This window comes from Alligator mississippiensis, chromosome 7 (assembly GCF_030867095.1).
Source record: "Alligator mississippiensis isolate rAllMis1 chromosome 7, rAllMis1, whole genome shotgun sequence".
Taxonomy (NCBI): domain Eukaryota; kingdom Metazoa; phylum Chordata; order Crocodylia; family Alligatoridae; genus Alligator; species Alligator mississippiensis.
The window spans coordinates 84,020,836-84,158,642 of NC_081830.1; the positions used below are offsets into that span (position 1 = coordinate 84,020,836).

General features: G+C 45.9%; 3 protein-coding genes and 1 pseudogene across 5 annotated transcripts; 3 read left to right on the forward strand and 1 right to left on the reverse strand.

Annotated features, from left to right (window-relative positions):
- The first annotated feature begins 5,687 nt into the window (after nt 1–5,687).
- On the forward strand, nt 5,688–28,424 carry RNPEPL1 (arginyl aminopeptidase like 1). The gene is made up of 11 exons (XM_059731867.1): nt 5,688–6,254; nt 14,179–14,319; nt 14,901–15,052; nt 15,480–15,596; nt 16,982–17,217; nt 19,510–19,623; nt 20,866–20,978; nt 23,628–23,736; nt 24,673–24,900; nt 25,100–25,242; nt 26,051–28,424. Exons 1-11 carry the CDS (start codon nt 5,688–5,690, stop codon nt 26,321–26,323), a joined length of 2,193 nt encoding a protein of 730 aa, XP_059587850.1. The 3' UTR covers nt 26,324–28,424.
- A 19,636-nt stretch (nt 28,425–48,060) lies between these two features.
- CAPN10 (calpain 10) lies at nt 48,061–70,826 on the forward strand. Of its 3 annotated transcripts, XM_014600818.3 has the most exons (14): nt 48,061–48,395; nt 48,482–48,666; nt 50,097–50,228; nt 50,525–50,721; nt 52,235–52,452; nt 53,073–53,214; nt 55,036–55,202; nt 59,770–60,053; nt 63,384–63,586; nt 64,642–64,694; nt 64,812–64,897; nt 65,525–65,724; nt 66,328–66,373; nt 70,002–70,826. In XM_014600818.3, exons 2-14 carry the CDS (start codon nt 48,523–48,525, stop codon nt 70,029–70,031), a joined length of 1,902 nt encoding a protein of 633 aa, XP_014456304.1. In that variant the 5' UTR covers nt 48,061–48,395; nt 48,482–48,522; the 3' UTR covers nt 70,032–70,826. The 3 variants fall into 3 exon arrangements, with proteins under 3 accessions (XP_014456304.1, XP_006260846.1, XP_014456305.1); XM_006260784.4 differs by having other exon boundaries at nt 64,642–64,897; XM_014600819.3 differs by lacking the exons at nt 64,642–64,694; nt 66,328–66,373; nt 70,002–70,826 and having other exon boundaries at nt 65,525–65,612.
- A 985-nt stretch (nt 70,827–71,811) lies between these two features.
- On the reverse strand, nt 71,812–89,412 carry LOC102561450 (cytochrome P450 2J2). Its single transcript, XM_014600822.3, has 9 exons — nt 89,090–89,412; nt 87,204–87,366; nt 86,479–86,628; nt 83,521–83,681; nt 80,776–80,952; nt 80,422–80,563; nt 79,388–79,575; nt 75,517–75,658; nt 71,812–73,210 (listed from the first exon to the last, which is right to left on the reverse strand). Exons 1-9 carry the CDS (start codon nt 89,258–89,260, stop codon nt 73,032–73,034), a joined length of 1,473 nt encoding a protein of 490 aa, XP_014456308.1. The 5' UTR covers nt 89,261–89,412; the 3' UTR covers nt 71,812–73,031.
- Nucleotides 89,413–111,488: 22,076 nt separating this feature from the next.
- On the forward strand, nt 111,489–127,800 carry LOC102566736 (cytochrome P450 2J6-like; annotated as a pseudogene).
- Nucleotides 127,801–137,807: the final 10,007 nt, after the last annotated feature.

Below are 137,807 nucleotides of genomic sequence, written 5' to 3' on the forward strand. Positions count from 1 at the left end.
GCCACAGTGGCCACTGTTACTTGGCGTTGTTTAGAGGGCAAAGTGGATAAAGTCAATGGCTTTGCTGTAGCTAGAGGCCAGGAGGTAGATTCCCCTTTCACATAAGGTGAAGGGTAGCTGTTTAAATAAGAATTTGGGAAGAGGGGACACAGGCTATGAGGAAGGGATGCTGGGAATTAAATATGCAGGAGGTGTAGAGGTAGCTGCTGGAGTGAGAGGGATGGAAACAGATGGATCAACAGCCTGGATGAACGGGCAAGACAGGAGTAAGTGCTTGGATCATGGCACATGGAAGAAGAAAATGCCCACCTTTTTATTATTTACTTTTATCCTGACCAGTGAGGGCAAATGGGCCTGGCCCCTCAAGGCCTGTGATTTACAGTCTAGCCTGGGGAGGAAGCATCAAGGGTTTGAGTAAGACTGAAATATCTTTATCCACAAAGCAACATGAGAGAGAAACTGAAGTTTTGCCAGGACTTGGATTCTGCTTCTGCGTCCACATGACTGTAGTATGAAGAGTATCTGTCCTACAGGGGGTAGTAAAATGATGGAACAGTAAGTCTTACGTGTCTTCCATGAGATCCTGCTCTAGAGCAGGATGGTGAAAACATATCATACAGCAAGGGACACTGAGTAACAGGCAGAGACTCAAAATCTGGGCCATGATGATGGAAAAATAATTCCCTGCTTCACTGTACCTCTTGGCTGGACTCAGTTGTGTCAACCCTGTGACATAGATGTGTACACGGTCCGGTGGGTGGCAATTGGCTTGGCGGTTGCACCCAAAGAGTGGTAGTAGATGGGTCAGTATCGACTTGGAAGGATGTGGGTAGTGAGGTCCTGCAGGGTTCGATCCTTGGACCTGTGCTCTTCAATGTCTTCATCAGTGACTTGGACGTGGGTGTGAAGTATACTCTGTCCCAAGTTTGAGGACGATACTAAGCTGTGGGGTGAAGGGCACACTCCGGAGGGTAGGGAATGATTGCAGGCAGACCTGGACAGGTTGGAAAAGTGGGCAGTACCCAATAGGATGCAGTACAACAAGGACACGTGCAGAGTGCTGCACCTAGGGTGCAAAAATATCCAGCACACCTACTGGCTGGGAAGTGACCCTCTCAGCAGCCCAGAAGCGGAAAGAGATCTTGGGAGTCCTAGCGCACTCCAACATGAACATGAGTCGTCAGTGTGACGAAATCATCAGCAAAGCTAACCGCACTCTATCATGCACCAGCAGATGTGTGACAGATCCAAGGAGTACTTCCCCTCTATGGAGTTGGAGTACTGCGTCCAGTTTTGGGCACCGTACATTCAAGAAGGATGTGAATAGACTCCAGAGAGTCCAGAGGAGGCCACTTGTATGGTTAGGGGCTTACAGGACAAGCCTTACGAGGAGAGACGGAGGGACCTGGACCTCTTCAGCCTCTGCAAAAGAAGGCTGAGAAGTGATCTTGTGGTTGCCTACAAATTCATTAGGGGGACGCAGCAAGGGATCGGAGATGCTCTGTTCACCAGGGCGCCTCGTGGGGTAACAAGGAACAATGGTCACAAACTGACAGACAGCAGATTTAGGCTGGATATCAGGAAGAACTTCACGGTAAGGGTGGTCAAAATCTGGAATGGGCTCCAGGGGAGGTGGTGCTCTTCCCTACCTTGGGGATCTTAAAGAGAAGGCTGGATAGGCATCTGGCAGCACTCTTTCCTGCCCAGGCAGGGGATCAGACTTGATGATCTGTTGAGGTCCCGTCTGACCCTAGCATCTGTGAACCCCAGCAGCCCGCTTCAGGCTGAAGTGAGTGCAGCTGATCCTGATCCATACAGCAAACACTAGAACATTTATTTGTGGGGCAGGAGTATTTACTAGATGCAGGATAGAGTGGGAGCTTTCCTGCTAAGGAGAAGGGAGGAGACTGAATCTGCATTTCCGTCAGTGTAACTGAAATCGGAATTAGGCTCCAAAAATTGCGCTGTTGTAGCTGAATGGAAACACCCGCATCTGGTGACAGTCACTCAAGATGAGGCCCACTAGGCCAGTGTCTCTAGTCCATGCTTCATCCTTGTTCTGGGCAGGTAGAAAGAGAGCAGATAGTCTCAGAATGGAAGTGGGAATTGTGCCCTCTCCAGCTGCTGCAGATGTAATGATGGGAAGAGGGAGAAGGTTGCAAGGGTGCATGTGAGAAGGAAAGAAGAGGATGGGAATGGTTGAGGGCAGATGAACTGTGCAACTAAGATGGGAGTGTTGGGAGGAAAGAAGAGGTAAGATCTGCAAATAAGATTGATCTGGCAGATAGGAAGTGGGGATAAAAAGGCGAGGCAGAATTGGGTCTTGGGATGGGGAAAAAAACATACTGCTTCTTGAGGTACTTTGAAGAGAATGCTAGTGCCGGGGGGGGGCGGGGGGCAGAATCCCCTCGGCCACACGAGCTGGACTCCCGCATTAGTTTGTATTTAATCACTTCATCCTGAGGTCACAAGTTGCGCTGTCTTGTGAAGAGGCAGTTGGAGCCTTTCGCATGTCTGTTTTGGATAGGTCTTGAAAACATGGATGTTTGTCCTGCTCTCAACTTCAGTTCAAGTTTGTTACCAGCATTATACTAGTGCCCGGGCTCCTGCCTTAAATTGCTAAACAGAATGAAACCTGGAGATGCACTGAAAAGTCAGCCAGAAAACCCACCTCAGGCTTTTGGAGCTTCCCTGAGGGTGTTGCCACGTCTACTTCTGTTGCATCAACCCTGCTATTCCATGATGAATACTATTCTTGACCAACAGCAGGGAGACCACCATGACATGGCTGCATTGGACCGATTCAACTACGGTGAAACCAGCTGAAATAACTTCCTGAAAGCCATCCTGAAGTGGGCCATGGGCTGTTGATGTTTAAATTGTATCTAACTCCAGTAAACCTCCCCCTTCACTTGCTCCTCCACAAAAACACCAAGGGAAAAAAGGGCTTTCTATTCCGGATAGAAATAAATGGTTATATAATATGTGGGGAGCTGGATATCTCATGGCTACTTCTTTCCTATCCCATGGAGGTAGCAGTTCAATATTTTCATTGATGAGCTGGAAGATGGGATGGATGCACCCTTAGCACGTTTGCAGATGACACCAAGCTGGGGGGAGTAGATTCATAGATTGTAAGGGGCCGGAAGGGACCTCAGAAGATCATCGCGTCCAGCCCCCTGCACCAAGCAGGAAAGATAACTGGGGGTCAGGCAACCCCAGCGAGGTGACCGTCATCTCCTCTTGAAGATGTCCAGGGTCGGTGATTGCACCACCTCTGGAGGGAGCTTATTCCAGTCTGGACACCCTGACTATGAAGAAGTTTTTCCTAACATTGAGCCTGAATCGATCTTCCAGGAGTTTGTGGCCATTACTCCTGGTTTTCCCCTCAGGTGCCCTGGTGCACGGTTGCTCACCGAGCCCTTGATGTACTCCCCTAGTGCAGCGGTAAGCTGCTACCAGGTCCCCTCTCACCCTCTTTTCCTCAGGCTGCAGAGTCCCAGGTCCTCAGCCTTTCCTCGTATGCCTTGCCTTTTAAGACTCTGATCATGCGGGTGGCTCTTCTTTGGACTTTCTCAAGCTTGTCCACGTCCTTGTTCAAGTGCGGTGCCCAGAACTGGACGCAGTACTCCAGCTGTAGTCTCACCAGTGCTGAGTAGAGCGGAAGAATCATTGCCTTGGCTTTGCCGGAGATGCATCGATTGATGCACGCCAGAGTACTATTTGCTCTGCTGGCTACAGCGTTATACCGCCTGCTTATATTCATACTGTGGTCTGTTATTACCCCCAGGTCCCTTTCATTCATGGTGCTGGTCAGTTTGGTGCCGCCGAGCCTGTAGGTGTGTAGGGGGTTGCTCGTCCTGAGGTGCAGCACTTTACATTTCTCGATGTTGAACTTCATCAGATTCCTGTCCACCCAACTTGCTAGCCTGTCCAGGTCTGCCTGTATCTGTAGCCTATCTTCAAGCGTGACCACACTCCCCGTAACTTGGTGTCATCCGTGAACTTGGCCAGTGAGCTCTTCACCCCCACAGCCAAATTGTTAATAAAGACGTTGAAAAGTACAGGACCAAGCACCGACTCTGCCGGGACGCCGCTGCCCACTTCTCGCCAGGATGACAGATCCGTTCACTACGACTGGGTTCTGTCCTGCGGCCAGTTTCTCACCCACCTGACTGTCTCGGAGTTAAGCCCACAATCCTCCAACTTTCTCAAGAGGACATTGTGGGATACTAGATCAAAGGCTTTTTGGGAGTCAAGGTATACAATGTCAACCTGCTCTCCCGTGTCCAGGTGGCGAGTTACCTGGTCGTAGGAGATGAGGTCGGTAAGGCAGGACCTGCCCACGACGATGCCAAGCTGGCTGGCAGTCCGAATCTTACCTTCTGCAAGCTTATCGCAGATAGACCCCTTGATGAACTTTTCTAGGATTTTCCCTAGTAGTAGATACGGTGGAGGGTAGGGCTAGGGTTCAGGGAGACCTTGACAAATTGGAGGATTGAATCAAAATAAATCTCATGAGGATCAACAAGGAGAAGTGCAAAGTCCTGCACATAAGAGGGAGCAATCCCCTGCACCAGCACAGGCTGGGGTGACGGGCTGGGCAGCAGCTCTGCAGACAGGACATGGGGGTGACAGGGGACAAGAAGCTGGACAGGAGCCAGCAGCGTGCCCTCGGTGCCAAGAAGGCTAACACCATCCTGGGCTGCATTGGGAGGAGCGATGCCAGTGGGTCAAGGGAGGTGATTCTTCCCCTCTATTCGGCACTGGGCAGGCCACATCTGGAGGCCTGCGTCTAGGTTTAGGCCCCCACTATAGAAAGGATGTGGACAAGTTGGAGAGAGTCCCACAGAGGGCAACAAAGATGGTTTGGGGGCTGGGGCACACGCCTTATGAGGAGAGGCTGAGGGACCTGGGCTTATGTAATGTCTAGAGAAGAGGAGACAGAGGTGGGATTTAATGGGAACCTTCACCTCCCTGCAGGGGGGCCCCAAAGAGGACAGAGCTGGGCTGGTCTCAGTGGGGGCCGGACAGGACAAGGAGCAATGGGCTCCAGCTGCAGCAAGGGGGGTTTAGGTTGGATATTAGGAAAAACGCTCTCGCTCTATGTGAGGTGTGACGGTGTAGGAATACGGTGGTGAAGCCCTGGGACAGGCTCCCCGGAGCGGGGGTGCAATCCCCATCCTTGGAGGTTTTCAAAACCCTTGTGCGGGATGATGCAGTTGGGGCTGGTCCTGCCGGGAGCAGGGGTGGGACGAGCCGTGACCTCCTGCCGCCCCTCAGCCCTCGTTGTCTGCGACTGTGCCATGCTAGCACTGGTCTCCCACGGCCAGAAGTAACTACTGGAAAAAATAAGGCCTGAAGAACGAGAGGCTGGAGGTTACGGACGAGGTGGTGCTGGTGGCAACCACCGCCTCTCCGCTCCACGCGCAGCGTTTCTGCGCGGCGCCGGCTCTCCCGCTCGGCCCAGGCCTGTCGCGGCCACATCGCAAGCCGTGTCCCGGGGCTGAAGACGGGGCTCCTGCTGACACGGGCGCAGCGCCGGGAGTACGTGAGAAGGAGGGTTTGCGGCGTGACACTTTTCGGGGCGGAGGCAGCGCCGGGGCCGGTGTGCGGGGCGGGGCGGGGCGGGCGGCGGTCCCGCCCAGGGATGTCCGGGCGCCGCCTCCCGCCCCCGCCCCCGCCCCATGGCGGCCGCGGCGCCGGCTGCGCGCCCGCCCGGCCTGTGCTGCTGCCGCAAGGGGCCGGCGGCCGGGCCCGAGCCGCCGCCGCCGCCGCCGCCGCCCGAGCCGCCCCCCGCCGACGTGGCGTCGGCCTGCAGCCCGCGCCTCTTCCGCCCGCGGCACCTGCAGCTGGGCCTGGAGCTGCGGCCCGCGCCGCGCGCGCTGGCGGGCTGCCTGGTGCTGGAGCTCAGCGCCCGCCGCGCCCGGCCCCGCGCCCTCGTGCTCGACGCCCACCCGGCCCTGCGCGTCCTCTCCGCCGCCTACCGCCGCGGACCGCCCGCCGCGCGGCCCTGCGCCTTCGCCTTCGCCTCCGCCGCGCCCGGCCCCGGCGCCGAGCCCCAGCCCGAGCCCGAGCCCGACCCGCCCCTGCCCGTCTTCGCCGACCCGCCCGCCGCGCCCGTGCCGCTGCCCTTCCGCCTCGACCCCTTCTCCGACTACGGCTCGGCCCTCACCATCTCGCTGCCCGCCGCGCTCCCGCCGCACCAGCCCTTCCAGATCGTCGTGCGCTTCACCGCCAACGACGGCCCCGCGGTGAGTGCCCGGCCCGGCCCCTCCACGGCCTGGGGCGCCTGAGTGCCCCCCGGCTCCTCGCACGTGCGGGCGGCGGGGAGGGGGCCCCTCACCCTGGCAGTGCGGGCGGGCGTGTGCCTTCGTGTCCCCCACCCGGGGCCTGGCACGTGCTGGCGGGCGGGCGGCTTCATGTCCCCCTCCCGGGGCCTGGGATGCGTTGGCACGTGGCTTGGTGTCCCCTACCCGGGGCCTGGCACGTGTTGGTGGGCGGCTTCGTGTCCCCCATACTCAGTCCTGGCACATGCAGGCGGTTGGTTTCATGTCCCCTGTTCCCACTCCTGGCAGGTGTTGGCAGGTGGCTTCATGTCCCCCATCCGGGTCCTGGGACATGTTGATGGGTGGCTTCGTATCCCCCATCTCAGGTCCTGGCACATGTTGGCAGGTGGCTCTATGTCCCCTACCATGGTCCTGGCACGTGTTGGCAGGTGGCTTCATGGCACTTGCTGGTGGGTGGCTCTGTGTCCCCCACCCAGGTCCTGGCACGTGTTGGCGGGTGGCTTCGTGGCACATGTTGGCGGGTGGTTCTGTGTCCCCCACCCGGGTCCTGGCACGTGTTGGCGGGTGGCTTCGTGGCACATGTTGGCGGGTGGCCCTATGTCCCCCACCCAGGTCCTGGCACGTGTTGGCGGGTGGCTTCGTGGCACGTCTTGGCGGGTGGCTCTGTGTCCCCCACCCGGGTCCTGGCACGTGTTGGTGGGTGGCTTCATGGCACGTGTTGGTGGGTGGCTTCGTGGCACGTGTTGGCGGGTGGCTTCATGGCACTTGCTGGTGGGTGGCTCTGTGTCCCCCACCCGGGTCCTGGCCCGTGTTGGCGGGTGGCTTCGTGGCACGTGTTGGCGGGTGGCTCTGTGTCCCCCACCCGGGTCCTGGCACGTGTTGGTGGGTGGCTTCGTGGCACGTGTTGGCGGGTGGCTCTGTGTCCCCCACCCGGGTCCTGGCACGTGTTGGTGGGTGGCTTCGTGGCACGTGTTGGCGGGTGGCTCTGTGTCCCCCACCCGGGTCCTGGCCCGTGTTGGCGGGTGGCTTCGTGGCACGTGTTGGCGGGTGGCTCTGTGTCCCCCACCCGGGTCCTGGCACGTGTTGGCGGGTGGCTGCACGCCCCCGTGCTGCCGGGAGTTGGTGGGAGCCAGGCCTGGGCTCCTCTTGCCAGGTTGCGCTGACCTGGGCCCACGGGGACGAGGTTGGTGGCTGTTCGCTGGAGGGGTTTTTCTTTGCTCCCCTAGACTTGCTGAGGGGGTGGGAGAGGGCACCTGGGTTCCGGTTCTGTGGTCGGTGTGGACACATGGGTGGGTTATGTGGCAGGCAGGGAGGGAAACTCCTGCTGGACAGGCCCCTCTTTCTTTTTCGGCATCCAGAGATTGTCACAGGAGCACGGGTAACTCTTTGGGTGCACCGCACGTGGCCTCCCGTCTGAGGAGCTGTTCCCCTGTACCTTTTTATTTCCACACTCCCCATCCAAGGCCCCACCAAGTCCCGGGACCTCCTGAGCAGCCTTCTCCTGGCACTAACCAAAGTGGCGATTTGTCTCACCAAGAAGGAGACTCTGGCAGGGATGACCTGCGGGGATGGCGGGGCCACTGTCCTGTCCCTTGCCCGTTCACACCTCCAGCAGGGTTTCACTGGGCAGCGTCCACCGCCTCCTTGTTGGAGGGCCTGTGAGCGCTGTCTGGTGTGCTCTGCTTGGCGTCCCTCCTCGGTGCACTCGTTTTTAACCTTCACTCTCATCCCTGTTTTGTCTTTTATTTGTATCCAGTAGCCCCCTCTATTAACGGTGGGGCTAACTGTTGCAGTGTGGGGCAAAGGCCCATGTCCCCATCACGTGGCAGACAGGCCAGTCTGAGGAGCTCACCATCTACGATGAGAGGGGCTGACCCAGGGAAAAGTGACCACAGGAGGGAAGTAATCGGAGCAAGAGCAGGGCCACCCAGTGCAAAGTCATAAGACTCTTTATTTTCATTGTGTGTTGCTGGGTTTTTTTTTTCAGTACTTTCGGCCCATACTGATACACTCTCCATTCGGTCAGTCCGTGTGTGGATCAGTGTTCAAGACTGCATTAACTCAGCATTTTCTGCTACTTTCTTCTCTTTTTTTTATCTCTCTGATTGCCAGACGGCTTGCGGGCAAATAGCAGCTTTCCCTTCCTACTCAGCGTGCTCCTGATAGACTCACTCAGCGGCGTCTCAGCGCGTGACATTTCTGTGCGCTCGGTGAGGAAGTAGCTCATGATGTGATACTGGGTGATGATGAGCCTTGCTCTGAAGCCAGCACCTGTGATGGTTTTTAGCCATGTGTGCACTGACTTAAGCGCTTTGTCTCTTGTTTTTCATCTTCAAAACTTGATGCCTCGTCCACGGATACTGTGGCAATGAGCAGCTCAGCATTTCCAAGTCCTTACATTGAACGTGGTCATTGGTTGGTAGCATACAATCGGAGTTGAAAATGCCTTTTCTCTTTTCTCCATCCCGAACGCAGGGCAGACATCTGCTAGAAAGCAGCCGTTGTTGTGGACTTTGCTAAACGTTTGCATGAAGTGTGCTTTGTGTAGCCAGCCCGCTGCACTGTGGCCAGGAGCTCCGTGTGAGATGCTTACATTAACATCCAATTCAGGCATGAATAGAAATGTACAGCTAAACATACACCGTGGCTACTAAATAATGTATGTGGCTTTGGGGAACGAATGGTGAATACATCCTATTGGGAGCGTTTGTTGTTTAGAGAAAGCTCTAATGGATTGTAACCAGGGAGCTCAGCACACGCATCCCAGAAGGGAGGTTAATCTGCAGGGACGAGCAAACTTGTGCATCATTGAGGTATTTTAGAAATTCTCCTGCTCGTTGTCAATCCCGTTTTCGTGTCACCCAGACGCTGGCCTTGCAGACAGTATCCAAGTGATCTTGAACTGTTGAGGAGTTAGGAGAACCAAAATAAGCCATTCATTTAATTAATTAACACTTTACCCGGTGGGGCTGTGAAGTTCAGCATCTACCTCCTTGTGGTGCTAAGAGTTATGCAAAGGTGTTTTGCTGACTTGGGTCAAAATAGAAAAGTAAGCAATTTCTAGAAATATGCTGCGAGAATGACAGTGTTGAGGCTGCCATTGTATTTGATGCGACTTAACTCTGTCTATCTTACCTTGTTGATTTAGGATAATATGCTGGATCGAGTCGTAGAGATCACAAAATCAATGAGACTGGCATGTGCAGCTGTTTTAATTACTAAAATGATTTTATGTTCACGCAGATTCCCTAAGGAGAACAAAAACTGGACAGATCAGTTTATTGCAGTAAATGAAACACACTGGGCGGGGGGAGGGACAGATTTCCGGGTAGCAGTAATTTTACTAGATGTCTTTCGATCTACACGTGATCTTGGATTGTAACTCTGCAGGAGTCCTTAGTGGTGTAAAGTCATTTAGCCATTTCAGATTGGACTGAACCAGAATAAAGTTTGTCATGTTTGCAACTGAAAGTCCTGTTTCCTTTGGTCGTAGAGGTGCTGTTCTCCATAGCGCAGCGCTGCCATGAGAAGAGAAAGTAAAATTGGCTTCGGTAGCTCAAGTGCCAAAATGAGACAGTACAGGCTATCGCCCCTCTGCGCTTCCTGTTTCGTGTTTTTCTGAACCAGGGGAGTTGCTAGGCACGGAAAGGTGCATCTGCTCCCTGTGGTCTGCAGTGGATCTCAAAGAAGATTCTGGTCTTGGTTCTGCCGAAGATGTAAGAAGAAACCGGCTTGGTTTTGCCCTTCTTTTCTTGGGAACGTTTTGCTAAATGCTTAAGATTTGCAGTTGGCAAAAAAAAGTTCCTTCACATCTTTATCTGACTTCCCCCAGCAGCTCACTCTAGAATCCAGTCGCCTTGAATGAGGTTTTGGTTGCGCTCGTTGGTGGTCATACTTTGTGTTATGGGGCAGCAGTTTTGTGTCTCGTGGATAGGGAAATGGTCTCGAGCACAGCCGGGTCCTGATTCCATTTTCCTGTTCCTGTGCTGGTCTTTGCTGGACAGAGTGAACAAGCCACGCTTCATCCTGGGCTTTGCTTTCAAAGTCTTTTTGGTACCCTTGGCACTGGCGCTTTCTGTTGGAACGGGGCTACACAAAGTAGTGTCGTACGAATAATGCTGCAGCAGCACCTGCTTCTCCAGGCATTTGCAGCGATGCCGAGAAATAGGAGCAGACGCCTGGGGGTCTGAGAGGAAAGCAAGCCAGGGCAGCAGATTTCCTTTGCAACTATTCTACGAACAAAACTGCACCCTCCGTTCACTCCAGTTCAGTCCTGCCCTGTCTTAGCCTGTGCGATGGATGATATTTCTCTGGAGCCAAAAAGACTGCAGAGGATCTGGACTGCCTCTTGGTGACATTTTCCATAGTCCTATTTCAGCCTCGTGCCTAACTCCTAATTCATAAATGAATGATGTTCATAGAAATAAGGAGGACTGATTTATTTTTGCTCCTCCTCGGTTTCAACAAATGGGTAAATTCTTTAAATCGTTCTTCTCTTTACTGGCTGCATAAATCATTGCTCTTGAGATGTGCTTCCCTGGGTCTTTTCAGTCTTTGCAAAACCTTTCTTGTGATGGGTTTTTTGGGCCCCTTGGCTATCAAATATTTTGAGCCACCAGGGGTGTCAGCAGTCCGAGAGGTAGAGAGAATAGAAGTTGGTATGGAATAAACTGGAATCCTGTTCCATTTATCTGCTTGGCTCGAGCAGTCTGGATTTCTTGTGCAGCTGTCCATTATTCCTCATGCAGACCTGGCAGGAGCAAGTTTTTCTTTTTCTTTTTTTTTTTTTTTGTGGCCAATGGACATTGAGAGACAGCTGGGAGATTAAATCTGCCTTGCACAGACTATCCCTGTTCCCTGCTGAGCGGTGTCGTGTGCCACCTTTGCGCTTTGAGAGCAAACCTGCATTAAGCCCAGCATTACTGTAGTGGTGTGCAGGCTGAATACAGAAGCGGAGCATCTTGAAGTGAGGGTAAGCCGACCCCGTTAGCCTTCCAATCCGACAAATGGTTTTTTGTAGCAGGCTTTTCTTTGCTGTCCGTGAGAGTGAATTCTGTCCGTGTTTCAAGTCTCCAGCGGTGACGCGCCTCTGACTTGGCCATGAATGTGTTGTTGCCACTACTGTTTTCTTTCTGTGACAATGGGATAAGCTGGTGTTGGCATTTGAGGTTATAAAAACTGTCAGAATTCCCTCGTCCTTGTGCTATAATCAAGGTCCGTGGTGCTCAGACAGCAGGAGACCTTTGTATTGTTCCCACTGATGATGTTATCTTAGTGCCCCCTAAGTCTTCCCTACTCCCCAGATGCATCTTGCTTTCCCAAATCATCCATGAATTTCCTCCCGTCTGTCTGAGATCCTTATCTGACGGAGCTGTCCACGGCACGTTGTCCGGCTGAAAGCCAGCCCTGCAGGGGGAAGTGGGGGGCTGGCTTTATTCTCCGCAGCTTGACGGAAAATCAAAACGGTGTCGACAGTGGGCTTCAAAACCGCAAAAAGCTCAGCTGTCCGACTCTGGCACACGTCAAATCAGCACAAAGACAGACCTGGTTTAGTAAATAGTGATGCTCTGCACCAGCTGCTTGAGATGCATCATCCGCTCCTGTACTTCTCTTGCAGCATCAGGCGATCGGAAGCCCTCTGTCTTTCACTTGGGGGAGTGGGGCAAAGCCGCCGCTCCCTGTACTTTCCCTGGGGTAGGGGAGGCGAGGTGCATGGAGGTATCTCATGGGAGCCGCTCACTTTGTGGGTGGCAGGGAGGAGAGGAGCGCGGGTGATGTGTTCACGGGAGGGAGGATGCGTGAGCCACCCTGGTAGCACTGGGGAGCCTGGTCGGATGTGCTGATGGAGCAGGAAAGATGTTTCTGAAAAGAATTGGAGCGACCTGCGCGTGTTGGTTGTAGCAAGGTGTTTTTGGCTTATGTGATTCAAAGAGATGTTGCAAGTTTATATCTGTAACTATTAACTGTGTTGCAACTCATGTGGAATAATGTTGAAGTCTTTTATTGTTACAGAGCATCCGGGGTGGATTCCTTGGAGAGGAAAAGGGACCTTGTTCCTGTTTTATTTCTGCCCACATTTGTACAAGCCAGAGGGGGCAAGTGCAAGCTTGAGCGAGCGGTGCAAGTTTCTTGGGGGGTGAAGGATTGCGGCACTGAGGACCAGACGGCACTGTATTCCTCACCTCTCGCCGTGTCTGCTTTCATCTTTCCCCTTCCTCACCTTTCCTCCTGCCGCTCCCAGACTGGTCCCACTCTGAAATGAGTCATTTTGGCCTCAGGCCTCCCCCTACCCGCTTTGTCTCCAGTCCATGCCCCGCTCTCCGCACTCCTGTCTGGATTGCCACTTCTGCACGCTCTTCTTACTGCATCTCCCTGCCTCTGGTGCTGTTCCCAAGCACGGCCTGGACTCAACAGCAAGTCTATTTATAAGTATTTCAGGGGAGCTTTCATCATTGTTGCGTGTACATATGGAAACAGCTCTGTATGGTTGTGGCCTGTGCCATAGCCAAAGGTATTAGGAAAGGGACAGATGCTTCATAGTCCGTGAATAAAACTTTTCCATCTTGTCCCAAGGGCAGGAGGATTGGCCCTGAGGCTTTGTTCAGCCTGGTCCAGAAGTCTTATTGTGGCTGGTTTGCTTGAAAACATGCATATTTTATGAGATAGCTCATAAATAAGAGCCAGCTTCTCAGTCCTGCTTGGCTTCCTGATTCTCTCTCTTTCCTGTGCCGGAAGGAGAGCGCTTCCTCTTGGTATGTCCATGCTAATAAATCCTTAGTTACCCCCCTCTCTGCCTGCTGCAGAATGGGGCATGTCTTCCTCCTCCTGTGTAATCTGCAGTAATCTCTGTATTTTCACAACTGATCCCATCTGCCCCTCAAAGAAACAAAAGGAATGAGCTCCTGAAGGACACGGCTCTTCAGCAAAGCCAACTAAATAAATCATGTTTTTGAAGGTCTGACCTTTTCTGCAAAAGGAGCACCAAGAGAGTTGCAAGAGGAGCTGTGTCAATAAGTCACTGAGGGGCAGACCTTTATACAGTTTGGCTTCCAATCTCTTTTTCTTTGGGGGGCGAGAGTCAACATTTGAAGAGGATGCAGCCCTCCAGCTTAAGCAGTGGGGCTGCTGCTGCCAGTTCCTTAATGTAAATTATTCAGTAGCTGCTGAAACGGAGACGACTGCAGAAGGGAACGCAGCAGCTACCCCACAGTGCATGGCGGGTGTAAACCCCCAGCAGATGGCTGCAAATCCATGTAGGAATTGCCCCTGATGCTTGTTCCAGGCATAGAGGACAAGCTGCAGAGTGGCAAAGGCAGGGAAAAAAAGAAAAGGCCATGCCTAAGCATCAGTAATTGAGGAAGTCTGGTAGGTACGACCCTCAGCCCCACCTTTAGTGAAGAGGAACTTGGGTTGAGGTTTGATCTCAACCCAAGATCGTTGGAGTGCTGCCCTTCTCCCTCCCTCTGGTGACTGCATTTCAGCAGTATGCTAGCACTGTGTTAGGAACCAGAGATGGTGATCCTCGGTGTTGTAAATCCACATTTTGAAGCTTGCCGTACTGACTTGTCATCCACTCACTTTTATTAAAATTAAAAATGAAGGTTTGGGAGGTGAGTTCACCGGTATTCACCAAGCGCATCAATCTGTGCAGAGCTCTGCAGTGTGAGCCTAGATGGTCAAAGAAAATGATCCTGTTTGGGGTGCTCATGGTAAACACACAGCCAGGAAAAGAAGCCGTGAAATGGAAACTGCATTACGCCAGGAGTGAGAGAGGAGGATTACTGACTCTCTGGTTCTTTGTTGCATCTCTTAATATCACACTTTATTTTTGATGCTTCCTTCCCTGGCCCGTGATTTAGATTTTTGTCTCTTCTCCATGTTCCAACAGATCTGGTGGCTGGATCCGGAGCTAACTTATGGCAATGCCAAGCCATTTGTCTTCACCCAGGGCCACTCGGTGTGTAACCGGTCCTTCTTTCCATGCTTTGACACGCCAGCAGTGAAATGCACCTATTCAGCTACTGTCAAGGTAGGTAATTTTGTGGTATGAACAATTTTTGGAGCACTCTGCTGTTTTTAGCAAAGTAAAAGTCATCTGGTTGCAGACTTGGGATTTTGGGTCTTCTGAAGAGACCCAGAAAAGCCACCTTGAAGCAATTCTGCCTCCCCTCCAGCTTTTTATTCCAGTAGTCTCCATGCTGAATGAACAATTCAGATGTGGATATTAGGAGAGGGCGGATTTGACCAGATGCTTTCAGTTGTGGTTTTTGAGGGGCATACTCTCAATTATTTTCATAACTGTTCTTGAAAGTGGAGCAAATAGTTTTGTAAAGGCAGTACCAAATAATGTGATCCTCTGGGTAGCTGGATCCACTCAGTCTGGAATAAGCATACATCTGAAATAAGCATGATTGTGTATTCAGTCTTTACTACCGTTAGGTAATATATTCCAGTATAACCACTTCGCAGAGAGCTGAGCCAGAGATTAAAAAAAAAAAGTCCAAACTTTATATGCAACTTTTCTCGATCATCAAATTCTATCCTCTGACTTCTCAATCTCCAGTTGTCTTAGCCTGAGCCAGTTTAAGCATATATGTGTTGGTGTTTCAGGCTCCTGCCGGTATCCAGGTGTTGATGAGTGCCACCCAAAGTACCTACTCGGAACAGGAGGGTGTATACCAGTTTTACATGGAGTACCCAGTTCCTGCCTATCTGGTGGCTTTGGTGGCGGGGGACCTTATACCTGCAGACATAGGTCCCAGGTGAGATTGGCAGTCAGTTGCTTCTTCTTTATCCTGATATATCTGTATGAGGGACTGGCAGGGAACTTAGACAGTAGCTTGCATCAAGGTTAACAGAACAGATCATGCTGCGATCTCAGACTGAATAACTGTGATCCTTCACAGTGTAAGAGCTCTGCCTGGCTAGACCAAATTGCACAGAACCGCGCTGGAAGAGCTGGGTTTCGCTTTAGACATATGGTTTTGTTACTCTGTTTATTGTCTCTTTCTTAAATTGTGAAATCTATGTGACTCCATAGAGTGCCTTGCGCAACAGAGCCCTTACCCCGACTTGAGACCTTATTGCAGAAACAGCAGCGTGGTAGGAAGATAGAGATCTTCTCTTTTTGAGAGGGGAATTACATCTGTGCATTTAGTTATTAGCTCTGACTTTTCTCTTCTCTGATAGGAGCAGAGTGTGGGCAGAACCTTGCCTGCTGCCAGCAGCCATCAGCAAGCTGTCTGGTATGGTGGAGCGCTGGCTGAGTGCTGCAGAAAGCCTATATGGCCCCTATATATGGGGAAGGTGAGTTTAATGGAATTCTTCTGGATACACCTGATATGGTCAAAGCGATGTGGAAAATGGACACAGTTCTTCTATTAAGGTCACGGTGTCTGGTAGACTTGGTGTACATCTCCAGAGTAGGTGTGACGGGGATTGGTAGCTGGCTGGAGAGTCTTGAGTTCTGAAGTGGACGTCCGTTTGGTAGCGGTCAAGGGCAAGGGTCAAACAAAGTATAAAAGAAGCTTCTAATTTTCCAAAAGGAAATGTCAACCTTACAGCATTATTCAGTGATGTAAACACAACGCAGCATGCACTGAAAGCAGAGAGTTCAGTATCATGTTATCTGCTCAGTATGTTTAAAAGTACATATTGTGCAGACCTCACGTAATACTTAATAAAATAACACCAAACATTCAAATGAGAAGTAAAGATCAGCTAACTGGATTCAACCTTCAGTGAAAGCTGAAGGATCCAGAACAAGGGCAAGGCTGACTGCCCTCCAGAAAGTGACAGATAGTCTGGACTAACTAGATTCTGCCTTGCCTTAACCAGTTCTTCTGAATGGTAGAATCTCCCGGTAGTTTTTCATAACAAGTGGCCAGTATAATTACAGATATGCCCAGCAGGTAATCAGTATAATTGTTCACACCCTATTTCCCAGAAGACTCTGAATCCACCACTAAGCTGAGAAATAACTTTTCCAATTTTTGCCATCTCATTTTGTTTCACACACCATGCTGCACTGCTTAAACTGCTTTGCTGTATAATCTTCATCCAGATGTGTGTAGCCCGTGCAATTCATTGAAAATAAATACCATGTTTGCCTGCATACACCTCACACCCTTTTTCCAGAAACCAGTTGCTGAAAATTGAGTTGTGCATTGTATGCAAGAAATATGGTAAAAGCGGGTAATGCAGCATACTGGGCAAATATAAAATTGGCATGCGATCTACAGGGAGCAGAACTGCGAGCAGGCATGGCTCTCTAGTGCTGCCGCTCAGTCGCTTACTACAAGGAAAGATCTTTTCTGCTTCATTTTGTCTTTTAAAAACACAGTTATTCTGGGGCATATTGTGGGCAACAAGTTAGCAGGGTAGTAAGCATTTCCACTGCATTTGCCAGTACTCATTTCTGTTGCTTGGAGTTGGAAATGCCTGTGTTTCAACTTTCCCAGCTTTCTGTGGGATAGGAAATGACTCATGTTTTAGTTAGATCATCCATGATGGAAATAAAGAATATTACAAAGAGGGAATTCTACAAAGAGTAAATATAGCAAGTAAAATCTTGAAACTCTTCAGAATACCTTTCTTTCAAAAAAAAAAAAATCCTCTTGTGGAGCTTTTAGGTGAATGAATTAAATCTGTTTGGCTTTTCATTCTTCTCTTTCACCCTTCCCTAATTCCAGGTATGATATTGTTTTTCTTCCTCCATCCTTCCCCATTGTCGCCATGGAGAACCCATGCCTGACCTTCATCATTTCTTCCATTCTGGAGAGTGATGAATTCCTCATTATCGATGTCATCCATGAGGTTGCCCACAGCTGGTTTGGCAATGCGGTCACGAACGCCACGTGGGAGGAGATGTGGTTAAGTGAGGGGCTGGCCACGTATGCACAGCGACGGATCACCACCGAGACCTATGGTATAGCTGCGGCTCTTTTTCTTTTGATGCGTCTAACTTACCCTGTGTTGCTACCTACCTGTAGGAGGAGGGCTCAGGGAGTCTAAAGCTTTAAATGGAATAAGATGAAGGAGGCTTTTAGCAAATTTTTGACTCTTGTAGCCCCAAGAGATTAAGCGGAGATTTCATATTGCCAGTATAAAATATTAGCGTTGGGAGCACCTTCGTGTCATAAAAGCTGACATTCTTTCCACTGTGGGCTGTGAGCGTAGCACACTCAACTGTGACTCTGTTTTGCTTTGCACTGAAGGCATACCCAGTATAGAAGTTACTGTAGCGCACTGCACCTGGACAGCCCAAAGAGTTTACAAGCTGTAGAAGTGTAGGAATTACTGTGTTGAATTGGGCTGGTGGCTCATCATTTCAGTATCTGACCAAGTGCGTCAGAGGTAAAAAAAAAAATGTTATAGAAATTACTTACAAAGCAATATGCAGAATATTTTTCCATATCTCACCAAGTGGCTAGCTAAGGCTGGGAAGCCGGAGGGTGTGTGTCCCTTAATGTATTCTGTGAAATGTATGGATGCCTGTAGCTGGAAATATATTTTTAATTCTGCTAAAATCTTGGCCTCTGATAGTGAATTTCTTGTTAGTTATGTGCTATGTCTTTTTTTAAAAAAAAAAGTGAAAATGTGTTGCTTTTCAATTTCATTGGCTTTTTCTTGTCTGTTCTCCTTGAGAAAGAGGAGATGGGTGCATAGAGTTTGTCTTCTGTCTCCCACTCATTAGTCAGTCTGCTTGCATTATGTCTCCCTTTGCATTTCCTCTGTATGTGGTCTCTATCGATTTAGTCTTGGCATGTCTCTAAAACACTCTTGTTCTCCCTTCCTCAAAGATGGAGCTCTTCTATCTCGGTTTTATGAGAGAGGATGATAACAAGAAGTGATTTCTATCAATTTGTATAAGAATAGAGGATGGGCACCTGATGCCTGAAGGCTTGTCCAACAGCTCTCCCAACTATACAGGTGGTCCAATAAAAGATATCACAAAAAAGCTTTGTCCCATGACATTTCTTGGACCACCATGGCTAGAATAACACCCCAGACTTATTGACACAAGGGCATAATAATTATCAGCATCATTTGGGTTTCATGGTAATCTTTTGTTCAGTTGTTTAAATGCTGCTGTGTAATGATGCACAGGGGTCTTTTCCAGGTGGTTGCATGTAATTTAGTGTGTATGAAGAGTTGAGAGGATATCTTGTGCTTGACATTGCCCTTTAACTTCTGCCTTTATAGACAGTTTTGTCCCTTGTAGAGGATCTCTTGGTTCCAAATTGAGACTGAGCCCCTTGGGGCCAAACCCTTGTCCAGGCATCAGCCTTCTCAGCTTTGGCCCTTTTTATCTAGCTGAGCTCCCTCAACCCAAGTCCGCTGCTCTGGGTTCCTTGGAGCCCAGCCCCATGCGTCTTTGTGGTCTCCCAAGCAGAGAGCACTCCTGGCACTCTGCTCCCTGGCCTCCAGGCCTCCCCTACAGCCACGCACGATTTTTTGCTATTAAACTTAAATACATAGGGTTAACCATCTTGTAACTCAGCTACAATCTCCTACAACTATCCTCATCATAAAGACCTGCTTTAATTCTCCCCAAGCCCCCAGGGTACCTCCTTTTCACTGGCAGCCAGCTGTTGTCTGCTCCTTTTATTGAACTGCCATCCCAGCTCAGAGACTGGACTTATATGTGGCCAAGTCCAGCTGCTTCTGGTGACATGACTGCTGTCTTCAATGATGGGCTCAGCTGTTCCCGCTCAGCCTAATGCGCAGCCCTCCCCCGCTTCTTGGCAGTCCCAGGCCTCAAGGCTCGAGTCTCTGTTGGGTCTGTCTGCTGCAGCCGTCTGGTCTGACCCCGTGAGCTGTGAAAGTCCGGCTTTCCTGAGGACTTCGCTCTCCTCTCCTGCTCCTCCTCTGTATGTAGTTAACAGGGTTGGGATTCCCTGTTACATTTGGACAGCCCTGAACTATGATAGAGGTGCTGCCCACTACTGTACTAGCAACACACTTCTAGTAGCATCTGCGTGTTCCCTGGATTGTCTGGGTGCCCTTCTCTGACGTTTCCCTCTTGATCGGTTCCTTTTCGTTCTGTCTGATGGGCAGCCAGGTTTAGGAAACGCAGGAATTATCCTCCTGGACATTTCTCCTGCTGGCCTTCTGCCCGTCACATCTTCAGAAGTCTCGGGCTTGTGTCCATGCCATTTATATAGATATCCTCTCAAAAGCAGATTGCACTTATTGTCTTGTGGTCTCTCTGGACTAGGTGCTGCCTTCACCTGCTTGGAAACTGCCTTCCGTCTTGACGCCCTCCACAGACAGATGAAGCTCCTTGGAGAAGACAACCCCGTCAGCAAGCTTCAGGTGAAGCTGGAGCCAGGTACTGTTGGTCTTGGATGTGCTGCGTTAAAAAACTGACCCTGTATTTGTGTGTTGCAATGTTGACTTAAAAGCCTAACTTTAGATTCACCATTTTAAAAATTCTTGGCTTATATTTTCAGTCTCCTTAATTTGGAAAACAAGATACAGGAAATCAAATAACTTGTCTCCAACATCCAGCATGTCCCCAGGCAGTTTTTGGTCCAGCCCTATGTTCACTTAAAGGATGTATTGTTTAACTTTTGTAAAGCAGACCGTTCAATGGATTTTGTTCAGTTTCCAAAATAAATTTACCGGTGGGCAGAAACGAGGCAGGAAAATGTGTCCTGAAAGTTGAATGTTTTTGAAAGTTTGAATGTGTGAAAAACAAGTGGTTATAATGGAAACCATTTGTTTTGCAACCTTAAGTATAGGCTGCAGTGCTGGTTGCAGTGTATGTGTGTGCATCTGTAATGCATGTAGCTATATGCATGCACACAAATATATATATACACATTAAGTTGCATACTAATTCAGCTCTGCAGTGTTAGAGGCTCAGTCTCAACTTTGTCAACAATCTGATACGTTGTGCTTCTTTCCGTTTTGTGTCACCGAGGAAGGTGGACATAAAAGCACCAGACCACCAAGCAATTTATAACATAATCTAACTTAAGGGCAAAATGAAATGCATGTCTAAATTTAGTAGTACTTCCACTCTTTTTCGGCTTCCTCTATCTGTAGTATATCAGGAGTCCTTGAAAATGCAGTAAGCAGTATTTGGTCTGTGCTGAGAGTGGTTCTGGAAGTATGAAGATAGTGTCTTGAATATGGGACTGAGAAAAGGATTGTCCCTTAAGAAGGAAGCCTTAGAGACTGGTCTGAAATTTGAAATAGCTTGAGCTGTTTATGGTCACAAACTACTACAAGATCGTTTCAGGCTGGACATAAGGAAGAATTTCTTTACTGTCCGAGCCCCCAAGGTCTGGAACAGCCTGCCACTGGAGGTGGTTCAAGCGCCTACATTGAAAAACCTTCAAGATGAAACTGGATGCTTATCTTGCTGGGATCCTATGACCCCAGCTGACTTCCTGCCCTTTGGGCGGGGGGCTGGACTCAATGATCTTCCGAGGTCCCTTCCAGCCCTAATGCCTATGAAATCTATGAAATCTATAGGAATGTTATGCTTAGCACAATTAATGTTCTAGGCTATACGGTGCCCTGCAATACTGTTTTGGGTTTGTTTGGTTTTTTCTTCTTCTTTCAGGAGTGAATCCTAGTAATTTGATGAATCTCTTCACCTACGAGAAAGGCTACTGCTTCGTTCACTACCTGTCCCAGCTCTGTGGAGACCCCAAACACTTTGACTCCTTCCTTAGAGTTAGTACCGACTGCATGCCTACTTATTGTGTATTGATGTTTCTGTCCTGCTTTCTAGCTCCTTTTGCGGCAGGTTTTACTGTTACTAGCAAAGTGGTGGGCGGAAGGCAGCTGGTGTGAGACAAGAGAATGGGACTCTTTCTACTGTAAGTCTGGTAGAGTCTAGGAGAGAGGCTTCTCTTGGGTTTCTCTGGTGAATGTGGCCATGCTTCTCACTCTGACTGAGCTAAAATGCTGTGATAAGGTTGCTGGTGACTTCTGCATCGACAGTGCGTCTGAGGAGCAGTGCATCTTTGTTATCTGTGTTTTGGGCACCAAGCCATTGGAAGAAGTTTCACAGAGTAGCTTAGCTCAGGGCTGTCCAACCATCCAGGGACTGCATACCTTGCAAGCCGTACCAGTGGGGGTCACACGTGGGCTGCATCAGGGTAAGCTCCAGCCCCCCGGGCACTGTGCCATGTGGGCACACCCTACTGCACTGCAGGCCCATGTGGTGTCCCCACCCTTATCGTGGTGCTGCGTTGTGCGCCCATGGGGCCCCACCTTCACTGTCTGCCTCCTGTGCGGTGTTGCCCTCTCCGATGGGGGCAGGCAGCAGAGACCAGAGGATGGAGCAGGTGCCCAGCAGCTCTGGCTGTTGTTGCAACCAGTGTGATGAGGGGAGAGGTGGCTGGGTGGGAACATGGGGGCCACAATTTAACCCCTTGCAGGCCATGTGTAGCCCCCGGGCTGCCCATTGGACAGCCCTGGTTTAGCTTCTGCCCGAATGATCTGGTTTTAGTCTCTACGGGGTGTATGGACAGATAAACAAATAATTTATTATTAAAGGATTGGGATTTACTGTGCATGGTCGCTGTTTTGTATGTCTGCCCTATCCCAAAGTAAGTGAAAGTTAAAATCGGGGCATTTGCCACTGAATGGAACAACTGCTCAATGTTCACGATGTGGTCCCTCACTCCCCCGGAGAACGTTGAGCACACATGGCTGGCAAACTCAGCAATCAGCGTTCCTTGTACAAGGCACCTTTATGCTTTCTGTGGTAGCCTCGGTGTCTAGGAGCACCAGGGCAAATACTGTGGGAACTTGTGTCTGCTTTAAAAACTGACAAAGCTTATTATTCTTTCTCTCACCTCTTCCTTCCTCACCTTTCACACTGTTGACACCTCACTTCTCTCTCCCACCAACTGTATCTTTCTCTCATTGTAATCCATCAATACAGGTTTCCCTCGATTTATGTGATAGATACGTTCCCTGGGAATGGCGCATAAATCAAATTTGCATAAAGCGAACCCAGCTTACAATGAAGCAGATAGGGATGCGTTCCCACGGTGGGGAGGGAGGGAGGGAGGGAGTGAGGCTGGGGCTAGGGAAGGGGCATGGAGAGGGGTGCAGTGCAGCACAGCCCAGTGGCTGCAAACAGGCAGCGTCTGCCACTCCCGGGGCTGCACCAAGGGTGTCACCAGGGTTTTGCGGCACTTGGGGTGGGTGGCAGCCCCACTCACTCTGTTTCACCCCACTGCTCTGCTTCTCCCCACTCACTGCAGCCCTAGGAGCGGCTGACACCAGCTGCCTGCAGCCGCTGGGCTGCACCGAGCCCTGAACCCCCTGGTGCAGCACAGCCCAGCAGCTGCAAGTAGGCACCGTCTGCTGGTCCCAGGGCTGCAGCAGGGGTGGGCAGCAGCCTGCAGTGGGACAAGAGCAGGCTGGGGCCGGCGGTGGCACCAGGCTCTTCTCAGCACTCAGCAGCGGTGCTGGGAGGGCAGGTTGCGGGGGGGCTACGGTGAATTTTGGGGTGGCAGCAGCCCCCCTCCCATTGCTGCATCCCACCCCGAGGGCCAGGAAGAGCCTGCACAGCTGCTGGCCCCAGCCTGCTCTCATCCTGCTGCAGCCCTGGGAGCAGCGGATGCCACCTGCTTACAGCCTCTGGGCTATGCCACACTGAGGGGTTCGGGGCACAGTGCCCTGGGGAAGCGGAGCCCCAGGGGGTTCAGGGCACGGTGCAGCCCAGCAACTGCAAGCCACTGGCATCGGCCGCTCCCAGAGCAACTGCAGCAGGGGCTGCGGTGAGTGAGGCCCTAGCCCCACGGCTCTTTCCCCTCCCCTCACAAACTCACAGACTTCCCTGCTTGGGGGAGGGGGGGGCGCACCTCTGCCGATCACATAACAGTGAATTTACCTCGCATATAATGAATTTCAGGTATGAAAAAGGTCATCGCATAAGAGCAAATTTGCGTAAATTGAACCCGCATAAATCGAGGGAAACCTGTATGTATAGCTGCACCTGTAAGTCTTCCATAGTCCATACTGTTTGGCGGATAGCATAGTGACCAGTGTGTGTTCTGATTGTCACCGGTGCAAAGCGTACAGAAATCCTTTGTCTCCTTTCTTTGAGATGCCAGTGTATCAGAGCACTTGCCTTAGGGTAATTTGTGTTGAACCGGCAGCCTCTCTGTGCCTGCAGTATTTCTTCTCCACGACGGTCCTTCCCTTTACTTTGCATTTTGGTTCAGCTTCTAGTACTGGCTGCTAATAGCTGCCCAATAGCTCCTCTTGCTTTCCCAGCACTATATTTTCACACTGGGCTCAGTCATTCTTCAGCAAACACATGCTGCAATCTTAACCATAACTTATTCTTTCACTCTATTTCAGGCCTACATTGAGAAATACAAATTTACTAGTGTTGTGGCCCAGGATCTTCTGGACTCTTTCCTGAATTTTTTCCCAGAGCTGAAAGAGCAGTGCGTTGAGAGAAAAGAAGGTGGGGAAGAACATGGTTTAGTCAACTGTTTAAGGCAAATGATATTGGAACGAACAGCCGAGGGCTTGGATTAGAGGATGTGGGAGAAAGTGCTTCGATCTGAGGAGGAAAACCAGTTGATTTCCTTACTGACTCATCTTTGACATTTGAACAGTTCTAATTGAAGCTGTTATCACTCTGCTTATAATGTCAGTCATCAAGTCTAGAGGAAGAGGGTAGAACAGCAATGTTATCTTTTCTTAAAATACATGGAGAGTTTAGATAAGGGGTTCCCCCACCAGAATGTGGCAGAGGGTGGTTTTCCCTGATATCCTCTGTGCGTAGACCCGATCTTCTGTTATGTGTTGTCTGCCATTTACTCTGCAGATGGATTTGTCTGTCAAGCTCTGCACTATATCCAGAGGTTGGTTTGGTCTTGGCTGCTGATTTTGTTTGTGCTTTTTGAAATCCGCTGCGTTCCCAATCCTGGGACAGTCGTTTGTCTCCCTTTCTACGGAGCAGAAACTGTCCCTCTTGCTTACTTGCATGTTAATCCCACCTTGAACCTTTCTCGGAAGTGAGGTTGCAAAGTTACTGGGAGAGCTGGACACAAACACACAGGGGTACCTGAGAGAAAGCTGGATCTACAAGGCCACATCTGCCTTTCTGACTCATAAATACTTCTTGAGTGCTTGTTGCCGTAGTGAACAAGCATTAGAATTAATTTTGGGTAGCGTTAGGGAGAATCACGTTACTTTTGTGATAGTCTAATCTGGTAACTGCTAAAACTGGTAGGGTCTCAATACTGGGAGTTTGCCCCCTACCATTTTGCTATGACTATAGGTTGCTCTGATTTGCTATTGTTAGAACTTCTCTTAACTATGCTAGAAGCAGTCCCGAAAAGCCAAGCCAGCTGCAGAGACTCCTGCTCGACATTTTTGATGCTCCTCGTTCCAGGACTGGAGTTTGAACGTTGGCTCAATGCTACGGGACCTCCATTAGCTGAGCCAGACTTATCTCAGGGATCCAGTCTGACCAGACCAGTGGAGACACTCTACAGCCTCTGGACCACTGAGCCTCTGGATGCCGTTGCTGCCGCCAGCAGTGTTGACATCACAAAATGGAGGACGTTCCAAACTGTGCTTTTCTTGGACAGGTTGCTGGATGGGTCACCACTGCCCCATGGTGAGTACTGCACTTGTGTGGTAGGCACATGTACTTGGTACAGAAGACATTCTTTAGTTTGCCCTGTTCACTTAGCACCGTAACACCCATCCCAAGTTTAACTTATTGTCCACTGTTGTCTAATTTCCTTGAAACCTGGCAAGAAGCTGCCTTATAACAAGCTGTTTCTCCGTATGTGCATATGTCTCTCTCTCTTTAGAGGTGATAAAAAAGCTTTCGGAAAGTTACTCCTCCCAGCTGGACTCCATGAACGCAGAGATCCGGATCCGCTGGCTGCAGATCGTAGTCCGAAACGACTACTACCCTGATCTTTACAAAGTCCGATGCTTCTTGGAAAACCAGGTACTAACTGCTGGATTAAAAGGCACTGTACCTCTCGGTGGATGAGACGTGCATGAGACATGCAGCGTGTAAGAGACCTTGGAACTTCTGCTTCCTGGCCAAGCGTAGCTCAGGTGTGTTACAAAGGGGCTGTGCCTGGATCGCCTGCTGAAATGAGAGAGCTCTGCATTGTCCTAATCATCTGTTCAGCTCCTTCCTTCTGTGACGAAGGATTGGACAGAGCATCACCCGCAGGCAAATCTTATTGTCTGTTATTCTGTTCTGGCTCCTCACCCCAGAGCCAGTTCTGTCCCCAGCATCCCAGTCTTGTCTTGTTTCTCCAGGTGTGGGATCTCCAGGGCAGAGACCATCAACTCTACCAGATTTGTGCGATGATTTGGTTTTGTTCTGGGTGTGCCTGCCCACTTGAGGCTGGGTTGAGGCTTCTCAAGCTCCTTTAGTTTATCTTGCTGGGATCCTGTGACCCCAGCTGACTTCTGCCCCTGGGGGCTGGACTCGATGATCTTCCGAGGTCCCTTCCAGCCCTCATGTCTATGAAATCTATGAGTGTTCAACTCTTGGCCACAAATAGTAAAATTAACTAGGTTAGACAGACAGTCCAAAAAAAAGCCTGTTTTATCCATAAAGGTTGCATATTAAGGTGAGGTAAGTAGTTTGATTAGTTGTTTTTTTTTTTTTACTTTTCTTTTGAAGAGATGTAGTACTTGCTTGCCATCTTGGTCACAAAGGACCATCTGGGCACGCTCTTGGCATGCTCACATCTCTTCATCTTTATGTACATGGTTATCCCGTTGTATTCTCATTGCAGAGGTCTCGGATGTACACAATTCCACTGTATGAGGACCTCTGCACTGGCACTCTGAAGTCCTTTGCCTTAGAAGTTTTCTACCAGACCCAAAACCAGCTGCACCCCAACTTGAGGAAAACCATCCAGCAGATCTTGTCACAGGGCTTGAATCCCCTTCCCACCATAGACGCTACAGCAGTCGCCACAGACACACCAGCCATGGTGCTTGAGGACAAAGCCTCAGAGGCCACTAATGGTGCCATTTCACTCAGGGATGTTAACGTGTCTGCCTAGATCACCAGCTCACGTCAGGCTTGAAGCTTGAGGAGGGGGACAGGAACAGAGTTAAAATATCAAGTGCCGCTCGTCCTTTCCCTCAGCCCTGCTGCTGCAGTTTGTTTGCAACTGGATTTCTTGAAAATCCCCAAACACAACGCAAACGTGCCTTCAAGTACCTGACACAGTGACACTGCCAGGTTTCAGGGATCTCGTCCAGCTGTGAGCAGACACTAGTGGGTGGGTGTTTGGATTCGGTGCGTGGGGGAGTTGTTTCCCCACTGCGGGTGGACGGTTCTGCTGCCCGGGGCCCTTCGTGGATGGCTTTTGTGGGGGTGTTGTTTTAGCCCGAGGTGACATACCGCTTGCTGTGTATTTGTAGCTGGGAAGGAGGGTATGTCAAAAATCAGGCTAATGGAGACTTTGGCCAGAGGCCTAAGAAGGAAAGGACTACTTTGAAGAACTTAAAGTGAGAGCAAATATGTTTTTACCACGTGCTCCTTACTGTGACAGAAATGTGTGATTTGAGAGGTGGGGAATTTAATGTTCGGATAACTGGGAATCCAGTTGAGCACAGCACCCGGGTTTCTCTGCGGAGAGGATGGAAACCTCATGAAGGATTTAAAATCCTACCTTAATCCAGCCCTACCCTCAGTCTCCCCTTTGCACTGATTAGGACTGACAAAGAGCAGACACTTAGATTGGGATTTTCAGATGGGTCTAACGCAGTTTAGTTGCCCAAATTTCATTGAATTTCAATGGAAGTTGGGATGCCTGAATCTTAGTTTTTTTGGTAAGTTCAGCCACAATCCTCAGTCTTGTCCTGGGAGGCACAGCAAAAGAGTCCCCCAGGTGGCCTGCGTGCTGTCCATCTGGGCTCTTTGGGAATAAGAAATAGGACCTTTTATTTAATTTTTAAAAATCCCCCGTCTGTGCTGGATCTGCAGAACAGTGCGGAGATGGCTGCCAGGATAAAATCTCCGTTCTGCGTTTCCCTTGGTCTGATGACCGTTGCCCCATACGAGGGAGCCGCCTTTCGCAGAATGTGAAGCTATTCAGCTGGCAGCTGCTAGAGCCCAATCTCTTCTAATCATGTCCATACCCTGCCTCCTGGAGACAGAGAAGTGCCAGAGCGTTGGCTGCTGGCATCACTGGCCCAGGCAGCCATAGCGTAGAAAAAGAGAGTCCCGCCACTATTCATTCCCTGAGGCCTCAGCAGGAGGATCGGCAAAGCATTATTGATAGTTGCACATCAGAAATAAATGTGGAATTTCTAACGCGACCCTTACAAAGGACTCAATGCAAGCAATGCAATTCAAAGTCTAAAGAACCTCTGCTGTCCTAAAACACGGACAGTCTTGGTGTCTCTCTCTGATGACTCCCTAAAGGCATTTCGGAGTTGGTGTACCACGGTAGAAAAGAACTGACCTGAACTCAAGGTAAAACCTGTAGGGTAGCCTTAGCAAAGGGAAAACCAAGCGACAAGCTGTCCTATTCTTTGTTGGAAGGTGGTGGTGCTGCTATGAAGGTGTACGTAGCACAGGAGAGGAAACTTGGGAGGTATTTCACCAAACAGAGTTTGTTTACACCCACATCCAGATGGGGATTTAGGTGCTGTTACTGGATCTGCTCTTCTGGCTTTAAATTAATTTGGATTTCACATTAGCCTTAGCCTGGGAACGAACTGAGATAAAGCAATAATAAACTCAGGCCTCCACAGCACTTCAGTCATTTCCAAAGTGCACCAGCAGCATCCTGGGAGCTTGAGAACTCCACTTTTTCTTCTTTTAATAAGATTAACATTTTTCCTTTTCCAGTGGGAATGGGGGAGGGAGGGAACAGTGTTTTCCAGATAATTTCCTTTCCTTTTCTTCATCATTGCTTTGTGATGGATTTGTGCAAATTGACCTTTCTGCTTCCTTTACTGCCTCTGCTGGCACCACCACCAGCAGTGCCAGCCTGGCTACGACCAGTAACCACTAGCCTTGTTTGGACCCCCAGGCCTCTGTTTTATCGCATTTTACTTTATGGGAGAATGTATATGACCCTGGTGGAAATTTTTAATTTACGTTGATGCCTTAAACGTTGATTGTCAGATTAAACTAAGCTTTGTGACACATCCAGCCTTTCTGACTGTTTGTTTTACAATTTCCCTGTGATATACTGCGGGGAGCTTTGCACTCGGAGCTTGAGAGGGTAAAAGAGAATGGTGCATAGATAGGAAATGAGAGAGAGAGCGTGGCGATCATGTGGGGAAGGGAGAAGCAGTCTATGGAAAGTAGCTGAAACAAGAATAGTGGAACATCTTCCATAGTCTTAACTTAGGGTCATCGATCAGAATTTTTGTCGCCAAAATGTTTTGCAATTTTTCATGGAGTCAACGGAGCACTATAGACGGGTGGAAGAGCAAATGAAGTTGTCGTGTTTTGTATGGGGGACGGTGCACACAGCTTTTAGAAGCTGTGCTTGGGCTGTGTGCAGAGAGACAGACGTGCACATGTGAACACAAGTGTTGTTTTTTAGATCTGTTTCGGGGCAGGGGGCGTATGAATGTTTTGGGAAGGAGAGGGGAATGCTCACTGAAACCAACAGATCTTTCTTGAGTGACAAATATAAGATGCAGGTTTGTGTTTCCATCCTGATCTCTCTGAGAAATCTTAGAGGGATTATTTTCATGAGATTTGTCCACTGTCCCACTGAAACATGGTAAGATTTCAGCAATGTTACTCTATGTTCCTGTGTCCAAAACGTGAGATCCCACTGGGAACAGATACCTGTTTTGATTTATTTCAGAGGGATAAAAACAAAATCGGAAGTGTGTTTTTTGTGATGGATTCACTTTACTTTTGCTGTTGCAAAATAAGAGAATTCTTCAAGCAGCCTCGGACTTGGCTTTAAATCTTATAGGTCCTGTGCCAGTTGTTTTACACCTCTCTCTCTCACAGATGAAGACATTTTTAAAGCTAAAAGAGACCCGTATGGTCATCCAGGCTGACCTCCTGCCTAACAGAGACCAGAGGGGGAATTGGAGTCTTTATCAACTTCATGACTTCTGTGCTATACGTTGTTTTAGTAAGACACCCAGGCCTGATTTAAACATTGCAAGTGATGGAGAAACGTTTATGTTCGTTCCTAAGTTACAGCAATGGTAATTACCTCCAGGTTTATGTCATGTTAGATGGATGTTGTGGCCACAATGGTCCAGGAATTATGCAAGAGGCAAAGATTTTTGGGGGGTGAGATCTTTGATTGGATGAACTGCATGGTTGGACTAAAGTAAACTTTTTTTTTTGGTACAAATTTTCTATTCTGAATTTTTCTAGGCTGTTTCCAGTCACTGGGCAAATCTACATGAGATGCTTAGTGCACAGAAGACTAATTCTGCTGAGCATTAGCACGGCTGGCAAAAACCATGCTAATGCACAGTAGATTTAGTCTAATGCGCATTAACGTCGCTTAAAAAGTGTTCATCTGTGCTAATGCACTGTAGTGCCGATTACGGCATATTAATTTTAGTCCTGGTTATTACGGGGACTAAACTTAATGCGTTGTAATTACAGTGCATTGATGAACGTGTAGATGCACCCACTAGGTCAGATCTTGCTCTCTTTTGTCAAATAGAGTAGCTGTCTACTATCAGAAATCTCAGTCCTTCAGGTACTTGTATACAGCAAGCAAGTTACATCCTTGGATAAAATGGAGGGAGCTTCTTCAACCTCTCACCTGTCGTGTGCTCCAGACCTTGTATCATTCTTCCAGCTCCCATCTGGACCATTCCAATTTTTCAGTCTTTTTGAAGAGGTAGGTACCAGAACCAGTATATCGGTCTCAAATGTTTGTTGATACTGTGCCATCTCAAAAAGACTGTTGTGATAATATTACTCAGAGTATTGCATCCTATATAGTTAGCTATTGCCAGGGTATCCATCTCCACTCTCCAGTTCAACAGAGTAAAAGTTGTTGCACTAGGGTGCAGCGCTGCCGTCAGTCATGTGAATCTTAAACTTTGGCAAGTGTAGCCAAGTGAATTCTGGGGTGTGGAGTTCACTTTTGTGTGGTCTGTGGTAACACCAGTGCAACAAAGACCAGAACTAAAAGTCCCAGTATGCTTAGCTCTCCCTCGGTAAACAGTCATCCAGAAAAGTTTATTGAAAACATGGTGCTATTTTTGGATGACGCTGTAAAGTCAGCGAAAGAGGAGAAAGTGTGGCACTAAATAAAGTGCGATTATTGGGAAAAGGAAAAAATGGGGAAATGGGTTTTTGGGCACGAGCAAATGTGATCGTAGAGTTTTAAGTAAACGAGAGTAACCACAGCATGTACATTTAGGGGGGAGAAATAGAAATCTAGTTGTTCAGCCAACTTGTTTTAAACATGATAGCTTGAAGAAGGAAAAACTGGTAGAGGCAGCAAGAACACGGCTGAAGAGGTTACTCTTACAATTCACCCATCCTGACTTTATTTTCACCGAATGAGCACAACAAAAGCAGCTATACTAATGCAGCTGCTTAATCTCTAGCACCACTGTCCAGCTGGCAGGCCATGTGCAGCCCGTGAGGTGTTAAGTTGCAGCCCCTGGGCTCCTGCTCGGCCTCCAAGCATCGCTCCAGCGGAAACACCAGCTGGGGGCTCTGGGCTTACCCATCCTTCCTCTGGCTGCTGCTTCCTACCTGCATCCCAGTGGGTGAGGCGGAGCTGGGGAGGGGGGTGTTGCCTCCACAGGTGTGCCATGCAGCAGCAGGGACATCCATGCAGACTGGGAGCCCTGGGGGACATGCAGCCCCTGGCCATGTGGATGTTGGACTGCCCTGGTCTCTAGCAAAGGCATGGGGAAAAGTGAAATTCATGGTTTACACTGCAAATCCATCATTGCTCTTGGGAACCGAAGGGAAATAACACACGCACACTTTTTGATTTCCCTTGAAGTGTTATCATAAGCCACTCCAAAGGCTACTGCTGAATGGTTGGGAGTTCACGCCTTGCTCTGGACCCTTGAAGAAGCCTACCCCAAGTGACCCAGTTCTCAACTGGAAGGCCAGGAAGCCATGGGGGGTGGATGTGGGATGGCCACGTGACTCCCTTATCTGCTGCTGGCCACATCAGTGGTTCCCAACCTCCTTTGTGCTGTGGACTGGCATCGGAGTGATGGAGCTCGCTGCCTCCCTCCCTCCCGGGGGCTGCCCCGCCCCCCAGCTTTAACCCTGGGTGGACAGATCGGAGGGCTGAGCGGAGGGCTCATGCCACAACCCAGCAGCCAACCCTTTGTGGCCCAGTACCAGGCCGTGGCCCGGTGGTTGGGAACCTACAGGAATTGACTTGCCTTAACCACGCTAACCTGAGCAGTCCTTTTGCATTTTTTCTGATAGCAAATGGTTGGCAGTCACTACTGTGTTTCCATTATGAAAGCATCTGATTTTTGCACCATTTGGGACCCCTGGGGACAGCTTTTTCCAGTTGTCTCCCTCTCCCCATTTTATTTCCAAGGGCATGTACAGCCGTGGAAGGTGATGAGAGCTCCAAGAAAAATACTAGTTCTAGCAGCCAGTAATCTGGCATGCCATACCCACACTGCCTGCTTGCCAGGCCTGTCCTGTGGTCCAAGATCCAACAAGACAGATTTTTGGCTGTTACTAATTCTGGTTCTATGCCAGTGGTATCCGAATGGCCCCGTTCTTGTGTCCTCTATCTGTCTTGGTTTGTGATGCCAAAGCTGCGTGTATTGGAGTCTCTTCACTTGCTGGATTGCAGCCTCGGCCAACGGGGAATACATCAGTTGTGGAACAACACCTGTGCAGCAGTTTAATGTGGCGGACTTGAATGAATTGAAACAGCTGGAGCATGAATTTGGGAGTATATACTTCTCTTGAATCCATAGCAGAACTTCCACTCATGCCCTTGGATAGTGGTTTCCTCAAAGATCAGGAGTCCAATATGGCCTTTATCTAGTAATTAAACTTGGAATGGTTTTGTTTATTATTAAGTTCTTATTGTCACATCCTCTGCTGCTTGGAGTGAGGCAGGATATAGGATCAGTCATCTTTCTGCCCTTTGCTCCTCTTTCTTCTTCATCCCTCACTCTTTTGCTTCTCTGTGTCTCCTTCCTTGCTGGAGCTTGGTTTCCCTTCCTTCCATTAGAGTATTCAGCAGTGGAATAGCTAAAGTTGTCATTTAACGTGTTATCACCGGGCTTACAGCACTAACACCTCCGGAGACTAATGGAAATTGCAGGCATTCACACCTCTTTTAGTGATTATTTTAGACTGCCTGATTATTCAGGAAGGCAACGCTGCATTGATTGACACTTCAGTCATGTTAGTAGGATTGTCTTCACAACAGGGTTGCCAACCCAAGGCAGGTATTTTACTGACCGTCCTTAAGGTTTTTACTGACAAGTTTTTTTTACTGACATATGTTTTACGTAGTGTAAATGTAATCCTTCTGCCAGGCCCTGGGCAAGGGCTGGGTTCAAATTTTCGGGTTTAACACCCATTGTAGTTTTCAAAAACAAACAAAAATATTTAACTGTCAGTAAAAAAAGTTTTCAGATTATCAGTAAAAAATGTCTTGCATTGGCAGCCCTGCTTGATTACAGCAATGGTTTTACACTATGCTGCCGCTACCCCCCAGTCTTACCTCCACATGCCCCCCTGTCCCGGCACAGACAACCAAAGGAGGAGGGTTGTCTGTCTACCTGTGACCCAGGAGTGTGACAGGCAGGCAATGGGACATAGCAGCAGCATTTGGCTGGAGATGTGGAGGGGGTTACAGAGCCTTGAGAAAATGCTCCCTGCAGGGTGGGGTGGTCCCACTCGGACACGAGGTGATGTTCCTCTACTCTAGCATGTGGCTCAATTTTTTTATGAACTTTATGGACAGGCATTTTTAGCTTGTTTTCTTTTTATGGACTGTCCATAAATATATGGACAGCTGGCAACCCTGCTTCACAGCCACAGAGGCTGGAGGTTATTTTTTCTTCCCCTGTAATGAGACCACGGATTCAGCACGGTTTGAGCCTGCCGTGCAAGCTGCATAAATATGTCAAGCAGGCTGGGTGTCTGGTGCAGACAGAGGGTTGCTCAGACAGGACCATCTGTCAGTGGGTGAGGGAGAATGGAAAAGATGAATCCGGGCAGTGGAATCTCACAAAACATTGATCATTCACACTATGGTCACTGGCCCTGAGACTCAGGCCTGCATTCAGCCTCTCCTTGCGGGGAGTGATAGATGTTGTGGTTCTCGATTGGATATGAAGTCATATGGGCAGCTTTCATCAAGCAGGTGGAGTCTTTCTCAGGTCAAGCATCTCTTCTGTCTTTGAAGAAACTTGAGGGGTAGGTAAGAGTCTCCTCCTGTCAGCCCGCATAGTTAAATACCTAAATTCTCAAGCAGTCCCTGATCCAAGGCACCTGTCCTTCAGCTCCTAGCTTTTTTTGAAGTCCATCACCACCTTTTCTTTCACATGTGTCTCTCCAAAGTACAGACTATTTTAGGGACTTTGGCCAAAGTTCTGCATCATGCCGCTGAGGTGTGCCATGGAGCTCTCAGTCTATGGAGAGTGTGGGGGTTACCAAGCTTCAAGGTCTCTCTGCACTCTCCCAGTCCTGGCTGCTTCAAGGACTGGAGTGACCACTGGCGAAACGTAGACAGGTCATCTGGGGGTATACAGTATATCCTGAATCCTTCCTCTGCGCCCCCCCGGCTGCGACTTCCAAACGTGTCTTGGAAAGCATCCTGCTGTATGTCATCTGCAGTATCTATGCTTGGGGGAATCTTCCCTAAACGGGATGGGTAGTTTTCAGGTCTCTCTTATGCTGCCCTGGATCTCTAGCCCCTCCCTTCCACCGCAGTAAAAGGGAGGTGTTGGTGTTTGTGCGCATGATGTGGAGGGGATCAGATCAGCTCAACTGCACCCACTTCAGGGGTTTCTGAAATCTGGGACAAATGACTAAAGTGGTTAAAAACAGTGCAATGCCAGAAGCTCTGGGAAATGATCCTAATGATGTAATTAAGGGTCTGTTTCTCAGAGGACTGGTTTTTCTAGGTCACCATGGCTTGATTGTTCAGCTCTACTCTGCAACTCCAGTCATACTATGCAACCATAGTGAGCTAAAGCTTTGGCCTGGCAACAGTTGAATTTTCATGGGGCATTTTGGGATGCGCTGTGAGACTGACATTCAGATACCTTCAGGACCCGGCACCTAAGAAAAGCCTTTAGATAGCTGGCTTCCAAGTAGTTAGACTGGTGGGGTTGGGAGCCAGGGGGTCTGGGTTTTGTTCATACTGCATCTGACTTGCTCTGTGACCTTCAACAAGTCCCTTATGGCCATTTAAAGCCCATGACAAAGCTTCTGTTGACTCCACTGTCAGTTGGAGCAGGCCTTGAACCTCTCCACGCTACCAGTTTACTTTTCTTGAAAGTGAAGATAATAAGATCCTCCTTTTGTCAAGTGCTTGGAATAGACTCAAACAACAGTCCCTATGTGCATGTGCCTTCAGGGCCCTTCTGGACTCATTCCCTGAATATGTCTGAATTCTCTGTCCTCAGGAATAGTTGGATCCAACGAGGTCCTTTGGAGGCAGCCAGGGAAGTATCTGTGTTGTCAGAGTCCAGGATAATGTCTGACATAGCTCTAAGAGCCATGTTCTCCTCTTCCTTTCCTTGCACTATCCCGTGTGTAGCACTGCTAAGAGCTTGGAAAAGGTAGGTGCAATGGGTGCTCATACAGCAAGAGGGTGATGACTGCACACTAAGACTGTGCCTACTGCAGAGATGTGGGGTTCGCTGACGGGCCTTGTGCACCGTGGCCTTCCTGGTGTCAGTTCAGACCATGCAGTTCAGCAGTCTGGAGTGGCACAAGCTTAGGCACTAGCTTTTAGGACTGTGCGAAGCTTCGGGTGCTGATTCGTTTTGGAGGAGATCGGCCTGATTCGGGGGCCGAATCTCCGAAGCTGAATCGAATCAGGGGACCAATTAACAGGTCCGAATTGATTCAAAGCTCTCTGAATCGATGCGGAGAGCTTCGGGGATTTGGCCAGTCCCCCTCGCTGCGGCAGGGAGCTGGATCCAGACTCCATGCTGGTAAGCAGGGGATGAAGGGGGGGAGCATGGGGGCACCCCTGCCAGGCTCCATCCTGCGCCCACTCCCCCAGCCCTCCTGAGTGCCCCTCTGACCACCACCCGCTCTCCCAGCCCCCCCATGGCTGCCCTGCTCGGCCCAGCTCCTGGCTCATTAAAAAAAAAAGCCCCTACTTGTTGGGTGCTGCTAGATTGGGGGGGGTGGGAGAGTGATCCCCGCTGCCCCCCACTGCCCCATGCCACATGGAGGGCTCTGCCATGAGCCCTCTGACCCTCGCCTGCTCTCCCAGCCCCCCCATGGCTGCCCAGCCCCTTAAAAAAACAAAACAAAACCCCTGGATTCACTGACTGCTGCAGTGGCCTCGGGGCTTCTGGGGCCTCGTGGAAGAGCCCCCTATGCAGCAGGGGATCTCCCCCACCCCCCCTTGCTGGGTTTGGGGTTTGTTTTTTTTAAAGGGGTGGGAGCTGGGGCGGATGGGGCAGCCATTGAGAGTGGGCAGGGGATGGGCCAGTGTGATTCAGATTCGGCTGATTCGGCAGCAGCCGAATCTCTGAATCAGATTCGGCCTGATCGATTCAGGACAGTGATTCGAATCACCAAATCAAATCATTGTCCCCTGACTCGGCCGAATTCGAAGCGAATACTAGCTGTTTTGCACAGGCCTACTAGCTTTCTGGTTCTTATTGGAGGTTGGCTCCAAAACACCAATAAAAGGATGCTTGTTTGCTGCTGCTAACTGCAGTGAAGAGTCTTGGTACAATCCAAACCTTTTTATGGGTGGAAGGAAGGTTGCCACGTAAGAGGGTGGCATGATATCACTGTCCCAGCCGTGGCAGGATTGCCATGCTATGAAGGGTGGCGTTCTGCTTCTCTCCATCAAAACAGTTCTGTGCGGCAACAACGTACAGCTCCGATCGCCGCTCTGGAGACTGGATCTCCTGCAGAAGCTTGCCCGCTCCCTGCAGATCTTCCTTTGCAATGCTGCTTTTCGAACCTGCAAGTCACCTCCTTGGATCTCTTCTGATCCCTGGGCTCAGGCCCGTGATAGGTGGGGGCTATGGCCAACCCTTTTAAAAGGCCGGCTCACCCCAACAACACTTGGCCTCCCAAGTTGTGCTTTTGATGACACAAGGACATTACATTTGTATTGTTTCAATACCGAATGAGACTAAAGTGAAGGATTAGCATGTAATCTCCAAGCACCACGTGCCATCTGTGCCCTCATCCCACTGTAACGATCTCAGTACAAGGGAGATTCATATGACAGAGGATTTAGCAGAAGAGTGAGGTAAGGAGGGCTTGAAACTGTTTTGCATTTCCTGCTTTTGCTGTTCTTTGGGGCTTGGCGAGAAAGGCATTGTATGGAGAACTCTTAAAACCAGGGGATCTTTATTCTTTCTTGTCAGCACAGCCCTTCACCCCCCACACCCCATTTAGAAAGAAAGAAATTGGTCTCAAATATAATCTGTGCTGTTGTCTTTGGAAATCGCTTTGACTGTCAAGACGGGTGGATTTTGCATCTGCTAGCCCTGCAAGAGGATTCCGCTCCGCTGGAAACGGGGCCTTGTACAGGTAGGAAATGTGGCAGGACTTGCCATGGTGTGCGATTCCTATGAAGGGCAAAGGCTTCACTGTTCTGTGTTTCGTTAACAGCCCTGCTTTCTTTCCCCTTTGCAATTATCAGTCTGGTCACACAGTTTTCATGAATCCCAGTGCCAGCGGTGCAGCTGCTGGGACAGAACCCCAGTGTCTGCCAAGCGTTTGTCATTCAAGCTGTTGTCTTTTGAAGAATAGCTTCTCTTTTAAGGCCCTTTATAGTTTTGGGTGATACGGCTGCACTTTCCTTCGGCTTAGAGGCCCTGGTAGCTGCACAGTGTTCTTCTTTTGCAGTAACTTGCTTGCTATATTGCATACAACTCTGTATTTTTTGTTGTGGACATGTCTTTGCATTGTTGCAGCTTTGTCTAGTGCCGCTGCTAGGAATAGGGAGACTTGGTGTTGGTAGGGCTGAACTCTTACCGGAAGGCATTGTATCGTGCCTCTTGACGTACCAGGAATTAGCACTGGCATCCTTGTGACCGAGAGGATCTCTTGATCTGGCCTTTGGTGGCTTTAGTCATCTACATGTCAATGATCTGAAAACAGAGTTCCAAAATTGTACAGCACGGCTGCATGGACTCGGTGGGGAACACTGTAACCCTGTACTTGAGTGTAAGGGGAGACAGTCCAGCTGGTAGAGAGGCCTCTGAGTATCAGTTTACTGTTCAGGAATTATTATTGGGAGCGAAGGAAGGTCACCTCAAATAAACTTAACCTCTTTTGTGGAGGATCTTCAATCCTGACTTGTTCTTTCACCCAGTAACTATTTGTTATGCATCTTGGTGCCGGTTGCTCTTTATATTAAGAGAGGGATCTCTGTGATTAAATTGATAACGTTCTCTTTTAACTTTGAAGCAGTTCAATGGCTGAGGTCCTTTCCTCGTGGACCTCCGCCCAGGGTCACATCAAAGGATTTTCTCTAACTGGGAGGAGAGATTACTTTCCACCGAGAAAGTTGTGACCCTGAGAGGCTTTGGGATTTCACTGGTTGCTACCTGAGTGAACTAAAGCTGCTCATGCTGGTAGCAAGGAAAACTCTTGCTGTAGAAGCTGTTGTTAGTGGAATAAGCAGTGATGCTTTGGCCAGACACCCTACCTGTGCTGGAACGGTAACCTTTAAGATTTTCGTTGGGAATATTACGGACAAAATTGGGTGTCCTGTGGCTGAAAAACTCATGCGAATGATGAGAGGTTTTAAATATGCGAGCTAAGAGGTAATCACCGGGTTTGAGATGTAGAGAGTCGGCTGGTTTCCCCCTGGCAGGGGCTGGGAGAGAGTCCTCCTGCACTTGCCTTTTAGGGTGGAAACTTCAAGGCAGGATGCTGGACTTGATGGACCAACCGTCTGTCCTGGGTTGTGAAATCCCACGTAGAACGAAAAGGAAAAATGTAGAGATTCAGATGGGTGAGGGGGAAATTTGTGTTTCCAGGGAAGCCAGTTGGCTGTCGGATACAAGTCACAGACCCTGTCCTTTTATGTAGTACTAGCCAATTGCCTGTCAAGAAGGCCTGGGGGTGGTGGGGGGAGCGTGCGGGGACGGAGCCCCATGTCCCCCTCCCCTCCCCCCGATCCAGGCCCGCTCCCCCTTTACCTCCTGCTGCTTGGGGTCCAGGCCCGCTCCCCTCTCCCCACCGCAGTAATGGAGGAGTGGGCTCGGAGCCGATGGGGTGGGGGGAGGAGGAGCGGGCCTGGGTCCGCGGGGGGGAGGAGGCCTGAGCCGGGACACAAGCCGGCCCGCCGTGGCGGTGGGAGGGGAGCAGAGCATCTTTCTGTTGTGAAATACCAACGTGGAATGGACTGGCTTGAAAAGCGTTTAAATGAAAAATTGTTCTAGTGTAATCGTTTTATGCCGCCTTATACCAAAAAGAATACTAGCGGACATTTTAATATTGTGAATAACAGCAATAGAAACAACCATAATCATTTCTATTTTTTTTTAAATGTATTTTATATTTGAAAGTCAACGTGGAAAAGTTTAGATTGTATGAAATGAGTTTTATTCAGGATTTTCACTTTGTAGGAAACCTCCAAACTTGTGATTCAGGCGACAACATTTCCTCGTTTGCTTCTGTGTCACGGGATAGGCTTCCCAAGTTTCTGTCGGCAACAACGTCCAGGGTTTTCCTTCTCATTTTGGCAAAATGAAGACAGACACCGCTGGAAACCAGTTTTGGGGTGCTACGTTCACACTAAGCACTGGACAGTGCATACATTTAATTGTAAATAGTACTGCAGCTGGTCAGGTGATAAGGTGGAATAACAATGTAAAACAACCTGGAACATCCCATAATAGCTGACGTAGACATTAATCAAATGGCTCAGCCGATCCTAAACTTCATTACAAGAGAGAAGCTAGCCAATGTCTAAAAACCATGGCAATCCTGTGGACTGATTTAATTATCCAAAATGAATATCTCACCTGCAACTATTGTGAGGAAGGAATTGGAAAATGACTGTTTGTCTTGCTCCATATCTAAAATTTCAGGATGTTAAGCTACCCCCCAACAGCTGATGTGTAATCCTGATTTGAGGATGACAATGAATCATGGCCAGTAGCTGCTTGCACTTTACTCTCTAGCTGAGTTCTTCACCTTGCAATAGATAGATAGATAGATAGATAGATGGTTTTCCCACTTGTCTATCTGCATTTATTCATTTACCCCTTATTTTTGTTTAAAAACCCAAGAGTTTCTTCCAGGTACTTGGGGTTTTAGTGAGATCCCTTTGTGTACAGCTCCTATCTCATAGGATCTACAGGGGTAGACTTGCTTTCCTTTCTCAGTGCATGTCCTTGTCTCTGCATAGCCCAGGATCCGAGGACAATTTAAGGGTAGATACTACTATGAGCCAAAATCATGCGGATGAAAAGATGCCCACGCATTTCATTGAAATGTAGATGATAGTGTCTTCAAATAGACTAGGGAGTCACAGAAGAGCAGGCTCGAACACTGATGGCTTCATGAATCAACCCGCTAAGTAGGAAATGCACGTGAAAATGTAGAGAAATAAGATGTGCGTGTTGCTTGGATTCTTTGTTTTCTAGGATGCTGGGTTTGCTTTGGGGAAGCCAACCCAAAATGGAGCTTTACTACTATTTTGCCGCACTGATCTTAGCAGTCCATTTCCAGCTTCCTTCAGGGGTTGCTGAGCTGAGCTGAGCATGAAATATTAGCTGGGGGTGACCATCTCTCCAGGACCTTTTGGAACTGTTGCAACTGAACGCTGAGCGGGTTTATAGGAGGAGGAGAGTATCCTTTTGTATATATTTACTCATGATAAATATATCTTAGATTTGTTAGCATATGTGAAGAGTTCCTGTGGCTTTGAAGGCTTTTTGTGATTGGAAGAGAGAGAGAGAGCAACACAAGGTGATTTAGTGCAAAAGTGCATGTGTAGTTTATGGGCTGAACTTCACTGACTCACTAGTTAGATTAGAGGGCCTCTCCCATCCCACCCCAGTGTGTTTATTCTATTTATCAAGCAAGGATTAAGGAGGAAGAAAGCCAGCCTCAAAAAGATGAATACTAGAAAAAATAGTTGGAATTAAGGAAAGATTTGAATTTGTGAATCACAGGAACAGCACAGCAGGATTGTTCCTTATGTGAGGTTTTAGGGGAGCATTGTGTCCTTAGACCAGGGGTCAGCAACCCCCAGCAGGCGTGCCGAGCATGGCATGCAAGGCCATTTTGCTTGGCACACCCCTGCCAGCCTGAGCTCTAAACAGCTGCTGCCAGCCATGGAGCCCAGGCTGCTCCCAGCAGACAGCTGGGAGGCTGCAAGCAGACCAGGCTCCTTGGGCTGGCTGCAGCCGGGAGGCTGCAAACAGCTGCTCCAGACTCCGGCATGTCGGCACTCTGGCACCTTCCAAGGTAGACATTGTGGTTTTTTTGGCACTCCGGCCAAAAAACGTTGCCTACCCCTGCCTTAGACCCGTGTGAGCATGTTCTTTCCTGAGAGACAATATTTAGGGGGGCTTCAAGATCCAACACAATGTTGTTCTGGAGTCCTTACTGTTTCAAGACTCATTTCTGCACCTAAAAGCATACTCCATTATCTTCCCATCTGGGACTCTACTGTGTCCCCTGGTTGGAACCAAAAGTGAGTAGATGGATGAGGAACAGTCTTGCCTTCCTAATCCTCAGTGTGCTTTGATATAGGGAAAACCTAGTCACTACCAGCTATAATCCCCCGATATAGTTCTGTAGACTGTAAGTCAGGAGTCTTATTGGGGATTTGGAAATGTTTCTATAAGAAATTGTAGACTGATACTGGGAACAGGACCAGCTCCATTTGGCCGTTCAGCAAGCAGGGACTGAATCCAAGCCATTGTCCCAAAAAGGCAGGGGCACCAAGGATGATAAAACAGTCGAGTACAATCCCAGAACATATGTGCTGAAACCAGTTAGCAGCGAATCTGGATTCAGAAAAATAGGCACTGAATCTTTTACTGAGACGAGGTTGAGCATGACACCCTCAATGACTTGGCAAGCTCAATGCATCTGATGGATTGTGTTTAGAGAAGGCAACAGCAGCCATCCTGTGTGAAAGTCCCACCTGTGTACAATCTGCGCTAGTCTGTGGTACAGCACAACCAGAGAAAGATGCGTTTGCCAAACCACTTGAATGACTTCTGTGCCCAGTTTTATCTCTCGCCCCCTTTCCTCTCCTGTCCTTGTAGTTAGTTCACAGTAACACTTTTTTTAAATCAGTTTGTCAGCAATCAGCCTGGGGATTAAGAATGCAAAGGTGCAAGGGTTTATAATACTGGTCTTTTTATAATTTGAATTTAATTACTCTCCTGTTGGCACTGGTGGCTTTTGTGAAATGATGTTGTTGCTTGAGTAGCAATCTCACTGCCGAGCTAGTTATGTCCCGCTTGCCTCTTGCTGTTATTTCAATAGCTTTTAAATCTGGAAACTTTTTTTCCTGTTTTAAGCAAAATTTACAGCCTATAGGGTGTGTGGTGCTGTCAACAGGAAACTAGTCTGCAAAGTGCTTTTGTAAGATGAGGCGTGCACACCAACGTACTCGCTTTTGGTGGATGTGGTGAGTGAGAATGGTCTGATCTATTATTTGTGTGATAGCGTGACTTTGGGATATGATACATTTTTGACCTAAATACTTAAATTGGTGCAGCCCTGAACGTAGATGCAATTTTGTGTGTGTGAAGGTGCCTTCTACAGGGGTGGCTTGTTCGCTTGTAGGAAATACTAGACCACTCACTATAAACACCTTCCTGCCGGTATAACAATGTTCACACAGGGCAGAATTGTACTCCAGCAATTCAAGTGGTAAGCCTGTTGCACGTACACAAGTCCCCGAACTTCAGGATCAAGGCGAATAAGAGAACGGTGGTTGGTCCTGGTTGTGATTGAAATGACATTCTCTCCAGAAGAGTTTACTGTGGAAATTGGACAAGGTTTTTCTGACACAGATGGCTACACCCTTGCTATCAAGAATACAGGTGGCGAGCGCTGGCAGCTCATGTAATATTGGCACTAACTCTTCTATCTGAGATGGTCCTTACAGCTCGACCCCAGTTTCTGAAGTGGTATTGGGTCTCTTTTGCCTTGGCAGTTGACTTATTTTCAGCTGTACTTTTTTTTACCAGCACCATATCAGTTTCTTTGCGTTATACAGGGTCATGGAAGCACGAGACCATATTGTTGCTGGTATTGACTGTTGTTCTGAGTTTACCTTTTTTCCCCTGCAAAAGAACCAGAACAATGACACTCAATTTATACGTAGGGTTGCAATACAATTGGGTCCCCTATAGTCTTGACTTTTGTATTTGCAGCATTTGGGGGCATGCTATAAAAATACCAAGTCAAACTTTTTTCAATGCAGTTTTTATTTTAGTATTTTTAGTGCACTTAGCCTTTTGTGTCCTTTCCTTGGTTACCAGATTCTCCTGTGAGATTCTGTAAGGACAACAGCAGCGCAAGGCTTTTAGTTATCAACTTTATATTCAAGAGGAAAAGCTGCTTTGCCTAAAATTGAACCTGAGGGTATAGGGTTGACTTGTATGCAAGTTCAACTTATAATTGGAACAACAGGGTCAATACATATCCACATCCTAAGAACGGGCAAGTAGTTAAACTGAGTGTTTTGTAGAAAGGTTAGTTAACAGGTGAGCTGTAATTTCAGCATAGACCACAGGAGGGAGACTAGCCACCATTCTAGGAGGTCGGAAAGTAGGGGTGGGTTGGGGAAAATACTGTTGTGCTTTGTAAGTAGTGGGGAACCTGTTGGGTTGTTAGAAAAGCCCACTGCAAAGCAGCACAAGGCAAATCACAGTGCGACTCAGCTGAGCATCAGGGAGCCCTAATCAAGGAAATTAGGGATGGACTCGGAAAAGCAGCTATGGCTGTTTGACGTATTGTAATAAATTGCTTTGTAGCTTCAGGTGATTCCGCTATTTGGGATGTTTTTCCTCTCTCTAACCGACCTGTTTTAATGTTGTGCTAAGCCAGCATCCCTTTATTCTCAGTGCATGAGACAGGCCAGCAGCAGCAGGGTGAAGAATGAAAATAAAAGAAATGGGATGTGTGTTAAATGATATCGTGTTGTTATAGCATAGCATCACCATGATTTTCATTGGGTTCGTGGATTCATAGATTAAGTTTAGATGACACTTCTGGATCTGGTCTGACTTTTTTAAACTTTATTTATTAATTAGCGGAAAGTGCTTGTTCTTCGCCCGGGTTGTTATTTTTCCTTGTGCCGTTCCACTGTTTCTTCATTACTTTGTTGCTCTTATGCCTGCGTGTCTTAGATGATCTTCTGCAAGACGTTCTACCTTTTCAACATTAGTTTCTCTAGCTCAAGGCAGTATTTCTTAAGCGATGAGCAGCAAGATGCTTTATTGTTTCCTCATTAGTTTCTGCAGCTCTTGAGGCAGCATTTCTTACGCGAGTCACGGAAAGATGCTCCACTCTTTCTTCCTTTTGGTTGGTCTTGAAGCGGCATTCCTGCTACGATTATTTGCAAGGCGTAGGTGACTTTTCTTCATAACTTTCTTGCAATCTTGTATTTTGCATCCTTTATGCAGCAGCTGAAGTGCCACTAAGAGTTGAAGTCCTTTTCCCTGGCATTTTCTGTCTGATTCTTTATGCAGAGCAACTTGAGAACCAGTGGAAAAAAAGGGGAGGAAAAGAAACCCTGAACCAATGGCCGGAGGGCTATGGTTGCCAAATGGCAGAAGTAACTTTGTTTGGAGATGTTAGGCAAGGATGTATAATAATGACAGTTTTATTGTAACCCTGGTGTCAGCTCATCTTAATTTGAAAATGATATGACCAAAATTTCTCCCTGTAAGACGTGACACCATTTTGAGAGGATCACTTTAAAATCACAGCTTTAGCAAAAGTGGTGCAACTTTAAATATTGATGATGCCTAAAGAAGAGAATGGAAACAAATGAGGGATCTTCTTTGGTTATGAATATTACTATCCAGTGCAAGACTCAAAGGGGCCTCCTCAGCCACTGAATCCAGTCTAATGATAGTTGGACAAAATATCTTGCAGTGTATTTGACGATGGTTTGTTATTGGGACTCTCCAGTTTGATTTAATTTTGTCAGCGGACACACAAACCAGTTTGAATTCACATGATCCTAGCCATATGTACATGAAAGACCTAAAGTTTGAACGGGCATGTGCTCTCTTAGATTTAGGAGGTGAACTAGTCCCAGTGCTGTACTAGTCAGTAAAGTTTCTTCTTCTAGAGCGCAGGGTCATTTATTAACCTCTGTTCCCATGAGTTGTTCTGATGATCAATCCTGCAGGTTAGCTCCAAGTAACAGCGGTGATATCAAGGCTATTTGAAAGGGTTCTTCATCTGCAGTTTGCCTACAGGAATGCCCAGACCGTACTATATTGCTGAACAAGCATGGAAGTCCCAGCAAGATCTTACCTAAATAGGAGGGGAAGTAGGGTTGCCCTGGTATAGAAAAGATGAGAAAAACTGGCCTATGTGAAACCTGCTCACTGGCTACGGATTAGTTGGGTTAGCTGCAAGTCTGCTGTTATGTTAGCTCTAGACCAAATCCTGCAGTCTCTTCTTGATTTTGTTTTTAAGTCTGCTCTAAAACGGCTATCATTTCAAAGGTGGCTTATATGAAAACTGCCAGCCAGACCACGAACCCCCTTCTTGCACTAATGAACAGATAAAACATTTGTAGTTCCCGAAAGCCTTTAGCAGGGCTACTTAGGTGAGTAACTGCTCCCTCATAGAAGGGATTCAAAGCCTGGCTCTAAATAAGATCCATCTCAAAATCATTACAGGTGTTATTAGGGTTTATTGTACATTTATCTTGGACAGGAGGGCAGGGATTTTGTTTTAGAGCTAATAATATTTTCCTTAGCTGTTACTATTATGCTGATGAATTCTTAGCCCAAGTGCTGTCAGAAATGCAATTACGAGGGTATAATTCCCATTATAAAGTCTCCACTCCTGAGAGAATGGTCCATTGCTACACTCTATTTCTTATTATTGTTTCATCTTGTCTGTGCAAATGGCCTACTATTATATTATTGCTTTGTAACAGCATATCTAGGACCAGCATCCTATCAAAAGTAAGATTAAAGGTTGCGAACAGCTACTTTTTACACTATATGCCAAATGTTTTCCAGTGGTAATTGCATTTGCTTCTACCTGTGTAAAGTGGAAACGATTCTTTGCAGCAAAATGGGTATTTTTCCTGTGAGTGTTTGCCTCAGTAATTTATTTCTAATGATACCTCGCCTGACCATCTCGTTAAAGAAGAGCTAAATGGGCCATGAAGACTAACCACTAAATCGAATATGGAGTTCCTCTTTTTCATTTAATACAGCAGTCTCCAACTCCTGGTTTACAGGGTGTTGCTTGCAAGGTGATACTCTGACATTGCTTTGGGCCAGGAAAATGTTACTTTACAACTTCATGCTGCTTCATTTTGACAGGAAGGGCAAAGTATTGCATTGCTCACAGCAGATTACTTGCTCAGTGTTGTTGTCTGTGGGCCAGCACAGGTTGGGAACCATGGTATTACTTCAGTCTTCTGGAACTTCACTGTCCTCCAAGAGCTCTCAAGGACAAATAATACCCGGAGGTTACGTGAACCAGTTCCTTAATTGCTCCAGGACCTGTGAGCATTTTTACATGTACTCTGGGGGTACGCGCTTTCATTAAAGCGGCTCTGAGAGCGGCTATAATTAAAGCACCCGGAGCTTCTCACGTACAGGCAGTCCTCGACTTGCAATGTTTCGAGTTACAACGTTTCGCACTTACGTTTATAAATTAACACCCTGTTTCGACTTTACAACGCTTGATCCGATGCAACGCCACGCCAGTGACCAAGTTGGCCGCATCGCTCGTCTCCCCGGAGAACGCCCGTCCAAACCTCCTCGCACGCTTTCTTGAAGAAAGCCGACGAGACTCCAGAAACGCCTGCGGCCGAGAAGACTCCAGCCAAGAGCCCGTCAAAAAGTCCCGCTAAGTCACCTCAAAGAAGTCCTGCCAAATCAATACGATTGCTATTTACGATATAAATACATGATGCAGCTCTGTTACTCATCTATCATTGATCGAGTACAAAATACTGGGGTATTTTTGGTGAAAATAGGGTATCGGGGCTTGGTTCAGGAACCGATCCCCCATTTATAACATTGTTTCTTATGAGAAAATTGGTTCCGAGTTACGACGTGCGGGGATGGTGACGCGGGCGAGGCGGAGGCTGGCTGCAGCGCCGCAACAACCGCGCGCCAGCGCTCGATTCACCCGGTCTGCTCCGACGCGGTGTAGTTGCAGCCCGCCAGCGCCGCCTCCGTGCGCCAGCCCCAGGACCCCGACGTGGCTAAGCAGTCGCTCTCACCTGCTCTTTCCTTATTTTTAGCCTTTTTCACTCTTTGCCCCTGAGCTAACCTTGCAGCTAACCCCTCCCCTCCCCACTAAAAACCCACTTTAAATGCTTTAGCTGTCTTGGGCATCGCCCAGGTTTATTTCTCCCTTCACACCTTGAACCAGTTTGTGGCAGCTGCGTTTGCCGCCTTCAAGAGCAACACGTTTTTCCCCGGCTCCTGTATCCCCCGCCCCGCCGGCCCGAGCACCTCCAGGAGACACCCCCCGGCACGGCCCGGGCAAGGCATGCCGGGAGCTTGCTCCGAGGGCATGCTGGGACTTGTAGGCTTCCCCGCGCCGCTGGGCTTTGTAGTCTCCAGGCGGAAGGGTGCTCATTGGATGTCTGGGATGACACGTTCGGATCCGGACTCCTGGTTGGCTGAGGGCTCAGGTGGCTTCTCGGGAGGTGGGGGGGGGGGGGTCCAGAGGTTGCCTAGGAGACGGGGCGGGGGCAGCGGTGGTGGGTGAGCGCGCGGGGCCGGGGGCATGAGGGGATTTGTAGGGGGCAACGTTTTGTAGGGGGGCGGGGGAGAGGGCAGGGGTGTGGGAGGATGTGTAGGGGCACTCTGTGTGTGTGTGTGTGTGTGGGGGGGGGGGGAGGATGTGTAGGGGCACTGTGTGTGTGTGAGAAGGGTGTGTAGGGGCACTGCAGGGGCATGTGTAGGGGGTGCTGTGTGTGTGTGTGTGTGTGTGTGTGTGTGTGTGTGTGTGTGTGGGAGGATGTGCAGGGGCACCGTGTGTGTGTGTGTGTGTGTGTGTGTGTGTGTGTGTGTGTGGGGAGGATGTGGAGGGGCACCGTGTGTGTGTGTGTGTGTGTGTGTGTGTGTGTGTGTGTGTGGGGAGGATGTGGAGGGGCACTGTGTGTGTGTGTGTGTGTGTGTGTGTGTGTGTGTGTGTGTGTGAGAAGGGTGTGTAGGGGCACTGCAGGGGCATGTGTAGGGGGTGCTGTGTGTGTGTGTGTGTGTGTGTGAGGGGGGAGGATGGGCAGGGGCACCGTGTGTGTGTGTGTGTGTGTGTGTGTGTGTGTGTGTGTGTGTGTGGGGGGGGGGGGGGATGTGGAGGGGCACTGTGTGTGTGTGTGTGTAGGATGTGGGGGGGGAGGGTGTGCAGGGGCATGTGGGGGGGGTGAGGGCACTGGGCGTGGGGGGAGGGGGGGAGCGGGGTTGCTCAGGCGGGGGCGGGGGGGCTCTGTGCAAGAAGCCAGTGAGGCAGTCGGTGGGTCCATGCACATGCGTGCGCGGGGGAGGATGCCCGTGGACCGGCACGAGGGGCGCTGCTCCAGCCCTGCGTGCGATTCGGTCGCATTCTGGGGTTTTGCAAATGGTTGCATTCCCCCGATGGTTTCTGCCTCGGTGCTGTCTGCCTTGGCGTGTCCATTTAAGAGCCCATGGCAGGGTTACTTACTTAAGAGGGTGTAATTCAGGTGCGCTTCTCAGATGCTTTCATGTGTCGTTTCTTTGCAGCAATGGGGTTTTCGTGGCAGAGGACTGGCTTGGACTAGTTGTGGCCATGCCTCAAGCTGTAGCGAGGCAACGGTGAGTGGCTTTATGTTGGTACGTTTCTCGGCCTTGTTCGCGTTCCCAAAGCTATCTTCCTGATTCTTTCCTGACTTGTTTTGTAGAGATTAATTGGAGATGTAAGCACTTGGGCGCTGTGTTGAAAATGTTGGGAGACAGAGTGCAGTCAGATGCAAAAGGAGACCTTTATAATGACCCCACGTTTCCAGCCAGTGATTCCTCCCTCTTTTTTAACTATTCCACCCCGCTTGCACAGTTCAGAGGGGAGATCTCCTGGCTGAGACCGCAGGTGAGTTTTGTCATGTGATAACAAGTGTTTTGGTAATATTTAACTTCTTATTAATGACTGAGTAGCTTGCTTGGTGCTCAGTTGCTGTTTCTATGTCTATTACAGTCAAATCCATATACTTCTCAGTGTTAAGTTCCTTATCTCCCAGTGAAGATGAGGGTTTGTGAAATATGCAGGAGTACCTACGGCCTCAGCCAACAGAAGCTGAGGACAGCTAATGTTCTCCAGATGTTGGCTGTAGCTTTGATTGTAAAGGGCGCCACTTTTGCTATCAGTCATACAGGTGCCCTGATGAGCTTCACTGGAGTGAAAAAGCTGTGCTATTTTTCGTGGCTACTTGCACATTTCAGTGGACAGCTTGGTTCACACTTGGCTTGTGTTTGGAGTTTTTTTCCACAAATGCAAGGCCCTAGAAATGTTTCAAAAATTAAAGGAGTAATAATTGAAAAGAAGGTACATTTCTGTGGTACATTCAGTAGAACAGTGGAGTATTTATGGTACTGAAAAAATTAAGATACAAAGGTGGATTGCAGATAGTCTAAGCAGATTGCTCTTCTCAGAGTGCTTTTCCTCCTAAACACACCTTTGATGATAAATGTTCTAGAGGCTGAAACTCAGTTCACGGAATAGGGATGACATGAGCATCAGCAGTGTAAGTTTCACTACTCATTTAGAAAGAAAAAAAATAGAGTTCTTTCTCTGATCAATCTCAAGTTTGGTATCCACATAAAGAAAATCTGAGATGAGTATATTTTCTATTTTACTATAAATAATTGCTTAAAAAAAAAAAAAAAAAAAAGATTTTCCAGTGTCCGTTGTGTAGCTCAGCCCACCAGAATTAGCATAACAGCAGCTCAAGAGTTGATTTTTTTGTTCTTTATAATATTGACAAGGAACTGAAGAAAAACCATATTTCCTTTTCTTACTTTAGTCACATGAAGTGGCTGGGCAGAGTATTATAAATGTCTAGAAAAAGCTCATGTTTACACTGGACAGTTTTCAGTAATTGTTCGTCCTGCCCTGCTAATAATGTCCCTTAATCCTAACTTCAAGTGTTGACCCATGTAGCTAGCACTGTATGGGTTAATTCTCATTTTGCTCATTCGCGCTCTGGCTGCGTTGATGCGGTAGATAGCAGTAATATCAATTTTGTTGATGGCATCTGTCTACAAAAATCCAGATGGAGAGTGGACTTGTTTTACAAAAGCCACTTTTGAGTAACCATCACACAGTAACAGGGTCAGTCACTGCTAGACTAGGCTGCATTTAAACAGGAGATGCAGAGGTAAAACACCATTTATTATGTGTCTCCTGAGCCCTCCAGACCCCCGAAACACATACTTTTTTTCTTTGCCTTATATTAGCATGCAGAATTTAATAAGTATTCTTCTTCTTTATTATTATATTTTTTGATTTATTTTTTTTTTTAGGAAATTTGTTCTGTTCCTCGATTATTTTCAGACAATCCACAGGAGGTTCAAGTAAAGCAAGGGGTTTTGGGAGACTGTTGGTTCCTATGTGCCTGTGCTGCTTTGCAGAAGAGTAAATACTTGCTCTCTAAGGTATGGCAAAGCTTCCTGTCATTTTTTGTGTCCTAGAAATTCTCCCTCTTGCCTCTTAACACTCTCTCTCTTTCTTTTAACCTTTAGCCTCTTTCAGCTCAGGAAAATCTTTGACGATCATAGTTTGATGCTATTTTACCATTTGATACTCAGATGTATAATTTCTTTTATCCTGTTATGCAGAATGGTGGGCATTGGCTGTGTTTTAAGTGGAGGTTTGCTTTAAAATAAATGTAGCTATTTATCTTGGTTTTCTGCTAGTGTTTTCTTTGGTTTCTTTTCTTCTTTTTTTCCAGGTAATCCCCCCTGGTCAACCCAGTTGGACAGATGAGAAATACAGAGGCTGTTTCACTTGTCGGATCTGGCAGTTTGGACACTGGATGGAAGTAACTGTTGATGATCGCCTGCCTTGCCTTGGGGGTAAACTCTGCTTCTCCCAATGTCAAACAGAAGATGTGTTTTGGCTTCCGCTATTGGAAAAGGTCTATGCCAAGTATGTGAACTTTATCACTGGAGGTGATTTTAAATTGTTGCAATGACTAGTACTTACATCTTACATATATATGCTTATGGCACTTTTTCCACTTGTTTGATTTCATACTCCCTTTCTGGACTCCCAGAGTCCTCTTAGTTTTTTGCTGGGGCTGATGATGGAAACAGGGAAGTAATAGGTAGCAGTGTATTTCTTTCTCCATAACCACTGTAGTACCATTTAGCTGGTTTTGGTAATGGATTTTTGCTTATTGTTCAATACAGAATGAGAATTTCCAGATTTTTTCTCATGTTGGAGTCTGTAGTGGTTCAATATCCTGTCCTAGATCCTTTAAGTACCATTCCATCCATACACAAGTTGAGGTCTTGCTGAAATAATTAATGAAAACAATAGCTATAATGAGCTGGCTGCTTGCCGACTGGAACAATGCTTAGCTAACAAATCTCATAGTTGTGTAGGATGGGAATCAAAAAGTTTTCACTGATACATTATTTGAGAACAATAAGATAGACATTGGAGGTCAGATCTTCAGCTGGTGTAAATTTGTGGAGCTCTATTGAGAGTTATTTGTAGTGGTTGAGGCTTTATGGTGTTTGGCCTAAATATTTCTTTCTTGGCATAGTGCTGTCTAGCACATTGCTTTTCTCTTATTTACCAGTCCTGCCAAAAAATGATGAGCCAATAGATATAATACTAATTCGTGTTATTTTAAATACGACAGTGTGGCCATTGTTTGTTTAAAACATGCATCAAGGTCTCGTCTTAGTCATTTTGCAGCTTAGACAAAGCAAAATATCTGAATAAGGTTGACATCAATTGTCCTACTGCTCTTGCAAGAGGCTTTCTTTAGATACTAGTAGAGGGGAGAGAAGGACCTTTTGGATAAGGCTTACTCTGGATATGTTGAAGTTAGTGACTAAGCTCCGCTGGCATATTAAACTTTACCTGGAAACCCACAGCAAGGAGAAACATTATTTGTTTGCCTGGTTTTTTGAGGTTGTTGGGTTTTTTGTTTTTTGTTTTGTTTTTTTTACAGAGCTTTTATGATCCTGGCTTAATGCTTTGTTCTGTTTTTAGTCACTGCAAATAATAAAGACTGATTCTTTATCCTTAAAATAGAACATCTGGGAGAAAAGCTAGTACTGTTGCAAGGAGTACACGATGAATATGTTAGAGGAAGTCAGAATTTTTTTTTTAACCTTGCCAGCGCTATTTTTTTTTTATCTTGAAAGGTAATGAAGTTCCTCAGATGATGAGGTGCTAATGACAGGTATGGGCAGTTTCCTTAAAGAAAGTAATGCATTATAGTTTGCTTCCTGTCATGTAATAGTGTCCAATAAGCGATAAATACTTTGCAGATACAGTGAGACCTTTATATTCCATGCTAACATCATGCTCATGATAGGGAAATAGTTGCAATTCAAACAAATAATATGTTTTCTTTATTTAGGAGTAAACTTTGAAATATGTGCCTTTTTTATTTCTCTGTGTATGTGTGTGTTTTTTTTTATAGAGTTCATGGGTCTTATGAGCAGTTGTGGGCAGGGCAGGTGGCAGATGCTTTAGTTGATTTGACTGGAGGTCTAGCTGAGAGATGGACCCTGAAAGATCCTGGAAGAAAAATGGAAAAAGAAAGGACTGGTACAGTTTTGGAGAAGACTGTGTTTAGGAGACTGATGAACCTGAAGGAACAATGTGTAATAAGTTGCTCAGTCCTCAGCTCCAGGCAAGGTAATAGAAGACTTCCAGATATTCTTAAATACTGCAGAACCACATAAACCGTCTGCTTTACTAACATTCATAGCATAAAACGTCCCACAATCTGACGGTTTGATAATTTTGCTACGCTAATAGCTTTTGGATTCAAATTCTAGTACAGATGCCTCATGGTGTAATTGTGTTAAACACAAGAGAAAAGAAGCTGTAAGAATGCTGTTCAGGCAGAGGATGTAGGAGTAGGGAAACCAGTTTGTGTACAAAGACTGGCAAGAAAGTGTTGTGCCTCTTGTAAAAAAAAAAAAAAGAAAAAAGATGATGATAAAATGCTTCACCATCACTGATCCACAGATGCTCAAAGCCAGCTACCAAAGGCATACTATTTCTGGGTATACTGGTACTTAACATTGTTTTTCAATCTTCTCCCATAGGTTCTTGAATCAGAGGCAAGTAACTACATGCAATGTTGACAGTGTGGTTTACATGTTGATCCGTTGTATCCACAGGCAAAATGGAGGACCTAGTTGTAACTTTCTTAACTATAAGAAGGAACAGAGACTTTACTTCACCTTCCCTTGGCAAAGAGTACTGGCTAGTTTTCTACTTATTGGTGGCGCATCTCTTTTTCTGTACAGGTACTAGTGAGCTGGGAGAATTTCATGCCTTTATTGTCATAGATATGCTGAACCTCTCCAAAGTCGCAGGCAAGGATATCATTCTGCTCCGTATACAAAACCCTTGGGGGAGGCGCTGCTGGAAAGGGCCATGGCGGGAAGGGTGAGTGATTTGGTTTTCTTTATAATATTCTCTTCATAAATTATTTTAACAAGGGTAGCTGTGTCTGCTGTGTGTGAGCACCAAGGGTGTGCATGTATATTACAAAGGTGAGTATACCCAAGATGCTGAAATGGAAGGGTGTATTCCAGTACTGTAGTCTTATTTCATATATAATCTTCTTTGGAGTTCAGTATTATGTATAACTCCTGGACTCTAGGGGGTTTCATTTTTTGATCTGTTGGCTCTGGTAATGCCTATCACCAGAAGTGTGAAACTCAGGAGGGTTGGTGGGCTGGATCTGGACCATGGGGCTTCTCATGACTGGACAGCTCACCTTTGGATCTGGCCTATGGTGCTTCTTACCATATCTGCCAGAGCTGCTGTGTCGTCATGGCCAACATGCAAAGGGTTAACACTGCTGTCCTGCCACTGATTTCATGCTGAGCAGTGGTCAAGCACCAGAAATTCTGTTATAAGCCCCCTGAATGCTGACCATGCCAGCACAGCAGCTCTGGGAGCCACAGTGAGAATCCCTGAGGCTGGATCTGGAAGTGAGTCATTTGGCCAGAGAAAAACCCCATGGCTCTGTGACCTGGGCCAGGTCACAACTGGCCCATGGAGACCATATGTTTGATACCCCTAAGCTATTCTGCTGGGAACTGTTTGCTGCTGCTCAGGGAATTAGTTAATTTATCTTTTGCTTGCCACTGGAATTTTTGGGTTTTTTTATTTTGATCCATTATTTGATTAACTTGAGAGGCATTAGTGGGTTCCTGGTAGTCACCCAGCTCTTCCAACCTCATCTTGGCAAAGTGCTTATAATTGTGAAATGTGGTTAAGGTTGTGCTTCTGTGGACGAAAATGTAATTCCAGTGTAGCAATTGGGAAGATATATTTAGTGTTTCTAATCATGCTGTTGCTATAGGCAATAAGAGCAGAAGCTGAAACCAACACTGAATGAAAAGGTGATGAAGGGGCTTAGAGTTAAAAGGAAATATAGGGATATATTGGACAGGTAAGCAGCCTGTTGTAGCATGCTGTCCGTAAGGGAAAAAGGCTGTCTGCATTTAGTTATTAATCTTATTTAAGATTAAGTGTTAGGCACTCTGCAAAATAGTAGAGGAATGCAGCCCATACTTTATTAAACAATTGCACAGCTTTAATGCTGTGTCTTATAAGTTGCAGAACACCACCTTGGTGCCAGTGAAACCAAAGGAAGCAGAAGGTGCCCAGCACTTAGTCAGACCCTAAATAGTAAATTTTAACTCAGATCTTCATTTAACAATGATTTGGCAGCCAACATACTGATGGTCCACCCTACTGATGTATAGAAATAGTGTGTGGTGGTGGAAAGGGGCTCACTAAGTAGAATCAAACATCCTAAACAAATGCATTTAATTTTATTTGAACCATTTATTTTTGTACTTGGAGTCATGGTTTTCCCCTTCCTTCCACCATGCACAAACATTAAACAAAGTCAGGGTTTTGGCACAAGCACTTTTTGCACTGTCTCTATGGTAAGTGAACTAGCTGTTTTATTTAAGTGCATACTGGGCAATCCCATCTAACTCTGGTTTTGTTTTTTTTTATAGTTTTTCCTGCACAGAGAATGCCAGTTTATATTTTTGGTTTTTAATCCTTTGTGATTAGCAGTGCATCCAGATGAAGTAACGAGCACATGTGCGTGACAGTAAAATGAAGAAACACCTTTCTGTGGTGTTTTCTTGCTGTACAGCTGTGTTTTACTGAAGATTTTTGTAGAGCTGTATTGGAGTTGTGAGCAAACAGCCTAGACTTTGACTTTTGTGTGTTTGTTTGCAGTGGTCAAGGATGGAGCCAGCTGGATCCAGTAGTTGCTTCAGAACTGCTGTCGCAGATTCAGGAAGGAGAGTTCTGGGTTGAGGAGGAGGAGTTTTTCAAGGAATTTGATGAGATTACCACAGGGTTTCCAATCACAGAAGAGGGACAGCTTCAAAGCCTTTATACAGGTATGCAGGCATACAGGCATTCCCTTTAAAAATAAAATGAGTTTAATGGGGAGTCTGACTGGAATTGAAAGAGTCTTAATCCAATTGTTTAGAACTAGACCATCATGTTTCCAAATCCTTCCCAGTTTGTCCTGAATTCTTTCATTAGAAAGTTCTGGGAGAGGTTTGAATATGCAGTTGGTAACCCCTTGTGTACTAATTAAGCTTAACTTGTTCACTTTTCTCCTTGTCTACATTTCTCTGATTTACTGATGGAAAAGTACCTCTTCCTATTCACTGGTAGCATATTTACTTGAATCTAAGATGAGTTGTCCCCCCACCACAAACAGCATGTGGGGGGGAAAAAGGCCCTCATCTTAGATTCATATACAAAGTGGGGTTGGAGTAGGCAGTTGCTGCAGCTGTGTCTCTGGCCCTGAGCCTGGGTTGAGGCCAGAGTCAGACCCACAGCAGCTGCCTGGTCCTCTACGCTGTTTGCCCTCTGCAGCTTATGCTCCTCCTCTGTCTCCTTCCCCCCACCTTACTGTCATGATGCAGTTCAGCTTTGGCTTGGGCTGGATTCCCTCCCAGGCATGGAGGATGTGGAAACTCTGTCTGCTGCCTGGCTAATCAACAGTACCAATGCTGCTGCTTGGCGAAGCAGCTGCATTGATGCTGCTGCCTGGCCTGGCAGGTGCTGTGTTTCTATGTGCTGTGCTCTGGGGAGAAATGGAGTCTAGGCAATGTCTGACAGCAAGGGCAGGGGGAGAAGAAGCAGAGACTATGGAGCTTAAAGGGTAGAGTCTGTGGGGAGCTGAGGCTGGGGGGTGCAGGTGGCAAGGGGGGCAGGAACCAACAGGGGGAAGAAGTGGGGAGGGGGCAGAGGACAAAGGGGCTGCTTGACTTCTCCCCCAAACCACTGCTTTCCCTGAATTTAAGGCAATCCTTGAATACTTAGATTCTTCACCTGGAAATTCTCATGACACATTTATAAATCATCCAGATACAAAATCTAAATACTGGGTGGTTATCTTAAATTTAGGGTCATCTTAGATTTTAATAAATATGGTAATTTTAGAATGGATGACTGAAGAGTTGATGCTTCATGCAGGGACTTTGCTTTTCCAAGTTTGTGGAGTTTACTAAAGAATTGTGTTCCTAAATCATAGGATCATAGGAAAGTACAGCTGGAAGGGACCTGCTGAGGTCATCTTGTCCAGGGTTCTACTTAAGGCAAGATCAGTCCTCGCTAGGTCATCCCAGTCAAGTTTCTAGCTCATATGACAGCATTATTCCATAGTGTGTGGACAACAAGACATTGGGGACTGAGAGTTTGAGTCCAGTCTGCAGTTGGGAAACATGAGAGAGAAATATATAAGGGGTCAAGTTAGGTCTGTATGAGAAGAGCGTGATAGTTGAGGGCTTGAGGAAAGATGTTGCTGATGCCAAGCTGAAAGTTTGTGCCTTCCCTGTCATAGGTAGAAGCTGGTTTTGAGTTGTCATCTGGGTTGCACCATGGAACAAAAGCCTGACAGCTCATGCTCTAAAACAGTGGTTCTTAAATGTTTTAGATTCATTTTTTAGACTCAAGGTACTCCTCAGAAAATTCCCTGTCATGCATATTTCACTTATTTTTTTTGACTATGGAAAAATAATAGAGCACTTTTTGTGTTGCAGATCACTCAGGTGTGCAAGCGTGACTCACAAGACAAACTCAGTTTTTAAATAGGAGTCTATAGTATTCCAAACATAATCTGTGTGGGCTTCTAACAGTGCTAACGTTGTGGACCTTAAGGCACCACAGGGTGCTGTGACACTGGTTGAGAATCAGTGCTCCAAAATAACCGCAGTAGAAGTAGTTGGTCATCAAAAAATATCACAGCAGTGAATGTTTTAAATTCTGAGTCATATCTGTATGTGTCCTCATGGGATGTGTGGGATGGGATCAAAGGTGTTTCTTGGTGATAGAATGAATTAATTTTGTTGAACTACTGAGAGGTTGCTGTTGCAGAATTAGTTTCCATTGTGGCCTCAATTACAAGAAGCCCTAGATACACTGTATCCTGGGAAAGATTGAAAAATGATCCTTCTGGCAATATGATTTCATTTATTAGGAATTAGAATTTTGTGTATCTAGAGTCAGTTTGCATCCTTTCGGCTTCCTGACTCTGCAGAACAGTTTCATTCAGAGGCGGGAAGGCTTTTAGGTATGCTTCATGCAGACACTTCTTGGCAGGATGAATTTTAAATTGTATATTTTTATTTCACATTGTAGCATGTTCCCGGGCCCAGAGGTGGCCGTGACCCCCAGATGGCCACACGGCTCCTGTTCTACTTAGGCTCTAGGGTACCTTTGCTTTTCCCTCGTGTGATATGCCTTTGTTGGAGTTATCCTGCGCATGTTCTAGGTTGGCTCTCCTGGCCAGTCTGTGCCTCCAGGGCACCTGTTGCCTTATGGGTTATTTGTGGGCTCTGCCCCTTTACTCTCGCTGGGCCCTCCAGCCCAGGCCCACTGGATTGGACCTGGTGTCTGGGTTTTAGCCTTTGTGTCACCTACTTTGGCTTTGGGCCCTGGGCCCTGGTGTCTTCCTCTCTTGAGCGCTGGGCCCCCTGGCCCTGTCTCCACCCTGCTCAGGTGCTACTGAGACTCCTTCATCTCTGATAGTCCCAACCCAGTCTGCCAGTTTAAACTATCACAAAGGCATAAGCCCTCTGGCTATAACACAAGCTCCATACTGGGTCTGAATATAAAACATTACTTCCCTGTCTATACCACAGATTCCAGGCTACCCTACCCTGAGTCCTGTTCCCCTGCAAGCCAGCAGTATCCTACTTGCAGGGTAGCCTGGGTGTCAGCCAGTAACTACTCTGCAGCCTTCCTGCTTATGGAAAAATCACCCCTGCAATTTGCCTCACCCCTATAGAGAAACAGCTCTGCTCCCTCTTTAGGTTTTTTTTTCCTTCTCTGTTTTGGCCAAGTATCTGTCAACATGGTTGCTTAGGCAACTGAGCCTGGTCACCAAGGGAGCTAAGCTGTAGGAAGTCCTCTGCCCCTGGTTCTTTATTTACACACCTGGAAGGATGGGCCTAGGGCAATATCACTCCACTAGGCGAGTGCTGATGTTTTCAAACTGAGTGGTCTGTGTCCAATAGCACCTGTTCCTGACTGGGTCCAGGTGATGAGGTCAGCAGGGGTTATTTTTAAGGGTCCTTTCCTCCTGGAAGGCAGGCAGACATTTTGGGACACTGAAACAAGCAATTGACCTCCAGAGCTCTATCAGTCTCTGGATGAACATGTGAGTAACTTACCTGCAAAATTTAGCTAGGAATTTAGAATCAAGTGCATTAGTTGCGTGTCCAAATGCAGCCAGCCTAGGTTGTTTTGCTCAAGGGTAATTTTCTTTCTATAGTCTGTAGTTTTGTATTCCTTCCTCACTCTATCCCTCTTCAATCAGTAAATCTATCTGTTCTAGCATGCCTTGCAGTGTGTGCTTAAGAGGGAGGGGACCAGCCTTGGTAGCTCACCTTACTAAGCTGGCTAAGGTGGGCCTGGCTTTTTACACTCTTCCTGTACAGGAGGCAGCTTGTGGATGCTTCAGGCTAAAGGAAGCACCTCAGAATCTCACAGTGGGTTATGCACCCTCCAGGTCTACAGGGTTTGTGTACCCCGGAAAGGCACAGGGCCCTAACAAAAACCAGACCCTGGGTGGTGGCAGCGGTTACCCCAGGCTTGCTGATGTGCTCCAGGAAGGGGTCGGCCAGATGTAGGCACCCCAGGGTGGCACTTGAAGCTTGGTTTTTGGTTGGGCGCAGTGAGGCAAGTGGTTCAGCACAGGAGTGCCCTCTATTGGCCTGCCACACTGCTCAGTTGCTTTTTTCCTCTGCAGTTTACAGGTCCTAGGCTTATATGCTCCCTAAGCCCTGCCTTTTTCATATCCAGAAGAGTAGGTGCTTCCGTTAAATAGCATAGTTTATTGCAATTTCGACAAATGTATGTTCACTAATGTCTAAACTTAACATTAGCCTATGTTTGTAGAAAAGGTCACCTTTATTTTAGGTCATTTAATGGCTCTCATTGTGGCAGTATCTGCCTTGTCTCCTGACCCCCTGGCCTGTTGAAAACCAGAAATACCTTTATTTTTCCTCTGTCTCCTCTCTCATACAGATTTTTCCTGTCTTTGGTGCTGCTTGGAAGGAAAGAAGGGAGAAAGAAAATTGTAGTCTGTATAGGAGTTTTAAGCTTTCTTTAGGCTATCATTACTTTCTGTGTCTGGACTCCTGATGTCCTTTTGTGAGGCTAGTTTTGTTGGAGATCAGTGTGACAATCCCTTTCGCATAGAATTCAGTTTTATGGCCACAAAAATACCCTACATTATGACCTCTAAAAATAAAGTCCTTTGCAGTCCCATTACCTGTTGGACTTGGGTGTTGCGTTTGTTGAGATCTTGGTCATGGAGGGTAGCTCTCAAAAGGAGCTGCAGCACTGCTACAGCATTGTTTCCAGTTGGGTGATTCTTTTAGTCCAAACTTTTGTTGCTCAGATATTTGTTTCCAGTGCTTGATTTTCTCTACCTTTTTCCTTTGCTAGAGAAAGTGCTCAGTCATACACAGAATCTCTTCGGATCATGGGTGAAAGGCCAGTCTGCAGGTGGTTGCCGTAACAACAGCAGCTTTCCTTCCAACCCCAAATTCTGGCTGAAAGTGTGTGAGCAGAGTGAAGTGTGCATTGCTCTTCTGCAGAAACACAGGAAGTACAGTGCTGACTGGGCTGGACGAGTTCGCACTCTGACCCACGTAGCAAAGGACAGTCCATCTTTGGCAGAAGGCATCCAAGGGAAGAATTACCAGGCTGTGGGACTGCATGTGTGGAAGGTAACTTGAACATAACTTTGCAAACTTCTGGTTGAGGCCAAGAAAAAAAAATTCTGAAAAATAGGAACATTGGATTAAATAATTCATGTCCTACAGCAATGCCAAGTCAATCATAAATTTAGAGAAGGCCTTATTTTATCGAGCTACTGCAGGATTATTGCTTACAGCATATTTACCAGTGCTTTGTTCAATTTTGTTTTTAAAAGTACTAAACAATGAAGCTTCTGCTACTTCTCTGCAGAGACTGTTTTGTAGGGTATTTGAACCAATTGGTGCTCGAACTATTAGGAAGTTTTTCCCTAGATTTTTTTTTCCTTTCTTAATTTCAACTCTTTAGAGTTCAAGCTCATTAAAATAGTCTAGGAAATTCCTACCCTCTCTGATGCTCACACCTCTCAAATCCTGTAGTTACTCACATACCACACACGTTGTTTCCCTGAAAATAAGCCATTCAGAATTGGGGGTGCATGTCTTAAGTGAGTGTCCATTTCTGATGAATGTTAAAGTGTCATTGATGTCAGTCTTGCCTCAATTTAAGTAATCAATTAGTCTCGGATGGTTATCACCTTCTCCGTAAGGTTTTCCTTTTTTCTCTCTCTTTTTTTTTTTTTTTTAAGGTAGCCGTTGCTCTTCAGCTGGCTGGCTGAAGACTGCCAGGACCCTTCTTGATGCAATATTCTGCACACCCACACTCTTGCCTGCCACAACTTGCTGATAAGGGAGAAAAGAAGAAATGTCTGGGCGTGTAGCTTCTTGCACAAATTGGTCCTTATGTCCGCCTTAGTATAGTGAAGGCTCCACCAACCCCTATACCCTCTTCTGTTCAACCCGGTGTTAACTTATAGTCCGTATAATCTGCCAGAGTCTATCAGAGTCCTTCCTATGCCTCTGACTCAAATAAGCCACCACCAACTTCGTCCTGGTTAGCCTCCACCAGGGCCTTAGAAAATCAACTGACTTGTGTTTAAACAGCCTCCTGGCTTGTGTGCAGATAGTTACTCTTCACTATCGCTCCATGTCTAGGAGAGTTCTTCCCCTGTTCCCAGGTGGAGAAAACAAATTTAACTTATTCTGTCCTTCTATTCGTATCTTTATGGTACCTCCTTCTCAGTCCTTCTAGTCAGGTCTTTACAGTTCCTTCTTCTCAGTCCTTTTCACTGGGCTGCCCTGCTGAGTTTTCAGGTTACCTGAAAGCTGCTTTGTTTTGGCTTCTTCCCTCTCAGCTCTCTCACTAGAGCTGACTCCCTGAAGAGCCTTCCTTGCAGCCTCCTGGATGCTCTCAGCCATTCCTGCTCTCACTCTATTGGATTCAGGAACTTCCGGTTCTGGTTGTTCCCCCTTTGTCTGCTCCGAGTCTCTCTTTATAGCGGAGCTCACGTTCCTTTCTCCTCCCCTCTGGAAACACCAGGAGAAGAAGGATCCCTGTGTGGCTCTGTGTTGCTTTGGTGACGGGACAGCTGCTTGCAAGCACCCTTCCAACCCTGGTGTTTTACCCTCTGCCACCGGTGTCTCTCCTCTTCCCTTACAATGAGGAACCTGATTTCTGTGCTGGAATGGAGGCAGGGGAACCCTTGAGTGGTGGCAGAGGACCGGGCTCAGCAGTGGCTTGGCCAGGGCTGAATCTTCTAGCTGCATGGAGCGGGGGTAAAGTCCTGTTGTTAGCATCTTCCCACAGCTGCAAGGCCCAGAGCTACAGGTTTAACTCATTGCCAAACTGGTAGTAGCTGTGGGCCCTGCAGCAGGAGGAGTGGGAGTGATGCTGATAACAGGATTTGGCCCTGGTCCGTGTGGCCAGAAGCTTCAGTCCTGGCTGAGCCAGTGCTGCGATAGAGAAGATTGGAAAAATCTTTTTTGTTCATTTTGCCTTTCCAAAGCAAGGCATGACAGGCACATAAATACAATATGTTTTGTATGCTGCTTTTAATTCTTCCTTAGCCACTACCTTTTGTATACATGTTACTATTTTAATTCCGCTTACATTTTTTCATAACTCCAGTTTGTTTTTTCACCTTGATCACCTTTTGTTATTTTTTCCCTGGGCTTTTTCCAGTTTGTCAAATACTCTGTGATCCTGTGTGTGCGTATAACACTGCACAACATTGCTAGAAAGCTTATTTCAGAAGAGCATAGTGGCAACTGTAAATAACTAGTCATTTATATATGCAGTGTTGCACATCTGTGTTTTGCATACTCAACACCTACATCTGGTCTTCAAAACTTCACATATGCTTTATGCATGCACTTGATTACTGATCAGTGTCCCTTGGCTCATAAATATAAATATTTGCCTTTGAGTTTCATTTGCACTATGTAAACACCTTATAACAGCTTATTTCTTCTGGCTTAACAGCTGCTGTAAACATGAACAAAATTAGCAGTGCGTGAAGGATTTTTTTTATGGTTGCCAAACTCTTAACTCAAAATACAAACAAAATGTTTGTCTTCAAATCTACTTTCATTCCCCAGATCACAGATTTCAGTGATTCATTGTTATACTGAAAATGCTTCAAGAGAGTTGCAGTGTTACTTCTCAACAGAGTCATGGCAGGCAGCTTTTCAATTCACTTTCCTTGAAAGACAACAAATTAATTTTTTTTTTGATAATAGTTGCTTAGTTTGCATAAGGAACGGAGTGGTCACGTGGTGTTGAACTTCAGGCTACCAGAGATCTGATGAGATTTTCAAAAGTAGCTACAGTATACAATATATAAGTAGGTTCAGTTCCAATCAATTTTGTCAGTAGTCCCTTCAAAATGAGGTATTTAGACATCATGTCCTAGTTATGTTGGCTTCTGGGTGGATCTAATCTGAATGAAAACAATAGTATATTAATTTTTGTGTTTCCTTTGCATCTTATGATTCTGCCCCAAGTGCCTTCAGGCATGCTGGGCAGGGGGGAGGAAAGGGGGTCTGCATAAATCTGGTTTGAGGTGAACTGTTGCTTTTTGAAATGGCATAATATGCTCTGTGGCCTGTTTCATTGGTTGGTGCAATGGCAAAGTGATGGACCATTTTCTTTATCTGTTCCTGCTCTCTGTCTGGCATTAACATCTACAGAGAACAGCAGAAAAGATTATAGCTCCCAATTAAATTCTGTATAGCATCCGTTGAGGAGCACAGAAACAGGGAAACTCATTGTATTGTCCCACCCCCAACATGCTCATCTTCACAAGAGCTATCCAGAGGCTGACTGTCAGAGATGAGTTCGGAAATAACCATTATGTTCTAGACAGTAATGCACAAGCTTGTATTGCGGTGGATTTGGGATTTGACAGAATATTAGACCATCTTTGAACTTTTCATTAATTTTCCTACAATGTTCTTTTCTAGGTGGAGAAGAGACGGTTTAATCTGCCAAAGACCCTCTCTACTCCTCCTGTTGTAGGGACTGTGTGCCATTCCTATGACAGAGAAGTGTATGTGCGCTGTGATCTTTCCCCTGGTTATTACCTTGTTGTCCCCAGCACCTTTTTGAAGAATGCAGAGGGGCACTTTCTGCTTCGTGTGTTCTCAACAGGGAGAATCTCTCTCAGGTACGTTAAAAAAAGAAGTGAAAAACCCATAAATTCTTTGACAATGCCAATGCAATTTCTACAGAGCTTTATACTATTGCAAGAAGCTTTCAGTGGCCAGAGTGGGGAGTGAGATGAAGTACATAAAATGCAATTGTTAAGTCTTTTTTTTTTGTTCAGGTGAATAGTGTATCTATCTCCATGGGCCATTTGGATGAGGTAGTAGTCTGCTAAAGTCCTCCTTAAAGTATCTCGCTAAGTTTGCATGGTTTTCTGAGTTTCTTCTTGACCCAAGAGAAGAGCTTAGTGTCTGGAGAAAGTGTGCATTTCTCAGATGAACCGCGTAGTTCTCTGCAGCACGTATATCATAGGGAATGTACTTTATCACATGCTTTGGTATGCTTAATATGACAATTTTACTGCTACACAATAAGTCTAGGCATCTTTGAGTTTTAGATTTTGCTTAGTTCTACAGTGTACATGCTTTATCCAGGGTAGATATCTTCTGAAACTTTATTGGCTATGGAGAAGGACTCTGCAAGTTGCATGGTTTTTGTTTTCCCTTTTTGACTTTTCCTCCCTGCCCCAATTATAAATTTGAAAATTGAATGCAAAAACTTAAGTTCACTGAATGTTAAGGTAAAGAAATTAAGTGCACTGAAGTTATGAAAGTTATAAGTGAAGTTTCCTGACAAAACTCATCATGTTGTATTTTTATTGGTGTTTTCTTATATGTTTATTCAATATACTGTGCTTATGCTTTTTACATTTATATCATGCAGTGTAACTAAATCAGTAGTGCTGTAGGAACCTTCATTTTTTACTTTTGCCTTTTTGTTTTCTTACCCGTAACATTCCAAAAATGTGTAGGTTTTGTGTTTTAATTATATTTATATTTGGCAATAATTGCCTGTTAATGGACTTTTTTCCCAACTGACAACAGTTGACCTTTTTTGACATTTTGTTCTGAATGGTAGCTTGTTTTTGACAGCTGGGCACTGGGGATAGTGAACTACAGTCAAGGAAACCTTTCATCATTTGTACATCAGTTTCCCTTTCTGTCTTACATTTGACAGTGAGATAAAACCACCACCCATTGATGCTGCCCTCTGTGAAGAGCTCCCACCAGGTGAATGGGAGACAGTGCAGCTGCAGGGATGCTGGAAAAACGGTCACAGTGCTGGAGGTAGCAGGAACTTCCCCTCCTTCCATACCAATCCCTGCTTTCCCCTCTCCATCTCTGCAGGAATAGGAGAGAGTTGCGTGAAAGTCACCCTTCGCCAGCACTGTCAAGATAGCAAGTGTCATCCAATAGGGTTTCATATTTTTCAGGTATGATTTATCTGTGTTGAACTGACTGCTTCAGTTACCAGAGTAGATTAAATCCATCACTTAATCTGAGTACCTAATGCCTCAAGGAATGGAAGTACATTTTAGAAGTCAAAATTAAGCCAAATCATATTATAGATCTAAATTATATTAATACATAGTATAATCAAGTGTTATGACATAATGGTACATGACCGGATGCAGCAGTGATCAGATCTTTGGTTCCATGTCCTAATTTTAGAAGCCCACCATAGCTGTTGGAATTAAAACATTTGAGGGTTTTGTTTAACACAAGCACAATGCCTGCTTACCACTGAATTACATTATTAAAGGGGAGACTTTCTAAATTTGTGGAGTTTGTTGTTTTTACAAAAATGCAAACATTTCATAATGTCTTGGTGACTCAGTGCCCATCGTACTTTACTTGGGTACAGGCTCTTTCCCTGATTCCAAATACTGTAGTATTTTACCTCTCAGTTGACAAGTAACCTTGAGACAACGGTAGTCCTACATGGAAGAAGGTGTGTGTTAGGCTGGGTAAAGTATGTGGGGAAAATAACTCTTTTCTTAAAGCTGTTATCTGAAACTTTAAAAATGATATACAGGGTTTTATTTTTCTCATTTTTGTAGATACCTAACAGTAACTGGAAACCACATGCTGCTTTTTTTCTGCAATTGGAGCCACTGGTTAGCTGTGTACCTCATTGCTATTCACAAGAAGTGAGCCAACTGTGCAGACTTTCTGCAGGGAATTATGTAATTGTACCCTCAACATACTTGCCTAATACAGAGGGGAATTTCACAGTTATCATAGCAACCAAAATAGACAGGTAAAAATAAGCGGGCTTGTGTTTGGACCTAAGATACTGTTAAATACACTTATTATAAAGCATAGACTGCAGTACGCAATCACTGTTATCATACTATACTTTTTTGTGTTAGAACATTGTTATTTTCCAAAGTCATTTCCACTGATTTATGAAGGAGTGCATGCCTGTGCTTTGACTCTGGAAAAGTCGTTGTCTAAGGCTGAAGGATTTGCATATCTTCCTCTTACCCACTGCTGAAGAACAGAGATTCCTAGGGCTCGGGAGGCTGGAATTGGAATAGCAGGGAGTGTTACCCATACTCCTATATTAAGACCTAAACTGAGATTTTATTGCTTACATCACTAAACAGATTACTGTTCAGAAAAGGAAGCAGGCGGTAAGTCTTAGTCAGGAAAACCTTATATTAGTAGCCCTTAATGCTTGGTTAAGTATTCCTTAAAGAATTTGACCCCAGGATTCCCCTGATGGGTAGCAATCTCTAGCAGAGCATAGCCCAGAACTCCCCTGTTTTCTGGAAATATGACAAAAATTAGATTGATTTTTTTTTTGCAAGTACTACTAGTGCTCTGTACTGAATCAATTATTTTGCTTCTTTTTAAACAGAAAACGCATTCAGAGCCAAGAGACACTTGGACATGTTTTGCAAGAAGTAAGTGGCATTTTAAATTATTCAGTAACAGTAAGGGAGAGTGAGTCACATGGAGATGCATCAGTGATCGAACCGTATACACAGTTGCTAATTTGCTGAGTCAGGGAATGAGAGATGGGAACTGAAGAGTTCTGATGCTGTTTTGAGGCTAGTGGTATGATCTTCAGCAACTCCATCTTTTTTCAACCTGCAAACTAGCAGTTATAGTATAACTCTCCGCTCTCTTGCTGCCCTGTGAACAAAGAATTATCTCCTTACTGATCTATGAAGTTACTATTCCCTCCTTCAGATCCTTCCTTACTACTCACCGCTTCTCTAATGCTCATAAGAAATTAACCAAGTATATGTGTGTACAACATAAGAAGTGCCATATTGGGTCAGACCAGTGGTCCATTCAGCTTGCTGTCCTGTTTCCAACATTGGCAGGAAGGTATGCTTTAGAGCAGAGGTGGCCAGCCTGCCCACAGGTGGCATAGGCAGTCTCTGTGTAGCATGTGGCAGATCAGGGAGGGGGCAGTCAGCACAGTGGTAGATGGGGTAGGAAGCAGAAAACAGAGCAGTTTATAAGATAGGATGCACAGGGCAGGGAGCAGAAAACAGAGGAGCAGATTGAGCAAGGAACAGAAAGCAGAGCAGCAGATCTGGCAGAGGAAAGGAATTGGGTGACCCTTAGGAGGACATGGGGCTGAATTTGTGGCATGTCTGCCAAAAGAGTTGATTTAGAGAGAAAGTAGCGAACTAGGTATATTTAGAGTAATCTATAACGTATTCATTAGCCTCCTGGCATCCACCATCATTGGTTTCAAGATGCCAACACCTGCTTTTAATACCTATTAATAGATCTCTCATCCATGAATTTGACTAGTCCCTTTTTGAATCTGGCTATGCTACCTGTCCTTACCACCTCCTGTGGTAATGAGCTCCACAAGTTAACAACATGCTAAGTAAAAAGTACTTTCTCCTGTTAGTTTTAAACCAGTCTCCTGCTGATGACAGTGGATACCCTTTATTCCTAGTATTTTGGGACTTGGTAAATAACAGTTCCCTATTCACTTTGTTTTCACCTTTCATGATTTTTATAGACCTCTTTTATATCCCTCCCTTAGCCTTCTCCTTTCCAAACTAAAGAGCCCTCGCCTTTTAGTGGCAACTGCTCTATGCCCCTGATCATTTTGTTTGCCCTTCTCAGTACCTTTTGCCATTCTGCTCCATCCTGTTTAAGATGCAGAGACCAGAACTGCATGCAGTATTAAAGATGTGGGTGCACCATAGATTTGTATAGTGGCATGATGATATTTTGTGTGTTGTTTTTAATTCTGTTCTTAGTGATGCCCAACATTTTGGGGAGGTGTGGGGGGAAGGATCATCACAGCACACACAGCTGCCATTTTTAGAGAACTGTCTACAGTTACTCCAGGCTCTGTTTTCCAAGTCATACATGACAGCTAGTTCAGAACCTAGCATTGTGTATGTAGTTGAGATTATTTTTCCCCGTGCTCATTACCTTGCACTTGGCAGATGACCTTCAAATTGTTGACATTTTTTTGCCCACTCACTTAGCTTGGTTTGATCTTTCTGTGCTCCTCTCTGTCAGCTTGGGATTTGACTACCTGGCATAATTTAGTATTATCTGCAAACTTGGAGATTTGAGTGTTTCAGGTCATTGAAGAAAATGTTGAACCAAACATCTGAAGTTGTTGAACAAAACAAAAGTTTAAGTATACATACATCTCATTGCGATTCTCCTCTTTCTCTGTGTTATAGCCTCTACCCACCCAAATGGGCCGTGGTGTAGATTGCACTCTCGGTGCTACTGCAAAATTTAGAAATTTTGTTCTGCCTAAGATCAGATTCCTAGTATTAAAAATAAACATGCAGGAATAGAGGGGGGAAAGGAATGAGGTGCAGATGACTGGGATGTACAGTTCAGAAGGTCTGTGTTTTTATTTATAGAACATATATTACATTTCCTGATTTCTTTTTCCTCTTCCCCACTAGTTTTACATGTGCATATATGGTTTCACAGGGCTGGGTATGAGCACGGAGTTTCTGACACTGATAACATTTTTATTTTGGTGGTAAAAAATTTTAAATGGTATTTTAATAATAATTTGTTCAAAAAATTCTGACTTTCCTATTAGATCAAAGTGTGTTCATGATAATAGTGTTTGCTCATTATGCAAGAAAAATGCAAACTAGATAAAGACTCAATGATGGAAAGAGGCCAGGTGGAAAAAACTAAAGTTAGCTTACTAAATTTTATGTCCCAGGTTGGGTTGACCAGTCACTACACTTTGTCCTCAAAACCACACAAACAACTAAGTGTGGACTTTGCATATTTCTTAGAAATTGGAGAGGAAAAAAATATATCTGTACCCATTCAAATGTTGCTCACTGTTTTAGTATCTAGGATCTGTAATACCTGATTATACATAACATAATTTCTACTAATTTTTTTAATTTTACACTTTTCTTTACTGGTGGTTTTTGACTCCCCAGGGCACACATTGGTAGGCTGTTGTTATTGAGGAAGGCCTGTTCTTAAAAGGTCAAATAACACTTTACACTTGGACCATACTAAACCTATGGACTGTTAAGTGGTGTTAAAGTTAGAACATGCTTGAACACTTTTATGTTAAGGATTAATACTGTTTCTTGTCTGCAAAATTTTGACTTAGCACTAGAGGGCTGGTGAGCAGGGGTATAGCTAGACAGGAGGACAACTGGGCTCTATCCCTGCTTGAATTGGGGGGAGGGCAGTGGTGCATCCTGGGGTGCGGGAGGACTGCAAATTACTGGTTTTATCTCTATAGATCAGGCTGAAGTTGCCATAATACAAGGTAGGTAACATGGCCTACAGTTCACCTTCGCCTGAAGTGGCATAATTTTGAGATGTTCAGGGAGCATTAAGTGCGTGTTAATGAGCTTTGTCATGTGGATGCTCATTACTCTAGCTCAGTATGTTCAAAGTGTGATATGTAACTTCATCATTATATTGTTCTCTAACGGCAGTAAAACTTAAGCCTGCTCTGCTTTTTTAGTGGTAGGGGGAATTCACAACCAAGTGTCTCCCACTGGGAATAACCTGATTCGGCCCCCTGAGAATTTCCATTTGGAGATGACAGCCACCGTCACCTTGTTGGTTACAGCTGTCACTGTGGGGTCCAAAAATTGATGATCTCTGGGTTTTGCAAACTGTACCCTGACTAAGGTTATAAATAAAGAATAGGACCTTGAAGCAATTTAGGTGTTTGCAGAGAAAGCAGTGCAGGGCACTGAACTTCTTTTATGGTGGGCTTCTTTTAGTCTGCCTTAACTAGAAGGTGGACTTTTGATTTCTGAAAGTATTAGAGCCGAGGTGAAGATTGGTGTATTTTATTTTCTAAGACCTCTTGTCCTGTCTAAGGTCAAATTAATGAAGTGATGGGATTTGTTTTCTTTGAGATTAACAGCATATGGATTTAATAAGAAGCGAGTGTGTAATGCTTCTTGGTCTTACTATCCAAATCATCCTTTTCTCTGTTTAGCTTAAGGCTATCCTTCAATCTGTTTTTCCCTGTTGCTAATGACGTGTTTAAAATGACAAGTTTTAATCCATGAAGTGGCTTCTATTCCCCTATTTTTGTAGGTCTCCTTTACAGCTGTGATGAAAAAGTAACGTGACATCCTTGTGCTGATGTGACAAATGGTGGAAAGTCTAGAACTGTTTGACCTCTGGTTGGCTTCAGTTTGAAACGAAGTACTTGGGAAGGACTTTGGAGTCCACAGTTTTCCCATCACGTGTCAACCCTGTGCTGACTTGTCTGTAAGGATACCTCCTTTACTGTATGTATCATGATGAGCATTCGTTCCCTCTGTATATTTTACAACCAGCATCATACAACTGGACCTTGTATTGTACCTCGGCTCTTCACTAATACGGATGAAGACTGCACATTTGAACTCAAGCTGCAATTTTAAAACAATCAAAAGAAGAAAAAGAAAATATTTATGCATATCTAAAGAAAGAATATTGGATGAAAAATATCAAAGTTTACAGAACAACCTCAGGAGACCAAGGGAGGAGAACAACTGGAATCCTTTTTTCAGGAAGAAGACTGTAGGAGCCAACAAATTACACTGGAGTAGGAAAAGACCTGATCTATATCTTACACTGCCAGTTTATTTCTGAGCACTTTATCATGGTTCCTGCTACTACAAATATTTCTTTAAGTCACAATCAATGAAGCTTGGAAGGAGTTTTTGGTTTGTTTTTTGTGTGTGCATCGTGTGAATACCTGGGAGGAAAAGGATGAAAGACTTTTGCTAAGATTTTTTTGTTCCAAAATTCTTTACGTTGTACTTTGTAGCCAGTATCGAGACTATTGTGTTCAGAGGGACCTCCCCTCTCTGTAGAAAAACATGTTGTTTAACAAACTTTTCTTAATTCCTATTAAAAATATTTCCTATTCAAGTTGGATTTTATTTAAACATTGTATTTTCTTTAATAAAAGTTGGGTAATATTAAAGAGTTAAAAAATGCCCTTTATTTAAAAAAAGGAAATAACTAGTGATATTTAACTTTTATGCATTTTGTTATGGCAGGCTTTTGTAGTATTCTGAGGAGTTCCACCATTTCTAGAAAGTCTAGAGATGGACAGTCTGTTTCTTCTTCCTCTTAGGTTGTTGTTACATAATCATCATTATATCTTAGCTTTTATGCTACACTTCAACTTCCTGTATCTTTGCAGTTGTTTGTATTGAACTGAAATTGAAAGCAAGTAGGCACCAGACAGCTGATTTGAATGCACCAGAAACTTTTCACAAGTGGAATTAGCAGGTGTCTAGATGTACTTTTCATTTGAGTAGTATGAGAGACAGCAGAAGATGAGACCCAGGGTACCAGGCCCCTAATTTATGTAGAACTCTAGAGTGTCTAAGAGTGGCTTTAACAGATGCTGGCAATTCAGTTACATTTCTTTAGTTCTGAAAAGGTCATTTTCCTCCCTTAAATAGTTGACTAATGTTCTAGTAACTTGCAAAAAAAGTTGGACTTGTAAAACAAAAAAAAGGAGTTGGATCCAAAATACAGTAAAGTGCATGCATCAGCATGCTTGTACAGAGAACCAGAGCATGTTTAACGAAGAAATAAGGAGACAAGGATGTAATCCTAAAGTGACATTTCCTTGCTAAGCCCAAAGGGGATTTCCAAAGAACTGCGGTTGAGAGACCCCGATTGTCCAAGAGCTTACTCATGTGTCCAACTTGTATTAGCCTAAATAGTACGAGGAAAGGAGCACGCCAAAAGGAGGCGACCACACCAAAATAAGGAAGCTAGTTAGATGGAAGTTAGGAGGAGCCCCTAAGGAGATGAGGAACTTGCAGGCAGCATGGGCACTGCTTAAGAACAGCTTATTGGAGGCACAGAGCAAATGCATACCACAAATCAAAAAAAAAAGTCAACCAAGAGAAAGCCAACATGGTTTAATGGCAGAGTTACAGAGGCAGTAAACAGAAAAAAGGCTTCTTTCAAAAAGTGGTGATCAAATCCTCATAAGGAAAATAAAAAAGAACATAAACACTGGCAAAGCAATGTAAAACTAATAAGACAAACTAAGAGAATTTGAGGAGAAACTTGCTAGAGACACAAAAGTTGACACTAAACAGTTCTCTAATTACATCAGAAGCCAAAGACCTGCGGGGAGCCAGGTGGGTCTTTGTGTGAAAAGGGTGCTAAAGGATGAGGGGGCAATTGCTCAGAAACTAAATGCATTCTTTGCATCTATCTTCACTGGAAGATATTAGAAGGTCCCTTCATCAGATCCAGTCCTCTCCAGAGACAAGTGAATGGAGTGGACCTAAGTGGAGGTGTCAGTAGATGAGGCCATAGAGGAAACTGATAAACTCAACAGTAGCATATCATCAGGACCTGACGGCATTCAGCCTGAAGGAGCTCAGATTGGAAATTGCTGGACTCCTAACTGCAGTGTGCATCCTGTCACTAAAAACCTTGGTACCAGAGGACTGGAGGGTATAACGCCCATATTTAAAAAAGGCTGTAGAGGGGATGCTGGGAGCTACAGGCCAGTGAACCTAACTTCTGGAAAAAGGCAAAAAGCCTGGAAAGGAAAAAAAAAAATCAGAGAGTCTGGATGATGGCACACTAAAGTTTCAAATTATTGCGTCTGGAGTATTGTGCAGTGGTAATGGGACTGAATAACTGATTTGCTTGATGTCATTTCATTTTCTGCTACCTTTGTCCTATTCTTAACATAGTCTAACACAGAGCTGGGCAAAATTTGGCCTGCAGGCCGGATCTGGCCCACTGAGGGGCTTTGTCCGGCCTGTGGGGGGTCCCTCAGTCCTGCCTGGCCCAGGCATTGTCCCATGGTGGCTACCCTTGTGGCCCTTGACAGTTTGCCAAAACTCATTATGCGGCCCTCCAGCTGAAATGATTGCCCGCCCCTGGTCTAACGTCTTAGTGAATGGATTTCCACAGTTAGTGCTGCATGACAATTCACAGATCTTTTGTTTAAAATCTTAGTTGCTGAAATGCTATTTTTTTGTACAGATGGTTTAGATTACTCTTTCCAATAGGTATTACCTTACGTCCGAATACACTTACAATGGCTTTTTATATATATGAAAGCAGCACCTCAGTGTTGTGGTATGTGGTAGACTAGCGTCGAACAGCACGGAGCCTATATGGATGTGGCTTCAGTATAGCTCCTAAAATATAGTCCAAATTAATTTTTTTCACTCCATCAGGAAGCTGGAACGTGAACGCCCTCAGCAGGTTGGCAAAGAAGATGAAGAGCTCAGTTCTTGCCATCTGTTCCCCCAAACATACACGATGCCCTGCATAAGGAAAGGGAAAAAAATTACAAATATTTGCAAAGAATGAGTCAAAGACGGGAGAATTTCTGAACAGAATTCTTGATTTTTCTCATGATAGTCTCTTTTGGATTAACCAAATTATAAGATAAGGGTTGGAGTTGCCTCATGTGAAAGAATATAATTAAGGGGGAAATCATACTAGATAAGGTTCAGAATGGGCATGATGGGAATGACTGCCTTCCTACTGTTGACATTGAGCTGGTGCGTGATCAGTTAGAAAAGTTAGATATTTATAAGTCAGCAGGACCAGACGAACTTCATCCGAGAGTGTGAAGGAGCTGGCCGAAATCATTGTGGGACCTCTGGCGAAACTTTCAAAACTCGTGGTGCTTGGGGGAGGTCCCTGAAGACTGGAGGAGGACTAATATTGTGCCCATCTTCAAGAAGGGGAGGAGAGAGGAGCCAGACAACTATAGGCCAATTAGCCTAACTTCTAACCCAGGGAAAATCCTGGAAAAATTCATCAAGGAGCTTGCAAAAGGTAGGATTTTGAACGACAGCCAGCATGGCTGCTCTAATTAAAGCACCCAGAGCGTCACATGTATCAGCATCTCTGTGCTGAAAAATGGCAGTGGAGGTGCTTTAACTAAAACTGGTCAAGTGAGTAATCACCAAGCTCCAGCAGACTTGATTAATCGAGCCGGCTCTGACGCACTGTAATTATAGCATGTCAGAGCACATGTGATGCGTCTCGCTGCACGTGTGACATGCCCTTAGTTCTTTGGAAAAGAATCATGAAGATGTACAACTCCAACTCATGTCTATAGCTTAAGTTGTCAGTTTGCTTTCAAAATGCATTGTGAGATACCTTGCAGTGTTCTTTATATCAGCTGTGTAAATCCCCCCCCCCAAAATCCTATGTCCAGTTTTAAAATGTTTCCTTAGTTTGTCTTCCTGCAGTCAAATAAGTAGATGGACAGGTAGGCGTGCAAAGCAGGTAAGAGCCTCTGTATTATCTTTGCATACAAGAATGTAGGATTTGCACAGGCAATTGGGGCAGCTGCTACTGAAAATTAGATTTGCTCTGTTTAATCTGGTTCCTATATATGCGTTCTAGTGTGGTATTTGCTTTTATTACTGCACCAGATTTATGGTATGTGGACAGAAGAAACAATTATAGCATGAAGGACAGAAAAACTGACTTGTTCAGCTGAATCTGCTGTAACTCTTTCATCCATCTGTTCTGTCACTACAGTTTATTTCCTATTACATGCAGGGGCAATTTACTACGGTTTAAGCTAGGAATGGACACACCAAGCAGTTTTAAAACAATCCAGCTGACACAGACCAGGCAGCCTACAAGCATGAGTAGGAAGCCCTGTGTCCGCAGGCAGTCTAACTGTTTTGACCATTCACAGCTGCAGTTAAGCTATTGCTTATATTGTGCCTCGGTTCATTTTTATATTGGTGCCCAACCGATATTCTGTCTGCGGTGCAGAATGTGCTGTCCGTATCTTTCTATTCTATTTATTTTTTACAATTAATTCTTCAGCTATGACCTGGTCCCTTTGTTGCGCTGCTTTTCTTTCCAACCTGATTATTGAAAACACTTCTCCATCTGCTCCCTGGGTTAAAAGGGGATCGGCTCATGAATAAAGTGTTAGCTGAAAACTTGGGAGACCCATCTTCAATATCCCCCACAGACTTCCTTTGTGACCTTTGGCAAATCATATAAGCTATGCTGCCGTGGCACAGTGAGCTAGTTCTTAGTTGAGCAACCTCTAAATAAATTACCTTGGATACCAGAAACAGTACAGCTGCATGCATGTGATACTCTGTGGAAGCTAATTATCTCAGCTGAGAAGCTGTCTTGTTCAGAGGTAGATCAGGTATTGCTATGTGGTACTGTATTATGTCCTGTAGTCTCCCTGTTTCTAGGTTCTTCATGTGAAAGAGGGTAATATCACTTCCTGACCTCACAGGGCAGCTGTGAGGATCAGTGTTTCAAGAACAGTGAGGTGTTCGAATACGAGGGTCATCAGGACAATTATAAGTCACCTGACACATTGAGATTTCTGCCACGTGTATGCTTCAACAGACATAGGTATGAAATTCTAGCTAAACGCAGAACGACTACTCATTATAGTTATGTTACATTTATTATCCTTAAAATGTATTACGTTAGATCACGTGGCTCAAATCCCTGCTGCTGTTAGTCAGCTGATCTTGCCTGTCACACATGCATATTTAACTTCGGAAACTGAAAACTTCTTTTGCTTTTCTCTCAAGGTATACATATTGGGAGGATTCAGACGACAGTGCATTACCTGCTGAGAATGGTAAGAATGCTTCGTTGTTCACAAAGTTGCCATCTGAATCAAGAAAGTGATTTGGGTTGAATTTCCAAGGGGTTTCCCAGTACCCAGGGTCATATACGACAGAATGCAAGTTTGGCAACACAATTGTACCCTGTAAAAACACAACATTATGTTCTGTTTGTGAACCGGTCTTTGTAACCTAAGTAAAAATGCAGGGCTAGTTTCTTAGCTTGTGGAAATAAGCATAAGATTCACTGACATCTGGAGAGTTATGGCTTTTAACACCAGCTGAGGTTAGGGCCTCAGATTGCCAAACCTCTTTTCCCTATGAATCAGCTTAATTTTAAAGGGTCATCACTGACAATACTGTTCCCAAATGTTATTTTGCAACGTGAGAAAATTCCATGTGATTTATTCTCTTTCCGCCTTCTCTTCTCTTTCTTTTTCTCTCTCCTTTGACAAGGTAACAAGCTCTATGGCTCCGGAGGGAGGGGGCAGAGAGACCAGTGGATATGGTCCACCTTGACTTTATTAAGTGTTTGGATCTGTCTCCCATGACATTCCCACGAGTAAGCTAAAGGAGTGCAGTCTAGGTGAAATTACTGTACGATGAGATTGTGCCTTGTTTGATAACTGGTGAAGGATTTGTACGTTCAATGAAGTACATGTACCACACTGAAGAAGGAACACATACAAAATGGGCATGATTGGCTAGGGTATAGTACTACAGAGAAGGACCTTGAAGTTATACTGGATTGCGACTGTATATGAATCAATACCGTTAATTTGTTGGGAAACCAGACAAAACAAGCTAATAGTACGCTGGACTTTATTTAATGAGTGTATCCTGTGCAGGTCATAAGAAGTGATTCTCTGTTCAGCACTGGTGAGGCCTCACTTGAATCACTTTGTTCATCGCTGGCATGTTTCTAAACTTGGCTTGTTTGCTGTTCGTGTGCTTTTCTCTCTTAGCACTGCCCCCTCTCATCTTTATTTCTCTCGCTCTCCCTACTCCCTTGTCTTTTACATTCTAATTTCCCTCAAAATCATAGAATCATAGAAAATTAGGGTGGGAAGGGACCTCAGGAGGTCATCCAGTCCCAACGCCCTGCTCAAAGCAAGACCGTCCCTGTATCATCCCAGCCAAGGCTTTATCTAGCTGGATCTTAAAAACCTCCCAAGTTGGAGTTTGCGCGCACAATCTCTCTGGGTAGCCGGTTCCAATGTTTTACTACCCTCCTAGCGAGAAAGTTTATTTTAATATCTAACCTCAACTTCCCTTGCTGAAACTTGAGCCCATTGCTCCTTGTCCTGTCTTTTGCCCCCACTGAGAACAGCCCAGCTCCAGCCTCTTTGCAGCCCCCCTGCAGGGAGGTGAAGGCTGTTATCAAATCCCCCTCAGTCATCTCTTCTCCAGACTAAATAAGCCCAGTTCCTTCTGCCTCTCCTCATAAGTCGGGACTAGTTTAAATCAGGGGCCCAGCTCGTGGCGCGGTGGCTCCTTTAATTTTAGCGTTCCCCCTGCATGTCCTCCCCTGTCGCTGATTGGCGGAGGGGCCCCACCGCTTACTGCTTGCTCACCAGGAGGCAAAAACTTTGGTTTTAAAAATGCCATGGTTTTTGCCTCCCACAGCTTGCTGCTGACCAGAGGGGAGGCAAAAGCCATGGCATATTTAAAACTGCAGTTTTTGCCTCCTGGCCATCAGGAGCAAGTGGCAAGCACTGGGGCTACTGGGGCCCCGCTGCCAACCAGCAGTGGAGGAGTGTGTCAGGGCGAACTCCAAGGAGCTGCCGTGCTGTGAGCTGGGCCTGTGATTTACACCAGGCCTTACTCGCCAGTCCTGTCCCCCAGCCCCCGAACCATTTTCATTGCCCTCCACTAGACTCTTCAATTTGTCAACATCCCTTCTGTAGTGGGAGGCGGGGAGAGGAAGGGGGGGCAAAACGGGACATAGGACTCCAGATGTGGCCTCCTCAGAGCTGAATAGAGGGGAAGAATCACTTCCCTCGATCTGCCGGCAACGCTCCTACCAATGCAGCCCAGGATGCCGGTAGCCTTTTTGGCAACAAGGGCACACTGCTGGCTCATATTCAGCTTCTTGTCCACTGTGACACCCAGGTCCTTTTCTGCAGAGCTGCTGCCCAGCCCGTCACCCCCAGCCTGCACCGGTGCAGGGGATTGCTCCATCCTAAGTGCAGGACTTTGCACTTGTCCTTGTTGAACCTCATGAGATTCCTTTTGGCCAAATCCTCCAATTTGTCTCAGTCATTCTGAATCCTAGCTCTACCCTCTTCTGTATCTACTGCTCCCCTCAGCTTGGTGTCACCTGTAAACTTGCGGAGGGTGCACTCAATGCCATCTTCTAGGTTGTTGATGAAGATACTGAACAAAACCGGGCCCAGGACCGACCCCTGGGGCACTCCACTTTATACTGGCTGCCCTCTAGACATCAAGGCATTGATTACCACCCTCTGAGCCCGGTGCTCCAGCCATTTTGCTATTCGCCTTGCAGTCCATTCATCCAGCCCATACTTCCTTAGCTTGCCTGGGATAATGTTGTGGGAGACCGTATCAAAAGCCTTGCTAAAGTCAAGGCGCATCATGTGCACTGCTGTCCCCACATCCACAAAACCAATCACCTCATCATAGAAGGCAATCAGGTTGGTCAGGCATGACTTGCCCCTGGTGAATCCATGCTGACTGTTCCTGATCACTTCCTTCTCCTCCAAGTGCTTAGAAATGAATTCCTTGAGGACCTGCTCCATGATTTTTTCAGGGACTGAGGTGAGGCTGAATGGTCTGTAGTTCCCTGGATCCTCCTTTTTCTCTTAATGATGGGCACTATATCTGCCCTTTTCCAATTACCTAGGACCTTTCCCAATCCCCATGGGTTTTCAGAGATAATGGCCAGTGGCTCTGCAGTCCTCTCCTTCTTAAACTTTGCTTTCTACACACCCATTCACAACATCTGATGAAGTGAATTTGGCTTGACAGCATTTTACTTTACAGTATCTCTATCAAATCCACTAGTCTGCTGAGCTCCGATCTCCTATATGCATTTGTTTCCTGATCATTTGCTGTTCCTTCCAACACCTGTATATTTTCTTCCTTGCTGCACACTTATGTTTGGGGTGAAAAGTAGCTGGTCAAAATTTACAAAGCCCCCTACCATATTCTCTTTCTCCCCTTGGAATATATTCACTACTTTGATGCCTACAAATCACTCCCCTCTGGCATTGGTTGGGCAAGTGTCAAGCCCAGATTTGTGCACAGTGTTTGTTTCCTCATCTGTCTGATTTACTCCCACCCAGTCCATCTTCTTTGTCCACCTCATGTAGTTTGCCTGAAGCCAGGGTGATAGTTTTCTGGTGCCGGGATAGGCCTCTTTGTTACTTATCTGGGAAATACTTATTTCCTATAGCGATGTCTTGATTCTTGACTAGGCTTGTAAAGTAGGTAGTAGAGTACTGTAAACAGTGTTATGATTTTGGCATGTTCATTTTAAATGTTGTGTTTGCGGTATGTTTGTTCAGCGGTGGCCAAAGCACAATTTGTATAAAGGTTACCAAGCATCCTTACCAGAGCTAAGCAATGACCCTACCAAGTGTTGCTTACTGTGGTACATTGCCACACGGGAATTGTAGTTTGGAGGATTCATGACCCCATTCTTAAATTGGGCCAACATTGCTGGCTGAACTGCATGTCCCATGATCCAAAGTGTTCTCCCTTCAGACTGGTTGGCTGGGTGCATTGGGAAAATCATAACATATCATCAAATTTATGGTTTCCATGACTGTGACGATGAAATCATGTTCTCAAACATAATGCAAAAACTTTAAGTAGCAGCAAGGGTTATCAACCTGGAGAATGTCTTTTTACCTTTTGAATGTGATACCCCAGCACTGTGGCATCCTTCACGCACTGTCTGGGGGCTCCAACAGCAGTAATGTTGCTATAGCGTAAGATCTCATGAATCACCGCATTTGTGTAAGGCAGATTTTTCCTGTCCTTGTAGTATATTACTTGGGAGGGTTCCAGAACAGCCTCTAGCTCTTTCTGGACTTTTCCTGCAAAGTAGTACTTTGTTATATTTATTACAGAAAAATATTTTCCATCCCCTTTTTTTCCTGTTTTTTCTTTCTCCCCACCAGTCTCTTTCTTTTTTTTTTTTTAAAGAAAAGCTAATGTGACTTGCTCTATTGCTCTTCAACCCCAGGATTTTTAGAACAGATGTGTTGCCACAAAATGCCTTGGAGTGTGGTTTGATCCCAGCACTGATTCAAAGCTGATTTTGAGAGACAGAGAAATGTGTTTTCCCTGGGTGAGTGCAAGGTAATCTCTCAAGGGCACCTTTCTTTTAAATTAACTTTTACAGAAGCAGCTTCACTTCCCAACTTGAGTAAGAGATTTGTCTTTGAAATGAGGCACATTAACACTCCCATTGTTTTTACCTTATTTTTGTGTCGGGAACATTATAAAGACATGTACGAGTTAGACGTTTTAAAGTTTTGTCTGCTATGCCCACTTGATTTGGCAGTGAGAAGTGTTTTGGGTAGGCTTACATGCATATTTTGCATGTAAAATTACCTCTCCAACCTGCTGTTCTTTCTCTCCTACCTTATACTACTCGACAGGTAGACAGCAGTCACTTCTAGTCCCTGCTACTGATGTCTAGCCTCTGCTAGTCTTGCTTCTTCAGAAGGTGGTGGGAAAGCTGCGTGTTTTCCTTAATTACGTTCCACATATTAAATTCACATTTTGGAACTGCTGTTTAGTTACCAGCACACTAGCACTGAAGTGCATTGCTAGCAGGTAATTTTAGTTGACAGCTCACTGGTAGTTGCATCTAATATTTGTTTTGTAACACTGTACACACTATGTAACGTGAGTCTTTTTGATGTGCCTTCACCTACCTTGGATATCTGGGTATTGTACCATGTAGAGCAGTGCCCAGTACAGGGTGGTAGTTGTAGTTTCTGTGCCTCCCAACAAAAGATCGACCATAGTTTGAATCATGTTATCTTCATTAAATGTGGAGGTGGGGTCATCTTTGTACTGCATGGGGCATTCAGAAGAAAAGCAGAAGCTTTGACACATGGCTTGATGAAAACTTATGAAGTATGCCCATGATAAAAGTAAAAATCTCCTCCAGTTCCTAAATTAATTGGAATATTAATCTATAACATTTCATTTTGTCCTTCAGTAAAATTTGCAGTGTGCAGTGAAGCTAAGGAGAAGCTGGTTAAATATAGAATACAGGCACTTACTTTTGCTATGTGAGCCAAGTAGAAGTCAATGAGATCCTGTGGATTGTCTGCTTTCCATTTCTCCTTGTGACTTTGGACCTCATTCATAACTAAACTGTGCATAAAATCATTGTATGCAAACACTTGCTGGTGAGGTCCTGGGAAGCGATGCATGAACCAGGGGAAAGCATCATACATCTGTAGGTAAAATATAGGAAAGGTGTTTTAATTTAGGTGAAATCAACTGATTCTAGAGTTGTGAAAATATAAAGTGCAAGGTGGAGGGTTTATGCTTCTGGTAGGGATATGAAACCTTTAATCTCTTCTCGGAGTCAGTGGCCAGTAATGTTTTACTGGCAGTGGGCTGGCATGGCTCAGCTCAGGTCCAAGGTGGGCTAATGGTAGGACCTAGCCATTGCCATTGCTACTTCTTCCTGATGCCCAGCTGCAGGCTGCACATGCAAAGCTCCCCACTTCCCAGTCATGGCACAGCAAGGGTGGAGCCCCTGCCACAAAAGCTCCTTGGTGCCCAGCTGTGGTGTGGCATGGTACAGGTGAAGCTCCTGGCTGTGGGCCGGATTTGGTGTCCTCATGGGCCAGATCCATCCTGCGGGCCTTCGGTTGCCACCAGTCCCTGCTATAAGCAGTCAATTCTAGACTGTTGTTGACCGAAATATGTAAACTGATGTTACATGAAATAAATTGGTGGCAATAAACTAAGTAGCCTAGTTTCTTATCAAGTAGATACGGTCCCTATATTATAAACCATACTGATAATTATTGTCACTTGCTTTTCCTCAGTAAAAACACTGAGGACTGAGTAGATACCAGGGTTGAATGATCCTTGAACTCTTGCAGATGTTCATTCCCAGACACTTGAGATGCACTGCTGAACAGTCGTTTGTGGGAAGCTTCCCTTTACTCTGCCCATGCTTTGTGTCTTTAATGGCTACAGCAGTGGGGGACAACCTTTTTGGCAGGCATGCTACAAATCACCCCCTCCCCCAAGTGCCACTTTGATCCCCTTCCCCTGTGCGATCTGCTGCTCTGCTTTCTTCTTCCCATTCTCTGCTCCCTGCTCAATCTCTTCCTCTGCTTTCTGCTTCCTGCCCTCTGCTCTTTGTCTGATCTCCTGCTCTGCTTCCTGCCCTATGCTGCTGCTTTGTCTGTCCCCTCCCTCATCTGCCACGTGCCACTTGTGGCGCTTGCACTGCAGGTTGGCCGCCCCTGGACTAGAGGGTTTCAGTCTCTAGGAATTATCAAGAGAGAAAGTTCTTGTAGAAGTGTCACAAAGCTCACTTAGATGAGATGTACATTGCGGGGGCTGCTGCCACTTTAATTATGGTGACTGCGCTGTGGTGTCTGGCAAGTCAGGAACTTTTCTGTTGTCAAAGCTGTACCAGCTCCCCTGAAGGACAAGAGCCTCCTTTTGATGGAAGAGCTGCCTCCACACTGAGAGTTTGGCTGGCAGAGCTATGTCTCCGGGGCTGTGCTTTTTTATTGTCTCTATATCAACATAGCTGGACCAGCAGAACCTTGCAGTCCGACAGTCTCACAGTTAAATATTAACATTTCTAAAGATCCTCTGCTTGGAGGTCTCTCACAACCTAAAAATACTGTCGCCAAGTACTAGAAGGTTAGAAAATCAGTACAGCCGAGGAATCAACCAAAGAAAAATGCTCTTTCATCACATTGAAAGTCTATGAACTGTATCATACAGGAAGTCAAACTAGATTCTTCGATGGTTCCCTTTGGTCTTGAAAAATAAAAATGCGGTCCAGATGCAATATACACGAAGATCGGTTTAAATGTCTGACAGAGAGGATGCAATGGGCACTTAAACCTTTGCATCGTGGGCAAGGAACAGAGATAAAGTTGCACCAGTTTTGCTGCGGGTGTATTGCTACAGGAACTTGGAGATGTAAGAGTTACTTTATATAATTGTTTCATCTGTCCATACCCAAAGTTTAATGTTTGGAAAAATCACATTTTGGTGTTAATTTGGAGCGCGTGATTCATCTGAATCGTGCTCAGAATGACAGGGCTTCAAAGGATTGGCTTTTATTAGCTGAATGTTTAGATTCTGTTTCCAATTCCAAGCTCTCAACAATCAAATGTTTACGCTGGCATTATTGGAAGCATTTAGAAATCCAATTCCAGACATATGTGTTTCTCTAAGCCTTTCTTGATTTTGAAATACGTTAAATTAGCAGGGGTCAACCTTTTGGGTAGGCATGGAACAAATTAGCCCCTCATGCTCCCTGAGTGCCACCTTGATCCCTTTCCCTTACTCAGTCTGCTGCTTAGCTTTCTGCTCCCTGCCCTGAGCTCACTGCCCAAGCTGCTGCTCTGCTTTCTGCTCCCTGTCCTGTGCTCTCTTCCTGATATTGATGCTTTGTTTTGTGCTTTCCCTGTCTGCCGCTGTGCTGCCTCTTCCTTCCCCAATCTGCTGCATGCTACACAGGCTGCCCGTGCAACTTGTGGCACCCCTGCTGCAGGTTGGCCCACCCCTGTAGCAAATCTACTATTTAAAAACAACAGTAACTCAAAATAGCTGTAGCTCAAATCGTAGGCCATTTGATTCACTGATTATATTCTGTAAAGAAAACGCATCTGTGGATGGGTACATTTATTGCTTCACAAGCAAAAATCTTGCATGACGCTTTTTGAAATTATGGCCATCGGTCAGAGTCTATATTTTTGGACTTTTAGCTTATCTAGTATTACCCGGAAGCACAGCCAAAGTTGATAGAGCTGAATGCTCACCCTGCCCCAGATAGTTGCCTGAAAGTAGATCACAAAATAGGTGGCTTTGATCAGTCTGTTGAAGGATTCATCCTCACTGGAGAAGCGATGTCCAAAAACCACAGCACAAATCACGTTTGCGATACCATGGACAATGGGCGTGTGGGGATCAAAGGGTTTCCCTGTGAAGATGACCATTGTGGTGCAGAAAGTTAATCAGGTGCATGAAGGAGCCTGCACAGTGCAGGTAGCTGTGCACTGAACAGGATGTTGAATTGTTTCTAGGTAAAAAAACACATTTTACAAAAGAGTGATGATGTAGACAAACATATATTTGTAGTAGCTTCAAAAGGGGAAGGGGCAGTGCCTCAAAACTGCCTCATTTAGGTTCACATTTGGGGTGATTTAGCTCCACAGTATCACTGCAGAATCACGTACATGTAGCAGTTACGGTGTAACAGCTGCTGCACATCCCTGCATAGGAGGTTTTTGGGACTTATTTCTCTTCACCCCATTCCTGTTCTCTGGGAGGACAGAACTGAGTATATATTTGGAGGAAACATACTTTGCATTTCCCTATTTCTCCAGGGTCTGACCTGTTAACCGCTTTGTGTAACGTGATTGCATTTTTCCTCTCCTCTGTGGCTTTCATTGGAACAGAAGCATAAATCCTCAGGTATGGCATAATCCTCAAGCTATTTTTTTCAAAGTATAAGGAAAATGTTGCATAATAGGCTGAGAGCTATGGGACTCTTCAGCTTGGAAAAGCGCAGGCTCGGGTGATCTGGTGGCCACCTACAAGTTTATCAGGGGTGACCACCAGTATCTGGGGGAACGTCTGTTCACCAGAGCGCCCCAAGGGATGACGAGGTTGAACGGTTATAAACTCCTCCAAGACCGTTTCAGGCTGGACATAAGGAAGAACTTCTTTACTGTCGAAGCCCCCAAGGCCTGGAATAGCCTGCCATCGGAGGTGGTTCCAGCACCTACATTGAACGCCTTCAAGAGAAATTTGGATGCTTATCTTGCTGAGATCCTATGAGCCCTGCTGACTTCCTGCCCCTGGGGCAGGGGGCTGGACTCAATGATCTTTGAGGTCCCTTCCAGCCCTAATGTCTGTGAAATCTATGAAATAGTTGCCCCACAGAATGGAAAACTCCTGGTTCACCAGCTTAAGATCAAAACTACATTTATAAAACACAAGTATCTAGCCTCTTAGTTGGGACCTGGTACAGCTACCTCTAAAGGAGATAGAAAAACTGACTGATTGTAGCAGAAGTTGGATGAACCTTAGCAGACTATTTCCAGGTACTCCACTTAAAAAAATAAAATCATTAAACTACAAGGTGCATTATTCATTTGATATATATCTAGCTTTAATCCAAAGTGATATTACCCACTTAAAAATACATAAAAATGTTATTCAGGTTGCAAAATAAAGCACTCAAAAATTAGGAAATGCCCGATTTAAGATCATGCGTGTAGTGTTAATTTTGTTTTCTGACTCTGCCAGCTTAAATGAAGCAAAGGTCTCACGGAAAAAGCAGTTTTTGTCCTTTAATTAAAGACTATCTTAATACATTTACGCAAGAGGGCAGAATTAAAGATATAGGTCACCATAATTCTTATTTCATACATTTTCGTGCTTGACTTTGCAACCTAAATAACATATTTTAATGTGTAATTTTCTATTTATTTAAGGCGTATATATAAAACACGCTCTGTTTTATGTTGTAGCAGTGTGCATTTCCATTAGTTTTGAACCCTGACTCTTCAGCACTGTAGCACAGACTATTGCCACTTAATGACTAATTGCATTAGCTTATAGCAATAAAAAGCTGGTTCCAACTTGTAGGGGAGGCAGATGGTCATTAGGGTTCAAGCCTTGTGACTGGAAGTGGCTTAGTCTAGTTCTTTCTGCTATACGGAGATGTTGGGGAGTCCCCTGTGCGTTGGCTAGCTGTGCATGGCAGAAGTGATGCCGCATGGTATATCCCAGTGCTCACTAGACCTTTCAAGAGTGGCTTGCACCTATCACTCCCTGATTCAAGTCTTTATTCCAAGTTAGTGTGTTGCTGCATGTTACATGGCTGCCCCACTTCTACTTTGCTGGTAGTGCCTGGATAGGATGCTGGGGTTTTGGTTGGCCATGTGTGACTGCTCTTATGTTGTCCCAGGTGCCACATCCCTGTGACTGTTGCACAGTTATGCAGTGGCTAGTGTATATTGTTCTCTGACCTGGAGCTTTTTCTCTTTGCAGAAAGTTGTGGTTCATGTCACTAGCTTTCCTCCTCCTGCCCCCTCCGCTCACTTTGGCACTGAGGCTGGAACAGCAAATGGGAGTTTCAGAAAGTAACATTTAGTTTCAGTTAAGAAGTCCACATAGGCAATTACTGTGGAGCAGTTGAGTACCCTCCTTTACCTCGCTGTGCATATTCATGTGCCCATGCTGTCTAGCTTTTGATGTTATTCTAGAAGACATGCTTGAATGAAACAAGTCATTGGCTTCACTACGGGGGAAATAGAGAAGAGAAGGCTGAGGAGGGATTTGATAAGTCTTCAAATGACCTGAAGGGTGATTTATAAAGAGGACAGAGATTGACTTTTGTCTGTGGCCATAGAGGACAGGTGTTAAATCTTCCTGCACAAAGTCCACAGCAATCTTTTGCAATCAATAGTGTTAAGCAACCTAAATATTGGGATTGCTACAAGCTCGCTGCTTACCAATAGGAGAGTGATAACAAGAAGAAAAAAATTGTCTCGGCATCTGTATTTGAAAACACAATTTCAAATTGCAGTTAGTACAATCAAGACTTTTGGTATTCTCCAGGGAACTAGGCAATTCATGAACAGTTCCACTGCTGTCAAGTCCCACCCTGTGTTGTTTATGGAGCAGAGAGGCTCTTCAATTTAGTATCAGTTGCAGCCTGACTTAAGTATAAGGAACAGCATTACATTTCAGTCTTTCAGTTAGTTTACCATTCTCGTTTGCAAAGGCCTCTATCAGATGATGGGCCTCCTCTTGTATTCGATGTTCCAGACTTTTCTTGCCAAGTACCAGGCTCCTTAGAATTGTCATGACAAAACGTCTTTGCTGCTTCCAGGTGTGACCGCTCGTTAGGAAAATGCCTGCGGACAAGGAGGAGCATGTCTATACTACTGTTAAGAAGGGAAATCCTTTATATAGTAAAAGGTACAGTTAAATTAAGCCGCATTTTTCTAGCGAGAGCATATACTGATAAACGTTACAGATTTGAATTGTGATCTGCGACATGAGTTTCTAACATTAGTTTCATCTTCCAAACCTATCCCCAGAAACTCCAGGGTGACAGTGTTTGGAGAGGACAGGACTGCTTAACTGTCAGTGTCTCAAGTGTGCTTCATTTCCTAACTGGATTTTTGAACACTTGTCAGTGATGGGGTGGGTTTTTGTTACGTGGAGTCTGTTTTTCTTGAAGCCACTATGTGGTCAAATTATACAGGCAAATTTTTCTTCAAATACAATAGAGAGAAAGTAAATACCGTCAGTGGAGTGTTGTGAAAATACAGTAGCATAAAACTTATTTTGGGGTTTTTTTTTTTACCTGTTTTTCTAAATTTTCCAGCTCTGCTGCGAACCTCATCAATGGAAAATAATTTTTCTTTCTTACAAAGTCACCTTTATGTTTCAATATCGTTCCTAACCATAAAGTAACATCCAGTACCTTTTTCACCCATCAGGTCCCTATAGAAAGGGGTAAGAGGCCGTCCAGAAGTCTCTTCTGAATGGGAGATAAGGCCATCCTTTACAGCTCTGTAGCCATTCAGTACAATTAGAGGTGTCTGTCCCATCCACACTGTGTAGATGTTTCCATAGATGTTGGTTAACTGGAGAGTAGATAAACATATGTTAGAAAAGCTGAAAGCAATAAAGGGGTCTCTTAAAATTAATTTTTTGGAAGTTTTCTATAAGTGATATTTCCCATTGAATCTACAAGGGCATTTATTGACTCCTTTTATGGCCTGCTTTGGCTGTGGAAAGCCAATCTTACTCCACCTCATGGCATGTAGATACTAAGAATTGGAATCACTCCAAAAGAGGGTAATCCACCCCAAATATAACCAAAGACCTTCTGCGAGCATATGCCTTATCTCTAACTCAAAGAGAAAGTGAAAAAAGACCAGCTCGATCCCATTTCATGTTTTTCTTTCATCTTCCTTTCATTTAATGAGACTCTCTGGGTCTTTATACATGTGCTCTGGGAGGTAGGGGAGAGGGGGTTGTTAATTAGAGTGCCTCCGAGAGCCGCTGTAATTAAGGTGCCTGGAGCGTCACATGTATCAGCATCCCCGTGCTGAAAAATGGTGGCAGGGGCGCTTTAATTAACGCTCACCAAACAAGCTTTAGTAAAAGCGCCCCACCACCACTATTCAGCGCAGGGATGCCGATACATGTGACACTGGAGCGCGGTAGTTGGCATGCTCCAGCAGACTCGATTAATCAAGTCTGCTCCAACCTTGCTGTAATTACAGCACGTCGGAGCAGCCTCAGTGGATGTGCGTATGGGTGCCCCGCGTGTGTTCTTGCTTTCCTTTTGGCCTCTGTGAAGACAGAGAACTATTTTTGAACTCTAGATTTTTTTCTTATTGTCTCCCCATAATTTTTGTCATCTTTCCCTTAATAGTCTTTTCCCAGGTCAGGCTTCTTTTTTCTCCTGAAATAGAGCTGGAATTAAATTTCTTACTTTTGTTACTTTTAAGCTGTTTTTCAAGTGCAGCCAGTAAAACAAGTATATGATATTTCCAGTCCTATCTTAAACATCATTTACTGAGGCATTCCAAAGTTTTATTATGGATAAACAGAGACAAGCCAGTTTTGGGTGGACAGCTGGTTTGCTAATGGAGACCAGATTTCTCACAAGCAGGAGATATTCCAGTGGTATCAATTCCAGTGCCTCTGGCAAAGAAAGTTTTACCATGTATGCTATGTCGGATGAGTCTCTAACACAAAATACAGCAGGGAGTGAATCTAAACAATCAGTATAATAAATGGGACTGCTTTTTTTAGAAGATGTCTGAGTCCTTCTATATCTATTAACCATTGTCACTCATGGACAGGAGGAAATACCAGAGGAGCCATGACCACTCAACCTCTGGTAGAGCAAAATATTTAAGTTGCCTTGGAAAAACTTTGGAAACAAACCTGGGGCCTGATTCAAAATCCAGTGAAATCAAGTGGATAAACTCTCAGTGATTTCAGTGGTTTTGGATCAGATCTTCATTGCTACTTACATATGGGGCATGTGAGGATTAAGTCTATAAATTACAAAAATACATATTTTGATGGTGTTATATGTTAAAGAAAGAAAGACAGTAGTTAAAACCAAGAAGAAGAGTAGCAGTCTGAAATTTTTCTTCTTTTCTTTCTTTGGAAATAATTATTTTAGCAGTAGTGCAGCATCCTTGGGCTGTTGAATCTGGGTAATAGTTAAGTTGGAGAATACCCTGTGACTGATTAGCTAATTTCTCTGCAGTTCTAATTGCAATCCAGGTGAACCTCTCTACTTCAGTCAGGCAAATCTCTACTTCAGATTTCTGCAAAAATAAATACCTTCACAAGAGTCTCCCGCTGCAGTTTAAAGTCCAGCAGCCACAAGTTTCCAATAATGGGGAGGGGAGCTGGTCCTGGAGGAAGCCATCTACGTGCCCATTGCAACTTCAGAAACAGCATGATCAGGAGCAAAACAGCCAGAGCTATTGAAATCTCAAGTATCCCCCACATCTCCGTGATGCTGCTTTATCACTTCTCTTTCTGGACATGGGCTCTATCTGAGCTCACTTTAAGCTGACTTCTAGTTCTTTGCTAAGAGCATTTGTCCTCTCCAGCCAGCCCTGCCTGCCTGCCTGCCTCCCTCCCGTCCTCTCTCTCTCTCTCACTCTCTCTCTCTCTTTCATACAGTATACAGACTAGCTAGCTGAGGCACATTTAGTAAACTTCGAAATATGTGACTCGCTTCAGTGAGCCAAACCACGCCTGTCTCTTCTCTGATCTCCTAGTGTGACCTGTCTCTCTCTGCAGTGAGAGACTCCTTTTTACACAAGATCCAGGGCTAAATTTTAATATTTCTTACACTGGTTACCATGGACCACAGAAGTCATGTATAGGGGAGATACCTCTCTGTTCCTAGCAGCTAACATTTCTTAAAAGCAGCAAAGAACAGTGTCCTTTTCTGCAAAGCAATTTCTGTAATTACTGTGTGACTGCCTATGGCAGGGGACCAGTCCACAAGCTAATCGTTCTGTTAGGTTATGGTCTACTGTATCAGGTAAATAAGTGGTCCCTCTAACAACAACAAAAATCGTAGGAAAATAGTGTGTAGACTTGTGGTATTTAAACTCAGAAGAGACCTTTTGTGTCATCTAATCTACTTTCTTGGATTTCATGGGACCGAGTACCCCAAACCATTACCCCTGTACAAATGAAAGGCATGCTACCAATGTAGGGCTGTAACCCAGATATTAGGTTCATCAGACTGGCAGTGATGCTGGCAACTTCGCAAGCAGATGTTTCCGTGGAGGTGGTTTAACTTACAACGATAAAAAATGACTAACATGATAAAAAGAGGTGACAACATGGATCTTCAGATTAAGCTAGCGAAGTGGCAATTTTTGTCACATGGAAACAGGAAAAGTGCAACGTGGACAACCGCCCATCTGTTTCTTTGGAACAGCATCCAGATCCCCAAATCATGGCTGTTGAATTTTCAAGCACCGCCACAGCCCAGTGAGTTGGTGGACTTCGGGTCCTAGCTGCCCCTACCAGTCCTTCCTTTTCCAACCTTCCCCTGACTTTCACTGTGGATTTGCCACTTCCAGATGGACCCCACACGCAGCCCTCCAGACCCTACAGGGAAAGAACCAACCAAGTTAACTGTCACAGCTCCCGAAGGGGCAGTGAGGAGTGAAGTGTGTTATGAAAAAAAGAAAAACAGATTGAAGATGAGAAAAGTGCTGTTCCACTGAAGACAATTGGAAGGAAGCCTGTGAACAGTAGGAGGAAGAAATGATTCTGTCCAGGCGGTGGTCTGATGCTGTGTGCATTTGTTTTCCCCCAGCGAGGGTCCAGAGTGCTAGAGCAGTGCAAAGGTGCCACTGTTTTTGTAGCTTGTGATGGAAAAAGCGCATAATCCAAATATTAACCTCCACATTGCCCTGCCCCTCTCCCCCTCCCCCTGAACTCTCTCCACAGTAAAACTATTTTCGGAGCCTGGTGTCCAGGGTGACCACCTGGCCCCATTGAAGTCGAAGGCAGAATTCCTGTGGATTTCCAGGGCGGCAGGATTTTAACCTGTCCTTCCTGACCCGTTCCCGGGGGAGTGGCGAGATCCCTGTACTCTTGGCTGAAGTGAAACTGCTTGTAACCTGGCTGGGGCCACGTCTAAGCAGCGAAGGAACTGGTGCGGTTTCTGGCTAATGAGAAAAGGTTACAGCAGCTCAGTTGTGAGCTGCCTCGGGTGACCACATTAGCTAACAGACTTGGCATCGGCCACCTATTCTGGATTTTTTTTGGCCACTAGTCAACACATGCAGGGCTTCCTAGAATTTCTTATCTGTGGTGTGTACATTGCTTTGCAGCTGGCCCTCGGGTGCCATCTTTTCACTTAACCTGGATCTCCTATCTCAGTTTCTCTTGCTATAAGAGAAATAGCTGGCTGTCTTCATTTCCCTGTTGATCATCTGGTGAAGATTTGTATATCCACTTGAAATCCTTCACCTACGTGGTCCCCATTTTCAAAAAGGGAAGGAAGGAGGACCCGGGCAACTATAGGCCAGTCAGTCTCACCTCCATCCTTGGTAAAGTCTTTGAAAAAATTATCAAGGCTCACATTTGTGAGAGCCCGGCAGGGCAAATTATGCTGAGGGGAAACCAGCACGGGTTTGTGGCGGGCAGATCGTGCCTGACCAATCTAGTCTCTTTCTATGACCAGGTTACGAAACGCCTGGACACAGGAGGAGGGGTGGATGTCGTATACTTAGACTTCAGGAAGGCCTTCGATACGGTATCCCACCCCATACTGGTGAACAAGTTAAGAGGCTGTGATGTGGATGACTGCACAGTCCGGTGGGTGGCGAATTGGCTAGAGGGCCGCACCCAAAGAGTCGTGGTGGATGGGTCGGTCTCGACCTGGAAGGATGTGGGCAGTGGGGTCCCGCAGGGCTCGGTCCTTGGACCGATACTCTTTAATGTCTTCATCAGCGACTTGGACGAGGGAGTCAAATGTACTCTGTCCAAGTTTGCAGATGACACAAAGCTATGGGGAGAAGCGGACACGCCGGAGGGCAGGGAACAGCTGCAAGCAGACCTGGACAGGTTGGACAAGTGGGCAGAAAACAACAGGATGCAGTTCAACAAGGAGAAATGCAAAGTGCTGCACCTAGGGAGGAAAAATGTCCAGCACACCTACAGCCTAGGGAATGACCTGCTGGGTGGCACGGAAGTGGAAAGGGATCTTGGAGTCCTAGTGGACTCCAAGATGAACGTGAGCCGGCAGTGTGACGAAGCCATCAGAAAAGCCAATGGCACTTTATCGTGCATCAGCAGATGCATGACAAATAGGTCCAAGGAGGTGATACTTCCCCTCTATCGGGCGCTGGTCAGACCGCAGTCGGAGTACTGCGTGCAATTCTGGGCGCCGCACTTCAAGAAGGATGCGGATAACCTGGAGAGGGTCCAGAGAAGGGCAACTTGTATGGTCAAGGGCCTGCAGACCAAGCCCTACGAGGAGAGACTAGAGAAACTGGACCTTTTCAGCCTCCGCAGGAGAAGGTTGAGAGGCGACCTTGTGGCTGCCTTTAAGTTCATCACGGGGGCACAGAAGGGAATTGGTGAGTATTTATTCACCAAGGCGCCCCTGGGGGTTACAAGAAACAATGGCCACAAGCTAGCAGAGAGCAGATTTAGATTGGACATTAGGAAGAACTTCTTCACAGTTCGAGTGGCCAAGGTCTGGAACGGGCTCCCAAGGGAGGTGGTGCTCTCCCCTGCCCTGGGGGTCTTCAAGAGGAGGTTAGATAAGCATCTAGCTGGGGTCATCTAGACCCAGCACTCTTTCCTGCTTATGCAGGGGGTTGGACTCGATGATCTATTGAGGTCCCTTCCGACCTGACCAACTATGAATCTATGAACGTTGAGGAGCCCTTTTTCTTAATATGTTGTTTTGACACATTTAAAAGGCACAACATGCATGGCATTTCTTTACCAAATGAAATGTCTGTGTAGAGTTGTACAAGTTCTGCTAGTGCTGTCACAATTCATTTGAGTGGGATTGGTTTATTTTGCTGGCTACTGTGTTGGGATTCCTCTCGCTTCAACAGCTAAAGTTTTTGAATCAGACTTTGGGCACATTGTCTACCTGTTATTGGCACTAAGCTCTTGGATTCAGTAACTAATCAAAATTGGATCCAGTAAAAACTCCGCTAAACGAATTAAACTCCAAGCAGACATTGAAAAGTTACAGGTATTGTCACTCCTTTTGGTGGTGGATTGGTTTGGTTGGTTGGTTTGATTTGGGTTTTTTTTTTGTTTTTTGTTTTTGGGTTTGTTTTTGTTCAGTTTCCAAGTGAACATAGAGAAACTAGAGGGCTTAATGTTGCAGCCTTTAATCTTGAGCAATATCCTATAAGATCCAATATCCTATAGTTTCATAGTTGGTCGGGTCAGAAGGGACTTGAGCAGATCATCAAGTCCAACCCCCTGCCATGGCAGGAAAGAGTGCTGGGGTCAAATGATCCTGGCAAGGTGTTCATCCAGCCTCCTTTTAAAGACCCCCAGGGCAGGAGCCAGCACCACTTCTCTTGGAAGTTGGTTCCAGATCCTAGCCACCCTGACTGTGAAGTAGCGCCTCCTTATCATGCTATAAGATCCAATATCCTATCATCCTATAAGAATTTGATAGCTTCATGTCAAACCTGTGGCTTGACTTCATGTTCTCTTGTGCAAACTTTGAAGTCCTGGCTGATCTCAGAGCTGCACAAGATGTGTGTGTGTGTGTATGCAAGAGTATTATGTTTGCCTTACAAGGGCTCTACTAATTTCCAGGTCAGCCAGGGAGTGTGTTGGAGGGAGGAATATTCTGCCTGGGGCTCCATATAACATACTGTGGTCGTGTCATGTAGTGTACATGGAACAGGCCCCCCCCCGGATTCTTTCCAATGTCCTGGTACTAGGCAGTCTCAGTTTTTCTCTGATTACATGTCTTATGCCACTGTTTCCCAAAGTGTTGGGCACATCCCCCTTGGGGGGAGGGGTGTGTAGAGTTCCCTGGGGGGTACATGCAAATTGTGGCTAACGACACCCCCACTGATTGTAGGCAGCAATTGGCAGCACTGGTCAATTCACTTTGCAGCTGATTCTTCTTACTAGGGGGAATTGGTAGGGGGGAAGCAGTGGCTGAAGGGGGTAGAGGGGCAAGCGTTTCCAGCCCTGCTACAATGGGGCATAAACCCACACAGCTTGGGGAAAACTATCTTACCTGTATATAAAAAAGTGTCTGACTTGAAGAGCCTTCCGAAGGCATCCTGCAAAGGAAAAGAGTGTAAGCTTCCTTCTTACAAATACTCTAAGAAAGGAGAACCAGAGGGAGGAAAAAGGTGGTGTGTAGGTTGATGATAAAAAAAGATGGCTTTTCTAGTTAGCACAGTTTTTTAAAACTCCTTTTGGTTTGCATCTGGGGAGCTCAAAGAGTGGGCCAGTTTTTTTAATTAAATACCATTTGCTTTTCTCATGGTGGTTTCATCAGTCTTTTCTTCCAGAAAAAAAGTACATATACCAAGAGATACACTTAAGCTATTGACCTCTTGGACAGAAAGCTATATATGCTCGTGGTACTAGAATTTCTATGCAAAATTAGTCACAGCCCTTTTGAACCTTGGAAAATCTCCCCAGGGCTTTATCTACCGTATGATGATCAAGTTGTGTTGTGTTGTTCACATCCATGTTTAATTTGTAAATTTTCTCATGAATCTGGGTTTGACACTGTCAGTGGTATAGCTGCAAACACAGTTGCCTGACATATTACTGTAGCCTAAAGAAAGCATTTGAAATAGTACTGCTATTCCTTGGTTTCAGATCATTGCCATAGAATATGGTTGTATCTTTTTTAAAATAAGGGCACTGCAGTCAAGGCTCCATTCTAGTGGAGGGGAGGTCAGACAATCTGGATTTTTTTCCCAGCTATTCCCTGAATCATTGTGTGACCTTAAGCAGGTCGTAAAACTTATCTACATTACAGTTACCCATGTGGATGAGCAATATGAGTAATAACCCATATCAGTGATGGAGATGAAGAAAATCTAGGAGAGAGCACCTTTCTTTTTGTTTGCCAGGGCAGCCTTCAGTCTTTTTTGTCTTTGTCCATCAGAGGAGGTATGTTGCAGCCTTGGTCATGTCCTGGAATGGAATATGGAGGAATGAGGAGGTGTGTGTATGTGCACATTGATGTAGACAGGTAGAAGGAGGCTATAATCTTTAAAGAGTGAAGAGACAAATGCAGGATGATGATCTCTCTTATCCCAATGTAACAACTTCATGATTTATGCCTCTTTGACGTTAGATTGGATCCTTTTAGAGTCTTTTTCCATGGTCTTCCAAAAACAGTGTATGCATCACCTGCAGGTAACTCTGAATGTGGAATGAGAAAAGGAGATGATTCCCACTTGAGCTGGATTTATGTTGCCAGTTGCCCATCTAGTCCCAGATTGAGCTAAAAGATTTTGGTTTCACACTGTAAGCCCATAGTGGGTGTAGCCCGGGTTGCAGAGACTTTTCTGGGTTTGTGCCTCCCTCTGAAACATCCTGCCTTTTAAGACCTGTGAGCCTGATACTCTTGACCTGGGGCTTGAGCAGGAAGATAGTATCGATATCTCTGCCCCCGTATCCAAGTGCTATAAAATGTCTTCCTTGTTTGGTTTTCAGTCCACCATGCTGGGTCTGGGGCTCAGGTCATATTCTCTTCAATCCTTCCGGTCAAGGGAAAGGGCCCGGGCAGGAACAGGAGCATCCTGCAGGTCAAAACCTGGCAGCTCAGGACGTGTCGCCAGCAGAGAGCTGACTTCTTCGACCATGGGATGCTGTTCCAAGAAGAAGGATTGCTGGGAAGAGATGGGATCCACCTGACAAAGAGAGGGAAGAGCATCTTCACAGACAGGCTTGCTAACCTAGCAAGGAGGGCTTTGAGCTAGGTTCACCGGCGGATGGAGACCAAAGCCCTGAGGTAAGTGGGGAAGCAGGAGACCTAGAAGAAGAGCAAGAAGGAGGGGGCAACAAAGGGGGTGTTCTCATATTTCCTGAGAAATCAGGGCAATTGACTACTTACCTCGGGTGTTTTGCACAAATGCACGGAGCCTGGGAAACACGCAGGAAGAATTGAAAGTCCTTGCACAGTCATGGTCTATGACATGATCAGAATCACAGAGACTTGGTGGGAGCTCGCGTGACTGGAGCACTGTCATGGATGGGTGCAAACTGTTCAGGAAGGACAGGCATGGTAGAAGAGGAGGAAGAGGAGTTGCTCTGTATGCGAAAGAGCCATATGATTGCTCAGAGCTCCAGTATGAAGTTGGAGATAGGTCTGTTGAGAGTCTCTGGGTTAAGGTTAGAGGGGAGAGCAACAAGGGTGATGCTGTAGTGGGTGTCTGCTATAGACCACCAGACCAGGAGGAAATGGTAGATGAGGCTTTCTTCAAACAGCTAGTGGAAGTTTCCTGATCACAGGCCCTGGTTTTCATGGGGGACTTCAGTTACCCTGACATCTTGGAGGGCAATACAGCAGTGCAAAGGCAATCCAGGAAGTTTTTGCAGAGTGTTGGGGACAATGTCTGGGTGCAAGTGCTGGAGCGGCCAACCAGAGGCCTTGCTCTTACTGACCACTGGTGCTCACAAACAGGGGTGAATTGGTGGGGAGTGTATTAGTGGATGGCAACTTGGGCAGCAGTGACCATGAGATGATTGAGTTCAGGATCCTGAGGAAAGGAAGGATGGAGAGCAGCAGAGAAAGGACCTTGGACTTCAGGAAAGCAGACTGACTCACTTAGGGCACTCATGGGCAGGATCCCCTGGGAAGCCAGTCGGAGGGGGAGAGGAGTCCAGGAGAGCTGGCTGTACTTGAAGGAAGCCTTACTGGGAGTGCAGGAACAAACCATCCCAATGGGCAGGGAAACTAGCAAGTGTGGCTGAAGACCAGCTTGGCTTAGCAGGGAACTCTTCAGTAAAATAAGTCACAAAAAGAAAGCTTATAGGAAGTGGAAACTTGGACAAATAACTAGAGAAGAATATGGAGCCTTGCTCGGGCATGCAGGGATGAAGTCAGGAAGACCATAGTGCAATTGGAGTTGCAGCTAGCAAGAGATGTGAAGGATAACAAGAAGGGTTTCTACAAATACGTCTTCACTAAGAGGAGGATCAGGGAAAGTGTGGGTCCCTTCCCGAATGCGGGAGGCAACCTTGTGACAAAATGCAGAAAAGGTTGAAATGCTCAATGCCTTTTTCACCTCAGTTTTCACAGGCAAGGTCAGATCCCCGACTACTGCACTGGGGAGCACTTTTTGGGGAGGAGGTGAACAGCCAACAGTGGCAAAAGAACAGGTTAGGGACTACTTAGAAAAGCTGGATATGTACAGGTCCACGGGGCTGGATGGGCTAGATGGAAATGAAAATTCATATTTCACAGGAGAGCTGAAGGTGTAGTAAGATCTCCTGGTTGGAATAGTTCATTTTGTGCAAACTAGACTCAGATAAAAGTTTGAACAGTCTGTTTACCTTGATGTTGTCTGGTGTCAAGTAGGATGTTGAATTATGTTTCCTTCTGCTTATAGTATTTCATATTTCACAGGAGTCTGGGGTGATGGAAGGTTCTCCTGGGCAGGAAATTATCTTGTTCTGAGGCAGCTTGAACTCTGTGACTGTGAAGATTTTCCGTGGAGCAATGGACAGACGCGAGTGTCAGCTTTCCGGTTCAGGTGGTGAATTTGCTTCCTTCTTGTAAAATTATGAAGTTTTCATATATACTATACATGGATAATATAAATGTCGTAGTTAGAGATAGACTTTTGATGGACAAGGTGCTAAAGCATACATCAGGGTATGGAGAAGTTATGGGGGCTAAACTAAATAGATCAAAAAGCACCATCATGGGAGTGGGGAACTGGAGGGACTTAGAGTAGGTTGGGCCTTCAAATAAGCGAGAGGGAAATCAGAGTGCTAGGGATCCTGATGGACACTGAAGGAAAGGGTATTACAGCATGGGATAAGGTGACAGCAAGGCTACAGGAAATAGTTTGGTTATGGTCTGGAAGGACACTGTCCTTTGCTGGAAAAGTGGCGGCATTTAAGGTTGTGCTGCTGCCAATTATCCTTTATATGGGAATTGTATTCCCACCAATGTAGCGGCAGACAGCAGAAGTAGAGGGCAAAGTGCGCCTTCTTCTGGATTGCCAAAAGAGGAAGGCTGACTAGAGCTGAACTGTACAAAGCAAGAGAGATGGGGGGATGGGGACTGCTGGATTTTGGGATTGTTCATCCAAGCAAAATATGTAAGTGCATTATGCAAGTCGGTAACAGAGGGAGAGGGGAAAGCAGCATGTATCACCTGATTTCATGCAGCTGCAATTTTGAGGAAATGGGGAGTCTATGGGACATCTTTGAAGAGTCCATGGGTGTGGCAACCACCGATTCATTATGCCACGATGGAAGGATTCATGCAGAGGTATAAGATAGGGAAGGTAGGGCTGGAGGGCCCAACGGACCATAAGAAATTGATGATAGTAGTAAGCGAGAGGAGCAGGATGGTGCTGGCAGGGAACTTCACAGAAGGTCAAGTGAAGAGGGTGTGGGGTGTGCTGGTGGGTAAACAGTTAAAAGGCAAACATAGTGACCTCGTGTGGAGGGTTGTAAGGTGACAGAAGTGCAACAGAGATGGGACATGACAAGCTCATCCATTTGCCCAAGAGTGAGGTGTGTGGAAGAAGAAACAATGGGACATGTTTTGGGAGTATAAATATAGAAAAGGGTGTGGGCATAGGTGACGTGTAGCAGGGGCTTGTGTCCCCCCTGAGAGTGCTGGTCACCCCCCTGACAGCTGCCGTGCCACCGGTGTACTTGGTAACTGGTCGCTGGGACCCCACTGGGCCCCAACTGGCCGCTGGAGGACCACCCCCCAGTCGTGCCCTGCCGGTGCCTCCGCAGACTTGGGAGGCACCAGTTGCCCGTGGGTGTGGGAAAGGGACCAGTGCTTCCTGAGTGTCACCACAATAAACCTGTCATTAGTGCAGGAGATGGTGCTAGATGGACTTACACTACAGGGACTGGAGGACTTTTTAAGGACTTTATTAGTATGTGCTAAAACTAGCTTATGGAAAGTAAGAAATCTTTGGGTGTTTAAGGGGCTGGCTTTCACTGAAAGAGAGCGCCTGAAGCTGGGGATGCATGAACTGAAACACTACATCGATTGGGACAAGGAAGAGATCGGAGAGGAAGAGGTGGAGGAAAAAGGACAGGACACTCGTTTCACTAAACCAACAGAGAGGACTGATGAGAGGGATGGAGTTTCAGGTGGTTACTGAGCTAACAGTTTCTCATGGGGTATGAAGAAAAAGATTTCTGTAAGGGTTTGTTTTTTTTGTAGGAAGTTGATGCATGTTGTTTAAGGGTTTGATATGTAGTTGTTTCTGCGATGTGAAGTCTTGGTAAAACAAGGGTGCTCAATATGTGTAGCTTTGGAATTGTAGGGTGATAATTGTGTTTTAAATAAAAATTATATATATAAAAAGGATCCCATCAGCATCTTACTCTTTTGGCTAGGATTAAATGTAGCAGTTTTGGCACCAAGGAAAGCGTGTCAGGACTGGCGCTGGCCTTCCTGGTGCCAACCTCATATTGCAGGACCTCCAGGCCTGGTGCCAGTTCCCTATGGGGGAACACTCACCTGTTTGTGGGGTTTTTTCAACTTCATAGTTGGTTTCCATTGCTGAGCACATGCTGCTTTTGGCAGCAGTTTAGTGATAGACCATGTATTTAGTGAGCTTTCCTTGTATGTGATGAGGAGCTTTTTTTCCCCCATGCCCATGGGGGGTTGGGGGGGGCAGGAATCTCATCTTGTATTTGAGTAAATACAGTAAGTCAATATGGTGACTTAGGCAAGAATTCTTAGTGCAAGATTTGAGCCAAGAATTGGGCAAAATTTGCGAGCCATCTAAATGTCTTGAGTGCTTTATTTCTCAACTTCTGTGCTCTTGTATGCAGCTTTTTTTTCTAATTCTTTTACAATGTTTTTTGTTTTGGAGTAATGTGCAGGATATATTTTCCTATCATGAATTATGTTAACTGTTGCACAGTCCAACCCTTGGCGCTCTACTCTCTTCTTTGGCTGTCATTCACAGACTTAAGGATGACCCCAACTTGATGTATGATGAAGACATCATGATTCAGTCTATTCATGGCACGTACAGCGGCCACAATTACCACTCTGCTGGGCACTCGTGTATATAGTGCTTTATCCCAACATTGAAGGTAAGACAGATATGCACACAACTTACGCTTATGTTTCAAGGAGAAAGTCTAGCAGGTTACACACATTTCTGCTGATGGCACAAGTTCTAACACTGATTTTTAAGTAACTGCTGAACTAGATCGGCAGCCTGGGGTGCCACGCATATTATTTCAGGGTGGTTCCTCTCTGCAAACATATTTAATTTTTACAGATTGTGGTCAGAGTGTTTAGTCTGGTAAAGATGTAGACGAAACTGCGACCACAGCTCAGTCAGGCTTTCTGCCTAAATCTAATACATCTCGAAGGAATTCACAGTCTAAATTTAATGCAAACTTCCACTGTCTGAAAGCATTGGTTGATGGCATTCAATCAAAAATGAGAATTTGGCCTGTGCAGTTGAAACAGCTGTGTGCTGCAGTCTCTCAGCAAAATATACCAAAGATCTCCTGTGCTGAGATTCAGAAATGTGTTCTTTTAACAATAATATTCATGGTGTCATGTGAGATGATTCTGCAAGACAAAAGGGTTGAAGAGAACAGAAGAGTGCAAAATCATAGGGATGTGGCATTATTACACAGCATGTACATAACGTTCTGGTTTGAAATGGGGCTTTTGGAGGTGACAAGTCAAAGTGCCAAGAAATGGCACTGCAATGAAGCATGACATGTAATACATGACATAGTTGCAAAAGCCTTGGGAGTTGCTAGGGTGGAGGTGGTTGTACCTTTGGTGGTGGAATGCTGGAGCAGAGGGATTCATACACTTGCCCCAAGTTTTACTTGAAATGAAAATGAATCTAAGATAAATATTCTTAATTTAGGTATTTTAGACCACCTAGAATTTGATTGTTCACTCTCTACAAGTGTCCATTTAAAATCTGAAAGTTGCGTAAAAATATTATGAGCCACAACAGCTGTGAGGGGTTCAGTGGTTGCTTCATAATATTATCCTACCCTTTAGGATCTTGGAAAGTAGGGCTGGAAGAGGCCTTATAAGGTCATCTCATCCAGTTCCCTTCTCAAGTCCAGATCATCCCTGACTAAACAATCTGATGAAGTAAGTTTGGATTCAAGAAAGCTTATGCTTTGTATCCCTGATTAAGTTAGTCTATAGGGTGCAAATCTACCTTGCTTTAAACCATCCCAGCCAAATGTCTGTCTAACTTGCACTTGCAGGTTTCCAGGAATGAGATGTAATGGTTTTGTTGCAGTGTTGGCTGAAACAGCTATCAGTCTACAGCCCGCTGGGGTGGGAAAGATTTCTTGATTATGTTAATAAATAAATCTTTCAAAAACCAGATTTTGTTTTGTTTCTAGCTTTTAGCTAAAAGCATAAAAAACCAAATTTTATAAATCATTCTAAAATAAGCCCTTGCTAAATGGTAATGGTCCAGTGAAAGGGCTTTGCTGGTTTTTAATTTCTTTGTAAAGGGACCATATAAGCTGGGAACTTAAGGAAAAGGTTGAACTGTAATTGCCATAATTATGTCTAGGCATCTGAAAATATATTTGCTTTTAGGTATTTGCTTTCAGTATTTCTTTTATTTGCATATTTCACTTATTTATCATCACTACAATGGTCTGAAAGAAAATGAAACAACACTGTGATGAAAATTCAAAATGTGCAAAATGCAGTGTTCTCCTACCAAACAGATGCAGTGCCCTGCTAAGCAACATCAGCTCCGGATTCCAGTCGCATTACTGAACCTCTTGTACCTTTTAAGAATTTTAAAACAATGATAACATTTTAATAAATTCTTTAAGTTTCCCACTAATGGCCGGATTCAGGAAAGCCTGCATTTTCAGTCAAGGAATTAAACATGTGCTTCAGTTCCACTGAAATCAGTAAAGAGACCTGAACACAGGGAGAAGAGCACTTTCCATAGAACAACCGCTCACTTCCTGACCTCACAACTTTGTGCTCAAGGGAAGTTCCTTGAGGACATATTCTAAAGAAGGCCATTTGCAAGCATCTGGAGGAGGAAAGGCTAATCACAAGCACCAAGCATGGATTTACTAAGAACTAATTATGTCAAACAAATTTGATCTCTTTTGACAGAGTAGCTACTTGGGTGGATGAAGGGAAAGCTGTGGATCCATGTCAGAATGGGAGGAGGTTTAGAGTGGAGTCCCATGGGGATCTGTCCTGGGCTCAGTAGTATTCAACATGTTTCTTAATGATTTGGATGCTGGAATTGAGACTGTTTTGAGCAAGTTTGCAAACTGGAGGATTGCAAACATGTTGGAGGACAGAAGCACAATTCAGAAGGATCCTGACAAATTGGAAAGCTGGGCTAAAGCTAACAGGATGAAGTTCAAGGGTGGCAAATGCAAGATGCTATGTACACCTCAAGAGGAATAATCAAAAATACAGATATCAAATGGGTGACACGTGGCTCAATGGCAGCACTACTGAGAAGGAACTTGGGAGTCTTTGTAGATCAAAAACTTAGTAGGAGTCTGCAGTGTGATGCAGCTACACAAAAGGCCAATGCAGTTATAAGGCCTGCATCAGTAGAAGCTTTAGGTGCAAGGCACGGGGGGTGATTATGTTACAGTCATGTTAGACTGCTCCACAGGGCCAAGAGAAGCTGGAAATGGTCCTCCAGTATTGCAGGGAGTACCATTCCCATCCATCACCACGTGGTCAGTATCTTTCCCTGACTGATAGTGGGGTAGAGGATTTTAGATAGATAGATAATGTATATAACATTGTAAATAACAATTGGAAGCATTTGGAAGCTGAAGAATAGTAAAATGTGATTGTGGCACTGGATCTCATGAATCGTGGTGTTATGTAGGATAGTTTCTTCAAAGGACTAATTTGGGCAGGACCTTTTGCAACATCCAGCTTCTTGAATGTTTCCCCCCCTCCAAGAAAGTCAACTTGAGAGGTAGAAGAACACAATGTATTCTGGACAATGTCCATTTGTGAGAAGGCAATTTAATTTTCCTTCTGAATTATTGTAGTTATAGGAATATAATAAATAGACATGAGGAAGAGTATTGCTGCTTTTAAATGAAAAGTAAAAAAGGATGTAGAATGTATGTAAATTCCCAGTCAAATAACATATTCCCTAAAAACCTACTAGACAGAGAAGTCGTGTCATGTGTCTGCTTTCCAGCAGGTAGTACCTATAAAGGATTTGTTTATTAATTTCTGTTTCCAGACTTGTCTTTGGGATCATTTAAAAAAAAACAACTTTCATCTCGGTTTTGTTCTATTTTGTTGTAAGAGTATGGGAATGCTTTAGTAATAAAACAGTTTTCTGCTTAAGAGATTAATTCACAGTGCAGTCAAGAAATCTCCTCCACCCCAACAGGATTAAGAGTGAGAGCACATTTGACCCATGGATTGCAAGAGAAACATCCTGTCCTCAGAAAACTTGGATTGCCAAGAGGTACCTTGGGTGCAGTATAATAGTTCTTAGCAGGTAGTGACAGACAAAGAACCTTTAAATGGTTGTCACGTATCTCAGAATATCTAAGTCCTGGTATGCCAGAGTGCCTCTTTGGGTTTCTCATCCATCTCATCTCTGAAAGGGTTTTAGAGCTCAGCAAGGAAGTGAGCAGTAGAGCCAATCCTCAGGTCAAACCTTGGGCGCTCTCATACGTTAGGATCTGTGCTCCCCAAAGGCTGGGCTGTTGGTTGGCTTCTTGGGTTTCCCAGTGGCTCCTCAGTGTCTCTATCTCCAGGTCACAGTTCTGCTGCTTTATCCAGTCCTCATATTCCAGCTTGCCCCCATGGCTCCTCCACCCAAAGTGCTCTTTCCCTCAAGGTCAGTCTCTGCTGCTCCAGACCAGTTTCAGGGAAAGAGGATTGTGAAGAAGCCCTGCTGCTGCTCTGGGGGAGGAGCTCTCCCCCCTCCTGTGCTGAGAAGTTAGGCTGCTGCCCTGGTACCAGCTCTGGTTCAGGGTCCTGAGCTTTGATGGCTCTGTACCAGCTGTCTGATTAGTTGTGTCTTTGTTCCCTTTGCGAAGGATAACCCTCTCTCCTGGCTCAGTACTGTGAGCTTGCTCTTTGTCTTGTAGACTAAATCTTTTGCCACAGCTGTGGCCAGGTGTGTTCCTACAGCTGCAGCAGCTCTTCAGAGCCCTAGGGTTGTAGTCTGGGATGCCACTCCTAACACCACTTGTCACAGACCAGCTTAGCTACACCATTCTGCTCTCATGGAGCTGTGTGACACTGGCTCCTCCAAGCTGATTGTGGCAGCCCAGTTAGCCACCACTGAGGCAATGGTGGCTTTTTCACCTCTGGTCATATCTTCTGTTATGCTACTGGTCACAGATTGCTGCCAGGAGTGCTAGCTTGGCAGCCTGGGCCTGGTCTAATCTCTCCAAGTACCTCCTGAAGTCAGCCCAGGTGTGGCATCTACAGTGGGGTGAGCCCCTGGCTCCTTTCTACTACAAGACTTGGCTGATCAGTCCCTGACCCTGGTTATCCATGGCCTCCCTTAGGGAGAAGCCAAACCTTCCATTTGGCTTCTGTGAGAGGGACTTTACTTCTCCCAAGGGGAAATGAGTGCCCCTAAAATCCTGAGTGGCAAAGCAGACAGCTACTCTTCCAGAAAGGAATTTATTGGTCACCTGCATTGGAGCATGCCAAGGCTGTTCTCCCTTCAAAGGGTTCAGCCATCCCTCCCTTCCCAGGCCAGCCTGGATCGGCTCCGAGCATCCTTTGGTAGTGTTCATAGATTCATAGATGTTAGGGTTGGAAGGGATCTCAACAGATCATCAAGTCCAACCCCCTGCATAGGCAGGAAAAAGTGCTAGGGTCAGATGACCCCAGCCAGATGCCTATCCAGCCTTCTCTTGAAGACCCAAGATAGTGGAGAGCACCACCTTCCTTTGGAAGCCCATTCCAAATATTGGCCACCCTTACCGTGAAGTTTTTCCCGATATCTAGTCTAAATCTGCTGTCTGTCAGTTTGTGACCATTGTTCCTTGTTACCCCAAGAGGCGCCCTGGTGAACAGAGCATCTCCAATCCCTTGCTGCACCCCCCAAATGAATTTGTAGGCGGCCACAAGATCACCTCTCAGCAGAGGCTGAAGAGGTCCAGGTCCCTCAGTCTCTCCTCACAGGGCTTGTTCTGTAAGCCCCTGACCGTACGAGTGGCCTCCTCTGGACGCTCGTGAGTCTATCAACATCCTTCTTGAAGTACGGCGCCCAGAATGATGCAGTACTCCAACTGCGGTCTGACCAATGCCACGTAAAGGGGACGTATCATCTCCTTGGATCTATTCGTCATGTATCTGCTGGTGCACGATAAAGTGCAGTTAGCTTTGCTGATGATTTCATCACACTGATGACTCATGTTCATCTTGGATCCACTATGACTCCGAGATCCCTTTCTGCTTCTGTGCTGCTGAGAGGGTCACTTCCCAGCCAGTAGGTATGCTGGATATTTTTGCGCCCTAGGTGCAGCACTCTGCACGTGTCCTTGTTGTACTGCATCCTATTCATAGATTCCTAGATTCCTAGAATTGTGTACTGCCCACTTTTCCAACCTGTCTAGATATGCCTGCAATTGTTCCCTACCCTCTGGAGTGTGCCCTTCACCCCACAGCTTAGTATTGTCCTCAAACTTGGACAGAGTACACTTCACACCCACATCCAAGTCACTGATGAAGATATTGAAGAGCACAGGTCCAAGGACCGAACCCTGTGGGACCCCACTACCCACATCCTTCCTAGTCGATACTGACCCATCTACTACCACTCTTTGGGTGCAACCGCTAAGCCAATTTGCCACCCACTGGACCGTGTACACATCTATGTCACAGCCTCTCAATTTATTTATGAGAATAGGATGAGATACTGTATCAAACCAGTTGTTACAGGGAAGGAAGGGGAGCTCCACTGATTGAGATTGGGGGGGGGGGGAGAGCATTTCTTGCCATTAAGAGAATGGAAACGTGAAGAGCAAGAGCCTGGCATTACTTATAATCAGCAGTAAGTTACCGAGCAGTCTCCCTCCTGAGCCTCTGCTACAAGACACTTGAGACTAGTTCTGCAATGCATTTCTCTGCTAATGGATTCTGCTGTAAGCCCAGACCAAGTGGGATTCTGCTGTGGCCGGAGCACTTGTAATCAGGTTCTGCACCAGTTGGGGTTCCCCAGGTTGCTCCATCTTCTCTCGGGAGCTCGGGTCCCTCTGGAGCACCGCCCCGGCCCCTGCCCCCCCTCCTTGCTGGGAGAGTGGGGTTTTTCCAGTGCTTCTGAGCACGGCCCCTTCTAATTACATGTCTCCCCTTTCGGAACAGCAGTCTTTAATTCTGACTGGTGGCTTGGCCTGCTCTCCTGCTGTAGCTGGACTTTGCCACCTGTAGTCTCCTCTTTAGTAACGAGCCCTTGGCATCCTGTTGTACCAGCAGCTGGGCTCTTCCTGCATTATCGTTCAGCCAGGCCATTCTTGCCTCCCCATGACTTCCCATTCATCCTCCCTGAGGATATCTCATCTGTTCTCAGCCCTCTCTTCCCTGCCCTTTCTTCTTTCTCCCTTCTTGTTCTTGTCGTGCAATCTCTAGAAATCACCAAACCATCCTGACTTCCTTCACTACAAACTTAGTTTCTCCTTTTGCCTAGCTAAAGAACCCTGCTCCAAGTGAATCGAACCCCCACATCTTCAACCACACCATAAAACTGCAGTTGTCTCCTTCCAAAAAGCACGGTGTCCTGAGCCACTCCTTGCTCTACCCTTCATGTCAGGAGAACTCATCGTGAGTTATAGTCAAAACGAGGTGCATGAGTACACTTGTCAATCTCTTCCCCATAAGTAATCCTAACTGTCCAAACTGAGTAGTGTCCTGAGCCTACCGTCATGCTTGGAGAACCTGGAAGCTGACTTTTCGGGAGGCCCTGGGCAAAGACTGCAGTTCACTGTGGCTGCATGTCACTGTTCTTTCCTATGAGTACACATCAGGAGGAGGAGAAGGAGCCGGCAAGGGGTGGCTTCTTGGTCACCGTCTCCACTCTGTAGGTGTGCAGGGCCTGGTGAGTGAAAACAGTCATATTTTTGGAGGGGGATGGAAATATTGCAGCCATCCTCCATGTAGGATTTGTTTTGTTCAACAGTCCAGCCTTGGTCATTTGTATGGAAAGCTGTTAGAATATCTGGTTAGTGCAGAGCTTTGTCACCCTAATCAGGATCAGGATCTCTTTGTGTTAGGGTCCATATACACGCAATTAAAAGTTGTTCCCTGTCCCAAAGAGCTTATCCATAAAACCTGAGAGAAAACAGCAAGCAGTGGGATGGAGGTGAACAAAGTGGTCCAATAACACATTATACAGTAAGTAGCAGGAACGTCCTCTGCCTCATTCATTGCCAGATTTACACATCTAAACATGTGCCTGAATATTCCTGAAATCTTGCTGTCAGTCTAGTAGTTTACAGTGTACTTTGAACTGATACAGCTAATCAAGGAGCTGTGGGGTTCACACTGACGAGGGAAGGATGAGTGTCTTAATGTGTTCCTTTGACTAAAAGGACTGTTTAATATACCTCAGGATGAAAATATTATTACTATTAAGAGGAGAAATCTGTGATGTCAGGCCCATTTTTGGTTTAACCCATTGTTTTTTCAAAGTATGTACCCAGAGTCCTCTTTCCCAATGCACATTAGAAACAAATAAGAGAAAACAACTAGGGCTCTGCGAAACAGCATCGCTTCATTTCGACTTCCTTTTTGACATTGCGATGGGACATTGTTTTGTTTTGAGTTTTGTTTTGTTGAAACTGTTTCGCTGTTTTGGCACTGTTTTAGTGTTTCGCCCATAGGCTATAATGGAGAAGCACGAAACTGCTTATAACTTTGTCATTTCTTGCCTAATTCAAACGAAACTTGCAGGGATGGTAGCCCCTTCTGAGGCCACGAAGCCCGCCAAGTTTTAAGGAGATAGGTGCAGGGGTTTCTGGGAAACTGCAGCTTGGGCTGCTGACAAGCAAAACTCGTGACATGGGTGACAGAAAGCAGGGCAGTTCAAACAATGCTGCCTTTTATGCTGTTTTTCCATCCCTCCCCCAGAGCACTGGGATAGGAAGAGACCTCAGGGAAGGATGACAATCACTGGCCAGCTACACAGTTGATATGAGAGCAGTCCTTCCCCTCCCCCTGTTTCAAAGCCTTTCGGCTTGTTTCGATTTTGCTGTTTTGAGCGTGAAACAAGTTGATACAAAGCAGCTGGTGAAATTTTACACAGCCCTAAAAACAACTTTCTTGCCCATGGGTCCCAAACCTGCAGGTCTGTCACTGCTGACATTGGAGACATTGCTACAAAAGTGCATTACATTTCTTAAGGAACGTGTGCTCCCACTGGGAGCAATCTGGTGGCATGGCAATAGGAGGGTAGGGAGATGAGAGACTGACTACAAAAACATCTTTCTGGGAAAGATTTTAAAACAGCAAGATCCAGTCTTTATATTTGCAGCAGAGACAGAGCCGCTTTGTAAAGCTGAGGGAAAATGCTGACAGTAAGCGGGGTCCTGGTTGCCCTAGTTGTATCTTTTGTGTCTGTGCAGTTTCTGAAGATGCTGTGGGCTTGCAGGTGACTTCCTCCCAGACCAGTCCCATACCCGGTCTTTGGAAACCTTTTGCAGTTGAAATTTAAACTTGATCATGACAGCCTCAAAAAGGTATGTATTTTCAGATACTAATGATTGGACTAATAAGCTCACCAAGAAAATGCATGTAATTTTTGGTAGCCTTAACTATGTCTGCACTCCAAGGAAAGTTTATTCTGAGTGTTGTACATGCGGGAGTCGAGCAGGATCATAACATCTGCTATTTTAGCTGTGGTATGCGTCAAATGATTTAATATTAAATAGGTCAGTGACACCTGAGATGCCTAAGAAATGAAACAATACTAAAGGCGGGATTTCCACTGCCTAAAGAGGAAAAAGGAGTATGTTCTTAAAGGGCAGGTTTCATATTATGGAATTGGGGCCTAGGTGGAGGCAGAAAAAAATATTTGGGGAGGAGAAGGGGGATGAGCATATGTGCGCACACTTCCCCCCCAGCAGGTAAGTCTGTTGGGGAAGGGGCGTGGGGGGGGCAGACCGAGGCCCCTGCAGTGAGGGAGGGAGCGGGGCACAGGCATAGGCAGGGCTGGGGTGAATTGGGCCCTGGGTGGTGGGAAAATCAGAGCCCAGATGGCTGGTGCAGGGGGGCTCCTGCTGCTGTGTGCTCACCAACAGAGGCCCTGGGGGCATGTGCCCCCCCCTCAATCTGTGTGTGGGTTGGAGGCAGTTGTTGCTGCGCTTTGCGCCTCACTGCAGCTACCTCTGGAGCTGTGCGACGCCGCGTGCGTCCCACCACTGGGCATGCAGGGGGCGCAGCGCAGCCCAGCGGTGGCAGGCACATGGTGTTGCGCCACTCCTGGGGCAGCTGCAGGGGGCGCAAAGTGCTGTGCACAGCAGCAGCTGCCTCCGCCCTGCATACAGATCTGGGGGGCCACATGCCCCCCAGGCCTCCGCTGGGGTGTGCACAGTGATGGGAGCCCCCCCACACGCCTGGACGAGCCGCCTGGGCCCCGATTTGTCCCACCACCCACCTGGCCGAGGCCCCATTCACCCCAGCCCTGCTCCTGCCTGTGCCCTACTCCCTCCCTCACCACAGGGGCCTCGATCTGCACCCCCGCAGCCCTTCCTCCTTCACTGAATCAACTGGGACTTGCCTTCTGTGCTGGGCAGCCAGTGATCCACACGCCGGGCTGCGATCCTGGCTGCGTGCACTCCCTTCTCCACCCCTGCTGCAGCTGCCTGGAGCCCATGGCCAGGCTGCCTTGTGGCCCTACCCACTGCCCTGCATTTGGGGGGGGGCTGAGCCCCGTTATCCCCGGCCTTCTGCCGCCTATGAATTGGGTGCACAGTGACTGCAAGACTTGATATTTTCCTTTGCCCTAAACATGCTCCTGCCTGTCTCCCTACCTATCAGAAAGAAGGTTTGAGATGGGATGAGGCTGTTTGGTGGGAAAATGGGAAGGAAATGCTGCGGCTTCTGCCCTCCCTGTTTCGGAACAGAACATTGGCTGTCTATAGTAAGGGGCTGGGTGAGAATAAGCTCTCCTGCTGTTACTTTTTTTTATCCCCCAGCACACTCCACCCTTCCTGTTACAACTGTTACCTATCTGTTAATGCCTCTTGGTTTTTCCACAACACCATGTCTTCTCTTTCCAGTTCACGTATTCCCTCCTCTTTTTCTCTGTAGTCTAGAGAAATTGGGCAGAGTTCCTGCAAAGAGTTTTTTAGCCTTGTCCTGGCCCTTGCTGTGCTGTAGGTTTCAGCGGCCACCAGAACCCTGCCAGAACTGCAGCGTTCGGATCCAGCTAGGCCTTCTTTGCTGAATATTGTTAGTGAACACCAGCGCCTAGGATCGTACCATACCTGGGTGGCTCTTTCATATTACAGCCATTGTATAAATATGAAGACACAATAGTCTTGTCTTCATTTGCTCACAGTTTAACATCAAAATTCTCCCCTGTTCAGACATCCCCCTTCTGGCAGACCCTGCCAAGGCTAAGAGCTCCTTTCCTGTTTGCTTAAAAATGTCCTTTTGTGAGTTTGGACTTCCTCCCACCAGGCTTGAACCCCCTTTCCACCAGCACCATCCCTGAATAGTGAACCTTCTTCCCCAGCAGGCTCATAACACTCGCAGCTCAGTACCTCTCTAGTACTAGTACTGGGTTAAAAATGTTCCATCAGTTCAGTTTGTCAAAAAAAAAAAATTCCAGGAGAAATACAGAGTTGTTAGAAAGGAAGGTTTTAGCAGTAAAGTGTCAATATTGATTTTTTTAAATTTTGTTTTTGTTCGATGGGGCGCTGGTAGTGACGTTTTCATTGCGACTGACACAAGTCGTTACTTTCAACATTTTGAGAATTCATATTTTCAGTCTTTCAGAACTTTATGGTTTGTGAAAATTTTCAGTATTTCACATTTTTGTCCCTAAGTAAACATTGAACTGTTGGAGTATCCCATGGAGCAGAAATACTTTTTCTTTCAATAGCTTGGTGAAGTTTTCTTGAAGGTCAACTTTTATATTAAAACAAAAAAAAAAAAGTGGGGGTTTGCTTAGTATTTTCCTTTGAGGTTTGGGCCTTTCAGGAGAAGCTGCTGTGGCATTCAGGTTTGCCAGGTTTATCTTTGAGTAGGTCGAAGCGGGCTAGTTCAGTTGGGAGTGTGCAGTTGCGGTGCCAGTGTTTGTGTTCCAGAGGATTGTGCACAGTGGGATTTGTTCAAGCTCTGCTTATATTTCCCTCTCCAGTTTTACACAGCTCCTGTTACAAACCTGCTCCTGATCTGGGAACGGAGCGCTGCCAACACCCAGTTTTTGTACAAACTTTTCAGGTGTATACTTCAACCTCAAATTCATGTACAGAAAAGCAGGCCTTCGCACCATACCTGCTCCAAGGCAGAGTCCAGTTACTCTTTAAATTGTTGAGAGCTGCCATTCCAGCCTATTTCACCTGTCTAACTAATCATTAGTATCTTTTCTCCTTCCCTATCCCATTTTTTAATCTTACTTATTTTTCCTCTTCATGCTCTTCTACAATTTCAGTATTGCCAGCCTCGGGAAAGCAGAGATTTTTGACTTGGTCCCCATAAAATCACGAGAGCTGCATCTCAAATTGAGACTGATCTGAAAAAACAAACAAACCAAAACAACCCCCCCCCCAATAGTTACAGATTTAATCTCTCCTTTCAGTGCATGTGTGTGCTTGTGTGCATGTGTGTGTGTGCATGTGCCTGTGCACGCTTCAGGTTGAAAACTCAGCCTTTAATGCAGGCTTTCCCCTGGCTGCTCAAAAGGGAGCACAGGCTCCTTATATACTGTGTAGGAAGTGATTCACATTTCTTTTCAGCAGATTTCTCTGAGCTGCGAGGATCCAAATGTAAGAATGCCCCTAGAGTATCAGTCGCTGTGCTAGCTGCTGGAAAAATCCTAACCCAGGCAAACTTTTCTCTAAACAAGTTCAGTAGTTATATTAAAGTCCTTGAATATTAATTAAAAAAAATCAGTTCTCAAAACATTTAAGACTCAAAACATTAAAACAGATTTAAAAATCATTGTTATAAGATCAATCAAATAGATGTTGGTGGTGCTAGGCTCCCCGGTTCTGTGATTAGTAGGGGTGAGTAATTGCAACTGCCCAGCAGTTTTAATCCCTGGCTTCAAGAGATAAACCTTTCTTAACAGGGGATTTCTCAGGGGTGATTTCAATCCATGTCTTTCCTGTATCAAAGGAAGATGGCAGTTGCATGAAATCTGCATAGCTCTACCTCTTTGGGCTTATGACAGAAAAATCTTGTGGGTGTAACCCTTGCTGTATACATGATTTAGCTTTTACCACAATTTTAGCGTGGCACGTATGTTGTTCTACATGACCGCAGTTATTCCGTTCTCTAACAGTCATGTCTGGAAGCAGCTCAGATGCTTTGGGTTCATGATCATGAAGAAGCTGGCATTGGGGAAGGAGGAGCACCGAATACAGGAGGAGGCCTGGCACTTGGTGGAGTGCTTTGACAGCATGAAAGGTTCGTCAAAAGGTGCTTTTTGATTCCTCTCGTGCTCTCACCATGTGAGCCAGCCTGTGGCAGAGCGAGACAGCAGTGAGCGACCATCTGAAGTTTTTGGGTTCTTTCATAGATTAAAAGGAATGAAACTCTGGGTGAGATGACAAGGGGCTGTAATTTAATATTGTAGTTGAGGATTTTTTTTTGCAGAATACCTATGTATAAACTGCCCTGTCTTTAGTAGCATTTATTTTTAGGTCATTCTGTGCCCCTCTTCCCCAGAATGTAGGAGCTCTGAGCAAATGCCTGACAGCATCCTTTACCCTGCTGTAGACAAGTAAGCTGGGATATTGTAAAGTTAAATGACTACTGCTATGCTATCATCTGGCTTGAGAAACAGCTCACGCTCCAAACAACCCAGTTCAAATGTTGGCTGAAGGCAAGTGTCTACTTATTAGAAGGAAAAGCTTGGATGTGTGCAGGCAAATGCAGGAGTGACTGTCTTGGAATAAGCTCGTACACATCATGGGGACACCCGAACCTCTTGTAATGCAAGAGAAAGAAGGTCGGCCAGATGGGGTGATTGTGTCATGGATCAGACTTGTTGGGACTCTGGTTCAGAAGCGTTGAGTGCTCAGGTGAAGGGTTGTGGCGGAGGTTGTACCCTTCATAGTCAGGCTCTTTATGGCAGCTAGAGAGGAGACCACAGCTACCTACCCAGACTTTGGTTTCCCTCCCTTGGCTTTTGTGAGACATGAGATCTACAAATGTACTCTCTCTGATCTCCTGTTAGACCAGGATGTCATTGCTCCTTTTCTTCCTCGTCTTCTTCCATCTCTTCAATGAGCAAATTCAGTTGATTGAATTGTAATTTAATTTTTTTTTCTTTTTTCAGTCACTTGTAGTTTCCCTCTAACAATTTAAGTAGCATAGAGGGGAATTGCTATAATGCTGAATCCAATTTTCCCCACCAGAGGGAGAACTGGTAATGAAAATCACTAATAGCAAATGCTAATCACTGTGTTTGCAGGAAGCTCTCTGGACCCTTCTCTGCTCCTGGGCCACGCTGTTGCAGATGTGATCTGTACTGTGGTCTTCGAAGGTTGCTTCTCTGTGGAGGATGAAAACTTCCATCGGCTCCTTGGATCCATTGATTATATAGCTGCATTTGGAAACAGTTTCCAGCATTTTGTAAGGAAAACTGCGTTTGATATTTTAAAATAGATAGAAAATGAGAAATGCTGCTGAAAGGTTTGCCTATTAGTGTTATCTAAAGGATTACTACAGTACGCAAAACTACTAAAAGATAGGATAGAGCCTCCTGGCCCTGGGGATGTCCGCATTAGTCCGATACTTACGCTGTGAAATGTTAACAGTAAGATGTTGGCCTGTTTGTTTGTGCATTACATTTATTACCACACTCCCCAAAGAAGGTTCGGGTCGGCTTAGACAGAACCACCCACAAAACAGATTAAAAAAATGAAAAAGGGGAAATAAAACAGCCCCCTAAAATCTTAAAAACTGCGCCCTACTCACTCCTGTTTCTCTGCCTCAAGGTAAGGACTGTCTCCTGCCCAACACATTGGTGCTTCCCAGCTTACAATGCGGTCCTGTGCAGACTGACCTCTCCCCCACCTCCTCTCCTCCCTTGCTGGCCCACCTATTCCCACTCCCCCGCTTCTCACCCAGGGAAGCCAATTTCCATCTGCCTCCAGTGTCCCTCCCAAGCCTACACTGCTGGCTCCACAAAGGGGCCATGGCTGTCCCCTGAAATCCACAACATTTCCCCCCTCCTCCCCATCCCAAACACCCTTTAACTCAGAAGAAGCAGAACAGGAAATAACAGAAGCCCTTGTGTTCCTGCCTCCAGCACAGCAGAAGGGACCCTTGAGCCGCTGCCCTTTGTCAGCACCTCAAGGTGGTACCAGCGCATGGGTACCGGACTCGGGGAGACTTGCCAGCTCTTTGGAGTGCCATTAGCGGCGTATTTCTGTTTTTGAAATATTTGCATTGGAGTGGATGGACTGGGCATGCTTAGCTTGGGGCATGTTGCTACAGCAGTGTTGGCATATACTAACTTGTCCCCTGGGCAAGTGAACCCAGGAGTTTCAGGCTATGGTGAAAAAGAAATGGCTGGGATGATCCCCAGTAAAGGGAAGACTTTGTGGAATCTGTATACAGGAAAAAAATAAATAGAGAGATAAAACAGACATTATGGCTGTTTATAGATGTTTCGTTTTTCTAGGACTACAGCTATCACTGTATACACATGGATGCCTATAGTCCGAATTAAAATAGGCTCCAGTCCGAATTAAATAATCCTCATTGCATGAGGATTAAAGTTAATGAAGACTAGGGCAGCCTGAACTAGGCAATTTAAACTGTATTAACCTTATAAGTTATGTACAGGAGATATCTAGGGCTTGCTGTTGCTTGTGCCCACCACCAGGTGTAGCAGGCGAGCCCAGTTTTGTGGCCCTGATTGTGATTGGTGGTCAGTGTTCAGCTGTCTGCTTCTCGACTGCAAAAGTGCAGAAATGCATGAAAACCTCCTTGATGGTTGATGATCATCTATTAAACTTTAATCCAAATTGAAATTTGATTCAAACTGTGTGATGGGAATTGTCTAACACGGCTTAGAAAACAGTGAGCACATCTAGCAACGGCCTGTATATCAGTTACCAGACTGCAGAGTTCGGAATTTGTAAGGGTGGGAGTGAAATAATTCAAATAAGTTATACCAAATTGTGCAAACAATGGGGAGTCTTTGTAACTGGTATACATATTTCCAGATCACCAAGTTGTCTTGTAAATCATATAGACCTGGCATGATTGGCTTTATTTCTTACCCAGCAAGGAAAGTCTGTGCATAAATCCACACAGTCCTAGGCTATGCTGCTCAGAGATACCTGAGTTAGTTTTGTACATGCTCATATCTCAGTACAGTATTTTCTGAGTATCATGTTGTATATCTTAAGTACTGTGAGAAATGGCTTTGAAAACTTATATTTGCACTCCAGCAGAAAAGTCATGGAGAACCTAGCCCAGACCTATTTATTGTGGGATCAGGGGGGCAGAGGCAGGGGCAGGGAGGGGTACTGATTGAGCTCTCAAAAATAGGGAGATTTCGTATGGGTTACCTCGAGCCACTGGAATTCAGCCTAGGAAGGAACGGGGCTACAGATAAGTCCAGAATATACAGCATAACCGCTTTCCCCCAGAAAGGAAATGGTATAATGCTGCCACAGGGAGGGAGGGGAATAAGAAAGGCTTTAGATCTATGGGTAATTAATATTTAAAGTAATATTTATCATAAACTAATAGGCGAAGAATCCAGCAATGATGCAAAATTGCATTTGAGTTAAAACTAAATGAAATGCAAGCAGAACAAATTGATCTGCAAATACATACTTACCTGGCCAATGTGCCACGTGCCAATGTGAATAAAACTTGCACCTCTACCCTGACCAGTGTAACTTTCCTTTGTGGGAGCTTGAAACCCACCTAGCAGACCTCTACTGAAGTGCTCAGGCACTTGTGTTCTAAATGACTCTATGCAAAAAGGAACTAGTGCTCTGTCAGCTGTAATGTTTTGCTCTAGATGAACCTGTATTCTTCTGTTTGAAAAGAGTTTGCATAGTGAGTAACTTGACTGTTGTTATCCTCCATTCTCCTCTCCATACATTGTACGGTGTACTAGTAGCTTGAAACTTTCACATCTGGTTCTGAAACAATAATTTAAGGACATCAACATCTTAAACATGCTTAGTCTATCCTAAACTTTACAGACAGATCTGCTGGGGCTTTCACACTGTGCAGCCCCCTTGAAATGAGGGCAGAATTTGGCCTTAACTGTCACTTCATAAGCAACAAAAATGGAAATAAATGGCCATGATTGTGTTAGAGAAGGCTGGTTTTTGAGCCCTAATGTTATTTTAGCTGTGTCAAGGCAGTTCTATTCAAAATGGTGTCTAATCTGGAATTATTCTACAAGTCTGATGTTATAGTTTTAAACATAGGAATAGAAACCATGAGCCATGTAGATTGCTGCCTCATAAACTTCATCCCAATGCTATGCTTCCATGTGCTAATGAAAATGCAATTGCTGGGGTATTTAATTCACTGGTTCTTCCATCAGCCTGCCTGTACCAGCATCTGTAAACACTTTGGAAATGTCAAATGATTTGCAGCACTTCCGTGTCTCCTCTACAGCTGTATGAATTTATTCCCTGGGTCATGGACTGTGTTCCTGGACCTAAAGAGAAGACATTCTGTGGCACTGAACGCGTGCGTTCTTTCATACGGCAGGAGATCAGAAGCCATGAGGAGATTGGCAGAACAGATGAACCCGAGAATTTCATTGATTTCTACCTGGCTCAGATGGCCAAAGTGAGTGTGTGTGCAGTATGTGACTATAGCTCCTATGGGGTCCCAAAGCACCGCCGGGGAATCTGGGATGCTACTGTAATAATAGAGAGCTTATGATTGAATTGGTAAATGGGCAGTGATTGGTCAGCAGGAGAAGATGACTGATAGCACGAAGAGGTGTAGGAGAAGACATGCTATGTGCACAATGGTACCAGCTTAGGAACTTGGTGAGCTGTGGAAAGGAGTGAGTGCGAAGGCAGGATTTTCAGATGATAGCGCATTACTGCTAATTGTACAGTTTCAGGCTTACAAAATATAAGACCACATGAAGAAGAGTGGTGCAGAGGTTCTGTATTTGCTGCAGGAAATCTCTTCAGATCTCTTGAAGTTATCCAACAAGCTTCATTTCCTGATTTTTATAGAAGAGCGCTTTTTGTGTTGGAATAGCAGATAGTGCACGCTACAGCAATGAAGTCATGCTGTTACACAGTCTTGCCTCCAGTGCTCTAACACTATCTTTCTAATTCTCATCCACAGACTAAAGAAGACCCCAGGTCGACATATAATGGAGATAACTTGGTTCAATCTATATTTGATCTCTTTCTGGCAGGAATAGAAACTGAAACCACCAGCCTACATTGGGCAATGCTGTATATGGTGGCTTAACCTGATATCCAAGGTGAGATGGGACAAGGCACAAGCCATGGACAGTCTTTGTGTAGGAAGGGAGGCACTTCTGTGTCCTTTTTAAAGATGATCTGAGGTCTCAGATGGGTTTGCAGTAGCTGCTGAGTCGGATGAGCCGCAGCCCAAGATGGTCCTCTGATTCAAAAAAGTTGCAATCTGGGCACACATTTCTTTTTTCAGTTTTTCTTTTTGCTGTTGTTGTTGGGAGCTCTTTCTTGTACAGCTTTAGCGTAAGAGATGGTCCCAGAGGGGTCACCATGTACACCTAACCTAGCTATTAGGATTAGAACTGCTAGAGAATTTTCTACCTTAGCTTCCAAAATTTGTCTCACCTGCCTTCTCTTATGGGTTCTCCCTGTATATCCTGCCCTTTTCATTCTCCGTGCTCTCATCTTGCTGAAGACATGAGGTCTTTCGTAAAGGTTCATAATCAAGAGCTTGTGGACCTTTCTGAAAGACCTGATGCCCTGAGCAAGACAGAGCACAGAGAATGAAATGGGCCGGGCTTATTGTGAGAACCATTGAGAGGAGGAATGAAAGACAGATTTTGGAAGCTGAAGTGGAGGATGTCAGACCTTGAGGTAGACCAAGGCAATGATGGGAAGATAACACAAATCTGTTCTGGAAGGGGTAGGTGAAGATGCCACAAGGTGAAAGGAGATTTCACAAGGTAGGAAGAGATTGAAGTCTGTCGTTAAAGCAATTATAGCCCCTGAGACCTAGGATAACAGAGACAGGGAGTTTTCTGAGGAAACCAGTTTTTGCTGGAAAATGCACTTCTGTTTCAATCAAAATGTTTCACAAACTACTCGCACAACACAGGCGAGGTCCTGCTGGGTGTTACATCTCAGCTCTGTGTTCTTGGGCACCCCTGGCACAGGACACCGCCTGTCTGACTCACAAAGGACTTACTCCGCCCACCTAAACGAAACTGATTAAGATGCAGTGGGAGACACACCTAAGACCCTCCAGATAACGGTGACGAGTGAAACAACTGCCCTAGGTCTCATTTGCATCTGAGATGGATCCAGATGACCATTCATTTACATGAGAGATGGAGAACAGAAAGCCTGAAGCAGAGACTGCAGTGAATTCTGGGATCAGAGAAGCGGGGGAGCACTGCATGATGGGGAATCTGTGCTCCAAATGCTAATCAATCCATGTTTGCACACACCCAGCTCAGCCTTTATCAGACCAGTTCTAATCTGGATTTACAAAGGACTCCTCCCCCTCCCCCCACTCCCCCCAGACACACACACCTCTAAGTTTAATAGGCATCTCGGGCTGTACATTCCTCAGTCCCACTATGGGAGGCCTATTTAAACTTGATTGACTAAAACTCGGTTGCCAGGTTAGGGAATGCTGAGGCAAAGAGACTGAGTCTGAGAGGGTATGGGCGACATTTGAACCATGGTAAAGGGGTTCATCACAGCATCCAGCCCATTGGAGCCCTGACCACAATTGTTGTCATACTTTTCCCAGGTCGACTGGTGGAAGTCCTCCTGCCCAAAGGTTATAAACACCCCAATAATTGCCTTAAGTCTGTTAAAAGACTATAGTAAGATCTGGAAAAGTCATGCTAAGCTGAGGCTTGTTCACAACAAGTAAAAATCCAAAATCCTGATGCTGCAAGCTATTTATTGTTTCTGAAGAAACCGTGAGATAGCTCATCAGTATATCTGCTATCCATAGGAATTTCAAGCTGGCTCCCAAGTATCTGGTTACTCCTTAACCTTATGTGTTTCCTGATTATCAATCAGTTTCTTGAGATGTTCCAAACCAGATAACCCCTTGTCAAGAGAAAAGACAATGATTTACATTATTGAGAATGCTTTGAAAAAGCTGAGCTGAGGGTATAAAAATCTGTAAAAAAGCAGCAGTGTGTGCGCTTCAAGAAGAAAAAAATCTCTCTGATACCATCCACTGTTCTTCTTGAGAGTCTGGAGGAAACATGTCGTCTCCCTTCAAGGATCGTGCTACGAACTTTACCTGTCAGCTTTGCAACCCGAGTGCCTTGGACTGGTGAGATCCCAGCACGCTCTCTCTGTTTTCTCTCTAGGCATAAATTTCTGAACCTGAACTGTATTAGTTAAGCTTGAGCTAAGTTTCCCCAAATACTTAGTGAAACCAGGGTAGTACTGTAATTGTTTGTGTTTGTTTTTCCTTTGCATGCCTATTACTACTAGTACCATTATACATTTCATATACTTAGCAATAAATAACTTTTATAGTCAAACTGGTAGTAACTGGGTACGTTTTCCTTCTCTACTTCCTCACATGCTCTGCAGCAATGCTTCTTTTACTTAAGCTAAGGATCCCTGTGTAGCCCAAAAATACTGTGGGGTCTGCTCATCAAGAGGCCAAAGATTGGGACATGCTCAGTTTGAAACACATGAGGGAATCAGCTTGTACAGCTCTTATTATGATTTGGGGATGGAAGGCCGCTGAAGGAGTTCAGCCCCTGCCAAAAAAGATAGAGCAGGTTAACCTATACTTCAGTGTGTTTGCTGGTTGCCCAAAACTGGCACCAGCCTTTGGGGCTGGCTGGGCAGGGGAAAGCCCTTCTTACCCCTCTGCCCTGAAAGTACCACAAGGTAATATTTGTCTGCCACAGTAAAATAGTGGAGTCTAAACCTTTTGTTACACTGCTGATTTTCCTGTTGTGGTACAACAAAGCATAAGGGCATCCATTTGATCAGGATTTCTGCTGGCTTTAAATTTTTGAAGGTGCACAAATGAGACATCAGAGGGTGCCTGTTTCCACCCCCAGTGTGTTTGATTAATTTATACATAGGAAAATATTAAGCATTCCAATTTTAAATAAGCAATCCAGATGGGTTCATTGCAGTCTGTATGTCTAAAGCTACAAATGTAATAATTTCTTGTGATGTGATATGTAGAAGAAAGAATATTTTTGTTAATATTGTGACCCCAGCTGACGTCCTGCCCTTTGGGCGGGGGGCTGGACTCGATGATCTTCCGAGGTCCCTTCCAGCCCTAATGTCTATGAAATCTATGAAATACAACAAATATTCTTGTTAATAAATATAACAACGAATGAGGGAGAGAAGAGAAGGAAAAAGAGAATGGGTAGAGCGAGGGGGGTATACTTGCACTACACATGCACTGAATTCTGATTGTGGAAGAGATCAGGTGCTCGGATGGAAGGAGTTGACATGCCAAGTGGTATATTTATACAGGTTTCCCTCAATTTATGCTGTACATGTGTCCCCGGAGAACGGTGCATAAATCGAATTTGCATAAAGTGAACCCACTTTACAATGTAACAAATAGGGATAGGTTCCCATGGCAGTGAGGGAGGGAGTGAGGCTGGGACTAGGGAAGGGGCAGGGGGAGGGGTGCTGCTCCTGGGGCTGCACAAGGTGGCCAAGCAGAGGGAACAGAGCGGCACTCGCCCCAGCTGCTGCGGCCCCAGGAGTGGCCGACACCAGTTGCCTGCACCAGGGCAGAGTGCAGCCCAGGAGCTGGAGTGAGCCCAGGCGCAGGGGGACAGGCGGACCACAGTGCAGCCCAGTGGCTGCAGGCTGCTAGCGCCGGCCACTCCCAGGGCCGCTGTAGCTGGGGCTGGGGTGAGTGGAGCCACGGCCCTTTCCCCTCCCACCACAGACTGACCTGCTTGGGTGGGGGGCATCTATGCTGATCGCATAAGAGTGAATTTACCTTGCATATAACGAATTATGGGTCTAAACATGCTCATCGCATAAGAGTGAATTCACATATAAAGAACCCACATAAATCAATGGAAACCTGTACATCATAAGCATTATGCTTACAGTACCATGCTTGTTATTGCCAAAGAGGTTATTTACTCGAGCAGTCGTTGCTCCTCAATGGTCCATGCTATATAAACTCATTTTTAAAACCTAAATTGCATATCAGTCTCCCTGTAACATTTGTAATATAAATAAAATACTGTGGGCTGATTAGAAGTCTTCAGTATTTTTCAGTAGTGTTTAGATGAGATGCCTTATCCTCAGAATATGTCAGGGCAAGCAAGGTGTTCTGTTGATGAAAGCATCTCTTGTGATCCTCTGGTTGCCTGTCACCACCCTGGACACTGGATTATGCTACTAATTAGTCACTTAATAAAAATGTATTTCTGTTCCTATTGAGGCTAGTTATAAACATGATAAAACTGTGAAGAAATTTATATTTTGCAAATGATTCAAAACACCTCTATGAATGAGTAAAAATAATCAAGATTTCATCATCATACATCATAACTAAAGTGGGGTGGAGGACATTTCCTAATTGTAATGTTAATTGAATTTCTTAATACACAGTTGCTATTGTATTCCCAGTTCCCTCCTTTACTTTGAATATAAACCCCACAAAACAACACGATCCCAACTCAGTTCTTCCTAATGGGGGCTGGGGCGGTGGAAGGTCTCCAGTGTCCTGACAGTGTTCGTTTCAAGACACTAACCCGATTTGCAACCTGTAAGAGGCCAAGTGGTAAGTAGGTAATGGGGTGATTCTGTAGCTGCGGTGTCCCAGGAAACCTGAGAGGCAGTATCTTTTACTGAACCAGCTGTATAGGTGGGAGGGACACACAGAAGCTTTTGGGTACCACTGTATCTTTCTTTAGGTCTCTGAGAAAAAAATGAGACACAGAAGCCCTAGGTAACAGATATGACTAAGGCTTGTGCAAGTTCTTCAAAAGCTTGCCTGTGTCTCTCACATCCATATGGATTGCTCAGTAAAAGATCACCCATAAATGTGTATGCAGTCGCAAAATATAAATATAAATTCAAAGTAGGTCATTTGTTTGGGAGATAGAAGTTATTATTATTTATATTGCTATTTTTATAAAAATTAGGGTTCCTTTCTTGTCTGTATATATTTTATTCTTATCACTAAAATAATTCAAAGGGAACTGCTCACGTGGAGTAATACATTTACAGGGTGCAGAATACCTGGTATATTAATAGCTGAATGTTTCCCCTCAGAGAAAGTCCAGCAGGAACTGGATGCTGTGCTGGGTCCCTCCTACACAATCTGCTACGAAGATCGCAAGAAACTGCCCTACACAAATGCTGTAATTCATGAGATCCTGCGTTACAGTAGAGTTGCCTTAATTGCACTACCCTGCTGGGGTTTTCAGTTCCAGAGGTATGGAGACATGGCCTACTTGGCTACGCTCCTCTTCCTTCTGATTTTAGAAAGCATGTGTTGTAACAAGGTTCTTTGGGTAAATCCAATGTCTTTTATTAGATCAACTAAAATAGTTGGAAAATTCTTCTTTGCAAGTTTTTGCATGCAAACACCCTTCTTCAGGCAGAGGAAGCATCTGCAGTTGTTTTGTGCTCTTTGGATGGGTTAGAATACAAGCCAGAGGCCAGTATGGAAAAATGCCAGTTGGTGAAAATGCAAATGCTGCTATAGTCAAACAAGATTCATTAGATTTGAAGGCTGAATATGATAAGTGAGCTTTGTGGCAGAAGTGCAAACAGCTTTCTGCATTGTGGCCCTGTGCCAGTGGGAGTCTTGGGAATACCAGTAGAAGATGCACCCATTAATTCTCATCGTGCTCTGATCTAGTAGTCCTAGTAATGTGCAGCATTTCAAAACTTTTTCAACTTTGCAAATGTTACAGAAGACACAGCAAAAAGGAACTGGCTAACTGTGGCCCTATAGAAAATCTCAAGACCTGAATTTTTTTTTTTAAGTAGTAAAAGGAAAAGAAAAATAGAACTGAAAAAGTCAACACCACAAAACTCTAGACCTTATTGATTTTGTTGTACCCAGTGGCAGAAATCAATTCATGCTAAAAAGAGCAATAGAGGAAAAACAAAAACTGTGAAGCTTCGGATATTTCAGTATTGACTGAGACGCTCCAAAATTGGAGAGTGAAAACATAGTGAAAGTTGGTGGCTTCAGTGCAAGGTCCTATTTAGTTTGTTTCAGGTGAAGAATTTCAACCAGCTCTGCGTCGGACGGCCAGTGTAGTGCAGTTAAAGATGACTGAAATCTTTACAGTTCTGCCTTTATTGACTCCTCTGATGGACAGAAAGTATGACATGGCACTGAGCAAATTGCTGCTTCTTTGCAGAACACTATCATTTTATCAAATATCGACTCTGTTCTTACGGACCCTGGGCAATGGGAGACGCCTGAAGAGTTCAACCCAAACCACTTCCTGGACAAGGATGGAAACGTTGTGAGCAGAGGAGCCTTCTTGCCGTTCTCCACAGGTAAAAGCACTGACTGCGAAATGCTTCTGAACATTAGTCTGAGAGTGTAGACATTAGTATCGATCTTTTCATTTCAGGAGAGGTTTTATAGAGCTTGATATTAAAGCTCTTTTCAGTGTGGTTGCTCTTAGGATTTTTCTCTGTCCTGCCATTTTTGTTATTCCAAGGGTAAAATTTCTTTTCTGGAGTATGACCATTGGAAATATTACTGACAGAAAATCCCTGTCTTATACCAAAGTACGTTACAGTTGCAAAGTCAAAGCCTTGAAATATTAAGAAATACTAGAGTTAGGGTGGCTGAGGCTGTTATAATTTGGCCCGTGTGTGTGTGTGCGTGTGCATTATGTGGTGTGCATGTGGTCTGTAGTCACATGATCACACCCTGTGTTTTCCAGAAGAGCCACGCTGCAGTGAGTGCACTGGATGGCTGGTTCTCTGGGGGTGAGTGAGTTAGTGCAATGAGGCTTTTTGTGTAGGACCCCTGTGCCATTTGCTGCAGCGTTTGGCAATCGAGTGGTGAATGAGACGGTGGAGTGTAGGAAGAGAGGATGGGCCCATAGTTAAGGCAGTTGAACATCATCTTTGAGACCGGGATTCTGCCCTTGTCCTTGCCACAGAGTGTTTGTGATCGCCGACAAGTCGCACACACCAGACCTTTGACAGCTGGTGTGAATCCTGTGTTCTTCATTTTCTGGTTACCTAACTTTGGGCGCTGCAGACCAGATTGGAGAATTGCTGGTTGCTCACAACTGCGGCTCTCATCAGGTGGAGCTGTTTTGAACATATTTAATGTGCAAAAATGCTAAGTAATCTGAATAATTGGGCTCTTGATTTATTTTCGGTTCTCAGCGTTAATGGATACTTGACAGATTTTGCTGTAATGAAACTTGTGATCCAGTTTCCCATTAACATTAATTAATACCAATTAATGTTTCTGAAGCAGCAAACCCCTTGGTGAGGGTGAGTACAGAAAAGACCTTTAAATCTGTAGTGGAGACTTCTCTCGCTTGAGCTAAAGGAATAACTAGTGGCAGTTCACCATGGTCCTGCCTGTGGACCCTCCACCTGCACTGGCCCGTGGCTTCACAGCCATCTGAAGAACAGCAGGGGTATGCTGAGAATCGGGGGCCCTGGATTCCTGTCCCATTTTTGGAGAAGATGCTTCTGTTACAGAGCCTTCTGCTTCTATTTCCTCCTCCTCTGGCTCCTATCCTTGTCCAGTTTCGTCCTTACCTCCCACCACTGCTGTTCTTGCGCTCTTGTTCTTCCTGCCCGGTGCTCCTCAGCATTCCCCAGTCAGGCTTTTCCCCCTTTTCTCCTCCATGAGTGCCATTGCAAGAACACAAAAAGCACAGGACAGGTGGGACTTCTCCATGTTGCATCCATAGCAGTCCATTGACTCGCACCAGAGCTAGAAGTTCAGCCATGAAGCTGCTTTAGACTTGTCCCCAGCATCAGCTCTCAAGTCTTTTTTCTCTGCAGGGTTTGTGGTTAAGAGCAGGGACTGGGGGGACTCCAGAAGAGCCCATGGGAAAGCTTGCAGCCCTGGAGTATGTCATCTTCCCTGAGACCTGTTGCTGATATGGGATAGCAGCAGGCTAACAAAGGGGAGGGCACCTGGGGCACCAGCCCTGATTGCCAACCCCAGGAGGGTTGGGGCTCAGGGGAGGAAAATGTGCAACTGGCTGTGCTGCTGGACCAGCCACCATGGTGACATGTGAGCAGTGATGCTGGTAACACTGTACGTTGCTGCTTTCCAGGGCATTTGGACATCCTGTTACACCTCTGTGATGAAGAGGAACCCTACATAGAGAAATGTCCACGTTCTGAGTTCTGGGGCTACAACATCCCCTGGCTGATGGGAAGAAAGGGGCATTTGCAGACGACACGGGGGTTTATTTCTCCTGAAACTGAAGCGGTGGTTTTTTAAAAACACCGCTTCAATTTAGGGCGAAGTAAACTCCCGTGTCGTGTACACCTGCATTGGAGCCCGATCCTTACCTGCCTCTCCAGTGGTGGGGAGGGGAGGGGAGGGGAGGGGAGGGAAGGGGAGAGCGAGCTTCTGGTGGGCAGAGCCGTCCCTGAGCTGTGTGTGGGGGGAGAGCTGGTGCTTCTCCCTGTGGCAGTGCCGGCCCCCTCCCAGGCAGCACCCGGCTTGGGCGGTCCTGGGGGACACCGCAGCCGCGGAGGGAAGCACCAGGCCCCATGCGGCTCAGGCGTGCAGGCAGGCTCTGGGAGTGGGGGGAAGATCAGGCTTGCTGCTTTTTTTCCCCCCTTCTGTGGAGCCTGCCTTGCCGGGCTACCCGCACAGCCCCTGCGCCGCATGGAGCCCGGTGCTTTCCTCCGCGGCTGTAGGGTAGGAACAAAAACCCCTCGTTGGCGCTTTACTTTGCAGCGCCCCAAAGTCATTTAAAGTGGATTTCGCAGCTGAATGTGCTAAGTGGCTGGAATTAACATGCAATACGCCACCAAATGTGCAAACAGCAATGCCATTAAAGCAGTGCAAAAGGCATTTAACCCACTTTAAACCTGCTAAAAGGTGTCGTGTTCAAATGGCCAAGGATTCCAGGATGGGTCTCAGCCCTGACCTGATTGCAGCCAGTGCAGGTAGAAACGTGGGTGAATTGTGCAAACAGCGATCTACGGAGACTGTTAACTTGGCTGTGTTTGGATGAGGTTTTGGTGAGTGGGTGACAGCACATCTCTGGCCCCTGCCAAAACATCTGGCCTGAGAAACTTCACCTGAATGACTGAAGTTTGTTTTACAGTTTAAGCAACTGGGAGAAAGTGTCAGGATGCGAAATGTTGAATGCAGGAGGTGCTTGTAGGAGCCGTTATAATAGAATCAAAGGTGGTGCAGGCACAAAGTATTCAAGTAAGAAATCCTTGTGCTTTCTGCACTATGGCTCAGTTTCGAGTTGCCTATAATTTCAGAAACTCCAATTCTTTGGGTTGAAAACATACATGCTTTCTCTTTCTCCCTGACTGAAGGGGTTTGAAACATTTGTATTTCTGAAGAGGAATTTTTTCAACACTTGTCACCTATTTTTCTGAGGTCCCAACCCTAAGGGTAATGTCAGGTGCTTGACTGGCTCCCCAGTGCTGCCTGTTTCATCATCCGGTGACTCTTTGGTAAGGTTGGGAGGATGTGGGTTAAAAAAGCTGCCCGGGCCATTTTCCAGGTTCCTCTGATACTCCTGAAGACATTTTACTTGGAGGTTGCTGTCAAGTCTGCTTGTCTGCATGTGAAATAAAGACTCGGAACAGCTCGGAATGACTTGCTTAAAAAACGTGATGGCAAAGATCTGTACACGCTCGGCCATGTACAGAGAAAGCTTTAGCTAGCAGGATACCACGTGCTTGTCAACCTTGGATATCAATACATATTAAAGGAGAACAGCCAACCAGCACTGGGGTAAAATAGAAGCACAGACGAAATGTAGGGCTTCTTATGAAATTCATAGTGTCAATGATGCATAAAGACTGACAAGTGAAGCCTCAAATTGTACTGAGCAGTCCCTATCAAGTTTTGCCCACCTCCTGTAACCACAGATGGGATTTGTCGAAGGAGAAGTGCAAGAAGACTTGCATTTCTGCATTGTTCAGTCAGTCAGTTGGGAGAGAAAATATCAAGTTCAGTAAAATACTTTTGCCTTTGGTGCACAGCAAATAAGCAACGCAGGCTCTGAACAAGACACGTAGGTTAGGATGTGGGACGTGACTTCGGGGGGGCTGGACTTGATGATCTTCGAGGTCCCTTCCACCCCTAACGTTTATGAAATCCTAGGGTATTTACTGCCCTACCCTTTCCCTTTGTAGGGCAGCGTGTGTGTTTTGGAGAGCTACTAGCCAGGATCACGCTCTTCCTGTTTCTGTCCAACCTGCTGCGGGCATTCACATTCACCCTGCCGGAGGGAGTGACAGAAATCAACACAGACCTTGGTGTTGGGAGCATGATGCAGCCCCATCGATATACGCTCTGTGCAGTTCGTCACTAGACTGCAGCACAGCATGTTGTGGACCAGGGGAAAAGCCGTTCTGCAAGGTTGGCTGCTACGGGGGGGTTTCTTTCATGCCTTTATCCTTTTGCACTTCTGTGAGCATCAGTCTCTCCCACTGAGGGATGTTGTCTCAGGCTACAGCGCCCTGAGGAAGACACCTGGACGCTGCTTCTGTTTCACTAGTCTCTTGTTCTCAGAATGGTAAATTTTTCTCTAAAGTTACAAATAAAAGTAACGAGCAGCGTTTTAGAATCTGACTTTGGTCCGGACCAGGGCACTTGTACTAGGAGGAAAAACGTAAAGAGGTGGAAGCCATAATGCATTATACAAGAGAGATGCCTGGGTTGTAAAAATAAATCCTCCTGCTCAAACACGTGAACTCAGAACTCTTCAAATAATAATAAAAACTGTTCGTATTTTTAGTCTTGTAGGGCACTTGTACATGTGACAAAAATTGCCCTTTTTTGCGGCTTAATTGCATCACACTTTACACGTACGGGAGTTTTTTGTGATTAAAATGAGTTTGGTATGCTACAAACGAAACCACATCCCCACGTAGTTTAGTTTGCAACATAGTTACTTGTCACATCGAAACGTTTAATCTGAGGGCTCACCCCCCAGCTTTGGACGAGGCGGGCTGAAGGCAGAAGTGGCGTGGGGCCCTATGTTTTTCCTTCTTTTTTTTTCTTCCATGGAGACTGCCTGCCCCTCCCACAGCCAGGGGGTGAGCTGCTGGTGGGCCAAGCGTTCCTGATCTGTGGGGAGCCCCAGTTCTTCCCCCCACAGTGGTGGCACCCCCGGGGCCACCTGGGAGGGCTAATTGTGGACCGGGGACTGCCCCAGTTCAGAGGCACCTGATCCAACACTTTCCCAAGCCTGCCCGGGCTTCCAGAGCACCCTGCATAGTCCCCACCACCTTTTCCAGCCACCAGCATAGCCAGCCACCCTCCTGCTGCCTTCCTGTGCTGCCCCAGGCACAAACCTGCCTGTTCCTTGGTGGTCCCAGGCAGCGGGAAGGTGGTGGGGACAGTGCATGGGGTGGTGGGCTTGGGGAAGAGTTGGATCTGGTGGGTGCTGCCTCTGAGCTGAGATAGCAGCCTGCCCGGGGTGGGTGCTGCTGCCGTGGAAGGAAGGACCAAGGTCCCCCCGCAGCTCAGAGCCAGCCGGCAGTTTGCCCCCTGGCCAGAGGCAGGCTCTGTAAAAAAAAGAAAGAAAGAAAGGATTAGGTCCCTCACAGTTTTGTTTTTTTTTTCTTCTTTCTCTCTCCAGGAGAGCCTGCCCATGCGAGCTGCTGGCAGGCTAAGTGACCCCTGAGCTGTGGGGGGCCCTGGTCCTTCCCTCTGTGGTGGTGCCGCCGCCCAGGCAAGCTGCTAGCAGGCTAGATGCTGCCCCAGCTGAAAGGCAGCACCCGCCAAATCCAACTCTTCCCCGAGCCCGCCTGGGGAGCAGTGCCCTGTGCATTGTCCCTTCTGCCTTCCTGCCACTTGAAACTGCCCAGGAATGGGCTTGCTTGCCCCTGGGGAAGCACGGGAAGGCGGCAGGTGGGCGGCAGGCGGCAGGTGGGCGGTTGGGTTGGGGAACAAGCAGGATGAACTAGCACTCCTGCTTGCAGAAAACACGTACGACTTAGTAGGGCTAACAGAAACCTGGTGGGATGGTGCAAGTTGTGCTGGAAGCCCGGGTGGGCTCAGGGAAGTGTTGGATAGGGCACCTCCGAGCTGGAGAGCCCCCAGCTAGCTAGCAGCCTGCTGTCGGGACCCAGGGCAGCCAGCCAGCAGCTCTCCCTGACTCCCACCCGGGCAGTTAAGGGTCCGGGGCCTTAACAGGCCGTCAGGCGGGTACTTGTGACGCTTGGAGTGGAATTAATTAGGTGGACGCTTATTAGTTGTAAAGCAGGATTATTTATTTACGCCGTTAAGGTGGTGAATAGCGGAGGTCAGAGATATTTAGTTAGTTATAGCTTAAGGTTTGTAGGTCGTATGTCGGTCTGTATAAGAGTTTGTCGGTCGGGCAGATAAATGGAGAAAAAGGTCGGGCCGGCAGGTCGTTGATTTACATTTGAGAATTGGGCCGAGACGGGGGAGACTGACAAGTGATTAATTTGTCAGTTATTTTCATGCATACCTTCAGAGGTTTTTTAGGTGTGTGTAAGGAGGTCTCCCGTTCTTCACGGAAGTGAAGACGGGTTTTATTTGTATAATAGCCAATTGTTTTTTGTCACGTCATAAATTTAATTAGAATCACCAATTATCTAGCAGTCTTTGCTAGGGTGTTATCATAGGGACACTCCTGGACACTCCCCTGTCATTTCGACCAATTATAATGATTTATGTATAGCACAGAAGGCTAAGTTTTATTTTATGTTGGTGTCGAGTTATAAATTTTTTTTTGACAGGCGCAGCAAAAAAAAAGTGGTTATTAGCATTATTGTTAACCCTTAGTTAACCTAGTGCAGAAAAAAACTGTTTTGAATGGTTTTACTTGTTTGTGACATGGGCACTGCTTAATTTGGTTGTGACATGTCCCCTTGCCCATGACATAGCAAGTCACATCATGTTTATATATAGACCATTTTGTTCATCATTGTTAGTGTTTGGCAAGCGGGTGTATATAAAAGCAAAAAGCGTGGTTAACTTTGTTTTGAGATATTGTAAAATGTAATAACTAAAACACACAAATATAACAATGGCTATTATGATCAATGGTAAATATAAGATAATCAAAGATGCCGACACTTGAATTAACTTTAACGCAGTAAACTGTTATCTTTGATTTTATGTAATCTTTTTTAATTCGATTTTTTTAAGGTAATTGAGAGTAAGGTATTAGATTAATGCCCCCTATATGGAGGGTTTTTAAAATTGTGGCTTATTATATTTGAGTTAAATCGTAGCTCTGAAAACACCGATTTTCCGTACCGTCATTAGCAGCCTTTTTTTATTTTTTTTATTGTTATTTTTTTTAATTTTTTTTTTTTTTAATGTATAGGTTCCTTTAGAACTTTGACTATTTGCCCCCTTCCATCATCGTCTCCCTCATCTCTTTTTTCATGTTTTTTTAATGAATGTTTTTGTCCACACCGACCTTTTTGTGACATCCCCTAAACCTTCAGACTACCAATGCTGGTTTTTTTTAATAATTTAGAGCTTTTTATTTAAAACATTATGACTTGGCTTTACTGTGTAAAGTCTCGAACAGGCTTTAAAACAAAACAAAACAAGTATGTATAAGATCATTAACAGGAAAAGAAAAACCATAAAATGAGTCGTTAGTTATGTCTTTGGCCTAAAATGACAGTTTAGGACTGAGTTGGAGGTTTTGAAGTCAGCTTTGTTTGCGGAGGAGTCTGTTGGTAACAGCAGGAATAGAGCGACGACCTTGCTTGTGACATATGAGCAGGCGGCCATTGTGGCGTCGATTCAGGTGTGTTGTAGGTTGGTGTTTGGTGATTTTTGTGATCGGGCAGTCACAGATTGCTTCTTTATCACCGCTGGACCTGTAAGGGAATAAAATAAATGAACAGATAAACAAACAAACAAAACTAAAAAACAATAAAATTGTCTTTTGTATATCTACAAGCATAATGTCCTAGTGGTTGGAATAGTTCATAGATGCCCCCTTCGAGTAGTTGTTTGTTGGGGCAGGTTGTGGTCTTATTCGGAGTGCGCTGTTAGGCGTGGGTGTTTTTGGGGCCCGGACCAGTTGGCGGGATCGGTTGAGGTTGGTAGTCTAGTATATGTGCCAGTTGTCGTTGTCTCGCATCTTCTAGGACGTGTAGCCGTTGTTTGGTAAGCATGAAGTAGTTTAGGAGGAACCCAAACATGGCTCTTTTTTTTGGTGTCTTTTGGGGCAGTAGTCTTGATTTTTTTTTTTTTTTTTTTTTTTTTTTGTGAGTTGAATTGGGAATGTCTTGGCCCTTGGTATTTAACTGGATATGTAGTAAGGTAGCTTGATATTCTGGCTGGGTTTGTAGTTGTTGACTTTATAAGGGCTTGTAGTCGTGGAAGTTTATTTAAAAGATTTTCTGCTGGCTGAGTAACGAGCAGGTTGAGGAGAAGGCGAAGGGTGATGGTGTTTGTTTTTTTTTATAAATCTCCATGTATGTTTCGATGATATTAAGGGTGGTGGTGGTGGTTGTATCCTCTGGGTTGGTTACTTGTTTGGTTATTGTTACAGGGTGAGCGGCAGCTGTAGTTGTTATTGTGTCTGGTGGGAGGATCGGATTCTCACTCGTTGCCCCCTCCCTGTGGTACGGAGGTGGGGCCGTTGGGAGCGACATCATCTCAGGGGGTGGGCTTGTTGGGTGGAGTTCCACCTGTTCTTCTGTGGCTCCACCCTTCTTTTTCAGGTCCTCCGGGCAGCTCATATTTTTCTCGGTGTCATTTTTTGGTGGCGACGGAGGGTTTTGGCACGTTGTCATCTCCGCAGCAGCTTTACTGACTGTAGCTAGCTGGGTTTTTAAGTCTGCATTTTCACGCAGTAGGAGTGACACTGCGCAGAGCGGCACGTTAATCATCTTCCCTTTGTCCCACTCGGAGCCTCCCCACTCCTTTTCAACTCCTTCCTCTCAGCGAGAAGTAGCCGCTGACGCACCCTGTCTCCCCTCCGCTTGCTTGGTGATAAGCGATGTGGGCCCATAATTCATCCGCATTATCTACGTGGCGCCCCCCACTACACCAGGGGCAGTTCTTAATTAATTCCCACTCCATCACATTTCCCCTTAATCCTGTTCGTGACGCCATGTCGGGACCCAGGGCAGCCAGCCAGCAGCTCTCCCTGACTCCCACCCGGGCAGTTAAGGGTCCGGGGCCTTAGAAGGCCGTCAGGCGGGTACTTGTGATGCTTGGAGTGGAATTAATTAGGTGGACGCTTATTAGTTGCAAAGCAAGATTATTTACTCATGCCGTTAAGGTGGTGAATAGCGGAGGTCAGAGATATTTAGTTAGTTATAGCTTAAGGTTTGTAGGTCGTATGTCGGTCTGCATAAGAGTTTGTCAGTCGGGCAGATAAATGGAAAAAAAGGTCGAGCCGGCAGGTCGTTGATTTATGTCTGAGAATTGGGTCGAGATGGGGGAGACTGACAAGTGATTAATTTGTCAGTTATTCTCACGCATACGTTCAGAGGTTTTTTAGGTGTGTGTGCGGAGGTCTCCCGTTCTTCACGGAAGTGAAGACGGGTTTTATTTGTATAATAGCCAATTGGTTTTCGCCACGTCATAAATTTAATTAGAATCGCCAATTATCTAGCGGTCTTTGCTAGAGTGTTATCATAGGGACACTCCTGGACACTCCCCTGTCATTTCGATCAATTATAATGATTTATGTATAGCACAGAAGGCTAAGTTTTATTTTATGTTGGTGTCGCAGTTATAAATTTTTTTTTGACACACGCAGCAAAAAAAAAGCGGTTACTATCATTATTGTTAACCCTTAGTTAACCTAGTGCAGAAAAAAACTGTTTTGAATGGTTTTACTTGTTTGTGACATGGGCACTACTTAATTTGGTTGTGACACCTGCCTGGGCTTCCTCCAGGGGCGCTGCCATGGCAGAGGGATATACCAGGGCCCCCTGCAGCTCAGGGGCTGCTCAACCCACCAGCAGCTTGCCCCCTGGCCATGGGAGAGTTGGGCAGGTTTCACAGAAAGAAAAAAAAAAAAAAGAATCAGGCCCCTCGCTGTAATAGTGACAGAAGCTCCTAAATTGAAACATTGGGTTTTTAATCATTATATTAAAAAAATCCACTGTTTCAATTTAAGGGACTAAACCCTCCATCACGTGTACAAGTGCCCGTAGTCATTAGAATTAAATGGACATTTACAGATTCACGAAACAAAACTGAGCCGCCTTGATCATTTTGACAGTACATCCAGTGCTTCACTGAGAGTTATTTCCACACCTGAGTTTATGTTCATCTAAGTTCACATTTCCCCATGAGTTAATGTTTTTAGCAAGAATTTAAAGCGGTCTGCAGGTTATGAAGTAGGAGCTACATTAACAGGACCAGCTAACAGACAGACTTACAGAAGAAAGAATAGCTTGATGAGGTTAGGACCATTAAAAAAGGAGAGGGTGGTTAACACCTGTGGAATGAGGGGTTGTGGAATGAGTGGCGGTTCTGATCATTTGGAATGAGGGGCGGTGTTCATAGATTCATAGATCGTAAGGAGCCAGAAGGGACCTGGGAAGATCGTCAGGACCAGCCCCCTGCACCAAGCAGGAAAGATAACTGGGGGTCAGGCGACCCCAGCGAGGTGACCGTCTAGTCTCCTCTTGAAGATGTCCAGGGTGGGTGATTGCACCACCTCTGGAGGGAGCTTATTCCACAGTCTGGACACCCTGACTGAAGAAGTTGTGGGTGGGGGTGGGTTTGTGAAGATGTGTGTGTGGTGGGGTGTGGGTGTCTGTGAGGGGCTTGTGGGTGGGTGTTGGGTTGGTGGGTGGGGTGGGTATGGGTGTTTGTGGGGGAGTGTGAGCTCCCTGGCCATATACTCCCCTGTGCACAGCCCCCACTCCACACAGCACCCCAGCACACCCACCCACAACAAGGAAGCAAGGAGATGAGACATTACAGGCTCTGGAGCTATACCTGGTGGACAAACTACATAACTCAACGATGCCAGACCCTAAATCACATTTGTGTGATGGGCGTTACAAAACCAGTTGTGGAACCTGGTTCAACAACGTCTGGTTCAGCTAAACTACATCCATCGAGCTGTAGTTATCACGTGATGATTGGGCCCCTAAACAAGATTTAACCCCATGCACGTGTATCAAGTTATGGATTATAACATATTATCAGGTTGCAAAGTGTAATGTCTATAATGGCCTAAAAAAGAGCTGGCCAGCAGCATGCTGGGAAGCCATACTTTCTGTAAAAGTGGAGACGTTGCTGCATCACAGTGTATTAAATCCCCTCGGGAATGTGTACGCTCCACCCACAGGGAACAGTAGTGTGCAGAGGCAATATGAGGGGAGGGAGATGAGAGAGCGTCTTTAAAAACATCTTTTTTTTGGGAAAAACCTTGACAAAGCAAGGTCTAGTTCATGCATTCGCAGGAGAGACAGCCGCCTGGTAAAGCTGAAGAAAAAAGCTGATGGGAAGTGAGGTCCTTGTCACCCACATTGTATCTCTTTTGTCCATGCAGTTTCTGAAGATGCTGTGGGCTCGCAGATGACTTCCTTCTGGACCAGTCCCGTTCCCAATCTTTGGAAACCTTTTGCAGCTGAACTTCAAAGTTGATCATGAAGGCCTCAAAAAAGGTATGTATTTGCAGATTACTAATGAATGGATTTATGAGCTGTACCTAAGATGACATAAACTGACACAGGCAATTTTTGGTAGCCTTAGCTGCTTCTCTGTGGTAGGGAAAGTGTTATTCTAAGTGCTGTAGATGGGAAAGTCAAACAGGGTCACGACATCCGTTATTTTAAATGTGGAATGTGTCAAATTTAATATTAAGTCTGTAAGGCCTAAGATGCCTAGAAGTGAAGCAATACTGAAGGCAGCATTTCCATCTCCTGAAGAAGAAAGAAGGAGTAAGTTTTTAAAGAGCACTTTTCATATACAGTTTTTCACGTATATTGGATCCGACCTCGACGAACTGCCGGTGTCTGTAGATTTCCCGCTAAAGGAATGCCTGGGACTGGATGTGCGTGTCTGCGATACGGAAAGGTTGAAACACCTAACCTGATCATCTTTTGAAGGTTGTTCTATCATTTAAATCAGGTTCATGATTAAGGCCCTCAGGGGAGGGAACTCAGCCTGCCTCTGCCTGCAGCAGAGGGGATGCGCTGGGAGGTGGGATGCTGGGGGGTGGTGGGGAGGGGAGGGCAGAGAGGGATAGGAACTTCCTTAAAAGCTGACAGCTTGTCAGGGCTGTGCTCAGCTGTGGTATCCAAAGGTGCTGCCTCTGATGCTGTCCCATCCCTTTGGCTAAGTGCAACTCTGTCCCACCTGGCTGGGGTGGGGGGCAGGACTGTCTGGAGGGGCTGCAAAAGACAACGATTACTTCCAGGGGTTGCCCCCAGGTGCAGTGCGCCTGGCAGCCTAGACCCTGGGCTCCCTTCTGCACCGTGCCCGAGGCTCGGCTCTCACTCCAGACCCCTTGCAGGTGATTCTGTGCCAAGCTGTGAAAGATGAGCACGTAGCTCCCTGGCTACAGCCCCCTGCTACCTCGCACCCTCCTGTTCCACCTGTCCAGGGCATTTGTGACCCACTTGGTCTATGAGGTGCTGTTTGTGGGACTGTTCAGAGAAGGGCTTGTTCCCCTTCACAGGCAAGTGATCAGGGGTTTTGTCTGGGAAGAAACAAGGGCGAGCTCCCAGCATCAGCTGTTCCAACATATTATAAAGTGGTGGGGGCAGGCGGCTGGTGCCCTCTGTGCTTCACCTATGAGGCTGCAGCCGATCGCAGCAGCCTTTGCGAAGCTACTCGTGAGTGCACCCCTATCAGTAGCCTTCACGTGAAGCCACTGGAGGTGCACTGAGCTCCCAGCTCCCTTTGGACTGTCTTTCCTGCTACTGATCCATCCCTTGTAAATCCTTCGTGAAGCCTGGGCACTATTTTTCTCTCCACAGATGCCCCTCTTGCAAGCATTTCACACCTGCCGATAAGCACAGTTGCTTTGTTAAGGTGGATCATCCAGCTGAGCTGCAAGAGGACTGCTGAATGCCTTAAAATGACCTCCTCTTAATGACAGGTAGGGCCACACTCCCCTTGGGTCACAGGTTGCTACTTCCTTTACTATAGAAAATAGTCAGGATCAACATGCTGGGGTGGGGGGAAGGTGGCTATGTTTTATTTAGCTATCTGAACCCATAACTACAGCCAGTTCCTTGGGCTGATCAGTTTGTGCCTGGCACGGTTTCATTGCCCATTCAAAGGCAGCTGAGATTGTGACACAGCCCCTTCTGCCCCCCCGTTGTCTTAGGAGGGGGTAAAAGAAGCCAGTCTGGGCTATTTGTACACAAGCTGGAAACCTTTTTTTAAGGCTAGAAACCTGAAGGCACCAGACATCTGGGTGCTGTTTTCTAAGTGCTTCATGATGCTGTTGGCTTTAAATAAAAAAAGCTCCTTAGTTAAAATATTAGTTGCTAGTGTCCATGAAAGATTTGCAGACTTTCCAATCATTTATGGCAGGCAGAGTCGGCCATAGGGGTGGGAGGCAGCTACAAGACACTAGAGAGACTACTTCTGCAACGTGTTTCTCCTTTAATTGATTCTGCTCCGAGCTCAGACCAAGTGGGATTCTTCTGTGGCTGGAACACTTGTAATTAAGTTCTGGCCTTAACCACCTTAATTAAAAATGGCTTTCAGAAAAACTTGAAGATTGATGTTATCTTCCTTGATTTAACAGATGTATGTGACACTATTGGGCATACTGGTCTTCCGATGAAAATATGCAAATATCACATTGGGCTACTCATCTAGTCAAACTGTTACTATGTGGTCAACACTTTAGAGTCCACCTGGCCAACCAAACTAGCTCGTGGAGACACTTTATGAGCCTAGGCCTCAGCATCTTCCCCACAAGAAGATACGAGGAGTACAAGGCCTAAAGCAGTTCCTTTAAGTTCCTTTTTGAGAGAAAGATTTGGTTATTTCATAGATTTCATAGATCTTAGGGTCGGAAGGGACCTCAACAGATCATCGAGTCTGACCCCCTGCCTGGGCAGGAAAGAGCGCTGGGGTCAGATGACCCAGCCAGGTGTTTGTCCAGGTTACTGAGGTCACTGAAAAATGAAATCACAACACAAAGGGCCGTCTGATCTTCCGTAGCCCAGGATGGGAGACATAGCTTTACAGCATTAATATAGCTTTCAGACATAGTATTACAGAAGCTTTAGCCTTGTGTTATGCACTACATTAGTCCCAAAGAAGGCTCACGAAAAGTAACAGAAATACTCTTGGTATCCTAGAAGCATGAAACTGGACGTGCACTCAAGGGTCACCTAGTTCAGCCGTCTGCAGGTTGCCTATTTGGTCTCCTCCCAAGAACGTCCC

Bases quoted from the DNA above. Each gene is read 5' to 3' on its own strand.
- RNPEPL1 (XM_059731867.1), top strand. From the start codon at position 5,688: ATGGCGGCCGCGGCGCCGGCTGCGCGCCCGCCCGGCCTGTGCTGCTGC. The intron at 23,737-24,672 runs GTGGGGAAGAAC...TCCTCGTTCCAG, and splicing joins GTGCGTTGAGAGAAAAGAAG to GACTGGAGTTTGAACGTTGG. The intron at 25,243-26,050 runs GTACTAACTGCT...TTCTCATTGCAG, and splicing joins GATGCTTCTTGGAAAACCAG to AGGTCTCGGATGTACACAAT.
- CAPN10 (XM_006260784.4), top strand. From the start codon at position 48,523: ATGTTGGGAGACAGAGTGCAGTCAGATGCAAAAGGAGACCTTTATAAT. The intron at 50,722-52,234 runs GTATGTGAACTT...TTTTTTTTATAG, and splicing joins TTGGAAAAGGTCTATGCCAA to AGTTCATGGGTCTTATGAGC. The intron at 53,215-55,035 runs GTGAGTGATTTG...GTTTGTTTGCAG, and splicing joins AAAGGGCCATGGCGGGAAGG to TGGTCAAGGATGGAGCCAGC.
- LOC102561450 (XM_014600822.3), bottom strand. From the start codon at position 89,260: ATGTGGGGGATACTTGAGATTTCAATAGCTCTGGCTGTTTTGCTCCTG. The intron at 86,629-87,203 runs GTACTGGATGTT...CCTTGTCCGCAG, and splicing joins GGACCTGATGGGTGAAAAAG to GCATTTTCCTAACGAGCGGT. The intron at 79,576-80,421 runs GTAGGTGAAGGC...ACTACTTTGCAG, and splicing joins ACAATACCCAGATATCCAAG to GAAAAGTCCAGAAAGAGCTA.